Source organism: Rhamphochromis longiceps, linkage group LG3 (genome assembly GCF_057381845.1).
Source record: "Rhamphochromis longiceps isolate RC_006_pf linkage group LG3, R_longiceps_female_GT1.1, whole genome shotgun sequence".
NCBI classification, from domain to species: Eukaryota; Metazoa; Chordata; class Actinopteri; order Cichliformes; family Cichlidae; genus Rhamphochromis; species Rhamphochromis longiceps.
In genome coordinates, this window is record NC_140559.1 from 40,703,317 (window position 1) to 40,847,495 (window position 144,179).

The following is a 144,179-nucleotide window of genomic DNA, read 5'->3' on the forward strand; positions in this document are numbered from 1 at the left end:
GTTGACTTTAAAGAAAATAAACCGCAGGCTTCATTTCCTCTTATGAGGTATCTGACTTGCAGCAGATAAAAATAAACCTGTTGGAGAAAAGACTTAACCAACAACTATCTCTTACACATGTAGGCATCAAAGTCTGTTCAGAGGAAGAAAGACGTTATTCTGTATTGTCTTATTTGATCTTGTAGTTTTACTGCTTATTGCTTCTTAAATAAAACAGATCACTATATTAATTTTCAGGTATGCTGAAAAGATTTGCATTTATCAAAATAATCTACAGTTTTCTCCACTCTGTACGAGTGCAATGTATGGTGTCCAAACAACCAAGTTTACCAGCAGAGTATGAGGAGGAAGCAGAGGGGCGGGGATCAGGAAGGTCAGGTGGTTATCAGGAGGATAGGAAAGAGCAAAAGGGTTGGGTATAGTTTCTGGATTTCCATCATTAAAAAAAAAAAAAAAAAAGTGCACGAGAAAAAGTCTCAACATGATGTAAGACAATGTCACACCAACAGGGGGCAGTATAATCTGAACTTTAAAGCCATGTCTGCTGATTAAGAGCTTGAAAACAACGTTTAAATAAAGGAGATGAAAGAAAATAAAATTAGTAAAATACACAAAAGGTAAGATTGTGTTAAAGCTGCATGTTGGCCATGCCTTGTTGATGTCCACTTCTCTTTATGGACCTGAAACAAAGAACAGAACAAATACAACTGAAAAACTGACAAAGACTAAAAGGTGCTGAAGATGTGGGGCTGCTGTCTGATGACATGTGTGTTGCAATAACCTGTCAAAACACAGATCAGTACAAATGATTAAACTTGTGATGGTGCTTTGTACAGTTTATTTAACATGTTGTGTCGCAACGTTAGAAATTATGAATCACTTTCAGCCAATAATCAATAAGAAACGTTTCACCCTTTCTGTAGCCACACAACAACAGAAGGAGGATAATTAGCATGAATCCATGTTGTTCATGTTGTTTCTGACTCATTCGATGTCACAGCTGCTCACTGATTCTGTTCTGTTGCTGCTGCTCTCCCTGCTTCAGGTTTTACATGTTTGCATGTCATCAGCTGATCTCAGAACAGCAACATGACACTAAATATTAATGATGTGTGAGTGCAATCCCATGTGTTTCATTTATAAATTTCCTCCAAATTAACTGTGGGAACAATAAATTATAAATGGATTAATGTCTCCCTCTATTGGCCACTGGTTGTAATTACAATCCAGTGATTGTACTTGGAAGCTGTGACAAGCTGGGATAAGGAGCTGTATCTGTATATCCACACTGACACTTAAAGCCTGTCACAGGACCTACCTTGAACACTGATTCAATTCAATTCAATTCAATTCAATTTTATTTATATAGCACCAAATCACAACATAAGTCGCCTCAAGGCGCTTCATAGATACAGAGAAAAACCCAACAATCATATGACCCCCTACGAGCAAGCACTTTGGCGACAGTGGGAAGGAAAAACTCCCTTTTAACAGGAAGAAACCTCCGGCAGAACCAGGCTCAGGGAGGGGCGGCCATCTGCTGCGACCGGTTGGGGTGAGAGAAGCAAGACAGGATAAAAGACATGCTGTGGAAGAGAGACAGAGGTTAATAACAGATATGATTCAATGCAGAGAAGTCTATTAACACATAGTGAGTGAGAAAGGTGACTGGAAAGGAAAAACTCAATGCATCATGGGAATCCCCCGGCAGCCTACGTCTATTGCAGCATAACTAAGGGAGGATTCAGGGTCACCTGGTCCAGCCCTAACTATATGCTTTAGCAAAAAGGAAAGTTTTAAGCCTAATCTTGAAAGTAGAGATAGTGTCTGTCTCCTGAATCCAAACTGGAAGCTGGTTCCACAGAAGAGGGGCCTGAAAACTGAAGGCTCTCCCTCCCATTCTACTTTTAAATACTCTAGGAACAACAAGTAGGCCTGCAGAGCGAGAGCGAAGTGCTCTAATAGGGTGATATGGTACTACAAGGTCATTAAGATAAGATGGGGCCTGATTATTTAAGACCTTGTATGTGAGGAGCAGGATTTTGAATTCAATTCTGGATTTAACAGGAAGCCAATGAAGGGAAGCCAAAACAGGAGAAATATGCTCTGATGTCGCGCTGATGTGGAGAATAGATTACTTCAAATGTTCTGTTAGCAAGATAAGATAAGATAAGATAACCTTTATTAGTCCCACATGTGGGAAATTTGTTTTGTCACAGCAGAGAGTGGACAGTGCAAAGTTAATTAGCAAAAATTAGAGAATACTGGAAAACAATAAGAATAATATACTGTACACAACTGTACAGAATAGAATAGAATGAAATAATGTAAAATATACAATAGGATAAAAATAGAATACAAATGCTATATACAACTGAGTAAAAATATAACTTTGTCAGAAAACAGTATTGCACTTAGTCTTATTGCACATGTGTGTGTTTGATCAGCTGCAAAAGTCTTTGTTGTGGAGTCTGACAGCGGTGGGGAGGAAAGACCTGCGAAATCTCTCCGTCCCACTCAGTGGGTGCTGCAGCCTGCCACTGAAGGAGCTGCTCAGTGCTGTCAGAGTCTCCTGCATGGGGTGTTGGGTAGCAATGAATTGAAAATAGAATAACTAGGCTTTCTGATGTGGAGAATAGATTAGATAAATAATGCAGAGCATATTCAGGTAATGCCACCAGGCGGCACCCTGGTAACTGTTATTGATGCATTTACATACACATGTATAATAACTTGCATCTTGACAGTTACAGGATAGAAATACAGATACTCAGAGTTGCACTGATGACCTCTTTGTTTTCTCTTTCAGACAAAAAGAAAATAGAAGAAAGAAAAACAGTCACCAGTGTAGTTATAGTTGTTCACCTACTTTATAGGACAAGGTCATGATTGCTAGTGAAGAGAGAAAACCATCTACAGCACATACTGAGGTGTTAGAGCATATGACCAGCAGTGTTTATCACCATCATGCTGACTTCAGGGGAAAACACTGAGCTAGCTCAACCCAGCTGGTTTAGTTTACCTGACTGAGCAGGAGCCTGACCTGTACCTCCACCTTACTGTGACTAAATGTTTGTGTTTGTGTCATATTTTTAAATTCTTGTGCGATCAGTTAATGATCAAAAGGGAGCGTAATGGGAAGGTTTAATCCTTCTACTTCTTTCAGTCATGCTGACCATGGTTGATGCAGAGCTTTAGTTCTCTGTGATGTTCTGTCTCCATCTTTCATATGAGATTCATCACATGTACAAGTTATCTTTTCCTTTAACTGCATCCTGTGACAGCAGCACACAGAGAGCTTCTCTCTGTAAATGTTCTACTTCAGTCCTCTGTGTCAGATACATGCAGACTGCTGTCATGCTCTGAACTGTTAGTGACCGCTTTGCAAATAATGCATCTGTTTATTTCAGGTTTCCATGGCAACACCATTACAAACTGTTTAAGTGGTTGTTTTGTTACTTTGTGAATAATCTCATACAGGAAACAAAAATCAAAGATAAAATGTTCAAATGTGAAAAGATTTTATTTCTCCTTCAAACTACAAAAGCACAGAATGATCAGAAACAAAAATATACATATATGCACGTTTAATAAGAAATAATTCTTATTTATATAATGTACGAGATCTTTGGACAAACACAGTTAAAGTATTTGTTGTTGCCCATATCAGTATTTACTTGTGAAACACTGCAAACACTGACTTTAAGTTGTGCTGTCAGATACTAAAGATCACATATTTCACACTTTGTTCTCACTGCTGTTGGAACATGTTAGATACATTCAAGGTTTATTACAAAATCTTTATACAAATAACTGAATATAAAGAGCACGAATACACCTGCATTTGTTTTATGCTATAAGAGAGCAATATGTCTGATATTATGATGTAATATTGTAACTGTACATAAAGCTGAGCATGTCTGATATTTGGGCAGCAGAGGAGCAAGAGTGGCTTCATAAAAAGCTTCTTCTTGGCTTTGCTGCTACAGCTCTCCTCACTGACCTGTAAGACAAGCACAAAAAGACAAAGTGATTTCCAACATGTAAAGATATTATGAGCTGAAGACATTTAATAATGTGAAGAATAAATCAGCCTGCATGGCAGCAGAATTACTGAGAGAGCTTCCTGATGTGACTTCAGAATAAACTGCTGCATGAGCTGCAGGACTTGATGTTCCTGTGAATGAAGAGAAGATCATTGAAAACAATAATATCATTAACCAGGAGGAAACTGGATGTGTCCACTAATGCAAAGATAGAACTAGATTTTATTAACCAAGTAATTAGTACGCATGAAGACCTAAATAAAAATATTAATATAAACAGATTTACATTTTAAGAGCAGATAAACATGTTGAACAATATTCAGTGGAGATGATGGCAGACTTTGCTCACCTTTGTTTTTCTTGGCTTTTTCTTTTTTGGGCTGTTTGACCTCAGCATACATCAGACTGTCCTCTAAAAGAGACGTCAGAGCTCAGCACACATTTGTTCAGCACAGATATGATACAAACATGTTGGATACACATGAATTTAAACTTTTTACAACTACAGTGAAAGAAATCTAAGTAAAAATCATTTGTTGCCTGTGACACTTCAGCTTTGCATGTGTGTGTTTTGTGATTGAGGTCTGGGTCAGAATCTGTGGATGCTGTGATTCAGTAAAGCTGAAACACTGATTAGTAAGTGAATAACTAAACTCCATGTTGACCTATAATTACCTGCAATATAATGATGTGATGACACGTTCAAGTACAAACACTGAATGAGACTGTTGTGACTGTACCTGCAGCTCCCGTCTTCACATTAGCATAAACAGCACTCTGCTCTGGTTTGTGATGCTTCCCTGTTAAGATGATTGAATCCACAAAGAAATTTAATTAATACATTTTTAAACATTTCAAAAACTTTCCAGGCTTTTCTTCTACATTGTATGTTTTGTGTACTCACACTTATTTCCAAAGTTTTCCAGTTCAATATTAGAGTAAATGACATCTGGAGGTTTATCTGCACCTGAAATGTTCATATTTTAGTTACACAATTGTAAACCAATGACATGGTGCCAGTTTCCTTAAATGAAAAGGCTGTTTCATCTCTAGCTGCTCTGTGCTTTTCACATGATGTACTGCACCAGTGTTTCAGTGGCTCACACATGAAAACCAACATGACAGATTTTTCAAAGATAAATGAAAAAACAGAAAAACCTTTTACAGAGTTTCATTAGTTGTGTTTAAATCAACAACAGGACTATCAGATATTTTCAGAGCATGAACCCATCATGGTGTTACTGTTTGTGTTGTTCTGATATGAAACAACAACATTTGTGGATTCTTTCAGTCGAGTTAAAGATACAATCAGGTTGTAAAATCCTGTTTGTTTCTGATCTTTTGTGCATGTAGTCAGTTGGTTATTTGGATGAAACTGAACCTAAGAAATGTTCCTGTCAATGGAGATGAATGAAGAGTCAATATTAATAATGATAATAAAGATCGGTTTAAGTGCTGACCACTTACTCGAGGTCTCAGTGTCAGTCATTTCCTGTTTTATTCTCCCCTGTATCTTGTGTCATTCTGTTAACATGTTTTCCATTAGTAACTAAAACACAGTTTTCAGGGTTTTCCATCAGATCCAGTAGTACTATTTTAGTATTTACTCAGCCGGAGTTCCAAGTGATCCGAGGTGATCCCAAAATGTTACGTCAATAGCGTACATGCCACCGATTGACTGGTCAGTGGCATCACTTGATGAGTTACGAGAGCGTCTTGTTGATGAAAAAAAAAGCCATTTTTGAAACCCGGCAACCCAGAAATGGCTACACAAGCAACACCGTGGCCCCGAGTCTATAGAAAGCCACAGACCGAGCAGCAGGTATATCATCGCCGTGATGTTCACCTTTGTTGAATCATTTGTGACAAATACTAATTAAGTCATGGGGTGCTCGACCACGTCACTATGACGATGACCACACACACGTTAGGTGGTACTTGAGCGTGATGGAAAACCAGTCGATCTGAGTAATTACTAATGGAAAAGAGGCTTTAGTTAGTTAACACCTGTTACTCATCATCTCATTATCATGTGTTTTATAAACTGCCTCAGTTTTCCTTTGCTTTGTCACATCTTTCCTCATAGTTTGTTTTCCTAAGAATTGTAGAAATGTGGTTTCCAACTTTTATTTAAATTTGGATTTGTACTGAGTTTAATTTCTACAATAAAGTCGTCATTTAGTTTAGTAACCCTGAAAGATTCCTAATGTAATATGAATAATAATAAAAACAGAAAAGAGGCTCTTACACTTGGACTGTCTGCAGCGACACAACAAGAGCAGGAGAATAATAATGAGAGAGACTCCACAAACCAGTCCAACAATCAACCACACAGGAGACGAAGAGCTGTCAGCTCCTGACATGGTTACTGTAACACAAAACAGAAATTAATTATTAATAAATTATAATCTTATAAATAAATGCATTTATAAAATAGAGCAGAGTGACTTTGAGACTTAAATCAGACAATCTGGGTCTGGGTGCAGTTCCCCCCTCCAGGGGCAAGGGTACCTAGACCCGGTTTGTAGAGTAAGCTTGGGGAGTGTGATCGTGTGTACAGCGTCTCTTTATGTCTGTCTCCACGTTGGTTGAGTGTGGAGTAAGTGCATATGAGAGCATGAGGGTGGGAATGGATGTTTGTGTCTGTGTGTGCCTGTATGTCTGTGTCTATATGTCAGGTTGGGTATCAGACGCCACCTCTCTGGGGACATCTCAGGCCCTCCAAGGTTTGGAGGCCTATCTCCCCCTACCACCACTTCCCCTGCCAGTGGCGGACTCCCTCAGACATCGGTGCGTTGGTGGTTCTTTGTGTCCGGGGATGGGCGTCCAGGTACACACCGGCTCACTCCTTGGCGGCCGCTTATCGGGGCCTGGAGCCTGGGGCTCGCTCGGGCCACTTCGGAGGTGGGGTGCCCCCGGCCTCTCGGCCTGGGGCTCGGTCACTCTGGCACAGCTGGCTGCCGGCGGAGCTCACGGGCGCGTCACTGCAACTCCCCCTGGCTTCTGCTCCGCGGCTGCTGAGTGAGCCCTCATCTGGGACTCTCCTCAGCTCTTACTGGGACAGTGGCGCGGCTGCCCCTCTGTTGGTCTTCCTTGGTCTCTTGTGTTCTGGGGGCCTCTGGATGTCTGGAGTTTTGATCTCCTCCACACCTGCTTCACGCCCTGGAGGACGGGGCTGTGGCCCCCCCACACCTTCGAGCAGATTATTACATGAAGGAACCTTTTAAAAAACAAAAAACAAGCGCGTCCATGCTCACAGGTGTACACACGGGTGATCACACCCACAAACTACACCCTTTTTGGCTCCTACCTCAAACCACACTGTGTTCTGTTGATCTTATGTGCTGCACAATAATGTTTAATATTTAGTATTTACTGTCATATTCCCATATATCATTGTGATGTTGTTTATTCTATTACTCTTGTTCTCTTCTGCTTGTTTTCTTTTTTCTTTCTCAGCAGGTGATCCAGGTGATCGATATATGCATTTTTTTTTCTCTGCCCGTTCTGTTGGTTTTTGTCTTTTGCCCTTCTCCCCCATCCCTCTTCTCAGCTGTTTTTCTTTCCCTCTTTCTTTCCCCCAGTCAAGTCTGTCCCGTATTCAGTAAGTGAAAATAAAATAAACAAACAAACAAAAAAAAAAAACAATAAAAGGTGAATCAAATGGACCATTACGGCAAGGCTGGGATGGTCAATTTGGTAAAGTAAATCCGTTGGGAATCTTTCTTTGCCTTTAGACAACAATTCTGATGGCAAAAGAGCCAAACGGGACAGGCCAAAAAAAAAAAAAAAAAAAAAAAAAAAAAAAAAAAAATCAGATGTTCTAATCTAATGTTCCTTCTCAGTCACTAAACTCATTTACAAAAACGTATAAATTGTTTTGATCCTGCTCACCTTTAACTGACATCCAGCTCTGTGCTGACTCTCTTCCTGAGTACTGACACTTGTAGAAACCTTCATCAGACTTTGACACTGCAGAGATCTTCAGCTCCCCTCGGGGATCATTTTCAATAAGTTTGTCATTGTGATAGAAAAACACATTGGAAAGTATTTTTTGTGTTCTCAAACTGCAGCTCAGACTAACAGAAGCTCCCTCAGTCACAGGATGAACAGGACTCACCAGGATAGGACCATTACCATCATCTGTGACACAATCACACACAATTGTTTCAGTCACATCAGCTGATGCACACTTTTAGAAAAAGCTGACAAACAATAATAAGAACAGATTGTACAAATGTTCATCATGAAGATCTGATCTTGTGTATTTAAAAACTGTGTGTATGTGTTTTTTATTCCCATATGAAATGACTTCACATACAGCAAAGCTGGGACAAATGTTCATGTCACGTCTAAATCATTCAAATCGACCAAAAGAACATGAAGAATGTATAATAACATACTCTGTACAGTGATGTTGACTGCACTGCTGAACTCTCCTGATCCAGACTCACACCAGTACACTGCAGTATCTGACTTTGATGTGTCGATGTCACATGTGGATCCAGTCATTCTCCTACAGTCAGAGAGTCGGCCGTCCTCAGAGAACTTCCTCACTCTCCACTCAGTGAAGTTTCCCTCACAGGTCAGTGAGACAGAGTCAGAGGTGAAGTGTTGCACTCTGTCAGGACTCACTGTGAGAGACGCTGCTGAATGAACATCTGGAAACAACATGCAGTGAACAGACAAAGCTCACAGATGTTAGGATTTAAAATGTCAAATTAGTATTAGAAAAAAAATGATGAGCTGAACCTTGGTCGATTAGAGTGATGACACAACTTATTAGAGAGAACCAATCTGACCTGCAGACCAGACAAACTTTGGTCGACTGTGATCAGTGTGATACTCTGGGTCTCCTCTTCCAGCTCTGCACACATATCCTGCTGTGTGTGTCTGTCCATGAATGATGTAGGAGTCCTGTGCAGTCCCACTTCCATCAGGTAGCAGCTCATAACTGGAGGATTTCTCTGATAGATCAGGAACAGCTTTATACCAGTAGAAGCTCCATCCTGCAGACGGATGTTCAACCTCACAGTTCAGAGTTACTGAGGCTCCAGGACTCAGCCATGATGGAGACACAGTGAGGACAGGACGGGGTTCATCTGTTCAACAAAGATTTGCTCTCAATGTTTCGTCTCTTAACTCTGAATTCAATGTCACTAAAATGTTGACTCACAAATATTTATGATGAACTTTAAGAGTGAGACTATCTAAACATATCAAATATCTCAACATGTACTAATAAAAACACATTTTTACAAACTGTTTCTATTTCCAGATTAAATGAACTATGACTCTACTTACTGTCAGAAACTGTCAGTGTGACTGAATCACTCCACTCTGTTGTTTCATGCTGTGAACTTTTCATTCTGCCCTTACAGCGATAGTTTCCACTGTTGGATGATGAAGCAGATCTAATCCTGTATTCATTTTGATTTGGAGCTTTTATCCTGCTGTTTGTTTCCCACTCATAATCCCACTCAGTGTCTCCTCCATGGATCTCACATCTGACAGTGATCGTCTCTCCTCTGTATATCTCAGACCAGTTTGGATGCAGAGTCACAACAGGCCTGTTTGAGGCTGTTACTGTTCAAGAAAGTACAATAAAAACACATGAATGTCAAAAATGTTAATGCCTTTTGTTCTTCATCTTCCTCCTTAATCAGGAATTTATCTGACTTTATGTTAAACTCACCAGTTTTCCCAATCCTGACTGACTGGCTGTCCTCTGTGTAGTAAACTGGGTTTCCTCTTCCTCCTCTGCACCTGTAGAGTCCTTCCTGTGAGACACTGATTTGTCCATTTGAGTGGAAAACTGCATCTTGTGTGGTCAGGGCTTCAGAGGATTTCTCATCTCTGTACCAGTAGTATTTCCATCCAGATGATGATGATGGGTTCACAGAGCAGGTCAGGGTCACACTGCCCCCTACTGGAACAGCTGTGTTATCAGCTCTCAGTTTGGCCTTTGGTTTATCTGCAGTTCAGTTTAGAAAAAGAACAAAAGTCAATGACTGAATCAAACCAGTTTAAATAATTTGGTGGAAATATGGAAATAATAAATATCACATAACTTTAATGGTGAAGCTGCAACAAACTGTACAACTATCACACAAACACAACAGTAATCTTTCATATTTAATTTGCTGCATTTCTAAGTTAAAAACACACACGAGGAACAATCAGTGGATTTAATGTTTCTTAGTGGATGTGGTGGAGCAGCTGAGACAGATTCAGCATTTGTTCTGCATTTCATCTTTCATGTATTAGAGCTGCACAGCAGAGAAGTTACTCTCATATGTTTTGTTCTCTTCACTGTGAATAAAAAGCTGCTGTTCAGGTTTTTGTTGTTGGAATAAAAACTAAACATTTTACTGACCAACATGAAAGACAGTTATAAAGCTGTAAGAAAGAAGTGCTTTTTCCTTATTTAGATACTGTGGATGAAAGATCTTACATGATACAGTCAGTGTGATGATATCACTCCACTCTGAGAAGAAATAGTCCCTTCTGCCTCGGCAGCTGTATCCTCCACTGTCAGACTCAGTAGCTCTGATGATTCTGTATTCATTGGATGTTGGAGGTGTGTTTAACTTGGCTGCTCTCCATTCATACGTCCACTGAGCTCCTTCACCTCCCTGAATCTCACATCTGACAGTGACTGTCTCACCGCTGTATATCTGAGTCCAGGATGGCTGCAGGGTCACAGTGGGCTTACTGGGAACTGTTCACAGGAAAATATCCAGTTAGAGACAAATAGAAACATAAAAATTCTGATGTTTAAAACATGAGAGTAACGTGAGTGAAAAAAATAAACCTCCAACAGGCTACAGGTTTAAACCACACCTCGGGCCAGTCTGACCACTGATAACTGTTTTGATCACGGCCACATCCCACTTTGTAAAATTGCTACAATCAGCACAAAAACAGTCAAAACCAGGCCACAGGCAGGACGGCTTCATCAGGATGCACTGAGATATTTTCAAACACCCTGACCTGTAGCTGGTTTTTGATAGCATACTGTGCTACATGAAGAACTGTATAGCACAGCTGCACAGTAGCACAGAGGAAATAGCTCCACAGGGTTATACAGGTCACCCAGAGGATAGTCGGCCATCCTTTGCCCTCACTTGAAGACCTGCACAGCTCCCGCAGTCTCAGGAACACGAAGAAAATCCTTCAGGATCCATCTCACCCAGGTCATGCACTGTGTGAACGTCTACCTTCAGGCAGACATTTCAGAGCCAGAAAGACAAAAACTAACAAACTAAGGAACAGCTTTGATCCCTCAGCCATCACCATGCTGAACGCTGAACAATCAGATCCAACACAACTCTCATATACAGTGTTTACATAGTTACAGCACAGTCTCATGTTTACACCTGCAGGTACGGCTGGTGTTTACATCAACACTGTAACACAGAAACATTTGTTTTGTTGTCTGTTATTAAAACAAAATCTGAAACTTTTCACTGCAAGGTCTCATTTTTCTTTGGAATTTGAACTTTTGTAGCTAAAACACATTTTTTAAAGGTCTGAATCGTTTTGTTGATGTTTTTTTGGAGAACACATTCTCTGTGAGGGCGAGTCCTTAGTCTCACAATTTTGGACTTAAATCAAGAACAAAACTAAATAAATGTTTCTATTTTCCCACATTTCCAAGTAATCTTAATGAACAGAAAACTCATCTAAGGGTTAATAAACTCACAGCTATATGACCTCTTAGTCTGGTAGAAATAAAATAATTAAACTCACGAGTTTCTGTAACTGTGACGTCACTGCTGTCCTCTGTGTAGTAAACTGGATCTCCTCTCCCTCCTCTGCAGTGGTACAGACCTCCTTGTGAGACACTAATAACTCTGTTTGCTTCATTTCCTCTCATGAGCTGAGCTTTAGAAGAGACTGAATCACGTCTGAACCAGTCAAACTTCCAGCCAGCAGAGCCCTCCACAGAGCAGCTCAGTGTCACACTGCCCCCTGCTGGTATGACTGAACTTTGTGCTGTCAGTGTGGCTCTGGGTTTACTTGCTGTTGCGTTTACAGGGAAAAGTTTATCAGATTGTCACTTGCTTCAGGAAGAACTTTGTTATAGAAATGATCACACTTTACACATTCACTCAGTCATTTAGCTTCTAGCACCAAACAAAAAGTATTTGCCTGCATGTGACACATTAGACCAGGGGTCGGCAACATGCGCCTCTTTAGTCTTACAGTGCGGCTCCGCGTGGTTTGGGAAAATAAATTAGAAGTATTTAGCTGAAGTGTAATTTATTTATTTAGTTCTTTTTTAACTTGTAGTTCTAAATTGGAAGATTATTGTGATCTTAAAATATAAAAATACAATTCTATTCTATTATTTTTTCATCGCTCAAAATAAGCGTCATACCCGCTGAAACGACATGCATTTATCGAGACTTTCAACCCCAGGTAGGCCAATTATGGATCTTCGGATCCACATTATGTCAGCAGCTGTTCTCCTCCGTGAACTATGTTAAAAACAAACACCGCTCACGCCTCACAGATGACAGCTTACAGTCCTGCGTAAAGATGAAAGCCCCGATCTGCAGACGCTGTGCGCAGAGGTTCAGGAGCAGAAGTCCCATTGTAAACATACCACGGCAGACCCAACGATGTTTCCATGAACACACTTTACAGCTTCTCTTTATTGACCACTTTTCACACACGGTTGCTGTACGCATACAGCCGGCTGTAGCTTTTCAGCTCACAGCCCGACACACACCAACAACAGCATAGAGAGCACAGACGTTAAGACTGCGAGGCGTGATTGCGGGTGCCGCTCAGGTGCGTCCGCCTCCCCTGCAGCAGCGCTTCAGACCACGCCCCGTCACACAGATTAACCAGGTAAAATACATATTTAGGCAGAATTTTGCAAATATCTATTTTTCATCTTTTAGCAGCAAAGTGCTTTTTTTCCAATTATTTTTTAAAAGTCAGGTCAAGGCTCCAAAAGCCCAAAGGTGATATAAGGCTGGAGGCTCACAACAGTTTTTGTTTGCTACATGGATCATTTTAGTTCAGCTGGGTGTCTTTCCTTTTGTTATATTTCTTTAAGAGTTCAAAATGTGTTCATTACATAAATAAAATGTAAGTTTCTCTGTAGCATGGATTTCATAAGCAACACACCTTAGTCGTTCACACAAAGCATAAAGGTAAAAAAAAACAATATATACAGTGTTATCTTCATTTTAGATGTCAAAAAGTATTTGCGGCTCCCAATGTTTTCTTTTGCGTGGAAATTGCGTCCAAATGGCTCTTTGGGTGTAAAAGGTTGCTGACCCTGCATTAGACTGAGTGTCTTCATACAAAACTGCACTACAGCTTCACTATTCAAAGACGAATGCTGCACAAACAAATTACTTTTAGATGTTTTTTTGTGCTCTCTGCATTTTCCTTTAATAACAGTCAAAAGTGACACTAAACTGAATGGTGTCTGTTATTGTGAGAGCACCGTGACCATCAGTCATCACTGACATGGTTCAAGTTTAGGTAGTTTTCTATAATCCTATAATTTAATTTCCAATGATGTAAACAACTGATCGACATAGAAAAACTAAAAAATCAGAGAGGCTGACAGACTCCAATAAAGCCTCCAATAAAATGAGACCACATGGGAGTCTGTTGAGTTTTATTCAACTAAAAAAAAAGATGGAGTCCAAATGTCAGTTTTGGAGGATCTCGTTTAGCGCTGCCTCTTGTCTAACATCTGATTGGTTACCATGCACAGTAAGTCAGGACAGATCGATATTAGAAAATCGCTGCTATGAACTGATGGTACTGTGGACGTGGGGCAGCCAGGTATCCCAGCATGAATTTCAACTCACAAGCAGCAATGTTAGTGCTCTACACTGTAAGTAAAGTTTTAAAATACCTTGTTTTTCTGTCTCCAAGTACGGAATTTTTTGGACTGTAAGGCACACTTAAAATCCTTTAATTTTCTCAAAAATCGACAGTGCACTTTATAATCCGGTGCGCTTTATTTATGAATTGTAGTTGTGCTTACTGACCTCGAACCGGTTTTATGTGGTACGTGGTGCTTATCAGTCAAAAAATGTTTTAGTACAACTTTGGTAAAAGCTACACCGCTTGAAGGATTGTCGGAGCATCACGGCTACCACAGTCAGAATCCTCAGTAATCTGGATTAAAACTCAGCTTCAGGTCCCAAAGTCAAAAGAACACATGTGGCATCACTGAGAGTTAAAAATGGTCTAAATTCTTTCATCCTTAATAAAATGATCAGTGTTGATGCTTTGCTTGCTGTTGCTGGCCAGCTAGCTTTGCTAATTGTTAGCGGAAGGAATGTTCTGAGCTCACGATGCTACAAAGTATCCAGTCAGACAGTTAAACATGCTGTTCGTGGACACTGAAGACTGCAGCCTGTCCACAAATGGTTAAATGATCAGTTTTGAAATATAAACAAAAACTGTCTGTTATCATGTTTGAAAGTCTACTAGAATAAAAAATAATTAACATCTGATTTGTGATTTTATTTAATAAGCAGACGACTGATTGTCCCAATTAAAGGTTAGATTAACACAATAAGTAATTTGAAATAATCTGGATGAAAGATCTTACATGATACAGTCAGTGTGATGATATCACTCCACTCTGAGAAGAAATAGTCCCTCCTGCCCCGGCAGCTGTATCCTCCACTGTCAGACTCAGTAGCTCTGATGATTCTGTATTCATTGGATGTTGGAGGTGTGTTTAACTTGGCTGCTCTCCATTCATACGTCCACTGAGCTCCTTCACCTCCCTGAATCTCACATCTGACAGTGACTGTCTCACCGCTGTATATCTGAGTCAAGGATGGCTGCAGGGTCACAGTGGGCTTACTGGGAACTGTTCACAGGAAAATATCCAGTTAGACACAAATAGAAACATGAAGTCATTTTGAAGCCTGACTTTCTTTTTGCTGTTGTTCAGAGGAGAAAGATTTACTGCATCCTGGTGACATTTTGACTGTAACTGAAGTTGGATTTAAAAATCAGTGTTTACATTTATTTAATGTGTGGTGGCCCACCGGTGTATCTGACTCACACAGCCTGTTTTCCACACACTCCACATTTATAAAGTGATCTACAAATCCTAACATTACAGCTAACAGCTGCATTTTCCCTTTGAAGAACCACTTACAGCTACAGAGACAGGGAGTGAAGGTGGACAGTATATCCTTGTTTTTATGGCAACAAATTTACCTTGAAAGTGGTACAACTGTGTATAATATGATTCACAAGCAGAAAGTAAGATTTACAGATGTGTGCAGTGATTTGTGTGCAACTTTTCAGGTCTCCAGTTCACACAAACTATTGTACAAATGTGTCGACACAAACCTGAGTAACTGCTGATCATTGAGGCACAAATTTTAACGTCCAGATTGTTTTTCAGATTTCTTTCTTTAAAATTCATCGTCCATAATTCAGAGATGATAATAAATATACTTAATACAATACAAGATGTCTTAATAATAAGAAGAGCTTTTTTACCTTTTAAGAACTTTTTAACAAAAACTTTAAAGAGGAGAAAAACAGCACAGGCCTGTGCAGGCCTACTTTAAATAAAGCATCATTCTGCAGGTCTGTTTGAGTTCAGAATAAGTAAATAAAATGTAGCTGTGGTCCAATAATTGTAAAATAAGAAGAATAATCATGAAAACTATTTGTATATAATTATGTCTTCAGTCCGTTTCAATGAGCGATCATCTTCTGTTGTTTTCATGCAGCCACGGGCAGCCCTGAGTATAAAATACATCAGCTCAGGGTCGAAAACATAAAGATATTTATTGCACAATAACAGCATATCTGGTGATAATACACAGCTCACAACACCTTAAATACATGTGGACGAATCACCTGACACGCACAGATCACATCTCGTGCCCACGTGGGGTTTTGAGTCTAATTTAACTGCCAGCTTCACACAGATCCACAAATGTGAGCTGCTTTCAAGTCCCGGTGTGAAACAAATGTGTACAAATCATTGCTTGTTGATCATGTCGTGCACATTTGTAACACTTTCAAGAGATATTTGTTTCCTTGTGGAAAGCAGACTTTGTCGTGTTGACATGAGTGTCAGAACGGCAGGTTTATCTCCAGATCCACGGCTCTGACCCACGGAGACCTCTGGCTGATGCTCAGTGTTCTGAGTTTGGCTCGTAGCTGCTAACTAGCTTTCTGCTCTGGGTCAACTTATGGCAAAGTGCAGAGATGGAGAGAGGCGTGGGAAGGTTACAGCAGCACACTTTCTTCCTCTGGAGGCGGTGAACACAGTGAACAGCTGGATACTAACATGTGGCTCACAGCTGGGCCTGTCAGACTCTCTCTGGCTGCAGTAGCTGCTGCTATAAACACACTTTTCTTTTTCTCACTCTGTAAACTTCCTCCTGCAGATGTTACTCTCACTCGCTGCTTCGCACATACGCAGAGAGAGGCAGTCCCTGTCTTCACCACAACATTCAACTAGGGGTGCAACGATACTCGTATCGATATTGAACCGTTCGATACAGTGCTTTCGGTTCGGTACGCATATGTATCGAACAATGCAAAATTTTTAATTTATTTTATCAACTTTCCTTCTGACGATGCTGTCTGTGTTGAGCTTAGCTTCTGTCTTGCTAGCTTGCGCTGCGCTCAGTGGATCTGCGCTCGACAGTGCAGCCTAGGCGGAGCAGTCGAACGCAGATTCACTGAGCGCAGGGCAAGCTAGCGAGACAGAAGTTAAGCTCTCGTTGCAACATGGCAAATTGAACCTCCCCCACCCTCATTCAGATCTGGCCTTTGGAACTATTTTGGTTTTCATGTGACGTATGACCCTGAAGGTAAGCGCATCATGGACAAAAGTAAAACAGTATGTTGGATGTGCCACGCAATGCTCAATTACACAGGTGGGAACTACTGCGTTAGCGCAGTTTGCTCGTTAACGTGTTGGCCATCCAGCCCCACGCACGGGGCGATCCGCGGTAGCTCGTTAATGGAGATTTGCCGTGTTGTGGCGTTAACGTCATTTCAACGAGATTAACGCTGACAGCACTAGTGGGAACACAACGAATATGACTGCACATTTACTCCGACATCATCCTAGTGCAAAGACAAGTGCAAAGACAAAAACAACAAGCATGCATGCTACAAACTTTACCCGAGTCATTTAGACAGCCGTTAGCACATGATTCTCCTCTTGGGGACCTGATATGTTTAATATGCTGCTGAGAATATAGCCCAGAAGAAGCGTATAGTATAGCTTTTATTTTGGAAAGAGCCATTTCTCTGTAATAAACTCTCTTTTCCAAAGATGAGTGATTCCTCAATCAGATATATATATATATATTTTTTATTACTTTGTTGTTTCAGCAACATTAAATTGAAAAACTGTACTTCTGAGTTAAAATATATATTTATAATTTTAATAAATGACAAATTGAAAAGGCATGAACATTTTTTTTATCGAAAAAATATCAAACCGTGAAACCAAAGTATCGAACCGAACCGTGAATTTTGTGTATCGTTGCACCCCTACATTCAACCTGTGGCACGGAATACATTACCCATTAGGCCACTTTCTTAAAGCAAGGTTGGACTTTTATTTTTATTTTTCATTTTTTCACCCAAAGCTTGTTTTTATGGCTCTGTGGCTTCATACACAGTCTTTCATGTCCACTTAAAGTCAGTTTAATGTGAGGAAGCATTTAGAAAGAGAGGCCAAAAATATTTAACACAAATATTAAACACAATTTAAAGACTAACAGCAGCTAATGAGCAATAAATATGCAGTTTTTCTAGTCTTTTCTGGAGTTGATGTCACAAATTGTATTTCTACATTTCTATGAACGTGGCTCAGGGAGTTGGGCGGCGCATCTCTAACTGGAAGGTCGCCGGTTCGATCCCTGGGCTCTCTGTCCTGGTTGTTGTGTCCCTGGGCAAGACACTTTACTCTACCGCCTAGGGGCCGATGGCAAGATATGGCAACCTCACTTCTGTCAGTCTGCCCCAGGGCAGCTGTGGCTACGACTGTAGCTTTCCTCCACCAGTGTGTGAGAGTGAATGAATATTGGAATTTTAAAGCGCTTTGGGTTCCTTGAAAAGCGCTATATAAATGCAATCTATTATTATTATTATTATGAAACACATGAGAAACTTAAATAACAGAAAGTTTAAAACTCACAAGTCTCCACAACTGTGACGTCACTGCTGTCCTCTGTGTAGTAAACTGGATCTCCTCTCCCTCCTCTGCAGTGGTACAGACCTCCTTGAGAGACACTAATAACTCTGTTTGCTTCATTTCCTCTCATGAGCTGAGCTTTAGAAGAGACTGAATCACGTCTGAACCAGTCAAACTTCCAGCCAGCAGAGCCCTCCACAGAGCAGCTCAGTGTCACACTGCCCCCTGCTGGTATGACTGAACTGTGTGCTGTCAGTGTGGCTCTGGGTTTACTTGCTGTTGAAGATACAGGAAAGACAAACATCAGACCGTCAGTTGCTTCAGGAAAAACTTTGTTATATAACAAATAAAGATTTCAACATAAAAACTCAATAGTAATTTTAAAAAAATCCAATTTATTTTTATTAATTTATAATTTATGTATTTCTTTAATTCAGTAAGTGCTTAATAGGTCACGACCCTGGATGATGGGTTAAGAAGATGGATGGAGTTCAATAATAGATCTCAGGTTTCTCAGGTAGGTCGGTCCCTGATCTCAGTGTGATCATCACACTTGATGCAAACAGGCACCAACAGCACAAAAACAAAAAGTGACTTCAAAGCAAATTTGATGAGAATCAACAACTGGCAGCAGCACACATGAGGACAGCACAGGTATCTCAGCTAACTGTTAGCCAGCTAGAGAGCCAGGAGCTAACACTGGATGTATATAACATGATGAAAACTTTATCCGAGTGAATCAAGAATCAGGTGAGACTGTTTTTATGCTCTGCCACCAAACTGTACTCCTAAATGCAGAGACAGGTGAACTATACACTGTTAGCTGATCTGAGGCCAGTTGATTGTGGTCGCTCTTATTATCAGATTTTTTGTTAATCTGTTTTTTATTTAAATGTTTGTTTTAAGGATCATGATCACATAAATATATATGCATAAAGTTGCATAACCAGTGCACAGTCAGCAGCATTTATCAGTCATAATTCACACAGATGTTTTTCGTACTGTATGCTATCCCCGACCCCAACCAGGGCTGTGATGTGATAACAGAACTCTTCTCTGTTGATGATCAGCCTTTTCTTTTTTCAGCATCTGTATTTTCCATCGTCAGACAGCAGCTCTGCTCATTCTGTATTTATTGATCATGTTTGATCCACAACTTCAAATAAATTATAAAAACAAAATAATTGTGTATAATTCTGAGCTGCAGTGGTGGAAACTACACATGTGCAGGTACTGAAGAAACTGAGATCATCACATCTGTGTTTAATGTTTGTTACGATTTTCTCTGATTTTGTTACTAAACTAAAACAAAGAACAATATGACTCAATGAAATGTGTCCAACTTACATGATACAGTCAGTGTGATGATGTCACTGCAGACTGAAAGACTCATGGTGCAGCAGCTGTATCCTCCACTGTCAGACTCAGTAGCTCTGCTGATTCTGTATTCAGATGTTCGAGGTCTGATTAATGTGCCATCTGTCCATACAAACAGCGACTGACTTCCTTCACATCTGACAGTGACTGTCTCACTGCTGTATATCTGAGGCCAGGATGGTTGGAGGATCACGGTGGGCTTATTGGGAACTGTTCACATAAACACATCAAGTTAGAGATTGATGGAAGCATAAAGTCATTTTGAAGCTGAACTGATTTTTATTGCTGCTGTTAAGAGTCAAAAGATTTACTGCATCCTGGTGACATTTGGACTTAAAAATAATAAGATGTGTTTTTATGAAACAGATTAAAGCAGTTAATTAATATTCTGAGTAAAACCACAGAGTGACTGCACAGATCTGCAGGATTTAACTCACTCACTGTTTATAAACTCATTTAGTATCTTAAATAAAACGATGCACAAACAGAGAAACAGGGTGTGATTTAAAATGGTGCATGAAATATAAAATATCAGATTAAAATTATACATATTATATGAATGTGAAGAAAACAAAGAACCATTTCTCACCTTCAGCATTAACGTAGAAGAGAGAACCGAGCACTAAAGTAAAGATTAAACATCATCAGGATCAAACTGACAGAAAATCAAACTCAAAATGAACAAAAGTAGTTTTTTAAAGATTAATTTTCACATGACGCAGTTACTGCTCATCAAAATATTTCTGTGCATAAAACAATATGAATATATGAACTTGTACACAGCAATGAGTCAAGTGCAACAAGCAGCGATGTATCCAACACGATACTCAGACTAAACTGAACCAAGGAACCAGCCAACATTTGTCTGTAACTTTCATAAACATCACAAATATGCTTTGTTCAAACTCTCACATAAACACTTCAAACCAGTGATACACTCTAATTCTCACACATGAGAAACACTTTCATTAATCAGTGCCATTCAAACAATGTCACAAATGTACTTACACAATAACCCCGTCATGCAGAGCAAAGAGTGCCCCATCCTCACATCCAGCCCTGCTGCACTCTGATCCTCAGCTGATCTCAAACACTTTGACTTTACATCAATAATAAAAAGAGAAGCTGCATTTAATACAGATAAGACCAGAGTGTTTCTTCTGACTGTGGCCTCTCTGTGCTTCCTTTCCTTTTATACAAACCTCAAACAGCTCCTGTAGCTTTGACCACAGCAGTTGTGTGACGTGTTCACATTTCCTGTCCACTGCAAACATGCAGGCTTGCTTCTTGTGTTTGCTTCTTACCTTCTGTTGTTTCAGGTCAGGTGACATATTTTACCAGCTCATAGTCATGTTTTATTATTATTTATTTTTATTCTTTTATGTGATTTGTGCAGTGTCCTGTGTGGTCATCATAAAGCTGAAATATTTTATCTCGAGTCATCTTATCAGCAAATGTTTCTGAACATCCACAGACTTTTATTGTGCGATACATGAATGCTGTCTTCCCAAAATGTGTTGTTTTCAGTTTCTGGCCACCACACTCACTCACTCTCCAGGATTATGCACAGACAATGATCTCCAAATATTTATTTGGTTTCATCTGTTCCCAATATCATATCAAATATCACTCATTTAAAGGTGCCAGTGTTCACATTTTGAACAGACAAGTATGATGGTTTGAAAGAGGAGTGAAAGAGGCCGTCTATGTCTACTGTGAATGACCATCATTAACCAGAGGTGGTGCCTTATGGCGTCAGCTGTCAGCCAACTACAATCCTGTTTTGAGATCTCTTCCCAGGCACATCAACCCCCACTAGTATCTTTCTTCAGGTGACCTCAATACATCACATGATGGGGTGAGGCAACCTCTCACAGCATTCTCACCCAAAGTCTCCGGTGATAATTTCTGAATAAGCCAGAAGTTGGAAATTCTGAGTTACCAGTCGAAAATTTTTTTGTTTTTTTTTGTGGAACTAAACTCACATTTACCGCTTGGAAAGTCTGAGCAGACACACATACTGTGACTTAAAACAATGGTAAAACTGTAAACTTTCATCTGTACTGCCACTCTTTTGTATTTTTGACTCACTAAATAAGCCAAACACAGAGCACTGATTAGCTTTGATTCATGAATGTGTTTTTTAAGTACAAAAAGCTCCATAACGGCTCGCACTTTCTTTTTTTTTTTTTTTTTGCCTGTCCCATTTGGATCTTTAGCCATCAGAATTGTTGTCTTAAGGCCAAGAAAGATTTACTTTACCAAGTGGATCATCATGGCCTTGCCATATTGGTCCATTTGATTGACCTTTATTATAATTATGTATTTATTTTATTTTATTTTCGGTTGTTACAGACGGGACAGACATGATTAGGGGATAGGACAGGGAGAAAAAATGAAAGAAAGAGGGAGAGAAAGAAAAATAGAGGGGAGAAGAGACGGTGAGAAAGGGGGGGCGAAAGAAAAACAAACAAAACACCTGGATCAACTATATGGAGAAAACAAAACAGAAGAGAAAACAAACAAAAAAGAGCAACATAATAAATACAACACCATCACACTGAACTAGGTAGCAGTAGATAACAGTAGATACTAAATATTAAACGATATTGTGCAGCACGCAAGATCGACAGCGCACAATGTGCTTTGAGGTAGCAGCCAAGAAAGGTGTAGTTTGTGTCTGTGAACACCTGTGTGGATCAGAGGTTGTGTGTTCAAAAGGTTTCTCCATGTAATGATCTGCTAGGGAGTGTGGGGAGCCATAGCCCCGTCCCTCAGGGCATGAAGCAGGTATGGAGGAGATCCAGGCCCAGACATCCAGAGGCCCCAAAGTACGAGGACCCAAGGAGGACCACCAAAGGGGGGTAACCGTGCCACCCTCCGGGGAAGAGCTGAGTAGAGTAGAGCCCCAAACAAGAGGTCACCCAGCAGCTACGGAGCAGAGGCCAGAGGGGGTTGCAGTGGCGTGCCCGTGGGCTCTGCCGGCAGCCAGCTGTGCCAGAGAGGACCGAGCCTCAGGCCCAGAGGCCAGAGGCCTGAGGGCACCCCACCCCCCGGAAGGGGCTCAGCCGGGCCACAGGCGCCAGGCCCCGCCAATCGGCCACCAGGAGTGAGCCGGTACATACATGAGCGCCCAGCCCCAGTCGACAAGAACCACCAACACACCAATGTCTGAGCCACCGACAGGGAGTGTGGTGAGGGGAGATAGGCCTCCATACTTTGGAGGGCCTGAGATGAGAGGGAGGCAGCTGAGGATGGGGAGGGAGGAAAGGGAGGGGAAAGCGGCCCCTCCCTGGGGTCAGCTCCCCCGCTGACCCCAGTAGGCACCCCCACACTCTGGAACCCACCAGGGCAAGGGGGCCCAGGCCCATCCGGACTGGGGCCCACAGCAGCAGCACCGCCCAGCCCCACAGAGTCCAGGGCAGCCCACCCGACCCAACCGCAGAGAAAACTGCACCCACCCCATCATCCAATCATCTCCCAAACGACACAAGACACAGCTCCGGCAACACAACAACCAGGACCTAAGCCCCCAAGGCCTAGCCAGCACCCCAGACCAGGGCGGAGCACCCCCAGACCCCCAAGCCTCCACGCCCGTCCCAGACCCACCCAAGGGTAGCCGGGCTACCAGGCCAGTAACCAACGTCCGCCAGCACAGACCCTCCCCAGACTCTCGCACCTTTTTTCACAGCGTGGCTCATGTGATGACTCACGTCATTAATTGTGGGTCTATGACCCACTTAAAGTAAAACCCTCACTGAGGTTAAAATACCTGAGACTCTGTTAAGTCTAATTGTTGAATGTTACCATTGTGTTTCTTAAATTTGTACAGTCTTAGTTTAAGCAGTAGGATCAAATCCATTCCTTTGATCCTGACCACGTCTCCAACCACTCTGTGCTGGGGGAGGTTTTATTGTAGATACATCCTATCTGAAAGATCTGTTTCTTTTGATGTAAGCTTCCTGGGTTTACGACCCTTTGGTCAGCAGGAGGTCAGACACACACACATTCTTACAGAAGTTCAGACATATACATAAAATGCTTTGTCTTAGAACCCAGGGGGCGTGGCTTTGTTCTGACGTGTTTTGTGTGAACTGTCTCTCAATAAAAGGTAGCAGGAGGAGGTCAGATCTGGGGGTCATTTTCGTGGTGGACACAGACGAGGCCTCCCTTGCGCAAATAATCGATCGATCGACTGTCTTGTTTTCTTCATGATGAATAAGTGTCATGGTTGGCTGTGTGGCAGGCGAGCAGAAGTGGTGGACCCAAAATTGCAGGACTCTTGGAGATGGGAATAAACTGAAAACACAGCTTTATTGCTGGAGGAATGATTCACGAAATAAAACTTACAAAAACAAAACTCTAAACCGAGGTGCTGGAGGACAGGACAGGACAAACACACAGCAAGTTGAGGGTACGACGCAACACTGACACAGAGAAACACAGGGCTTAAATACACAGATGGCAGTAATCAAGGGATGAGAGACAGGAGGGGAACACACCTGGGAGAAATCACAGCTGACGAGACAGGGGAAACGTAAACTGAGCAAACTCACATACGACACAGACCTTCACAATAAAACAGGAAACTCAGACACATGGAACCAGACAAGACATTGAACTAAACAGACAGATTTACAAACAGACGGGGTGACACCATAGACAGACAGATACAGACTCAGACTCAGAGGCAGACCGAATATAACATGTAGAACTCAAACAATAATAATAATCATGATAATAAATTGGAAAATGATAATAATAAACTTAAAGCGCTGGGTCACCAACCCAGGACCATGACAATAAGTCTCTAGAATTAGCGGGGTTTGTGGAAACACAGACCAAACAGACTCTCTACTGTTTGTTTTTAGAAATGAAAAAGCCTCTTAGATGAGAGGTGACACGTCTTCAAGAAAGTTTAGTTTAGTCACTTTCCTTCCAAACTTCTTAGACCACCATGAGCTGAATGACTGTGGTTCATACTGTTGCCTCACAGGAAGAAAGTTGTTGGTTTGAATCCACCAGCTGGGCTGTTTGTGTGAAGTTTGCATCTTCTCCCTCTACCTATCTGACTTCTCCCCAGAGTCCAAAGTCAGATATTATTATGTTAACTGGTGATTCCAATGATTGCCTGCAGGTGTGAATGTGAACATGAATGGTTGTCTGTCTCTCCATAACCTGTCTAGGTGATCTTTTACACAATGAAAGCTACTATAGGCTCCGCCCACATTAGAGTCCAAAAGGACAGCAGAGCAGTGAAAGCTTTAAGGTGTGGTAACTTTGTGATTGGCTAATCCCCTCCATATGAGAATAAGGTGTACCTCAGTTTCTCACTTCTCATTCTCAATATACAGTCTATAATATTAATAATAGTTAAAGCCTGCAAACACAGCATCTATCCTTCATTCTGTCAAACACTTTCTTACAAAGGTTATAATTAAGGTTTGCTGCAGTATCATCTACACACACTCACAAACATGTTGATATCCAAGTGTTTTAGATTGTTGAACAGCAGGTGTGTTTCTCTTTCCCTCCACTTGTCTGTGGGAAAGGTAAAATACATTAAGATGTTACTTCATGTTTTTATGTTATTTGCAGTTTATGTTAAGTAAGTGCAAAAATTTCAGTACATATCAATATGTCATGAGGTTGTAATGCCTCCAGACATGAAATCTAAAATGGCCTAAGAACTTGGGGACTCTGTGATGCTGCAGAGTCCAGCAGACAGTTTGGAGTCAAACACTGACTGTCATGGTTCTGGGCCATGTTGGCCCAGTATTCTTAGTTTTCATGTATTTTTGTATTTTGTTCCTTATTTAGGCCATGTTTCCTGAGTTGTTCCCTAAGTGTTTTCCCTTCGTGACTCTTACCCCCTGTGTGCCCCTCTGTGTAGTCATGAGCCCTCGTCTCTCTTTGTGTTTATTCCATGTTTTCCCCAGCCCGTTATGTCTGTGTTTTCCCCGTGCTCTCTCTCCTCCTGTCTGAACCTCTGTACTTCCTGTTTTACTTTGCCCATCTCCCGCCAGTGTGGTGTTCACTCCTGCCGTGTCTTGTTATGATTATCAGTGTCACCTGTGTTCCCCGTGTGCTCCCACTTCCCTCGTTAACCCTCTGTGTATTTATGTCTGCGTCTCCCTCAGTTCTGTGTCGCGTTCTCCCTCATGCTGTGTGTGATTCCCCTGTGTTCCTTGGTGAGCTTTATGTTAGTTTTTCCCAGTTTAGTTTTGTATTTCCTGTCATCTTTTGTCAGCAATAAAGCTGCTTTTTGAGTTCATCCCCTGAGTCTGTGAGTTTTGCGATTGGGTCCTCATCCTGCCTGCCACACAGCGATCCATGACACTGACGTCATCATCACAGATGTAGGAACCATTTCTGTAACAGCAGCCAAACAGACACATTAGTATCAGTAGGTTTAGATGATTTACTGGCTCCTCTGCTGGTTACAAAGCAGTGATTATACTTTGGAGTTTTGTGTTATACTGTGAGGAACTGGCCTGTTTGGAAGTTGCAGTAAGAAGGAAAAAATACAAAGAGGAACATAAGTATTTGAACACCCTGCGACTTTGCAAGTTCTCCCACTTAGAAATCATTGAGGGGTCTGAAATTCACAATGTAGCTGCATTCCCACTGTGATAGACAGGATTTTGAAAACAATTCAGGAAATCACACTGCATGATTTTTAAATAATTTATTTGTATCACTGTATCTGTATATGATGTTGTGGACAGAGAGAGTGATGGATGATTTTATTTATGTCAGAGATAAATGAACATTTACAGCACGTCCATGCAGAGACTCTTAAAGACATGAGCGTGAGAAACAAGCTTTTCACCGTTTCTCTTGATGCCCACATGCTTTATTTATCCTTTAGTCCAGCATGTGTCATCACCACAATAAAGCTACTTTTAACCTGTTTTCACACATTGTCATACCTGCACATTTCCACTGTGCTGTGTTGACTTTAAATAAAACAAACGTTAGACTTCAGGCTGAAACCACAGGCTGCATTTCCTCTTTTCTTGGAGGCCCAGACAGAAATTTTGTGGTGTCTGATTTTCAGCAGATAAAAATAAACCAAACCTACAACAGTCTTTTCCGCACATGCAGTCATCACAGTCTGCTCAGAGAAACAAAGAACAAGCAGGGAGGGGGTGACATGCACCACTAGACTCATATGTACTATCATCATCTATTTAGAATCATGAGCAGAGTGTAGCTGGACTATTTGAAAGCAAAATAACAGGTCTTTGAGGGTCAGAAATCTGGCTGATAAGCAAGTGATCAAATACTTATTTGACACAGTAATTCACAAATAAATAGTTCAAAAATCATACAATGTGATTTCTGGATTTTTCCTTTTAGATTCTGTCTCTCACTGTGTAAATGCACCTATGCTGAAAATTGTAGACCCCTTCATGATTTCTAAGTAAGAGAAAAAAAATCACAGGGTGATCAAATACTTACTGACCTCACTGTAAATGCTGGAGCTGCAAGCTGTCGTCCTGGCACTCAAGTAAGTTCTGTTGTGTCTGCAGGGGCACCATGTCATTGTCATAACAGACAGGGCAGAAGACAACCTTTTTCTTTTTTTCCATGGAGTCAACATTTTTCCATCTGTTTGTCTCCCTGCAGAACGATGTCCCTCCCCTTGTGTGTGACAACCTGGCAAACCCTTTTGCCTTCCCTCCATACTCCCTCCTCCAGTCATTCCTTTGCCAGGTCCAGACCAAAGAGGTGGGGTTGATCCTGGTGGCCCCGCTTTGGCCCCACATGGCCTGGTTTCCAACTGTCCCACCACTCAGAAAGGGACACCCTTTTCTGAAGGTCCTCCTGTCCCAGGTGAAGGGGGTCACTGTTCCACCTTTTCCCAGTCGGGCTCAGGCTGGCAGCCTGTTGTTAGGTGTAGCTATGGGTGGACTCAAGAGCAGAAAACACGGAAGTTCGGGGGTTGCAGTGAAGGAAGTTTATTTACAGTGAAAGGCTATATACAGGGAAGGAACGTATTTACAAGACAGGACATGTATGGAAACACAGAGCCAGGACGTGCAGGGTGAACATGCACTGATGGCGCTTTTGATCTCAGGGGGAGGGATAATAGTGTTAGTGGTGTTTTGCCGTAAACCGAAAAGAACACAAACGGGAAAATAAACGAGAACTGGAGAGCTTACTTGATACAGTCTGACATATAGACACTGGGGAAGTTATTAGAAGCCAGACTTAAGAGGCACGGAGGGAGACTGAGAGGTGAGGTGCTGGGACATGAACTGAATCTCCGTATAGACTCGGAGAAGATGATCTCCACAAGCTCCGGTAGGCGGGCGAACAGTTACACAGACACCCCTGAAAAGGACAATACTCTGACACTAGACGACCATCGTGCAGCTCCTTAGGAACGCTTCTGATGAAAGCGTCTGACGAGTAGCAGGTGTGCCAGAGGCTCAGTGAATTGGTGCCCTGCCTACCTGTGCCATAAAAAAGGAGACAAAAAAAACAAAACAAAAAACACAACAATAATCCGGCTCCACAGTTGACATTATCCTGCAGTTTCTGTAGTCCCTGATCCAGCCTGATCCAGAAGTGAGAACACTACAGGAGTCTTTTACACCACCCACCAGGACTACTAATCCTTCTGCTGGTGGCTGTTGGCCTCCTGGTGTGGTCCACCAGCTGGACCCCCACAGTTGACATGATCCTGCAGTTTCTGCAGTCCCAGCTGGAGGTGATAAATGTGCAGTTACCCTGCGAGGCATGGTGGCAGCAATCAAGGCTGTTCTCTTGGGTCATTTAGCACTTAATGAGGCCGACTCCTCCTTAATTATCCCAGTTTCAGATGGACACCCAGTGACTTACAAGTAGAAGGACTGGAATATTTAACAGTCAGCCAAGCAGACTAATTCATTGCAATAAATAACTCAATTGCGCCCTCTGTTGAATACCAGCTCTAAACACAACCCAGTGTTTATATTGGAGAGGTGTTTTTGCATGAGAAAGGTGGAGAATGACAAGGATCTGACTGTCTGAAGTTACACAAAGATCTGGTTTTGTGGGCAGAGAGAGTGACAGATTCTCTTGAGATTTCTTATTTCAAATATAATTACACTGTTGCAGTGACATGATGTAACCCAGGGACAGGGACCCTAGAAACAGTACAACAGTAAATTATTTCATTTTTCTTTTTAATGAAAATTATTAACCTATGCCCATAAATGTGAAAGAGAGATCTATATGTGCATGCAGCTAAATTTGTGCAGGTCCACCACGACAAACAGTCACGTGTTAGAGAGCACAGCTCATGCAGTGAGAACCTTGTGCGCTGTCCATGGTGCTGAAATTGTAACAGTTTAATAAATTTAATATTTCACTATTTCTGGACGTGTGCAATAAGATGTGTGTGCAAGATTTGATATTAATCTGATACCAAGTAAAATACAAGGCCTGTATCACTGATACTGATACCAGTACCAATACTTTTTAATTATTAACTACATCATCAGATTGCTAATCCTGAATGAAGGAGTTTTCATGACCATTAAGTTTTTTCTTTTGTCCTTTGGAATTAGTTAAAACCTGGGACCGAAATAAAAACAATAATCTAGCACATCTAATTGTATTTTAACTACAGTAATCATACAGTATCCTTTTCACATTTAGCACAACAGGGTAATTATATTGAATTAAATCTGAGCCATACTATGTTTGTTATATTTGTTTCAATTCCTGTAATTGTTTTCATTTAAATGTTTCAGTCAGATAAATGTATTATATCAATGTTTTAGCATAAATGACACTTTATGAGTAAGAATTAGCCAGTTCCACTTTGAAAATTAAAGTAATATAACTGAAATATTACTATTACCACAGTTATCTACATAGATATTCTCTGCTTACTGCGTTGCTGGATGGTCCTGGTTAGCTGAGCACACTCGGTTACTTGTTTGCCTGGCACTGCTGAGTCAGTGACAGTAAAACATAAAACACAAGAGAGGAGAAGCAAACTGTGGCTGCTCTGTGACACCTGAAAGCAGCAGCATTTACACAGACAGCCAGGTTGCCTCTTTGATGAAACTGCAGCGGTGAATACAGGAGAACAGAAACTGAAGTATCAAGCTCATTACACTCGTATTGATCAACATTGATACAAATGCTGGTATCAAAATTATCAATATTTGGATCGATCCACCCATGATTACTATTTATTTGAGTCCAATAAAACTTTTTAAAATAAAACCGTATTTTTTAAAGTTTGTTAATGTAAATGCTTTGATCACTATGACATCCATCCAAGGCCTGATTATTTTCATGATAGGGTCCAAAGTCAATATCATTCCTCTGTTCTGTCTGTTCTTCAGTCATATCAACTCTTCTCACTCCTTACAATAAATTATAAATGGATTAATGTCTCCCTCTATTGGCCACCAGCTGTAAGCACAGTCCAGTGATTGGACTTGGAAGCTGTGTTCAGAGTTTGACATGGGAAATATGGGACAAGGAACTATAACTTTATATCCACACTGACACTTAAAGCCTGTCACAGGACCGACCTTGAACACTGATGTCTCTCTGATGTGGAGAATAGATGACTTCAAATGTTCTGTTCGCAAGATTTCGGGTAGCAATGAAGTGAAAACAGAATAACTAAATGAACATATCATAAATAATGATAAGAACAGCTGTTAGGAAGCTGGAGTTCATGGAGGAAACCCACACAGATGCAAACTAAAATGAATGTGCATCTAAAAAGTAAAATATGAGAACTTACATTAAACGACTTGATGGTTCTTTGATAATAAATAAATAGCTTCAAATGTTCGAGTAACACATGTAGCAGTAAAGTGAACACAGAAGCACTAAATGAACAGATCATAAATCAACAATCAGGAAAACAGCTGCTCATGAAATTCCCGCTGTGCTCTTTGTCTGAACTCCTTGTTTCCTCTCTGCTGTGTGAAGTTTGATGAGAACATGAATCAATCATAAATCTGCTGAAAGGAAGACTTGTGGCTCAAACCACAGGCTGTGTTTCCTCTTCTCTATGTGGCTCAGTCAGAAATCATGAGCTCCTTTAATTTCAGTGCATAAAAAAGTCATGAAGCAGAAGAGAAAGTTAGAAACTATATTTTAAGTAGTTTAAAAGCGATTTGATTTTATGTGTCACACACAGAGTTATCATGGTCTTGCTGAACATGTGATTGACACTGTCCATATAAATCGGTATTACATGAAAGTACAGGCCGGAGCACCTCGAGAAAACTGGAAAAACTGCTACACAGTAAAAAGGCTGCTGAGCATCATCAGAACAGTTGTTACTTCCCATCATGTTGATAGCTTTCGTTCATTTTGGAGGGCTTGAAGCTGTTTTAAATGACAATGAGTGCTTTTAAATGAAAGCTCTCTTTCAGTGGATTCATGCACAACACTGAACAGCTGTAACATGTACTCTCAGTCTGACACACAACAACAACAACAACACACTTTATTTATATCACACTTTTATTAACAAAGTTGCAAAGTGCTTCACAGAAAGACATTTATAATATATTACAAATAAAATAAACAATTAAAAAGATTTAAAAAAAAAGATCTACAGTACATTAAAGTAAATAAAAATTATTATCTAAGGGGAGAGAAACAAGTGAAACACACTAAACCATTCTTTCTGAAGGAAATATAAACTCAGGCATCAGGATCATTGCTTTGAATTCAAAATCTTCTCCTTTTCACTCAAAGTGACTTAAAGTATTTAAGAGACTTTAAAGAGAAAAAACAGCTAAAGAGCTGCTGTTAAGACTTTAGAGCTGTGGCTGAATTTGGATTTTGTCACAATCTGTGGCTGCAGACTCTGTGGCTCTTTGTAAGGATCCAAATGCAGACAATGAGAGACAAAATCAAAATTTTAACAAAGAAACGTTTTTCATGGCCAACAAACATGAACCAAATCAGGTTAACCAAAAATAAAGAAAGAAAAAAAAAACTAAGCTGGGAAAGCTAAAACTTAAACTAACAGAAAATGTGGAACACTGGGAATACCTTGAAACACCTTGGAAGGATTGAGAGATGATCAGTGAAGTGGAAACACATTGGAAAACAGCTCTGATGAATTGAATATAACGAGACAGGGAAGCCAAACCAAACACACTGAACACGGGATGAAATGCTGTCAAACTAAAACAGGAAGTACACGAACGCACGAGCTTGATGCAGAAACGGGGATAAACAAACAGAGAGACAAAAGACGAAACACAAGGAGAAGACAAAACACACTGACACAACTAAGACACACGGAGGGCGAGTGAGCAGAGACATGGATGACACGACAGACTCTCACAAGTGACACAGGGATGAGACAAACACACAAGTGGAACCTCACAGACAACAAACCATAAACTGGAAATCAAGAAAACTCAGAAACTAGAGATGGACCGATCCGATATTACGTATCGGTATCGGTCCGATACTGACCTAAATTACTGGATCGGATATCGGAGAAAAATAAAAAATGTAATCCGATCCATTAAATATCACGAAAGCACCTCACAAAACTTGCAACACCCCGTAACTCACCTCAGAACGTTAGCACGTCGGAGCAGTATGCATCACGTGATAGAGCGGCTGTGGCGTGCGGGACCTGTCGGTGGTCTGGATAGCATGTGGAGCTTCGCTAGCAACCTGGCATTTCATCTCCGAGGAAGTTATCCCCGAGAGAAGTAAAGCAAGTGTGTAAGTCCATCTCTGAATGTTTGTAAAGCATTCCCACGTTAAGCTTAACAAGCGACTGCCTCTCTCCCTCTCCGGCTGCTACTTCAATCATGAAACTGCTTAATGATCAGCTGATCGGCTTTTCTGTGCGAGTCGATCTCTCTTGTTTGTTTTTGGCCCTCTTTGCACCAGAAAGAGGAAACCAGCGGCTGAACAACAGCAGAACGTTTAAGCTTGATAAGCTGTTGTTAGAATTTATTTAATATTACTTTCTACTCGAGGATCTTTTTCTTCGTAGCTGACGGCTGGTAACTGTGCAGGGGCGGATCTAGCAAAGTTTAGCCAGGGGGGCCGATAGGGCATGAACAGGGAAAAGGGGGCACAAAGACATACTTTTCTTTCTTATTCTCATTTAAAATGTCGAGCTTTTAATAAATAATTATCTGACACCCAAAGTTTTAATTTGATGTAAAATGAATAGAAGTCAATTACTGTATATAGTGACTATTAAGTCTAATATATATACCCTAGTAAGCTATAGTACTTTTTACTTTGGGAAGGTACCATCTGTGCAGTCTGCAATTTTGTTGAAGAAAGATGTTGAATCTATTTAATATTTCTTGAAAAATAATTGATTTCTGTGCATTTTTTTTCACACTGCATCAAATTAAGGTTGATTACGTCGATTAAGCATCATGAGGTGGCGCGTGAGGGGTGGTTCCCTATTTTTTATTTATTTATTTTTGTTGTTGCTGGGAGTTGGAACCCTATTGGTTAGGTTGCTTAATATTTACGCTAAGTACTCTTTAAAATACCAGAATAGGGAGGATGGTGTAGGTTTAAGTTTATTAGATTGATCAGTATTGCTGAACTATGAAATATTTTTTTTGTATACAGGTATAACAGAATAGCTTTAGTGTAGTTGTTGTTTTAAACTTGAGTATGAACTTGCAGACTTGCAAAATGCAGCAAGATATTTTAAAAAACAGTTTTGTTGATTAAAAAACACTATATCGGATTCATATCGGTATCGGCAGATATCCAAATTTATGATATCGGTATCGGTATCGGACATAAAAAAGTGGTATCGTGCCATCTCTATCAGAAACACAGAAAGAACTAAACTCCTGCTTAAACTGTATAAACTTAAACCATCTTCACACTTTCACAGAGAGACTCACAAAAGCAAAATAACCTCAGAATCTTTGGTCAACGACCCAGCACCCTGACAGATTGACATTATTGTAGTCAGAGCTCTCCTCTGCGTCACCACGTTGCCCTGTTGAGGTGATCAAATGAAAGCATTTCAAAACAAACACCTTCTGTTCTCTGCTTAAATGCATTTATTATCAGTGAGAATAATTACCAATGTATATTTTGCATTTAAAATCTCACATTTTGTGCACTCACTTGTCTTGTTAATGACTTTGAGCTGAATCACAGATGCGACATTGGCAGCAATGAAATAATAATCTTACTGATGTTAATGTTCCCTTCTGTGAATCTCTAAATTATTATGTTGGAGGGGTTTGTGTGTCCCATGGATCCCAGGGGCTGTGTTGTTGTTGTTGAAGGAGGAGGAGGGGGGGGGGGGCTCCTGGTAGGGTCTCCCATGGCAAATTTTATCCGGTCCCTCACCCAGGACCAGACAGAGAATAATAAAAAAAAAACCTGAATGAAAGGAAGAGTTCACTCTGCCCTTGAAAGGGTTAATGGGGTTAATGGGGTCCCGCCATGAAGCAAGGTCTGGGGAGGGTGCCTAAGAGCAAGCACCTGGTGGCCAGACACTGGTCCATGGGGCCCGGCTGGGCATAGCCCAAAAAAAGGACATGGGTCCACCCTCCTATAGGCCCACCACTCGCAGGAGGAGAGGGGAGTAGATTGGTGCTACGTCCACTGTACCGGTACGTCAAGATGAAGAGAGAACTGACCGTAAAAGTGAAGCTCTCAGTTTACATCTCTACCCTCACTTATGGTCACAAGCTCTGGGTTAGTGACCCCAAAGAACGAGATCGTGGATATAAGCAGTGGAAATAAGCTTACTTCAAAATTTGGCTTGCTTCTCCTTTAGAGATAGCGTTAGGTGTTTGGCCATGTGGGAGGGGCTCAGAGTAGAACCACATTTGAGGTGGTTCAGGCATCTGACAAGGATGCCTCATGTGTGATGTTTTTCAGGCATGTCCCACTGTGAGGAGACCCTGGGGCAAAACAAGGAAATGCTGAAGAGATTATATCTCTCGGCTGGTGTGGGAAGCCTTGGTGTTCCCCCAGACAAGCTGGAGGATGTGGCCTCTCTGTTTAGGATGCTGCCCCCACCACCTGGTCCCAAGTGTAAGAAAATAGTTGGACGCATGGACTTCTATGTTAAACACAGTTATTATATAATCATCCAGCTTCCACAAGCTCAATATTAATGAAAGTTTATACTTTACCATTTTCAGAGTTTTCAGACCTTCTGATTATCTCATAGCCACAACGATCACCTGCAGGTCAGAGAAAATCAGTCACCTCATGTCTGTGATGCTATTTTAAACACAAATATTATTGAAAATAACATTTATATTAAAAGCTGCAGCAGATTTAATAAGTACAGTCTTGTTGCAAACAGCAGCAAAATATTATAACTGGATGAAAAACTAACCAGCAAGAAGAGAGGAGTACACTTGTTGCTGATGGTGTTGATTAAACGTCTGCTCATTAACAGCACCTTTATTAAAAATGTAAAATAAGACTTTTGGTTTTAAATGAACCTCATGATGGATTTGTGTCTTTGAAGGATAAAGAGTTTGTGTTAAGTAAAGGAAAAGGTCTCACTGTTGGTTGTTGTGCAGCGATACAACAAGAGCAGGAGAATAATAATGAGAGAGACTCCACAAACCAGTCGAACAATCAACCACACAGGAGATGAAGAGCTGTCAGCTCCTGACACAGTTACTGTGACAACAAACAATAAAGTTTAATTATACTTTATAATTCATAAAATCATTTTAGGAAACTTCTCAGAAAATAAAGCGAGGTGACTTCAAGCCTTAAAACAAAATTCATTTATAAAAATCCATCAGATGTTTTGATCCTGCTCACCTTTAACTGACATCCAGCTCTGTGCTGACTCTCTTCCTGAGTACTGACACTTGTAGAAACCTTCATCAGACTTTGACACTGCAGAGATCTTCAGCTCCCCTCGGGGATCATTTTCAATAAGTTTGTCATTGTGATAGAAAAACACATTGGAAAGTATTTTTTGTGTTCTCAAACTGCAGCTCAGACTAACAGAAGCTCCCTCAGTCACAGGATGAACAGGACTCACCAGGATAGGACCATTACCATCATCTGTGACACAATCACACACAATTGTTTCAGTCACATCAGCTGATGCACACTTTTAGAAAAAGCTGACAAACAATAATAAGAACAGATTGTAGAAATGTTTTTCATCATCAACATCTGATCTTGTACACTTAAAGACTACGGTACAAATACTGTATGCCACAAAAAAAATAATGGGAGAAATACACATTTGATGTCTAACTCATTCAAATCCAAGAAGTAAATGTATAATAACATACTCTGTACAGTGATGTTGACTGCACTGCTGAACTCTCCTGATCCAGACTCACACCAGTACACTGCAGTATCTGACTTTGATGTGTTGATGTCACATGTGGATCCAGTCATTCTCCTACAGTCAGAGAGTCGGCCGTCCTCAGAGAACTTCCTCACTCTCCACTCAGTGAAGTTTCCCTCACAGGTCAGTGAGACAGAGTCAGAGGTGAAGTGTTGCACTCTGTCAGGACTCACTGTGAGAGACGCTGCTGAATGAACATCTGAAAACAACAAAGCTCACAGATGTTAGCATTCAAAATATCACAGTGAAAATATTCCTTTGCTTTAATGTTTAAAGGTCAGTGCTAAAAGCAATGTTCGTATAATTTTCACCTTCAATGCTAAACACCCCCCCCCCCCCCCCAAAAAAAAAAAAAACCCCATCAATTTACATTTTTTTGCTGTTGCATTACTTGAAAAAAGATAAACAGAACCAAACTGACCTGCAGACCAGACAAACTTTGGTTGACTGTGATCAGTGTGATACTCTGGGTCTCCTCTTCCAGCTCTGCACACATATCCTGCTGTGTGTGTCTGTCCATGAATGATGTAGGAGTCCTGTGCAGTCCCACTGCCATCAGGTAGCAGCTCATAACTGGAGGATTTCTCTGATAGATCAGGAACAGCTTTATACCAGTAGAAGCTCCATCCTGCAGACGGATGTTCAACCTCACAGTTCAGAGTTACTGAGGCTCCAGGACTCAGCCATGATGGAGACACAGTGAGGACAGGACGGGGTTCATCTGTTCAACAAAGATTTTCTCTCAATGTTTCGTCTCTTAACTCTGAATTCAATGTCACTAAAATGTTGACTCACAAATATTTATGATGAACTTGAAGAGTGAGACTATCTAAACATGTCAAATATCTCAACATGTACTAATAAAAACACATTTTTACAAACTGTTTCTATTTCCAGGTTAAATGAACTATGACTCTACTTACTGTCAGAAACTGTCAGTGTGACTGAATCACTCCACTCTGTTGTTTCATGCTGTGAACTTTTCATTCTGCCCTTACAGCGATAGTTTCCACTGTTGGATGATGAAGCAGATCTAATCCTGTATTCACTTTGATTTGGAGCTTTTATCATGCTGTTTGTTTCCCACTCATAATCCCACTCAGTGTCTCCTCCATGGATCTCACATCTGACAGTGATCGTCTCTCCTCTGTATATCTCAGACCAGTTTGGATACAGAGTCACAAAAGGCCTGTTTGAGGCTGTTACTGTTCAAGAAAGTACAATAAAAACACATGAATGTCAAAAATGTTAATGCCTTTTGTTCTTCATCTTCCTCCTTAATCAGGAATTTATCTGACTTCATGTTAAACTGACCAGTTTTCCCAATCCTGACTGACTGGCTGTCCTCTGTGTAGTAAACTGGGTTTCCTCTTCCTCCTCTGCACCTGTAGAGTCCTTCCTGTGAGACACTGATTTGTCCATTTGAGTGGAAAACTGCATCTTGTGTGGTCAGGGCTTCAGAGGATTTCTCATCTCTGTACCAGTAGTATTTCCATCCAGATGATGATGATGGGTTCACAGAGCAGGTCAGGGTCACACTGCCCCCTACTGGAACAGCTGTGTTATCAGCTCTCAGTTTGGCCTTTGGTTTATCTGCAGTTCAGTTTAGAGAAAGAACAAAAGTCAATGACTGAATCAAACCAGTTTAAATAACTTGGTGGAAATATGGAAATAATAAATATCACATAACTTTAATGGTGAAGCTACAACAAACTGTACAACTATCACACAAACACAACACTAATCTTTCATATTTAATTTGCTGCATTTCTAAGTTAAAAACACACATGAGGAACAATCAGTGGATTTAATGTTTCTTAGTGGATGTGGTGGAGCAGCTGAGACAGATTCAGCATTTGTTCTGCATTTCATCTTTCATGTATTAGAGCTGCACAGCAGAGAAGTTACTCTCATATGTTTTGTTCTCTTCACTGTGAATAAAAAGCTGCTGTTCAGGTTTTTGTTGTTGGAATAAAAACTAAACATTTTACTGACCAACATGAAAGACAGTTATAAAGCTGTAAGAAAGAAGAAGTGCTTTTTCCTTATTTAGATACTCTGGATGAAAGATCTTACATGATACAGTCAGTGTGATGATATCACTCCACTCTGAGAAGAAATAGTCCCTTCTGCCCCGGCAGCTGTATCCTCCACTGTCAGACTCAGTAGCTCTGATGATTCTGTATTCATTGGATGTTGGAGGTGTGTTTAACTTGGCTGCTCTCCATTCATACGTCCACTGAGCTCCTTCACCTCCCTGAATCTCACATCTGACAGTGACTGTCTCACCGCTGTATATCTGAGTCCAGGATGGCTGCAGGGTCACAGTGGGCTTACTGGGAACTGTTCACAGAAAAATATCCAGTTAGACACAAAAAGAAACATGAAGATAAAAAAAATAAGACAGAATAAATTCTTCTATTTGTCAGGAGTTGTCTCTCATTTCAGGGTTAATAAACTCACAGTTGTTGAATGAAATTGTTAGCACAGAACACAAAATGACATCTCTCAGTTTGGCAGAAATAAAATTATTAATCTCACACGTTTCTGTAACTGTGACGTCACTGCTGTCCTCTGTGTAGTAAACTCGATCTCCTCTCCCTCCTCTGCAGTGGTACAGACCTCCTTGTGAGACACTAATAACTCTGTTTGCTTCATTTCCTCTCATGAGCTGAGCTTTAGAAGAGACTGAATCACGTCTGAACCAGTCAAACTTCCAGCCAGCAGAGCCCTCCACAGAGCAGCTCAGTGTCACACTGCCCCCTGCTGGTATGACTGAACTTTGTGCTGTCAGTGTGGCTCTGGGTTTACTTGCTGTTGATGTTACAGGAAAGACAAACATCAGATTGTCAGTTACTTCACGAAAAACTTTGTTACAATAAATAAAGATTTTAAAGAGAAAGTAAAAAATTCAAGAATCATTTTAGAAATATGCAATTTGTTGTTTTTTTCAGTAAGTGCTTAATAGTAATGATCAAACTTTACACATTCACTCAGTCATTTAGCTTCTAGCACCAAACAGAAAACATTTACCTGCATGTGACACATTAGACTGTCTTCATGCACAACTACACTACAGATTCCCTCTGATTTATTCTTCATCTATTCAAAGACAAATGTCACAAATACAAAGTACTTTATCCATGTTTAATCCATGGTCAGTTTGTTTGTGTCCTCTCTACATTTCCCTTTAATAATAGTCTAAAATCACACTACACTGAACGGTGTCTGTTATTGTTCGAGCACCGTGACCATCGCTGACATGGTTCCAACATCAAGTTCATGTAGTTTTCTATGATCTTAAATGTAATTTTGAATAATGTAAACACCTTATTTACAGAGGAAAACTGAACAATCAGAGAGGCTGACAGACTCCAAGGAAGTCTCCAATAAAATAAAACCACACAGGAGTCCTTTGAGTTTAATTCAGCTAAAGATGGAGTTTGTGTTCCTCATGAGACCAAACTTGCCAAAATGTGATCAACCTGTGGAGGGTCTTGTTTAACGCTGCCACTGCAGCTCGTCTAACATCTGATTGGTTACCATGTAGAGTAAGTCAGCACAGATCGATACTAGAAAATCGACTGCGATGAACTGGTGGTACTGTGGACGTGGGGCAGCCAGGTATCCCAGAATGCATTTCAATTCACAAGCAGCAATTATAGTGGTATAGAGTATAAGTAAAGTTTTAAAATACCCTGTTTGTCTGTCACCAAGTGTACTTTTTTAATCCATACTCAGTTTGTTCGAGCCTATTTGCAAAAGTGCTTCAATGTTAGCTTGGCTAACTGTTAGCTGTTAGCTCTCGATGCCACAAAGCACGACTCCGGTCACACAGTTTAACACCCACACTGAGTGAACACTGGACATAATTCACTGAGGTTGTATCTGTGGGGTGATGTTTATTTCATTGATTTATTTAATGCTGATTAAATCAGTTTGACTCAGATTAAAGTTTCATAACTGCACAGTGTTACTGAAGTTTACTGTCTGACTGGAGCGCTTGTTGAACTGAAACATTCACTTGCTTTTTCTTTGATGTTTATATGTGTTACATGTTAATTTTGAATTAAAACTAACATTAAAAATATTTTTATACAAGAAGAAAAGAAATAATTTCTACCCTGAGAAGAAACGTCTGAACCAGCATGTTGATGCTGTTCATGGACACTGAAGACTGCAGCCTGTCCACAAATGGTTAAATGATACGTTTTGTAATATAAACACAAACTGTCTGTTATCATGTTTGAAAGTTTACTAGAATAAAAAATAAATAAATTAACATCTGATTTGTGATTTTATTTAATAGGCAGATGATTAATTTTCCCAATTAAAGGTTAGATTAACACAATAAGTAATTTGAAATAATCTGGATGAAAGATCTTACATGATACAGTCAGTGTGATGATATCACTCCACTCTGAGAAGAAATAGTCCCTTCTGCCCCGGCAGCTGTATCCTCCACTGTCAGACTCAGTAGCTCTGATGATTCTGTATTCATTGGATGTTGGAGGTGTGTTTAACTTGGCTGCTCTCCATTCATACGTCCACTGAGCTCCTTCACCTCCCTGAATCTCACATCTGACAGTGACTGTCTCACCGCTGTATATCTGAGTCCAGGATGGCTGCAGGGTCACAGTGGGCTTACTGGGAACTGTTCACAGAAAAATATCCAGTTAGAGACAAATAGAAACATGAAGTCATTTTGAAGCCTGACTTTCTTTTTGCTGTTGTTCAGAGGAGAAAGATTTACTGCATCCTGGTGACACTTTGACTTTAAATGAAGTTGGATTTAAAAATCAGTGTTTACATTTATTTAATGTGTGGTACACGTGTGTGGTGGCCCACTGGTGTATCTGACTCACACAGCCTGTTCTCCACACACTCCACATTTATAAAGTGATCTACAAATCCTAACATTACAGCAAACAGCTGCATTTTCCCTTTGAAGAACCACTTACAGCTACAGAGACAGGGAGTGAAGGTGGACAGTATATCCTTGTTTTTATGGCAACAAATTTACCTTGAAAGTGGTACAACTGTGTATAATATGATTCACAAGCAGAAAGTAAGATTTACAGATGTGTGCAGTGATTTGTGTGCAACTTTTCAGGTCTCCAGTTCACACAAACTATTGTACAAATGTGTCGACACAAACCTGAGTAACTGCTGATCATTGAGGCACAAATTTTAACGTCTGGATTGTTTTTCAGATTTCTTTCTTTAAAATTCATCGTCCATAATTCAGGATGATAATAAATATACTTAATAAAATACAAGATGTCTTAATAAGAAGAAGAGCTTTTTTACCTTTTAAGAACTTTTTAACAAAAACTTTAAAGAGGAGAAAAACAGCACAGGCCTGTGCAGGCCTACTTTAAATAAAGCATCATTCTGCAGGTCTGTTTGAGTTCAGAATAAGTAAATAAAATGTAGCTGTGGTCCAATAATTGTAAAATAAGAAGAATAATCATGAAAACTCTTTGTATATAATTATGTCTTCAGTCCGTTTCAATGAGCGATCATCTTCTGTTGTTTTCATGCAGCCACGGGCAGCCCTGAGTATAAAATACATCAGCTCAGGGTCGAAAACATAAAGATATTTATTGCACAATAACAGCATATCTGGTGATAATACACAGCTCACAACACCTTAAATACATGTGGACGAATCACCTGACACGCACAGATCACGTCTCGTGCCCACGTGGGGTTTTGAGTCTAATTTAACTGCCAGCTTCACACAGATCCACAAATGTGAGCTGCTTTCAAGCCACAAATCATTGCTTGTTGATCATGTCGTGTGTGTTTGTAATACTTTCAACACAAATTTGTCTCCTTATGGAAAGCAGACTTTGTCGTGTTGACATGAGTGTCAGAACGGCAGGTTTATCTCCAGATCCACGGCTCTGACCCACGGAGACCTCTGGCTGATGCTCCGTGTTCTGAGTTTGGCTCGTAGCTGCTAACTAGCTTTCTGCTCTGGGTCAACTTATGGCAAAGTGCAGAGATGGAGAGAGGCGTGGGAAGGTCACAGCAGCACACTTTCTTCCTCTGGAGGCGGTGAACACAGTGAACAGCTGGATGCTAACATGTGGCTCACAGCTGGGCCTGTCAGACTCTCTCTGGCTGCAGTAGCTGCTGCTATAAACACACTTTTCTTTTTCTCACTCTGTAAACTTCCTCCTGCAGATGTTGGGGATGTTGTGTGGGACTTTTATTTTTCATTTTTTCACCCAAAGCTTGCGGGAGCCACAGCTGAGGGGCGGAAGAGCCGCGGGTTACCGACCCTGATCTGATCTGATGTTAGCTGAGCTGTTGATGACCTCGGATGACAACATGTTCAGGATTAACCTTTATTTTTGTTTGTTTGTTTGTTTGTTTAATGGCTCTGTGGCTTAATACACAGTCTTTCATGTCCACTTAAAGTCAGTTTAAGGTGAAGAAGCATTTAAAGAGAGAGGCCAAAAATATTTAATAAAACACAATTTAAAGACTAACAGCAGCTAATGAGCGATAAATATGCAGGTTTTTTTGGAGTTGATGCCACAATGTTTATTTTTACATTTGTATGAAACACATGAGAAACTTAAATAACAGAAAGTTTAAAACTCACAAGTTTCCACAACTGTGACGTCACTGCTGTCCTCTGTGTAGTAAACTGGATCTCCTCTCCCTCCTCTGCAGTGGTACAGACCTCCTTGTGAGACACTGTTTGCTTCATTTCCTCTCATGAGCTGAGCTTTAGAAGAGACTGAATCACGTCTGAACCAGTCAAACTTCCAGCCAGCAGAGCCCTCCACAGAGCAGCTCAGTGTCACACTGCCCCCTGCTGGTATGACTGAACTTTGTACTGTCAGTGTGGCTCTGGGTTTACTTGCTGTTGAAGAAACAAAACCATTAAACAAATTAAATCATCAACATGAATACATTTCTTACAGAAATAATCACACTTTAAACATTCACAGAGTAATTTATCTACAAACACAAAAATTAATTAGTTTCCCTGCATGTGACACATTAGACTGTTTAACAGACTAAAGATTTCACTGATTTATCATTCTCTTATCAAACTGTCATCTCTGTACATTCCTCTTTAAACTGCTGATATTTTAAGAGCCTCCATGGTGTCTCTCCTTTCTGTTTGCACAGTGAGAAAAACTGTTGTCCTGAGCTGCCTGCAGACAGCTGGATCATTGTTGGAGTTTTCCTGTTAAGACAGATGTAAACATGAAAACATGAAATGTCAGCATGAATCATGGTCCAACTCACACGAAACTGTCAGTGTGAAGGCATCACTCCATCCTGTTAAGAGATAGTCACTGCTACCCCGACATCTGTAGTCTCCACTGTGGGACACTGAAACTCTGCTGATCCTGTATTCACTGGATGTTGGAGGGCTGTTTGTGTTGGGTGCTGTCCATTCATATTTCCACACCTTTCCTTCACCTCCCTGAATCTCACATCTGAGAGTGATTGTCTCACCAGTGAATATCTGAGACCAGCTGTGCTGCAGTTTCACAGCAGCCCAAACTTTCCCTAACAAACAAATAAACACAAATATTAAACTGAAAAAAATCATAAATTAATTGTTACTTCAGTTTAATCATGATGTTTCGTTTTATTTCACAACAAAATTTCACCCTCACCTTGTTTCTGAATTGTAACTGCAGCACTGTCCTCTGTGGAGAAAACTGGATCTCCTCTCCCTCCTCTGCAGTAATAGATGCCTCCTTCTGAAATATTGATCGTGTGCTCTGATGTTCCAGCTCCTATTTTCTGAGCTCCAGAAAACTCTGAATCACGTCTGAACCAGTCAAACTTCCAGCCAGCAGAGCCCTCCACAGAGCAGCTCAGTGTCACACTGCCCCCTGCTGGTATGACTGAACTTTGTGCTCTCAGTGTGGCTCTGGGTTTACTTGCTGTTGATGTTACAGGAAAGACAAACATCAGACTGTCAGTTGCTTCAGGAAAAACTTTGTTATATAACAAATAAAGATTTCAACATAAAAACTCAATAGTAATTTTAAAAAAATTCAATTTATTTTTATTAATTTACAATTTATGTATTTTTTTAATTCAGTAAGTGCTTAATAGGTCACGACCCTGGATGATGGGTTAAGAAGATGGATGGAGTTCAATAATAGATCTCAGGTTTCTCAGGTAGGTCGGTCCCTGATCTCAGTGTGATCATCACACTTGATGCAAACAGGCACAAACAGCACAAGAAAAAAAAAGTGTCTTCAAAGCAAATTTGATGAGAATCAACAACTGGCAGCAGCACACATGAGGACAGCACAGGTATCTCAGCTAACTGTTAGCCAGCTAGAGAGCCAGGAGCTAACACTGGATGTATATAACATGATGAAAACTTTATCAGAGTGAATCAAGAATCAGGTGAGACTGTTTTTATGCTCTGCCACCAAACTGTACTCCTAAATGCAGAGACAGGTGAACTATACACTGTTAGCTGATCTGAGGCCAGTTGATTGTGGTCGCTCTTATTATCAGATTTTTTGTTAATCTGTTTTTTATTTAAATGTTTGTTTTAAGGATCATGATCACATAAATATATATGCATAAAGTTGCATAACCAGTGCACAGTCAGCAGCATTTATCATTCATAATTCACACAGATGTTTTTCATACTGTATGCTATCCCCGACCCCAACCAGGGCTGTGATGTGATAACAGAACTCTTCTCTGTTGATGATCAGCCTTTTCTTTTTTCAGCATCTGTATTTCCATCGTCAGACAGCAGCTCTGCTCATTCTGTATTTATTGATCATGTTTGTTCAACAACTTCAAATAAATTATAAAAACAAAATAATTGTGTCATAATTCTGAGCTGCAGTGGTGGAAACTACACATGTGCAGGTACTGAAGAAACTGAGATCATCACATCTGTGTTTAATGTTTGTTACGATTTTCTCTGATTTTGTTACTAAACTAAAACAAAGAACAATATGACTCAATGAAATGTGTCCAACTTACATGATACAGTCAGTGTGATGATGTCACTGCAGACTGAAAGACTCATGATGCAGCAGCTGTATCCTCCACTGTCAGACTCAGTAGCTCTGCTGATTCTGTATTCAGATGTTCGAGGTCTGATTAATGTGCCATCTCTCCATACAAACAGCGACTGACTTCCTCCACATCTGACAGCGACTGTCTCACTGCTGTATATCTGAGGCCAGGATGGTTCGAGGATCACGGTGGGCTTATTGGGAACTGTTCACATAAACACATCAAGTTAGAGATTGATGGAAGCATAAAGTCATTTTGAAGCTGTCCTGATTTTTATTGCTGCTGTTAAGAGTCAAAAGATTTACTGCATCCTGGTGACATTTGGACTTGAAAATAATAAGATGTGTTTTTATGAAACAAATTAAAGCAGTTAATTAATATTCTGAGTAAAACCACAGAGTGACTGCACAGACCTGCAGGATTTAACTCACTCACTGTTTATAAACCCATTTAGTATCTTAAATAAAACGATGCACAAACAGAGAAACAGAATGTGATTTAAAATGGTGCATGAAATATAAAATATCAGATTAAAATTATACATATTATATCAATGTGAAGAAAACAAAGAACCATTTCTCACCTTCAGCATTAATGTAGAAGAGAGAACCGAGCACTAAAGTAAAGATTAAACATCATCAGGGTCAAACTGACAGAAAATCAAAATCAAGATCAACTAAAGTAATTTTTTAAAGATTAATTTTCACATGACACAGTTACTGCTCATCAAAATATTTCTATGCAAATTAACTATAATCTAGTAACAAGTTTAAAAAAACATGAATATATGAACTTGTACACAACAATGAGTCAAGTGCAACAAGCAGCGATGTATCCAACACGATACTCCAGACTAAACTGAACCAAGGAACCAGCCAACATTTGTCTGTAACTATCATAAACATCACAAATATGCTTTGTTCAAACTCTCACATAAACACTTCAAACCAGTGATACACTCTAATTCTCACACATGAGAAACACTTTCATTAATCAGTGCCATTCAAACAATGTCACAAATGTACTTACACAATAACCCCGTCATGCAGAGCAAAGAGTGCCCCATCCTCACATCCAGCCCTGCTGCACTCTGATCCTCAGCTGATCTCAAACACTTTGACTTTACATCAATAATAAAAAGAGAAGCTGCATTTAATACAGATAAGACCAGAGTGTTTCTTCTGACTGTGGCCTCTCTGTGCTTCCTTTCCTTTTATACAAACCTCAAACAGCTCCTGTAGCTTTGACCACAGCAGTTGTGTGACGTGTTCACATTTCCTGTCCACTGCAAACATGCAGGCTCGCTTCTTGTGTTTGCTTCTTACCTTCTGTTGTTTCAGGTCAGGTGACATATTTACCAGCTCATAGTCATGTTTTATTATTATTTATTTTTATTCTTTTATGTGATTTGTGCAGTGTCCTGTGTGGTCATCATAAAGCTGAAATATTTTATCTCGAGTCATCTTATCAGCAAATGTTTCTGAACATCCACAGACATTTATTGTGCGATACATGAATGCTGTTTTCCCAAAATGTGTTGTTTTCAGTTTCTGGCCACCACACTCACTCACTCTCCAGGATTATGCACAGACAATGATCTCCAAATATTTATTTGGTTTCATCTGTTCCCAATATCATATCAAATATCACTCATTTAAAGGTGCCAGTGTTCACATTTTGAACAGAAAATACTGACGGTTTGAAAGAGGAGTGAAAAAGTACATCTATGTCCACTGTGGATGACCAGAGGTGGAGCCTTATGGCATCAGCTGTCAGTCACCTACAATGTAGTTTTGAGATCCCTTCCTTGTGCCACAACCCCTCCATGGTGCTTTCCTCAGGTGACCTCAGTAGGTCACATGATGGGGGGAGGAAAGGTCTCACAGTGTTCTTACCCCAAATCTCTGGTGATAATTTTTGAATAAGACAGAAGTTGGAAATTCTGAGTTACCAGTCGAAAAGTTTTTTTGTGGAACTAAACTCACATTTACTGCTTGGAAGGTCTGAGCAGACACACAGACTGTGAGTTAGCAATCCAAGATGGCAGCACTGAACCTAAAACAACAGTCAAACTGTAAACTTTTATTTGTGCTGCCACTCTTTTGTATTTTTGAATCACTAAATAAGCCAAACACAGAGCACTGATTAGGTTTGATTCATGAATGTGTTTTTTAAGTCCAAAAACTTATAGGTCTATAATGACCCACACCTTTTTTCACAGCTTGGCTCATGTGATGTAGTGATTAATTGTGGGTCTTTGACCCACTTAAAGTAAAACCCTCACTGAGGTTAAAATACCTGGGACTCTTTACTGTTTTATTTTTAGAAGTCAAAGAGCCTCTTAGATGAGAGGTGACACGTCTTCCAGAAATGTAAAGAAGTTTAGTCACTTTCCTTCCAAACTTCTTAGACCACCATGAGCTGAATGACTGTGGTTCATACTGTTGCCTCACAGGAAGAAAGTTTCCTGTTAGAATCCACCAGCTGGGCTGTTTGTGTGAAGTTTGCATGTTCTCCCTCCACCTGTCTGGGTTCTCTCCAAAGTCATATATTATTATGTTAACTGGTGATTCAGGTGATTGCCTGCAGGTGTGAATGTGAACATGAATGGTTGTCTGTCTCTCCATAACCTGTCTAGTTGGACCTCATCTTTCACACTATGAAAGCTACTATAGGCTCCGCCCACATTAGAGTCCAAAAGGACAACACAGGAGTGAATGCTTTAAGGTGTGGTAACTTTGTGATTGGGTAGTCCCCTCCATATGAGCATAAGGTGTACCTCAGTTTCTCACTTCTCATTCTCAATATACAGTCTATAATATTAGTAATAGTTAAAGCCTGCAAACACAGCATCTATCCTTATTCTGTCAAACACTTTCTTACAAAGATAACCTTTGATTAAGGTTTGTTGCAGTATCATCTACACACACTCACAAACATGTCGATATCGAAGTGTTTTAGATTGTTTAACAGCAGGTGTGTTTCTCTTTCCCTCCACTTTTCTGTGGGAAAGGTAAAATACATTAAGATGTTACTTCATGTTTTTATGTTATTTGCAGTTTATATGTTAACATAAGTGCAAAAGTTTCAGTACATATCAATATGTTATGAGGCTTGAAGACAGCAAGTCTCTGTGATACTGCAGAGTCCAGCAGACAGTTTGGAGTCAAACACTGACGTCATCATCACAGGTGTAGGAACCATTTCTGTAACAGCAGCCAAACAGACACATTAGCATCAGTAGGTATAGATGATTTACTGGCTCCTCTGCTGGTTACAAAGCAGTGATTATACTTTGGAGTTTTGTGTTATACTGTGAGGAACTGGCCTGTTTGGAAGTTGCAGTAAGAAGAAAAACATGTCTGTATATGATGATGTGGACAGAGAGAGCGATGGATGATTTTATTTATTTCAGAGATAAATGAACATTTACAGCACGTCCATGCAGAGACTCTTAAAGACATGAGCGTGAGAAACAAGCTTTTCACCGTTTCTCTTGATGCCCACATGCTTTATTTATTCTTTAGTCCAGCATGTGTCATCACCACAATAAAGCTACTTTTAACCTGTTTTCACACATTGTCATACCTGCACATTTCCACTGTGCTGTGTTGAGATTAAAGAAGATGAACGTTAGACTTCAGGCTGAAACCACAGGCTGCATTTCCTCTTTTCTTGGAGGCCCAGACAGAAATTTTGTGGTGTCTGATTTTCAGCAGATAAAAATAAACCTACAACAGTCTTTTACACACATGCAGTCATCACAGTCTGCTCAGAGAAGGGGGGTCAGAAAAGAATTAAAGGGTGACCGGAACCACTAGAATAGAATAGAATAGAATAGAATAGAATAGAATAGAATAGAATACTTTTATTTGTCAATTTCTTCAAATGTACTTGCCATACAAAGGAATTGAAATTACATTTCACACTGTCCCATGCGTAGGCATTGACAACAATAAGGTGCAGATGCACAACAAAAACAAAAACAGCCCTAACAATAAGATAATAAATAGTAATATAATAATATAAATAGTGCTAAAAGAATACTAAAAAATATATATATAGCAGCAGGTGTGTGCAATTGCAATGCAAGTCAGGAATGTTTTCAGTTCTTGGTTCAGAGAGTGTTTCCTTGTTGGAGAGTGTGGGGGGGTAGAGTCCAATCTGTCTACTATACTTCTGCCAATCTGGTGATTCTGCTGGCTGGGAGCCGGGAGGGAAGAGAGTTCAGCAGTCCCACAGCCTGGTGGATGAAGCTGTTGGTGAGCCTGGTAGTGCGGGAGCGGAGACTTCTGTATCTCTTTCCAGAGGGCAGGAGGCTGAACAGACAGTGCGCGGGGTGGGTTGCATCGTTGACAATTGTGATGGCTTTGCGGGTGAGGCGAGTGGTGTAAATGTCTTGCAGGGAGGGGAGTGGTACACCAACTATCCTCTCAGCTGTTCTCACAATGCGTTGTAGAGCTTTTCTGTTATAGTCAGTGCAGCTACCGCCCCACACAGTGATGCAGCTGGAGAGGATACTTTCAATAGTTCCTCTGTAGAATGTAGTCAGGATGGGTGGTGGAGCACTTGCCCGCTTGAGTTTGCGCAGGAAGTAGAGGCGCTGTTGTGCTTTCTTGGCCAGTGATGCTGTGTTGGTGGTCCAAGAGAGGTCCTCACTGATGTGCACCCCCAGGAACTTGGTGCTGCTCACCCTCTCCACCGCAGCGCCGTCGATGGTCAATGGGGGGTGACAGGTGTGGCCTCTCTGGAAGTTGACAATAATCTCCTTGGTCTTACTGACATTTAGCAGGAGGTTGTTGTCTCTGCACCACATGGTCAGGAGCTCAACCTCTTTCCTGTAGTGGGTCTCATCGCCCTTGGTGATGAGCCCCACCAGCGTTGTGTCGTCCGCAAACTTCACAAGGTGGTTGGAGCTGTAGGTTGGTGTGCAGTCATGTGTCAACAGGGTGAAGAGCAGAGGACTGAGCACACAGCCTTGTGGAGCCCCCGTGCTCAGGGTGATGCTGTTTGAGACCTTGTTGCCCACACGCACCGCTTGAGGCCTCTGGCTGAGGAAATCCAGCAGCCAGTTGCAGAGGGAGGTGCTGAGGCCCAGTCTGTCCAGTTTACAGATGAGTTGTTGTGGTATTATGGTGTTGAATGCTGAGCTAAAGTCTATGAACAGCATTCTCACATATGAGTCTTTCTTGTCCAGATGAGTTAGGGCTGGGTGGAGGGCAGAGCAGATTGCATCCTCTGTGGATCGTTTCGCTCTGTATGCGAACTGGTGTGGGTCCAGGGTGGGAGGTAGGGTGGATTTGATGTGTGACATGACTAGTCGTTCAAAGCACTTCATAATAATGGGTGTCAGTGCCACGGGGCGGTAGTCATTGAAACAGGCTGGGGATGGTTTCTTTGGCACAGGTATGATGGTGGCAGTCTTGAAGCATGATGGGACAGTGGCTTGCCTCAGGGAGGTGTTAAAGATGTCTGTGAAGACATTCTTCAGCTCCTCTGCGCAGTCTTTCAGCACACTACCAGGGATGTTATCTGGACCTGCTGCTTTCCGGGCGTTGATGGTGATGAGTGTCCTCTTCACGCTGGCAGCAGACAGGCACAGAGGCTGGTCGTGTGGAGGTGGTGGTGTTTTCTGTGGGCGTGTGTTGTTCTGTGCTTCAAATCGTGCAAAGAAGCTGTTCAGGTTGTTGAGCAGAGTGGTGTCGCTCTCACAGCTACGCGCTACAGGCTTGTAGTCTGTAATAGCCTGGATGCCTTGCCATAGGCTTCTTGCATCCTTGCTATCATTGAAGTGGGAGGTTATCTTGTGTGTGTAGTCCTGTTTCGCTTTCCTGATGCCACGGGACAGGTTGGCTCTCGCTGTTCTCAGGCCTATTTCATCCCCAGCTCTGAAGGCCTTGTCTCTGGCCTTCAGCAGCCTGTGGACATCTCCTGTTAGCCATGGCTTCTGGTTGGCTCGAGTTGTGATACTTTTCACCTGTGTTACATCATCAATGCATTTGGTGATGTATGAGCTCACCGTGTCTGTGTACTCCTCGATGTCTATGATGTTATTGTAGGTGGCTGCTTCCTTGAATATGTCCCAATCAGTTGACCCAAAGCAGTCTTGAAGAGCAGAGGTGGCCTCCTGTGGCCACACTCTTACCTCTTTCATAACAGGTTTGATGACCTTCACTCTCTGTCTGTATGCTGGCATTAGCATAACAGTGAGGTGATCAGAGGTGCCGATGTGGGGGAGGGGGATGGCTTTGTATGCTCCTTTTTCCTGTGTGTAGACCAAGTCCAATATGTTGTCTCCCCTTGTTGGAAAATGTACATGCTGATGAAACTTTGGGAGAACAGTTTTAAGATCAGCATGATTAAAGTCTCCTGCGAGGATGATGAAACCGTCTGGGTGTGCTGTTTGTTGCTCACTGATGGCCTGATACAGTTCGTTCAGCGCCGCATTTCTATCGCTGTTGTTGCTAGATGGAGGTATATAGGTAGCGACCAACAAGATCGAACTTACCTCCCTGGGCAAATAGAAAGGGCGACACTTCACGATCATGAACTCCGCCAGTGATGAGCAGTGTTTGCGTACTACAGTGGCATCCCGACACCACTCGTCACGGATGTAAACACAGACCCCGCCACCTCGGGTCTTACCTCCGTCTACGAGAGCCCTGTCGGCTCTGTAGCATGCTAGCTGCTCCAGTTGTATGGCCGAGTCCGGAATGTTGTCATTAAGCCATGTCTCGGTGAAAACTAGCACACAACAGTCACTTACTTTGCGATTCGCTGATCTCAGAAGTCGTATGTTGTCCATTTTATTGTCCAGAGATCGTACGTTGGCTAAGAGGATCGATGGTATGGCTGGGCGAGTTGGCTTAGCCTCAAGCCTGACTCGGACACCTCCGCGCTTGCCCCGCTTCCTTGTCCTAGCGCACCGCTTTCGACGCCTCCTTGCCCGGGGAGGGTTAGCAGGCGAGTCCGGTGAGTTGCTAGGCCAGCTAGCAGGCTGTCGCAGAAGTCCTATCTCCCTTAGCATCTCAACGTTAGTGTTCAAAACTTGGCAAATCTTGCTTCTCCGAATGTGTAAGAGAGCCTGACGACTGTACACATATTCCGACGTGGACTGGCGAGAAACACTTGCAGAAAGACATTTACTTGACGAACAAAACATCGCATTTTCGGGAGAGCGTGAGGTCGCTGCGTCTACACGCGCCGCCATTTATAGAGACTAGACTAGACTACTACACTAGACTCACATGTCATATGTAGTCTTGTCTACACGCTGAGGCATCTGTCAATTAATATTAATCTGAAACATCATCACCCTCCTTTTTTCTTCTTTGTGTGTGTGTTTGTATTCAGATTTGTGAAGTTGTGCCTTTAATCTTCAATAATCAATAATCACAAACACCAGCAAAGTGCATCATGATGAGACCCAGAATCAAAACATTACAGCAAAGCTGAATACACTAGTGTATATAACACCCAGCAGTGTGGTAAATTGTGCTGAGAGAGTATCTGCACCCTATAAGACCAAGAAGCCAAGAGCACCAGCATGCTGGGTGAGAAACATGCATGAAAGTCAGAACACCTCTGTCAGTGTGTTCACGTGGCTAGTGGGTCCTCTCTGTGGCTGACTGGCTGTTAACCCAGTGAGTGAGAGTTTCTCCCACTGCATCGGGCCGTATCCTTCTGCTGCACTAAAGGACAGTTTTGCAGCCATGTAGCTCTGCTCATGTCATGTGCAGCCTTCCCACATCACATAATTTCTGGGCATGACTGTGGAGTCCAACAGAGCCTCCATGTCCCTCACCCTGAATTGACAGCAGACCTTCGGGGTGTGCCTAGACCCATTTGGGCTTCACTCGTGGGGTCAGCTCCTGAGGCTGAGGGCTCTACAGTCTACAGCTGTTATATCAGTCATTGGGCGTCTCTGACATAAATATGCTGGAGCTGCAAGCTGTCATCCTGGCACTCAAGCAGTTTCTGTCGTGACTGTTAGGGTACCATGTTATCATCAAGACAGAAAGCACGGTCACAGTAGCCTACATCAACAGGTAAGGGGGCCGAGGGTCTCCCCTCCTCTGCATGATAGCTACCAGACTGTGGCAGTGGGCTCACCCTGTTCTACTCACTGAAAGCAGTTTATGTGCCAGGACCATAGAACGTGACAGTGGACATTACAATATGTTGAGGGGGAGCCCGATCCAAGAGGAGTGGAGACTCCATCCAGAGGTGGTCCACCAGATCTGGAGTCGCTTCAGAGGGGCAGAAGTTTTTTTCCCCCAGAGAATCGACACATTGCCATCTGTTCTTCTACCTGCAGACAACTTGGTGCACTCCTCACCACAGGCTCTTCTCTATGCCTTCCCTCCATACCACTCCTCCAGTTATTACTTCACCAGGTCCAGACCGAGGAGTTGATCCTGGTGACCCCTCTTTGGCCACACATGCTAGTTTTCAGCTATCATGCCACTCATGGCCAGGACACCCCCGGAGCTCCCTGTTCTGAGGGACCTCTTGTCCCAGGTGAGGGGGTCACTGTTCCATCTTTTCCCAGTAGGGCTCAGGGTGACAGCCTGTACCCTTAGAGGGAGAGGCTCCATGCCTGGCCTGATCTAAAAGTGAGAATGCTGCAGGAGTTTTGTGTGCCATCCACCAGGACTGCCTACTGCTTCCTTCGGGGGCTGTTTGCCTCCTGGTGTGCGGCCCACCAGCTGGACCCCCACCAGACCACAGTTAACATGATTCTTTGTGAGCTGCACACTCTGTCGGTCCAAAGGCAATGATGAAGGTGACACAGGGGTTATCCTCCGGCCTTACTCTGGGTTGCTGCTGACGACCCCATCTGAATTTCACCTGTCCAAGTCAGTTGAGTTATGAATATTCCTCACAGGGGACCTGCACAAGGAGGCAGCTGGGAGCCAGGTTGCCCTGTGCCATCTCTGAGCTTTGGCACAGAACTTCTTGCTTGCCGTTCAGGAAGTCAGACCAGCCGTTTGTGAGCTTCCACTATGGAATTCTGGTCAGACCCTTGTCTAAGTCTCGATTGTCCCACAGGGTTGTGGAGGCCATTCAGCAGGCGTATGCCTCTTCGGATGTTCCCCTCCCTTCCAGAGTGCGGACCCACTGTGTCACAATATTAAAAATTTTAATCACTTTCAGCCAATAATCAATATACATATATTTGTTAATTAAAATTATTAACCTATCACAGAGAGAGCTATGTGTGCATGCAGCTAAATTTGTCCACCACTACAAACAGTCACGTGTTAGAGAGCACAGCTCATGCAGTGAAATCCTTGTGTGCTGTCCATGGTGCTGAAATTATATCAGTTTAATGAATTTAATATCACTACTTATTAGTCGTGTGCAATACTGCAAGACTTGGTATCAATCTAATACCAAGTAAAGACCAGGCCTATATCGCTGATACTGATACCAGTACCAATACTTTTTAATAATTACCATCATCAGTGTTGCTAATTCTGAATGAATTTTCATGACCTTTAAGACAGCCAGGTTGCTTCTTAGATGAAACTGCAGCAGTGCGTACAGGAAAGAAACAGAAAGTAAAGTATCGAGTTCATTACACTCGTAAGGAAAAAGAACGTGTTGGTTGACCAGGAGGACTGGGAGACTATGACAGATACAATAAATTATAAATGGATTATGTCTCCCTCTATTGGCCACCAGCTGTAAACACAGTCAAGTGATTGTACTTGGAAGCTGTGTTCAGAGTCTGACATGAGAAATATGGGAGAGGAACTATATCTGTATGTCCACACTGACACTTACTCTTATTTACCATGGGCCCACCAGCGGAGAATGCGCTTTAGAAAAGAAGAGAAGCTGAGATTTACAGGGATATTTGGTGTATTACGGTACAATCACAATAGTGTAAGCATAGTTTGATTTCCAAAAATGATAACACTTCGCCCAGTCATTAAGAATTTTCTTAATACTGTTTGTTTAAAGAAAAATTTAACATATTTAAACGATGCCTTCTCTGTGCGATTAATGAATGGTGAAATAAAAAATGTGATATAGGCTTTTAGGCAAGAAGTGCAAAACAAAAAATAACTTAAAAACCTCTGGAATTAAAAAATGGTACAGAAAGAAGGCCTTATCTGTATAAGAAAAATTACCTGTACCGCGATGGTACGAGGGAAATTTCTTTTGCAGTTCGTCTGAAAAGCTGCACTTGCGCTTTGGCATCTTTTAAAGATCATCTGTTTCAACTGTGAGGCAGAACAACCACTCACAAAGCAGCAGCTCGGCATGTGACATCACACATATGACCCATATTTGTGATGTCACACCTGTAGGCCTATAGAAAAACCCGGACATTTTCATCAGTCTCGAAAATCCCCTCGGACAGAACGTGAAAAGAGGACATGTCCGGGGAAAAGAGGACGGTTGGTTACCCTAGATCACACGCTATCGCTGTCTTAACACAGAAAAGTCAACTCCGGCTGGTTTTACCAGGGTGACTCGCACTACTGTATCTCTCGACCAGTTGGGCTCGAGAGAAACGGTTACTGAAAGATGAGAAGAAAAACATTACGAAACTTTACGGTGCATCATTAGAATGCACGGTCCAATCACAGGTAAGTAATGATGACACGTGGAGCACTTGGCTCTCCACAATAGAGAGAGATTTGCAATATAAAAAGAAGGATATACAAAAAATTGAGTGGGCTAGGCTCAAATACTTTTTTGTACTAGTATAGTTCATATTTAAAGTTGATGTTGTATTACATTTCATTTATGTTAAATCTGTTTCCACTTCACTATAAATCTGAAAAAACAGAGTCTGTTTTTTCCCCACTGTTGTTCCACTGTCATACGAATACAATAAAGTATAACGACTGCCAGGTATTGAAAGCTGAGGATTTTCTGGGGGAAAAAAGGGCAAAAGCTGTCACTTACAGTATGATTTCTGACACTTTTACAGCCAAGATTATGACACCTGGTAAAGGGTCTTTTAAAGGACCTTTGAACAATGATATCTGCTGTTTTCTGTCTGTACCATTCGGCACTGTATTTTTGTCTGATATTTTTCTAAAGGAGAGTTTTCATCAGTTCTCACAGTGTGGTATTTTTCCTAGTACAGGTAGATCATATAAAATGTGCAGTCCACACAGAGAACAAGTGCAGTGCTACAGGGGCACACCTGACACTTTTGTATCCCTTCAACTATACTTTATATTTATATCTGACAATATCAGCATGTAGCTGTCAAGAGAACAACACTGTGCTGTTATTGTCTGCATTTCTTGTTGCCTGTTTGCTAAAACAAGTCATTTACTTTTTCTCTTCAACCACAGGCTGCTTTTCTTATTTTCTGGGGGCTCAGGCGGAAATCATGAGTCATTTTCAGCAGATAAATAAATAGGATATAACAGACAGTTAGAAAAGACATTTTTATCCACATATAAGCATCACGGGTCACTCAGAAGAACAAAAACGTTTTGTCGTGATATTATTTGATTATTTTTAAAAGCACCACAATTATTTTACACACATCAAACTGTAAACAGCATAAAAGACACAAACATCACCTACAGAAAACAATTTGATCACACACAAAATGTTCTCTGTCATGGCCTCAGTGATGACATGAATAACATTGTAAAATCTGAACATTGACAATAAGTTTTTGTGCATCACAATTTGGAAACATGTATATTAACATAATTCTTATTATTTATTGTTACTTATATGAAAAATATGCAATAAACATCTCCATACAGCAAGCTTTTGTTAAATTCCCCAATTCTTTGATCTTTGCGCTGAAGGAAGAACAACACTCGGTGTATAAATGCTCAATCAACAATCTCTTTAATCGATACAATTCTCTTTATTCCATACAACACTTTGAGCATTACAAACGGCCAGACGGAGATGTGGACAGGAGGGTGTCTGGCAAAATCTCGAAGTGTCTGACCGTTTCTCACACTCTTGTAGCTTCAGCCTCCCTCTAAACTAAGCATTTACATTTTTTCTCTCTCTCAGTAAGTGTAAGTTATGACCTTGGCTTCCTGTGCAGTATGTTTTGTTCTTTCTAATCAGACAAATAAGGCTATGATTCTCTGCAAACAGCATTTCTTATAAATCAGCACTATAATGCATCATAAGACAGTGTAATATTTCATTCCTGTTTTTTCTCAGAACAAATAATCAACTAATTTTATTACATGTACATGGGGATTTTCACAGTTCAGCATCAATCATCAAAATCTGCTGGGGCAGTCCCAACAGCACACAGAGGTCAACAACCTTTGTCTTCTCAAAACTAGGCGCCTGCTAATGTCTCTCTATCTGCTGTCTCCCTTTCTCGTGTCCTTGCTGCCCATTTCTTCGCACACTGTGTTCTCCTTTCTGTCGCCTCTGCTTCTCACATACACCTCTGACTTATTCTCCCAATTCTGTGTGTCTGCTCTATGTGTGAGTGTTTAGCAGCTTGACCTATGGCCTACTTAAATGAATAACGAATATAATGCTTTACTATCGTTAATACAACTAAATCCCTAATACTAAAATAATCTTTTCTTACACTTTAAAGATAACATGTAAAATTCAGCAGGAAGTGAGTGAACATCTTATAGAAATAAAACAAAGAGACTGAAACAAACTCACAGAACCAAATCATGAAATTGTATCTTGACGGAAACAATGTCCCACACCATCCACCCTCCACTTATTACAACAGAAATAAACACAATAGGATTTTAATACAAAGATGAACCTTATAATCAGTCTTCCAGTGTTGATATTAAACCAAGAGCATGTCATTGCTTACACTGACGTTGTTGACGTTGTTCGTGAGTCTTGAGTTTTGTTGAAATAATCTTTTTATGGACCTGAAACAAAATCAGAACAAATACGAGTTTGAAAGTGAAAAACAAAGAAATAATGTTGCCAAAGATGTGATGATGCTTTCTGACACGTTCATGCTTTAATCACACAGAACTGATCTCATCTATTTTATTCAGACATCACAACAGCAGCAGAACACAACTAAAGCCAATCGTATAAAAAGTGATTCAGCTCATCAGCTCCACAAACTTTAGCAATGATGTCACACATTTAACTGCACATGTAATCTGATTACTAATGATTCAGTGTGTGTAGAGTTCACATTTGTACCTGAGGCTGATTCAGGATTCACATTATTGTAGTCAGAGCTCTCCTCTGTGCCATCATGTCTGCCTGTTGTGATGATGGATTATTGTGTTTAATAACATGGAGACTGTCTTCCTCTAAAATTACACAAGTTACAAAAACATTCGACCAATTATTACATTTCATGTTTCTTGTACTCACTCCTTTTATCAAGACCTTCAAGCTGAAATCCAGATGTGACGTTGTTGTATTCATCTGCTGAAATAATGAAGTTTGATCAGTCAGAATAAATATTTACATTTCTTACAGCTCTGCTATTATCAAAGTTTATACTGTTTGTACCACTTCCAGTGTTTCCAGAGCCTCTGATTGATTCATAGACTGAAAGATCACCTACAAGTCATTGAAAATAAGAAAGAAGGAAGAAAAATATTATTTCTTTTTGTTTTTGTCACTGTTTGCTGGAAAACTGAGTGTTGAAAACTGTATTAAAGAGAAAAGTAATAATTTCTGGTCTCACCATGAAGAAGAGAGGAGTAAACCTGAGTTTCATTCTGGTTGGATGTTTGTTGTGAAGCAGAGCTTTGATTGGTGCTCTGAGACTGAGTGCGACTGAAACAAAAAAATGTAAGTTTAATGAGGAATAATTCAAAGTTAGCTTCATTTAAAGTTATATAAATGAAACTAAACTGCTGCACCAACCTGTTACAACAGGGTTCTGTAAAAAGCACAAAGATTATTACATCAGTTTGTTTAAAAGTGTCACAGCATTAAAAAAAATATTTTTCTTGTAAATTTTCAAACAGAAAGTCTCTCACCCTTTATCTGTTTATAGCAACACATCAGCAGCAGCACGACAATAATTCCACTAACAAGTCCGATGATGAACGGAACGATAAATGAACTTCTTTCACATCCAAAACCTGAAACTAGAAAATGTCAGATTTTGGATCTGAAATCTTAATATAAAGAAACAAAAACTGATGTTTACATTGAGATTTTCTGTTTCCTGTCAGAAACTGTCAGCATGACTCTGCTCTGTGGTTTCATGTTGTGACTCCTGTTCTACACTACTTGCAGTCTTACTTGTAGAATTGTTACAGAACTAATTGTGAATTTATGTTGATTTGGAGATTTGCTGAAAATGATTGTTTCACATTCACAATCCCACCTAGTCTCCCCTCCTTGGATCACATTCCTGACACTGATTCTCTAGACTCCACATTTTACATGACTATTCATATTCAACCATTTCCAATAAGAACATTATTACAATGCCAAAGAGGTTACCATGAGATATAATGCTGTTTGACCTTCATAGTAATCCTCAATCATCAATCTATTCAATATTGTTGCTGAATCCAAACTCACCAGTTGTGTTAATCTGAATTTCTTGGCTGTCCTCTGTGTAGTAAACTGGGTTTCCTCTTCCTCCTCTGCACCTGTAGAGTCCTTCCTGTGAGACACTGATTTGTCCATTTGATGTGGGGACAACATCCACTGTGGTATTATCTCTGTACCAGTAGTATTTCCATCCAGATGATGATGATGGGTTCACAGAGCAGGTCAGGGTCACACTGCCCCCTACTGGAACAGCTGTGTTATCAACTCTCAGTTTGGCCTTTGGTTTATCTGCAGTTCAGTTTAGAAAAAGAACAAAAGTCAATGACTGAATCGTGTACATACGGATGTTCACTGTTCATAGACACAAACTGCATCTTTCTTGGCTGCTACCTCAAAGCAGATTGTGCGCTGTCAGTCCTGTGTGCTGCATGTGACTGAATCAAAACCGTTTAAATAACTAGATGTAAATGGTGAACATCAACAAATCTTGGTGATCTTGAAGAGATACAAATTGTACAATCGTTTTGATCAAAGCTGTGAAAGTTTTATATTTTCTTTGCTGTATTTAAAAAGTACTTGAAGATTGATTAATAAGCTGGTCCGTCTTTAGGACCTGGGAGTTTAAAGGGATCAATCTCAATCAGCCTCCTGCTAAAGGGGAGTGGCAGTGACTCAGAGTTATGAGACTGTTAATCATAGAAACAGTACCACTATTTTTGGTGGTATGTCTGTGTGTGTTTATTTATTTGATCAGATGATAGTTCAGAATTACTTTTATTCTTTTTATAGAAATTGTAGATCAATTGTTATTTGTTTGAATATATTATTTATTTATCCTGTTTATATCATTATTGTCCTCAGGTGATGGAGCAGCAGGTCAGCATTGGTGTCTCTATACCAGCTGAAAGTTCATGACACAAAGTGGTGACAAACTGTCTACAATGAGGCTACTATCAGCTGCAGCTCTTTGTCTGACCAACAATGTAAGAGAGTTAATACCCTACAGCTTATGACAAAATTTGATCCGAAGTGATTGATGGCCCTAATCACGACCTTTTGACCTCCCGCCCCTCCCCCCCGGAAGCGTGTAATGAGCGTGACGAATCGCATCCGGAGAAGGGGGGTGGGAAACCCCCCCGCGTGACGAATCGCATCCTGAGAAGGGGGGGTGAACCCCGGAAGCGCGCCATCTGTTGCTAAGCGTGTCGAATTGCATCCTGAGAAGGGAGGGGGGGGAACCTCCGGAAGCGCGTCATCTGTTGTTGGGAAAAAAAAGTTTTTAGAGGGAGGGGGGAAACCTCCGGAAGCGCGTCATCTGTTGTTGGGAAAAAAAAGTTTTTAGAGGGGAGGGGGAAACCTCCGGAAGCGCGCCATCTGTTGGAGGAGAATAAAAAAGCAGAGAGGTGGAGTCCGTCACAATTTCTAAGGCACAGACACAAGATGGATTTCCTTCTGCAGCCCAGCAGCGTTCCTGTGTCCGATGAGATCTGCTCTCCCAAAGAAGAAGGCTTTGAATATGACATATTCAATCTCGATCCGGACCTTATGACCCTACCGGAAATACTCCAGAAGTGTCTAGTCATTTTCAGACCTGTTGCGTCATGTTCCCTAAGCACAGCGGTGATGCAGCAGCTGATTCTGTGATGTATAGAGAGACAGAGCGGGTGTAATTTTACTTTCTTAAGCTGCACCGGCGTTTGTAATGGAAATAAAGAGTGACTTCCTGTAGAGATTTCAATAGTATTTTATTTTCCTATAATACAGACGCTGCAAAAAACCTTTAAGATACACCATAGCTTGTGATGAAAAGAAGAACTTTCTATCCGCTTGTAACCTACAGGCTGCCTATGTGTAAAAAACGAATAAATATCCCTTAGTGAATACTACTTTTCCTTTTGAGAGACTGAAAAACAAACCATAATTGCAGCGACAGGCGATCTTGTTTCACACACACACACACACACACACACACACACACACACACACACACACACACACACACACACACACACACACCCCGCGGGCCAAGGAGGAGTTTTTTTCTTCAATACTTTAACAATAAGTTTTCTCAATAGATAGAAAATGATGACGCTGAGGAGTCAACATCCGATATTATCATTGCTTGTAACCCGGTAAATAATTTCGTACATCTCCCCATAAAACAAGTCTTAGTGGAAAAAAGCTCATATTCGAATAAGTTTATTAAAGCACCCCCCTCTGTGGGAAAGAGTCAACCATGAGGCGAGTTTTGTCAACAGCAATTGTCCATTTGGTAAAACAAATATCCGTCTCAAAGTCATATTTTACCGTTGCAGAATGCGGAAAACAGAAGGCACACACACACACACACACACACACACACACACACACACACACACACACACACACACACACACACACACACACACACACACACACCGCGGGTCAAGGAGGAGTGAGACGGCAGAATAGTTTTTTTCTTCATTACTTTTACAATGGGATTTCTCAATAGATAGAAAATGATGACGCTGAGGAGTCAACATCCGATATTATCATTGCTTGTAACCCGGTAAATAATTTCGTACATCTCCCCATAAAACAAGTCTTAGTGGAAAAAAGCTCATATTCGAATAAGTTTATTCCCCTCTGTGGGAAAGAGTTTTTTTCTCAGAGTCAACCATGAGGCGAGTTTTGTCAACAGCAAGAACAAAGCCAGACAACTGTTGCCCATAAGGTAAAACAAATATCCGCCTCTAAGTCGTATTTTACCGTTGCAGAATGTGGAAAACAGACAGCGTTCACAAGAAGGCATTCAAAAAAAAGGAAATTGGATACCCCAACTCTCCCGACTGCACACACACACACACACACACACACACACACACACACACACACACACACACACACACACACACACACACACACACGCTTGCATAGATAAACTCTGAATATAGTAGTGGGACTTCAGCTGTTTATGTAACTTACTATCTTAAGACTTTTGTGTCTACAATAATTAGTTTCCTTGGAACCAGATCCCTACCTGTTAATAATTCTCCACTGTACCCATGGTTCAGAAAATTACAGTCAGCCTGCCAGGGACACGTCACTCAGAGAGCTTTTAGAAACATGAGAGGCATCCATACATTTAGAGCACGGGCCTGTTATCAGAAAAAAGTACAAGCCGGAGTTGAATGGTGTTCAGTTTCACCTTCCTTCCTGTTGCTCTATGACGTAGTTTGAAACAGAAACCACAAGTGAGTCAGTCTCGGGTCGAGGTTAGGATTTCCAAAATCAGAGTTCACACACATGTAGCTCTTGATCATATATGTTCATATGTTAACAGTCTTTTTCTTCCCCTTCTTTATTTCTGCGGGAGTCAGGTGGCAGGAGCTCTGTGGAGGTATTTCATCTCCAAAAGCATTGAGTATCTGGACACTGTATTTTTCATCCTGAGGAAAAAATTTAACCAGGTCACCTTCCTGCACGTCTACCATCATTGCTCCATGTTCACGCTCTGGTGGATTGGCATCAAGTGGGTGGCAGGAGGACAGTGTGAGTAGCTTACAACACAGCAGACATCAGCTATATGATATATATATGAATTTATCAGCATTGCTGTTGATAAAGCCTTCACCGGCTCTGTAGTTTTGTGGTTTATACTGGGTGAGGGCTGGGAAGAGACACAAATGCCTTGGTGGATGCTTCAGGAAGCTAAACCAAACATGTGGAGCTACTTGTCTATAAACCTTTTATTCACTACTGGTTAATGTATTCATTATTGTTGTTTGTTGAGCTTATTATTATTTTTTTTTTTTATAATATGCATCTGCATATTAACAGCCATGCTAGCAACTCTGTAAAGGTATACCACAGGCAGAGGAGCACTTTGAGCTAAGTGCTAATGCCAACAAGGCAACATGTTGAGAGTAATAGCATTTAATCGCTGAAGTTTACTATTGGGTACAATGTTTATCATGTTCACAGTATGTATTTAGCATGATAACACGCTATCACTTGCTAATTAGTAAACACAGGTGCAGCTATATGTATATTTGCAAGTAGATGATTGTGACTGAGAGTAAACTGAGTCTGAACACTGATGAGGAAGCTAGATGACAAATTTCACTGAAACCCACAAGCATAGTATCGTCATATGTAGCTTGGATAGTTTAATCTGGATTCATGGGCCCCTGGACCTACACTTGTTTGTATCTCCCACCCCCTCAACTATTGTCTTTTTATTGGATACAGACAGCAGGAGTTCAGAGCAACTCAGTTTAAGATTTTTTTTAACTATAGTAAGCAGAACAAAATTAAAAACTTATTGTTTCTTCTACTGCAGCATTCTTTGGTGCACATATGAATGCGATGATCCATGTCCTGATGTACCTGTATTACAGTCTTGCCTCCTGTGGACCTAAGATCCAAAAGTACCTGTGGTGGAAGAAGTATCTGACAATTATCCAGATGGTAGGTTGATTTCCAGGGTGGCTGATTTTGAAATTAAATATACTGATTGTAGGGATCATTTGACTGAAAATCATTCTTCTTGCTATGAAAGAACGGTGAAAACACAATATGGTGCAAAAGCATAACTCTTATTCTCTCTTTGGGGCTCAGATTCAGTTCCATGTCACCATCGGTCACACGGCCTTGTCTCTCTATCTCTAAAGACAGAGCACATATCTGAACCACTGGAACACAGAGGTAAGAGAAATCTGTGGAGATACATGCGAAGGATTAAACTATAAATTAGTTAATATTAGATTATTTCTGCCAAGAAAAATGTTGCCTGAGTTGATGTAGCAGTAATCTTGTTTGCGTTGGCCATGTTTCTTTTGGTTTGTGTTACCTTACCTGCTTTTCTTTCATACTCTCTTTAGGTAATAAAGCCACATCTTTACCATGAAGCTACCTTTGGCTCTGGTGTTTGCACTCACCCTCCCCATCATCAGGGCTCAGGTTCCCCACTGGGGCCCGTGTCCAGAGCCTGCTGTTCAACCCCCCCGTCAGCCTTAAACAGGTACCAGTGACGATGCAGACTGTGCAGAATATGCTGAACACATTAGGCGTGAATGTCATGAGATACTTCTTCTCTCGCACAGTTTGAAAAGGAAAAAGCTGACACCACAAACATTATCAGAGATTTCTGTTAAACGAGAATTTATTAATATAAATATTGTTTTCATGTGAAAAAATAATTTAATTTATTAAAAGTACTTTTTATTTATATAGTTTATAATATATATATATATATATATATATTTTTTTTTTCAGCATTTCAGCATAATCTTTGTTGTAAGTCAACTCAGTACCCAAAGTATTGTGTAAGTAAAGCTTTTCAGTACCTTTAATAGCATAGAAATGTGCATACATTAGTACAATAACTGAATAAATGAAGACAGACTTTTTCCCAGAGGGGAAACTTGGCAAAACATTGTGTTTAATTACTTCCTCAGCTGGTGTAGAGTAGGTTTTTATAAAACACATACCATATATCAGAGTATGTAGATTTATTCATAGTCTGCCGACCCCCTCTTCTTCTTCTCTGTGTTGGTGTTGTTGTTCGTGTGCGTGTGTGTGCGTGTGTGTGCGTGCCTTAGAAGTCAATTAATACATTAGCCATACTTAAAAAACATCTGAATTTCATTTAGAACTGAGATTCTAAGTTGTAAGCAGAAATCTTATGCACAGCCAGAAACATGTTTCCCCACTTTCACAATGCTGAGGTGTCAAATCCACAACCCCCAACAAATGGTTTGTTACACGCGGGTGTGAAGGGCAAGCTTTACTTACACAGCCTCACACACAGTAGATTTTTAAAGTTTTTGGGTACAGGGGTTTAGCCACAGATGCAACATCCACTTTTGATAAAGATCCCTCCACCTGTTTATTTCTTAAGAAATTAAGCATCTTTATTAAGCTCTTATTTATAATTGTCTACACAATAATAGACACCGTGTGCTCTGTGACATTATAGTCTTCTACTGCTGCTTCCATCGGTTTGCATTTTAAACTCCCGGCCTTTCAGTTTGTTATGAACGACTTTATATCACAAAATGTTAGAAATATAAAGTGATCCATGCGACTTTTTTATTTTTTTTATTTTATTTATTTTTTTATTTTCTGTTTGATGGAAGGACTTAAGACACGAGTTATTTAAACAATTCTAAATGACAGTGTGATGGCCATAGCACTTTATGCGGGTCAAATGTGTTAAGGATAATGTTTATCAATGTAAAATTGCAAAGAACTTGTGGATAGATTATAACATTTTGTAAACAGTTACCTCAGAAGCTGTACTGGTAGATCTATGTATGTAAGGTAAAACTATCCACAGTACTTCCACTTAAGTAGCTAAACACATAAAGTCACCCTTACCAATAATCCGCTGCTCCTTGAAAAAGTAGCACAAACAGACAACTGATTGAGCAATGATAAGTAGAGCTACCCGAGGCCGAGACTCAAGCAGAAGAAAATTAAAAGTTGTTGTTTTTGTGGCTCGAAAAATTAAAGAAAGTATGTTTAATAATTCAACAAGACCCGCACCTTCAACACATGTACATTCAAATTTTGGAACAGGCTCAACATTGCTGCTGTTCAATAGTTTTTATCCGTTTGAAAAAGTCATTTTACGGCTTTAATGTTTCCAGCTGATAAGGAGAATGAGTGCGTTTCAAATGTGCGTCCAAAGGCTTTAAACATCTGCTTTGTCTGTAACGACAGTATCAAACTACAGAGCATTGTTTTTTACTAAAATTCAACATTTTCCGATGAAAATTTGGCTACTTTTTTTTTTTTCACTGTAACACCCACCTCAACGCCGTTTTTAGGATATTCTTGGTGATCCCACCTTTTTCATATTTATGCTTTTGGCACTGAGGGTATCTAATACGCATGTTGTCACTGTGTTTGTACTACCAGCTGTGAGGGCTCTGCTTTTGCTTTGAGCAGTCTGTTTTTATTTTGTCTCGTGAGTGTGTGTGTTTTTCAAACGAGATCCTCGTCAGTTTGATTTTGTTACCACAAACTTTGTGTGAAGTTCACAACAGAGGTAAAGAGATTTAAACACCCCAGTTTAAGGAGGCAGGCAGGGGTTGGACCAGCTGCACAGGGCTGGTGAAGCAGAGAGTGTCGGGGGGAGATGTGCAACAGAAGCAGAGGGAACATTTTACAAGATGATAAATGGCAGATTTAGATGATTAAGGATTTGTTGACAAGATTAAAAGACACGTCCGTCAGAGTTCAACAACATTACAGTTTGATTAAATAAAAAAGTTTTTAGACTACACAAGGTTCATTTTCTCCTCTGATAGTAATCATATTAAACATGTCAAGAAAGAAAGAGTATAAAGAAAAATAGTAAATGTGTGTCTAATTAAACTCTTCCTGTGAGCCTTACATCATCCTTTAATATGTTTGGTGTTACAAACTTGAAGAAGCACGGAAAAGATCATCAGACATTAATCTAATCAGTTTTCAGCCTTCATTCATATTGAAAAGTTGAAATCTTCCCTGCTAGACCCAAGTGCAGCGTTTAACACCGTCGGCCAGAACATTTTATTACAGCTATTATTAAATGGAGAGTCCTCTTCACACACTGAGGTTAATTATGAAGCTCCACAGGCTTCTGTGCAAAGACCAGTTCTGTTTACATTATACGTGCTTTAGAAGACATAGCATAGCATACATTTTCACTGCTATGCATAAGATACCCGCTTTTATTGGTTAAACTGCCGGGATGTCTTAGACACATAATGAGCTTTAATTTTCTGCTTCTAAGTTCAGATACAACTGAGGTTATTGTAACGGGGCGTAAAAAATCTTAGAAACACTGTGGCTAACAAGATCCTTACTCTGGATGGCATCGCCTTGAGCCGCCTGTTGTAGTGATTTGGCACATTATAAGTAAAATTGAAACATACAATCCCATAGCACAACATCAACATTTATTTATATACAAAAATAAAAATGCTTTTTCAGAAAAGAATTGTAACTTCACAATTCATCACCGATTATGTGGGTACATAGGGTAAGTCCTCATCATTATCCCATAGCTGTTCCGGTAATCTCTCAGGGCCTTGGAAGGGTGGCCATGTCCAGTCTACCTCATCAATGTCGGGAGAGTCGCCGAAATACAAAAAATCTTCCTCGTTGTCAATGTCCATCGTCCACAGCTGTGGTGGTGAGGGGGGTGTGCTCCACTCTGACACTTCACTCCAATCTTCAAATGTAGGGTTCGTGGCTGGATCTTCAGAGACTAAAGATTGCTCAGTATCCCTGGTACCAAGTACCAAATATGTACCAAGTTCTGTCACTCTGATGGTTGATTGAGCAGAAGGGCTGGAAGATGCCATTTTCATGGAGAATTTCAAGCCCAACAGATGGGAATTACCGTTCTTTTCCAAAGTTACAGCTGCTAGAGACGCAGTGGCCGACTCTACGGTTTTTGAAAATAGCTGCCACACCTACCCGCACCCTTTAAGATCAACCCACTTCCAGACCACGCCCTCTTCTGTTATTTAAAAAGAAGACCGCCGTCTCATTCCTTCAAACCTTTTTTTTTTAGCTCAAAAACAGAGAGAAGTATGGCCTCTACAGCCCTGCGCCACCCTGCGGAGGAGGAGGAAAGTTCTGCGGACGAGGGCACAATATTACCTGACACGTCCGGTTACTATCGCCCCTTGGAAAAGCAGCAGCAAGAGGACGAGCTTGACGGTTGGGCATCTTCTTTGTTCATCGATACCGTGAAAACCGCGGTGTATCATCTTGTCAACCTCGTAATCAACAAGTACCTCACTGACACATGCAACGATTGTATGGCCGATCAACCCCTCCAGAAACAGCATGAGTGTTTGCGAGTGTTGGAGGATGACTTTTACGCTGAAAATTATTACAGCATCAGAAAAAGACTCCTCACCCCTCGTTTCATTCCATCCATTCAACGGCTGCTGATTGCTCGCCACATCAAAATGGACGACGTCAAAGTCTGCATGGTGGCGGAAACTCTCTTGCGCGAACTGAAATCGGAAAGGAAAGTCTTTGACGCCATAGCCGAGGCATACCACAATCTGGTAGGGTTGGACATGGTGAAAATCAGACAGCTACGGTTGGTCGCAGAGTTTTACAAAGGAGGCTGCTAATTTTTTCTCTGAAAGACTGATTTTTTCATTCTTAGAACGTGTAACCAGCATTTTACCAAACAATGTATTCTACATATAGTGCATTTAAAAAAAAAAAAATGTACCCACATAATCGGTGATGAATTGTGAAGTTACAATTCTTTTCTGAAAAAGCATTTTTATTTTTGTATATAAATAAATGTTGATGTTGTGCTATGGGATTGTATGTTTCAATTTTACTTATAATGTGCCAAATCACTACAACAGGCGGCTCAAGGCGATGCCATCCAGAGTAAGGATCTTGTTAGCCACAGTGTTTCTAAGATTTTTTACGCCCCGTTACAATAACCTCAGTTGTATCTGAACTTAGAAGCAGAAAATTAAAGCTCATTATGTGTCTAAGACATCCCGGCAGTTTAACCAATAAAAGCGGGTATCTTATGCATAGCAGTGAAAATGTATGCTATGCTATGTCTTCTAAAGCACGTATAATGTAAACAGAACTGGTCTTTGCACAGAAGCCTGTGGAGCTTCATAATTAACCTCAGTGTGTGAAGAGGACTCTCCATTTAATAATAGCTGTAATAAAATGTTCTGGCCGACGGTGTTAAACGCTGCACTTGGGTCTAGCAGGGAAGATTTCAACTTTTCAATATGAATGAAGGCTGAAAACTGATTAGATTAATGTCTGATGATCTTTTCCGTGCTTCTTCAAGTTTGTAACACCAAACATATTAAAGGATGATGTAAGGCTCACAGGAAGAGTTTAATTAGACACACATTTACTATTTTTCTTTATACTCTTTCTTTCTTGACATGTTTAATATGATTACTATCAGAGGAGAAAATGAACCTTGTGTAGTCTAAAAACTTTTTTATTTAATCAAACTGTAATGTTGTTGAACTCTGACGGACGTGTCTTTTAATCTTGTCAACAAATCCTTAATCATCTAAATCTGCCATTTATCATCTTGTAAAATGTTCCCTCTGCTTCTGTTGCACATCTCCCCCCGACACTCTCTGCTTCACCAGCCCTGTGCAGCTGGTCCAACCCCTGCCTGCCTCCTTAAACTGGGGTGTTTAAATCTCTTTACCTCTGTTGTGAACTTCACACAAAGTTTGTGGTAACAAAATCAAACTGACGAGGATCTCGTTTGAAAAACACACACACTCACGAGACAAAATAAAAACAGACTGCTCAAAGCAAAAGCAGAGCCCTCACAGCTGGTAGTACAAACACAGTGACAACATGCGTATTAGATACCCTCAGTGCCAAAAGCATAAATATGAAAAAGGTGGGATCACCAAGAATATCCTAAAAACGGCGTTGAGGTGGGTGTTACAGTGAAAAAAAAAAAAGTAGCCAAATTTTCATCGGAAAATGTTGAATTTTAGTAAAAAACAATGCTCTGTAGTTTGATACTGTCGTTACAGACAAAGCAGATGTTTAAAGCCTTTGGACGCACATTTGAAACGCACTCATTCTCCTTATCAGCTGGAAACATTAAAGCCGTAAAATGACTTTTTCAAACGGATAAAAACTATTGAACAGCAGCAATGTTGAGCCTGTTCCAAAATTTGAATGTACATGTGTTGAAGGTGCGGGTCTTGTTGAATTATTAAACATACTTTCTTTAATTTTTCGAGCCACAAAAACAACAACTTTTAATTTTCTTCTGCTTGAGTCTCGGCCTCGGGTAGCTCTACTTATCATTGCTCAATCAGTTGTCTGTTTGTGCTACTTTTTCAAGGAGCAGCGGATTATTGGTAAGGGTGACTTTATGTGTTTAGCTACTTAAGTGGAAGTACTGTGGATAGTTTTACCTTACATACATAGATCTACCAGTACAGCTTCTGAGGTAACTGTTTACAAAATGTTATAATCTATCCACAAGTTCTTTGCAATTTTACATTGATAAACATTATCCTTAACACATTTGACCCGCATAAAGTGCTATGGCCATCACACTGTCATTTAGAATTGTTTAAATAACTCGTGTCTTAAGTCCTTCCATCAAACAGAAAATAAAAAAATAAATAAAATAAAAAAAATAAAAAAGTCGCATGGATCACTTTATATTTCTAACATTTTGTGATATAAAGTCGTTCATAACAAACTGAAAGGCCGGGAGTTTAAAATGCAAACCGATGGAAGCAGCAGTAGAAGACTATAATGTCACAGAGCACACGGTGTCTATTATTGTGTAGACAATTATAAATAAGAGCTTAATAAAGATGCTTAATTTCTTAAGAAATAAACAGGTGGAGGGATCTTTATCAAAAGTGGATGTTGCATCTGTGGCTAAACCCCTGTACCCAAAAACTTTAAAAATCTACTGTGTGTGAGGCTGTGTAAGTAAAGCTTGCCCTTCACACCCGCGTGTAACAAACCATTTGTTGGGGGTTGTGGATTTGACACCTCAGCATTGTGAAAGTGGGGAAACATGTTTCTGGCTGTGCATAAGATTTCTGCTTACAACTTAGAATCTCAGTTCTAAATGAAATTCAGATGTTTTTTAAGTATGGCTAATGTATTAATTGACTTCTAAGGCACGCACACACACGCACACACACGCACACGAACAACAACACCAACACAGAGAAGAAGAAGAGGGGGTCGGCAGACTATGAATAAATCTACATACTCTGATATATGGTATGTGTTTTATAAAAACCTACTCTACACCAGCTGAGGAAGTAATTAAACACAATGTTTTGCCAAGTTTCCCCTCTGGGAAAAAGTCTGTCTTCATTTATTCAGTTATTGTACTAATGTATGCACATTTCTATGCTATTAAAGGTACTGAAAAGCTTTACTTACACAATACTTTGGGTACTGAGTTGACTTACAACAAAGATTATGCTGAAATGCTGAAAAAAAAAAAATATATATATATATATATATATTATAAACTATATAAATAAAAAGTACTTTTAATAAATTAAATTATTTTTTCACATGAAAACAATATTTATATTAATAAATTCTCGTTTAACAGAAATCTCTGATAATGTTTGTGGTGTCAGCTTTTTCCTTTTCAAACTGTGCGAGAGAAGAAGTATCTCATGACATTCACGCCTAATGTGTTCAGCATATTCTGCACAGTCTGCATCGTCACTGGTACCTGTTTAAGGCTGACGGGGGGGTTGAACAGCAGGCTCTGGACACGGGCCCCAGTGGGGAACCTGAGCCCTGATGATGGGGAGGGTGAGTGCAAACACCAGAGCCAAAGGTAGCTTCATGGTAAAGATGTGGCTTTATTACCTAAAGAGAGTATGAAAGAAAAGCAGGTAAGGTAACACAAACCAAAAGAAACATGGCCAACGCAAACAAGATTACTGCTACATCAACTCAGGCAACATTTTTCTTGGCAGAAATAATCTAATATTAACTAATTTATAGTTTAATCCTTCGCATGTATCTCCACAGATTTCTCTTACCTCTGTGTTCCAGTGGTTCAGATATGTGCTCTGTCTTTAGAGATAGAGAGACAAGGCCGTGTGACCGATGGTGACATGGAACTGAATCTGAGCCCCAAAGAGAGAATAAGAGTTATGCTTTTGCACCATATTGTGTTTTCACCGTTCTTTCATAGCAAGAAGAATGATTTTCAGTCAAATGATCCCTACAATCAGTATATTTAATTTCAAAATCAGCCACCCTGGAAATCAACCTACCATCTGGATAATTGTCAGATACTTCTTCCACCACAGGTACTTTTGGATCTTAGGTCCACAGGAGGCAAGACTGTAATACAGGTACATCAGGACATGGATCATCGCATTCATATGTGCACCAAAGAATGCTGCAGTAGAAGAAACAATAAGTTTTTAATTTTGTTCTGCTTACTATAGTTAAAAAAAATCTTAAACTGAGTTGCTCTGAACTCCTGCTGTCTGTATCCAATAAAAAGACAATAGTTGAGGGGGTGGGAGATACAAACAAGTGTAGGTCCAGGGGCCCATGAATCCAGATTAAACTATCCAAGCTACATATGACGATACTATGCTTGTGGGTTTCAGTGAAATTTGTCATCTAGCTTCCTCATCAGTGTTCAGACTCAGTTTACTCTCAGTCACAATCATCTACTTGCAAATATACATATAGCTGCACCTGTGTTTACTAATTAGCAAGTGATAGCGTGTTATCATGCTAAATACATACTGTGAACATGATAAACATTGTACCCAATAGTAAACTTCAGCGATTAAATGCTATTACTCTCAACATGTTGCCTTGTTGGCATTAGCACTTAGCTCAAAGTGCTCCTCTGCCTGTGGTATACCTTTACAGAGTTGCTAGCATGGCTGTTAATATGCAGATGCATATTATAAAAAAAAAAAATAATAATAAGCTCAACAAACAACAATAATGAATACATTAACCAGTAGTGAATAAAAGGTTTATAGACAAGTAGCTCCACATGTTTGGTTTAGCTTCCTGAAGCATCCACCAAGGCATTTGTGTCTCTTCCCAGCCCTCACCCAGTATAAACCACAAAACTACAGAGCCGGTGAAGGCTTTATCAACAGCAATGCTGATAAATTCATATATATATCATATAGCTGATGTCTGCTGTGTTGTAAGCTACTCACACTGTCCTCCTGCCACCCACTTGATGCCAATCCACCAGAGCGTGAACATGGAGCAATGATGGTAGACGTGCAGGAAGGTGACCTGGTTAAATTTTTTCCTCAGGATGAAAAATACAGTGTCCAGATACTCAATGCTTTTGGAGATGAAATACCTCCACAGAGCTCCTGCCACCTGACTCCCGCAGAAATAAAGAAGGGGAAGAAAAAGACTGTTAACATATGAACATATATGATCAAGAGCTACATGTGTGTGAACTCTGATTTTGGAAATCCTAACCTCGACCCGAGACTGACTCACTTGTGGTTTCTGTTTCAAACTACGTCATAGAGCAACAGGAAGGAAGGTGAAACTGAACACCATTCAACTCCGGCTTGTACTTTTTTCTGATAACAGGCCCGTGCTCTAAATGTATGGATGCCTCTCATGTTTCTAAAAGCTCTCTGAGTGACGTGTCCCTGGCAGGCTGACTGTAATTTTCTGAACCATGGGTACAGTGGAGAATTATTAACAGGTAGGGATCTGGTTCCAAGGAAACTAATTATTGTAGACACAAAAGTCTTAAGATAGTAAGTTACATAAACAGCTGAAGTCCCACTACTATATTCAGAGTTTATCTATGCAAGCGTGTGTGTGTGTGTGTGTGTGTGTGTGTGTGTGTGTGTGTGTGTGTGTGTGTGTGTGTGTGTGTGTGTGTGTGTGTGTGCAGTCGGGAGAGTTGGGGTATCCAATTTCCTTTTTTTTGAATGCCTTCTTGTGAACGCTGTCTGTTTTCCACATTCTGCAACGGTAAAATACGACTTAGAGGCGGATATTTGTTTTACCTTATGGGCAACAGTTGTCTGGCTTTGTTCTTGCTGTTGACAAAACTCGCCTCATGGTTGACTCTGAGAAAAAAACTCTTTCCCACAGAGGGGAATAAACTTATTCGAATATGAGCTTTTTTCCACTAAGACTTGTTTTATGGGGAGATGTACGAAATTATTTACCGGGTTACAAGCAATGATAATATCGGATGTTGACTCCTCAGCGTCATCATTTTCTATCTATTGAGAAATCCCATTGTAAAAGTAATGAAGAAAAAAACTATTCTGCCGTCTCACTCCTCCTTGACCCGCGGTGTGTGTGTGTGTGTGTGTGTGTGTGTGTGTGTGTGTGTGTGTGTGTGTGTGTGTGTGTGTGTGTGTGTGCCTTCTGTTTTCCGCATTCTGCAACGGTAAAATATGACTTTGAGACGGATATTTGTTTTACCAAATGGACAATTGCTGTTGACAAAACTCGCCTCATGGTTGACTCTTTCCCACAGAGGGGGGTGCTTTAATAAACTTATTCGAATATGAGCTTTTTTCCACTAAGACTTGTTTTATGGGGAGATGTACGAAATTATTTACCGGGTTACAAGCAATGATAATATCGGATGTTGACTCCTCAGCGTCATCATTTTCTATCTATTGAGAAAACTTATTGTTAAAGTATTGAAGAAAAAAACTCCTCCTTGGCCCGCGGGGTGTGTGTGTGTGTGTGTGTGTGTGTGTGTGTGTGTGTGTGTGTGTGTGTGTGTGTGTGTGTGTGTGTGTGTGTGTGTGTGTGTGAAACAAGATCGCCTGTCGCTGCAATTATGGTTTGTTTTTCAGTCTCTCAAAAGGAAAAGTAGTATTCACTAAGGGATATTTATTCGTTTTTTACACATAGGCAGCCTGTAGGTTACAAGCGGATAGAAAGTTCTTCTTTTCATCACAAGCTATGGTGTATCTTAAAGGTTTTTTACAGCGTCTGTATTATAGGAAAATAAAATACTATTGAAATCTCTACAGGAAGTCACTCTTTATTTCCATTACAAACGCCGGTGCAGCTTAAGAAAGTAAAATTACACCCGCTCTGTCTCTCTATACATCACAGAATCAGCTGCTGCATCACCGCTGTGCTTAGGGAACATGACGCAACAGGTCTGAAAATGACTAGACACTTCCGGAGTATTTCCGGTAGGGTCATAAGGTCCGGATCGAGATTGAATATGTCATATTCAAAGCCTTCTTCTTTGGGAGAGCAGATCTCATCGGACACAGGAACGCTGCTGGGCTGCAGAAGGAAATCCATCTTGTGTCTGTGCCTTAGAAATTGTGACGGACTCCACCTCTCTGCTTTTTTATTCTCCTCCAACAGATGGCGCGCTTCCGGAGGTTTCCCCCTCCCCTCTAAAAACTTTTTTTTCCCAACAACAGATGACGCGCTTCCGGAGGTTTCCCCCCTCCCTCTAAAAACTTTTTTTTCCCAACAACAGATGACGCGCTTCCGGAGGTTTCCCCCCCCTCCCTTCTCAGGATGCAATTCGACACGCTTAGCAACAGATGGCGCGCTTCCGGGGTTCACCCCCCCTTCTCAGGATGCGATTCGTCACGCGGGGGGGTTTCCCACCCCCCTTCTCCGGATGCGATTCGTCACGCTCATTACACGCTTCCGGGGGGGAGGGGCGGGAGGTCAAAAGGTCGTGATTAGGGCCATCAATCACTTCGGATCAAATTTTGTCATAAGCTGTAGGGTATTAACTCTCTAATGTAACATGCTTTGTAGACCATTGAATCCATCCTGTGCTGACCATTATGACATTTGTCAAATGGAGATCACACAACAAACATGACTTACTTGATGCTGACAATGTGAAGGCTTCACTCCACTCTGTTGAAGAATACGAGTCATCTCTGCGTCGACTCTTACACATGTAGTCTCCACTGCTGGACTCAGAAACTGTGAATGTCACATCATTATTGTGTGTCCACTGTGGGGGTGTCCTGGGTCCTCTCCATTCATACCACCACTCAGTGGTTTCACCTCCTTCCTGCACCTCACATGTCAGAGTGATCGTCTCACCTCTGAATATCTGAGGCCAGTTGGCTTGTTGTTTTACAACAACGTTATTGGAAACTGTTTACACATATTAACAGTTGAGATACAAACAGAAACATGAAATCAACACAGAAAACTTCACATTGTATGTTTGATAATCATGAGTGAATGTATATTTCAAACTAAATGACTGAACTCACAGGTTATCTCAATGGTGACATCATCACTTATATCAGTGTAGTAAACTGGGTTTCCTCTTGTTCCTCTGCAGCGGTAGATTCCTCCTTGAGATACTCTGATATCTCTGTTTTGTTGATCTCTGATTTTACCTTCATAGGTTGTTTGGGTTCGTCTGAACCACTCATATTTCCATCCATCAGAGCTCTGCACAGAGCAGGTCAGTATCACACTGCCCCCTACTGGTATGATTGTTGTTCCTGCTGTCAGTGTGGCCCTGGGTTTATCTGATGTTATGAAAAAGGAAACATATACATTTTTCATCCTCTTGACTAAAAATACAAGAAAATACATTTAAACTTTAAAAACTCCCCAGATGAAAGAACAAACTTTTTTCTCTGCACTTTAAGACAGTTTGATTTTCTGTTGCTGAATTGTGTCTATGTCAACATGATGCCAGAGCTGCAGTAACTCTTACATCACAAAGTAAGGATAGTAAAACTATTTGTCCATTTTCTGGCCTGAAGAAGTTACACTGAATGTAAACTAATGGAGTTCACTGCTGAAGGAAACACAATGATGTGTTAAGAGGGAAATGTTTGGTGTTTGTTTTATACTGTATAATAGAAAGAAGTCACCTTTTGTGAAGGTTTAAATGTTTCTTTTCCTTTTTAAAACTATATTTTTATCTGCTGTTGCTGTTATTATACATTAAAACACATACATGTAGTAATGATCGATTACAGCATTTGTGAGCAAAGTAACAGGTAAAATACAGCAGTCCTGGTTAAAGTTTCAAATTTCACAGCATGAAAAAAGTTTCCATAATAAAATTAATTAAAGATACTCTGTATTTTATACTATTTCTGAATATTTGAACACACATTATGAATAAATGCTACTGGTTACAGTGATAAAGCAGGGAGGTCTTCACTGATACAGTCAGAGACAGTAACTAACATCAAATATCAAAAATCACATCATTAATAATATCAGTAAATCAAACATATCCATCACTTATGTGATTCTACATTCACACACACACACTGAACTGGACCATCTTCAGGTTCTGTGAGTGACTTTAAAGGGCTCAATCTCAGTATCCTCCTGCTGGAGGTGACTAGTGGTGGAGATTATGGTAGTCATAGTAACAGTAACAATATTTTTATGTTTATGTTATATTTTTAACTTCCCTCCCTCGATTCTCCTCCATCTGCTGCTTTGCTCTGGTGTCTTTTTTGGAGTGAAGCTGGTGTGGCTCCAACCATAAATGTTTTCAATTGAGCTCTAAATCTAATTGGTCATCATTGCTTTTTGTATTAAACACAGTCATGTGTGTGTTTTATTTTAACAAATGGCAGCGTTTTATGAGAGGACAGGCCAGAATGACTTAAAAAAAAATACAAACTGTAGATTTATTGTTATTTGTTGTAAACTACTACTACTACTATTATTATTATTATTATTATTATTATTATTATTATTATTATTATTATTATTATTATTATTATTATTATTATTATTATTATTATCTCTGTTTATTTCTGTCAGTATTGTCCTCAGGTGATGGAGCAGCAGGTCAGCATTGGCGTCTCTATACCAGCTGAAGGTTCATGACACAAAGTGGTGACAAACTGTCTACAATGAGGCTACTATCAGCTGCAGCTCTTTGTCTGACTAACAATGTAACATGCTTTGTAGACCATTGAATTCATCCTGTGCTGACCATTATGACATTTGTCAAATGGCGATCACACAACAAACATGACTTACTTGATGCTGACAATGTGAAGGCTTCACTCCACTCTGTTGAAGAATATGAGTCATCTCTGCGTCGACTCTTACACATGTAGTCTCCACTGCTGGACTCAGAAACTGTGAATGTCACATCATTATTGTGTGTCCACTGTGTGGGTGTCCTGGGTCCTCTCCATCCATACTCCCACTCAGTGGTTTCACCTCCTTCCTGCACCTCACATGTCAGAGTGATTGTCTCACCTCTGAATATCTGAGGCCAGTTGGGTTGTTGTTTTACAACAACTTTATTGGAAACTGTTCACACATATTAACAGTTGAGATACAAACAGAAACATGAAATCAACACAGAAAACTTAACATTGTATGTTTGATAATCATGAGTGAATGTATATTTCAAACTAAATTACTGAACTCACAGGTTTTCTCAATGGTGACATCATCACTTCTATCAGTGTAGTAAACTGGGTTTCCTCTTGTTCCTCTGCAGCTGTAGATTCCTCCTTGAGATACTCTGATATCTCTGTTTTGTTGATCTCTGATTTTACCTTCAGAGGTTGTTTGGGTTCGTCTGAACCACTCATATTTCCATCCATCAGAGCTCTGCACAGAGCAGGTCAGTGTCACACTGCCCCCTACTGGTATGATTTTTGTTCCTGCTGTCAGTGTGGCCCTGGGTTTATCTGATGTTATGAAAAAGGAGGAAAATTATATAAATATGCAGATGATTCATTAAAATTGCATAAAAACAATCAATCATACCTAAAACAGATCTGAAGATTTTCAGTTAGTGACTCTGGGTAAATGGATATGGCCCTGGGTCTATATGCTGTTATGAAAAATCAGGTAAGAAAATATACACCTGATACAATGTAAATGTAAAATATCCTAAATTTTAAAAGATTTCTTCAAGTCACTCAAATTCCAACAAAACAAAATCTACACAAATATTTTCTTTATATTGTTTTTTTCTTTCCTTGCAGTTTAAGACATTTCAAATTTTCTCTGATTTCTGTCTCAACATGGTAACAGAGCTGCAGTATAATGAAGGGAATGAGACACAGAAGGAGAGCACAGCTGGGAGTAATAGACTATGTGCACATTAGCATATGCTACTTCTGGTGGGGAAACTCCTGTAGGGCGCTTCGTTTCCGGTGTTATATTCGCTCCTTGTTTACTGCCGCTTTTTCCAAAACAAGTCAACCAAATTGATGAATCGAGGTGAGATTTACATTTCTTGAGATGTCTTGGGCATTTACGGAATATATATGTAGATGCTGTTCATAGACCTGTCGATATTTTTCCCCCCGCGCCTCAGAGCAGAACAGAGAAAGGATTTAAATTCTATATTTCTCAGTATTTGTAAACAGCGGTCCCTCGTTTATCGCGGGTGTTATGTTCTAAAAATAACCAGCGATAGGTGAAATCAAGTAGCCAATTTTATTTTTTTGATGGTGGTAAACGTTTCGTCGACATTGTTGTGTTTGTTGGGGAAAAAGCAGTGTGACTGCACTTCAGAGTCACACTGCTAGCCATCGATGCAGCGATTGTGTACTGTGCAGCAGAGACGGCACGGAGGAGATCGTCTGCAGCGATCAGGATGCAGGACACAATGTGACGTAAAAAAAAACCGTGCAAACTTGCACTAACAAATCTGCTAAACAGCGAGTTGAAAGGTGAACCGCGTCATAGCGAAGGACCACTGTGATTTTGAAGGTAAGTCACAACATACCCTTCATAAATACTAATGTATAGAAACCGTTACCAGCAATCATTCATTTTTTGTGTGGCTTTTTTCACGGTTTGTTAACATGCTGTGTAGGTGTGTGCTTGACTAGCTGATATCGACATAACAGGGAAACATCTGGTTTGACTATTCTTCACCTGTAGTTTGAATGCTGAACATTTGCCTGTTTAAATTATAAGACCAGTCACTATACAGAGATGTGCTTCTGAATGTGGACGATGTGTCTTCTGCTGCAGTGATGCAGTTCTGCTTGTGTTGAGTGATGTAAACAACTGATTGATCTAAACTCTTTAAACGTCAAAATTGATCATTAGATTTTTTTATGACACACAGTGGTGAGTGTTCCCACCTTCTGCTCTTTGTAACTTAACGTGATCTTTCAGTTTTTGTGTTCTGGACATGATTTTGGAGGATATCTTCGCAGTAGCAATTGACCACAAAGTAAAGCTACCAGAAATGTACAACCTCACATCCGGTCTCAAAGCAGGAAGTTATCATTTTCTCGTGCACAGGGTCTATTAGGCAGGACGAGACAAGGGAAACAAAACTAGAAACACTGACATGAGACGCAGACCTTCAAAATAAAACAGGAAACACACCGACTGAACTCTAGACATGTAAACTTAACAGAGACTGAGACAGAACATAGAGACCTGAAACGTGGGACAGAAAGGCACAGAGTAAACACAACATGAACACATAAAACAAAACCTAAGAACTAAAACCGTAACAGCCATAACTGATCCTGGGGTAATAATAATAATAATAATAATAACTACAATAATCAAAACAGCAAAGGACTCAGAACATAAAACATATTATAAAATACCAAAACACACGAGACTCAAAATGCTGAACCGTGACAACTGGAGCATCAGGGGCCAAATCACAAAACACGTTTATGAATGACTGAGCCACACATTTAATTTCTGACTGATTAACATATTATCATTAAAAATAAAAACAGTATTATCAAATATTATAACCCCATTATTGTTTATTATTTTTTAACTTTATAACACTTTATATATTCAGAAATAACTTGGCAGGTTGGGGCCGTAAATCACTTTGTAACATAAGTTTTTGTCATAATATTATCCCCCTCTGATCTCCAAACTGTGGGGAATCCATGTTGTTTTATTTCTTATGACATTTTTAAACTCACCAGTTTCCTGAATGATGACTGGATCACTTTCTACTGTGAGTAAATTTGTCCCTTTTATACGTCCTCTGCAGGCGTAGATGCCGCCTTTAGAGGTCACAAGTTCTCCCTTTGATTCACCAGCTACTGCGATCTTCTGGTTAGAGTAAACACTGGGTTCTCTGAACCAGTCATATTCAAAGTCAGCAGAGTTCTTCACATCACAGGTCAGTGTGATGTGAAGAACAGCAAAACTCAGTGAGATAATCTGCACTACACACACTGTTGATGTTTTCAGATCAGATAAACATGAAAAGAAAATCCACATGTATGAAGCCACAGCTCTTCAGTAAATGTACAGTTTGTATCGTGGGTGTGTGTTTGATTGCTCACACAGTTAACATGGTTATATTAACATTTTAACCAATAAATCAATGAAATGTTTGGTTCATGATACAAAATATAACACAGAGGACGTCATTTAGAGCAACACAAGAAGAAGAAAACAGTTTCTCACCTTCAGTGTTTCCATGTCTGACTGTACCGAGCACTAAAATAATGAATGAAACATCATCAGACATTATACAACTGACAAAATCACAATAAATATATAAACTGAGTTTTTTTTTTTTAAATCTTCACATGGCACAGTTATTACTCATCACCAAATATATGTGTTTCTATTAGCTGTGAAACCAGCTGGAAACATCTAGTCTGCTGTGTTGAAGCTGTCAGGTAAACAGGTTAAAGCAGTGATACACTGTAATTGTCACCAGTGAGAAACATTTTCCTTCATTGCTGCCATTCAAACAGTAAAGGTGTGTATTGTACTCACAGAATAACCCCAGCAAACAGAGCAAAGAGTGCCCCATCCTCACGTCCAGCCCTGCACGCTGATCTGCATCTAATCTCAAAGGTTTCGACTTTGCCTTAATAAAGAGAAGCTGCACTTAATGTAGATAAGACCAGAGTTTATATTCAGCTCCTTCTTCTATCGCCTCTCTGTGCTTCCTTCCTTTTACACCAACCTCAAACAGCTCCTGTAGCTTTGACCACAGCAGTTGTGTGACGTGTTCACATTTCCTGTCCACTGCAAACATTTAAGTTTCTTTCCTGTTTAGTGTTCCTACCTTTCTCTGTGATATACAAAGGTGCTCTGTTGCTTAGTTACTGACACACTTTGCAGGTCATAGTTTTATCTTTGTTGTCGTGTCCTGCCTCCACCCTTCAGTATCACAACTACAGACTCACTGATCTGTCTGACTGAATGTGAACAAATTTATCTTTGTCTCCTCTGACAGAAGAATATCCGACCAACATTCATCAAGTTTCTTTTCATCCTCTTTAACAAAGTTTGTTGCTTGGCCTTTTCTGCTCACGTTAAAGAACCTGATGTCTACAGACACACATGCAGTGCACAGATTAACCAGCGGGGATCAGCAACTCATGCAGAGCCCTCAGCTGAGACATCCAACATGGCTGACATCAGTCAACGAGCCTTCAACGATTCCTCAAAGATATTTTCACCAGTTTTCTAAAAGATTTGTGAACATTGTGAAAGGAAACTCAAAGTTTAATGTGTTAAAAAGAAACTTTAATGTTTCTATTTGAAGATAAACTGAGCAACAAATTGTACAAAAATGCCAGATGCAGCTAAAAAAGATTTTTTCCACCTCATGTGAAAAATATTTATTTTTTAGAAGGTTCAAATAAACACACCAGCTTTTAAAAAGTTTTCATTTTATTTATGATTCAGGCTTTAGAGGGTTAATATCTGAGCTTCTAATAAACAAATAAACAGAGGTCTGATATCAGGACTGTAATAAAACAATTATTAGATTTCTGCCTTTTTTCATTGATGTTTCCACAGTCTGTCACAGCTCCACAGCTCTTCCTTGTCAGTGGGATGTGTTAGTCATCTTCCTCACCTGCTCCAGTCAGCTCAGGTTGGCACATTTGTTCTCCATCCTCAAATAGCTGCACATAAAAGGACCGACTGTTCATCCACTCACTGAGTTACAGCACACTGAGGAAACTAGCCTGACTGCAGAGAATCACCCTTGTAGTTTATCCACTTAATCCAGTCTTCTTCTGTCTCTGATCTTCTCCAGTGTTCAACCTGCAAACCTTCAGTTGTGCAAACACACACCTGCTGTGGAAAAACACACCTGCCTGTTCACTCTCTACTCATCTGAGCTCTGTGTGATTACATTTAGAGAAAGTTGGCCCTGTTTTAGCATCTTGTTTTAGATTTTAGATTCTTATGGTTTTCTTTTTCAGATAATAATAATAAATATTAACTATTAACAGTAAATTAGCAATCAAGGCAATTTACACACCGAGGTGTTATTTATAGTAAAATGAAGATCAGTAAATATTTTCTCATGTTTTAAGGAGTGTGAAAGACAACAAACCAGAACGTGTAAAACTCTGAGCTCTGTATTCTGCCTGTTTAACGTCTCACAGTCTCCTCATCATCTGTCTGTGCTGTCAGAGCTAAAGCATGTGATCTGGAAGGCAGCTCATATTTAGCTTCAATTGTTCTTCCTCATTTTAGTTCTGCAGGCTGATGGAAATAATGAAGTCACTGTAATGTTTAAGTGCAGAGATGGTGCAGATAAGCCTGCAGCTATGAGGCCACCAACAGTTACAGAAATATTCACACGTTAAAGAAAAAACTTTTCTTAAAGTGCAAAAAATGAACAAAAATATGAAGAAATTTCATTTTGTTTTAAATTATTAGCTTTGAATAAATTAACTTTGGTGCAAATGATTGTTTGATTTACGGATTTATTACATTGATTAATGAAAAATGATGAAGAAGAGGCACTATTTTATAAAGATAACTGAATATTTGATTGTCATTACTGTTATTCCAGTACAGGCACATCATGTAAACATGTGTCATGCACACAGAGGTCAAAGTGAAATTCATACTGTGCTCTTTGTCTGTGCTCCTTGTTAACTCTTTGCTGTGAGCTGATAACATAAAACTAAACATCAGCTACACTGAAGACTTGAGGCTGAAACCACAGGCTGCATTTCCTCTGTTCATGGTGACCCAACCAGAAACCATGAGGCCTGTCAGTGGATAAAAATAAGCCTGTGGCAGAAAAGATGGTGACCACCAACAGTCTTTCACACACATGTAAGCTGCTCAGAAGAGTAAAGACGTTATTCTTTGCAGTTTGATCTTGTGATACTGTTTTGATATTGATTCTTGAATAAAACATAATCAATGCATTTCTTTGCAGATCTGAATTTATTTAAAATTTCTTTCAGTGTTTTAAAAGTTTTACATCCATCAGAAATATACAACATTTTTAATTTGCAAAAACTTCAAGAGATTTATTCAAAAACACAAACACAGGTCAAAAATAACCTGCACTGGTGCTCAACAGCTTTAAATGTTAGCAAATCTTTAACTGAGGTTGTTGAGTTTGACTGTACGCTGTGTATTCAGACACATGATGGCAGTGCTGAGAAGTAAAACAGAAAGACTGTAACAGCAGCACAATAATCACACACTCAGAGTAAATGCATAAAACAACAAGAACAAAAAACACTTTTAAGTGTGATTCAGTCATTCAATTTATTTCAAACACATAATAAACTGAATTATTGCTGATCAAATAAACAAAAATACACTAATATAATAATCAAAAACACAGGAGCACTGAGGCCTCGATCCTGTAGGATAATATTTTAACTGGTAATTTAAAGATTAATTTAAATTAATCTAATTTAAAGGCTTAAAGAAAGATAAATTAAAAACATTCAGTCTATACCTTGAATCTCTGCTAAAGGGCAGTATGCTCACTTATATGGTGACACGATCTCCTCAGCACACTCTGTTCACACTCCAAAACTTTGCAGCATCCCACAAACACCACAGTCCACAGCCTCACATCAGAACAAAGGAGAGAAGAAGAAGAAGAGCACCTGCTGCTACTTCCTTTTTTATACCCTCTGTTTGATCCCCTGGGTCCTAAAGCCGTTACACTAATCACAGTAATAATAATGAGCAATAACACTAATAACATTTCAAACACTTTAACGACCTGAATTATTGCTGATCAGATAAAATAAAAATACAATAATAACAGTAAGTTATGAAGAGCTGTAAGAAGCTCACTTCTTTTTCATTAGTAGCTGAGAACCAGCATAAAGTTGTATTACTGCCACCTACACAGCTGTGATGGTAACAGCAGACTCCAAACACTGTTCGTCTTTCAGACTCAGAGTCTGTGCAGAATTTCTCTCACACCACCATTTATTAACCCTGCAATAAAACCTCTAAACTCTCTGCTTCTGCATCCTAATTCACAGATTTAATTAAATCAGGGAACACAGGACTGCATGACATTTTATTAGAAACTAAAATGACATAAAGTCAACAAATTAGTTACAAATGGTAACAGGACAAAATGAAAAGTCACCAGTGTAGTTGTAGTTGCTCTCCCACTTTATAGGACAAAGACATGATTGATAGTGAAGAGGGAAACCCATCTACAGCACAGCTGAGCTATTAGAGTACGGTGACCACTTGTTGACTTGTAAAAGACTATATGACATTTTTTATTTCACCATTCATTAACTGCACAGAGATGTTATTGTTTAAATATGTTTTCTTCATGTAAACAGTATTATAAAGGTTCTTCATGACTGGCACAAGTGTCCTCTTTTTTGGAAATCAAATTATGGTCACCCTGTATTACAGGATATGATCAGCACTGTTTATCACCGTCATGCTGATTTTGCAGAAAAATGCCAACCAGGCTCAACCCAGCTGGTTAAGTTTACACCTGACTGACCTGTGCCTCCTCCTCACTGTGACTAAACAATCAGACTCTGCAGGGTCAAAGAGACGTTTTGTTTCTGTCTTGTTTTCGACAGAACCGTTTGGATTTTTAGCTCTGATGTTTGTGTCGTATTAATGAATTATAATACTGCTACTTCTCTGAGTTGTGCTGACCGTGATTGATGCAGAGCTTTAATTCTCTGTGATGTTCTGTCTCCATGCAATCTGTCATATGAGATTTAGCCCATGTACAAGTTATCTTTTCATTTAACTATCAGCACATAGAGAGATGATCTGATTATTTTGTGGATAATTTCATACAGGAAACAAAAATCAAAAATAAATATAAAATGTTCAAATGTAAAAAGATTTTATTTCTACCTTCTAACTAAAAGATGCAAAAAATGATCAGAAACACAAAAATATACATGAAATACATTCAAATGTATTCACTGCCTATGATATAATTCGTATTTATATAATGTAAACAAATACAGTTAAAGTATTTGTTGGTGCCCATATCAGTATTTACACTGCAAACACTGACTGTAAATTGTGCTGTCAGATACTAAACATCACATATTTCTCACTGCTGTTGGAACATGTTAGATACAGTCAAGGTTTATTACAATTTTTTTATAAAAGTAACCGAAGATAAAGAGCATGAATATTGAATATGAATACACCTCCATTTGGTTTATACTGAATTATATGATATTATGATGTAATATTGTAACTGTACATAAAGCTGAGCATGTCTGATATTTGGGCAGCAGAGGAGCAAGAGTGGCTTCATAAAAAGCTTCTTCTTGGCTTTGCTGCTACAGCTCTCCTCACTGACCTGTAAGACAAGCACAAAGAGACAAAGTGATTTCCAACATGTAAAGATATTATGAGCTGAAGACATTTAATAATGTGAAGAATAAATCAGCCTGCATGGCAGCAGAATTACTGAGAGAGCTTCCTGATGTGACTTCAGAATAAACTGCTGCATCAGCTGCAGGACTTGATGTTCCTGTGAATGAAGAGAAGATCATTGAAAACAATAATATCATTAACCAGGAGGAAACTGGATGTCTCCACTGATGTAAAGAGTAAGATAGATTTTATAATCCAAGTAATGAATACTTGTGAATACATAAATATAAATATTAAAATAAACAGATTTACATTGTAAGAGCAGATAAACATGATGAACAATATTCAGTGGAGATGATGGCAGACTTTGCTCACCTTTGTTTTTCTTGGCTTTTTCTTTTTTGGGCTGTTTGACCTCAGCATACATCAGACTGTCCTCTAAAAGAGACGTCAGAGCTCAGCACACATTTGTTCAGCACAGATATGATGACAAGAACATTACAGAGTAAAAACATGAGAGAAACTGTTTAGATTGGGGACATATAGATGGACAATACCATACTGTACAATAACAATATCATTCTGTATATGAAGCAGACAAACTTACACTAAACTCTGAACGGCCCTCGATGTGTATAAGATTCAGTCTGCTGATGTGTAGTGGTCGTATGTAGTAGCTAAGCTTGGTCAGTGAATAACTAAACTCCATGTTGACCTATAATTACCTGCAATATAATGATGTGATGACACGTTCAAGTACAAACACTGAATGAGACTGTTGTGACTGTACCTGCAGCTCCCGTCTTCACCTCAGAGTAAACAGCACTCTGCTCTGGTTTATGATGCTTCTCTGTGAAGATGATCAGATTAATGAAAATAATGAAAACATTTTAAATATTGTAAAAACTTTCCAGGCTTTTTTCTACACTGTGTGTTTTGTGTACTCACTCTTCTTTCCAAAGTTTTGAAGTGTAATAAGAGAGTATGTGACGTCTCGCGGTTCATCTGTACCTGAAATGTAAAAATGTTTATAAACACATCACATGCAGTTAGTCTCCTTAAATCAGAAGCTTCTTGCATCTCTAGCTGCTCTGAGCTTTTCTAAATATGAACTGTACCAGTTCCAGTGTCTTCCACTGGTGTGATGGATTCATAGAGGTTAGCATCACCTTCATGAAAATGAAAAGAAACCAGAGTCAGAGTTTCATTTTAATGTCATCAGTCAAAGAAAGATTTTCATTAGTTGTGGTTAAGTCAAATCCAGGACTGTCAGATATTTTCAGAGCATGAACCCATCATGGTGTTACTGTTTGTGTTGCTCTGATATGAAACAATAACATTTGTGGATTCTTTCAGTCGAGTTAAAGATACAATCAGGTTGTAAAATCCTGTTTGTTTCTGATCTTTTGTGCATGTAGTCAGTTGGTTATTTGGTTGTTTGTCCAGCTGGATTTTTATAAATGTTCTCTAAAGCTGCTGAGCACAAACTGAACCTAAGAAATGTTCCTGTTAATGGAGACTGAATGAAAAGTCAATATTAATAATGATAATAAAGATCGGTTTAAGTGCTGACCAGGATGAACAGAGTTGTATTCATGAGTTTCATTCTGGTTGACTCCATGATTTGTGGAAGAGCCCGGACTGTGACTCTCAGACTGGATCCACCTGAAACAGGAAATAAACACAATAAACTCAAAAGTAACTGATGTTTGTTTAAAATAATAATAAAAAGTATTTTACCAACCTGGTGAAGCAGGAATCTGTGAAAGAGACAAATGTTATTACACATGTTTGTCATGTAAATTTTTATTTTGTGTCATGAGATCAGAATACATGTATATGTATGAATAATTAAAGTGTGTGTAGTAAATAAACTCTCTAATACAGCATGAAAAGAAGAGGCTCTTACACTTGGACTGTCTGCAGAGATACAACAAGAGCAGGAGAATAATAATGAGAGAGACTCCACAAACCAGTCCAACAATCAACCACACAGGAGATGAAAATTCTGCCAAAGATAGTGACAACAAATAATAAAGTTTAATTATATTTGATATTTTATAAGATAATTTTATAATAAATCCAGTTCATCGATTTTCCTTGACTTGAAACCACTTTGAGTCAACTCCTGCTGTATTTAAATGACTTGACTCCCCACAATGAACACATAAACACAAGTCCAGTCTCTTAAATTTCCTCTTAAATGTTGACTTCAGTAAATCTGCGTTACAAACTTTTACTATATAAATATGTCAAAGAGTCAACTCTTAATATAAAGAAACAAAAACTGATGTTTACATTGAGATTTTCTGTTTCCTGTCAGAAACTGTCAGCATGACTCTGCTCTGTGGTTTCATGTTGTGACTCCTGTTCTACACTACTTGCAGTCTTACTTGTAGAATTGTTACAGAACTAATTGTGAATTTATGTTGATTTGGAGATTTGCTGAAAATGATTGTTTCACATTCACAATCCCACCTAGTCTCCCCTCCTTGGATCACATTCCTGACACTGATTCTCTAGACTCCACATTTTACATGACTATTCATATTCAACCATTTCCAATAAGAACATTATTACAATGCCAAAGAGGTTACCATGAGATATAATGCTGTTTGACCTTCATAGTAATCCTCAATCATCAATCTATTCAACATTGCTGAATCTAAACTCACCAGTCATGTTAATCTGAATTTCTTGGCTGTCCTCTGTGTAGTAAACTGGGTTTCCTCTTCCTCCTCTGCACCTGTAGAGTCCTTCCTGTGAGACATTGATTTGTCCATTTGATGTGGGGACAACATCCACTGTGGTATTATCTCTGTACCAGTAGTATTTCCAACCAGATGATGATGGTGGGTTCACAGAGCAGGTCAGGGTCACACTGCCCCCTACTGGAACAGTTGTGTTATCAACTCTCAGTTTGGCCTTTGGTTTATCTGCAGTTCAGTTTAGAAAAAGAACAAAAGTCAATGACTGAATCGTGTACATACGGATGTTCACTGTTCATAGACACAAACTGCATCTTTCTTGGCTGCTACCTCAAAGCAGATTGTGCGCTGTCAGTCCTGTGTGCTGCATGTGACTGAATCAAAACCGTTTAAATAACTAGATGTAAATGGTGAACATCAACAAATCTTGGTGATCTTGAAGAGATACAAATTGTACAATCGTTTTGATCAAAGCTGTGAAAGTTTTATATTTTCTTTGCTGTATTTAAAAAGTACTTGAAGATTGATTAATAAGCTGGTCCGTCTTTAGGACCTGGGAGTTTAAAGGGATCAATCTCAATCAGCCTCCTGCTAAAGGTGAGTGGCAGTGACTCAGAGTTATGAGACTGTTAATCATAGAAACAGTACCACTATTTTTGGTGGTATGTCTGTGTGTGTTTATTTATTTGATCAGATGATAGTTCAGAATTACTTTTATTCTTTTTATAGAAATTGTAGATCAATTGTTATTTGTTTGAATATATTATTTATTTATCCTGTTTATATCATTATTGTCCTCAGGTGATGGAGCAGCAGGTCAGCATTGGCGTCTCTATACCAGCTGAAGGTTCATGACACAAAGTGGTGACAAACTGTCTACAATGAGGCTACTATCAGCTGCAGCTCTTTGTCTGACTAACAATGTAACATGCTTTGTAGACCATTGAATTCATCCTGTGCTGACCATTATGACATTTGTCAAATGGAGATCACACAACAAACATGACTTACTTGATACTGACAATGTGAAGGCTTCACTCCACTCTGTTGAAGAATATGAGTCATCTCTGCGTCGACTCTTACACATGTAGTCTCCACTGCTGGACTCAGAAACTCTGAATGTCACATCATTATTGTGTGTCCACTGTGTGGGTGTCCTGGGTCCTCTCCATTCATACTCCCACTCAGTGGTTTCACCTCCTTCCTGCACCTCACATGTCAGAGTGATCGTCTCACCTCTGAATATCTGAGGCCAGTTGGGTTGTTGTTTTACAACAACTTTATTGGAAACTGTTTACACATATTAACAGTTGAGATACAAACAGAAACATGAAATCAACACAGAAAACTTCACATTGTATGTTTGATAATCATGAGTGAATGTATATTTCAAACTAAATGACTGAACTCACTGGTTTTCTCAATGGTGACATCATCACTTATATCAGTGTAGTAAACTGGGTTTCCTCTTGTTCCTATGCAGCTGTAGATTCCTCCTTCAGATACTCTGATATCTCTGTTTTGTTGATCTCTGATTTGACCTTCAGAGGTTGTTTGGGTTCGTCTGAACCACTCATATTTCCATCCATCAGAGCTCTGCACAGAGCAGGTCAGTGTCACACTGCCCCCTACTGGTATGATTGTTGTTCCTGCTGTCAGTGTGGCCCTGGGTTTATCTGCAATTAATTTACAGGAAAAAGTAGAATAGATTGTCACTTGTCTCAGGAAGAAATTTCTTACAACACTGATCACACTTTAAATATTCACTGAGTAGTTTTGTATAAATGAGTAATCAGCAAATCAGACATATTAGACTGTGTTACAAAATCAAATTCCCTCTGATTTATTACCTGCCTATATCATATAATTTCCTCCTCGCCCTCTGTGGGCGGTCTTCTTTCAAGGTCAGGTCCTCTGCCAGAGGCCTGGGAGCTTGAGGGTCTTGCACAGTATCTTTCCTGTTCGTAGGACTGCACTCGTCTGGACAGAGATCTTGGATGTTGGTTCCTGGGATCTGCTGGAGCCACTTGCCTAGCTTGGGATCACTGCACCTAGCGCTCCGATTACCTCTGGGACCCCTGTTACTTTCACCCTCCACATATTCTCAAGGTCTTCTCTGAGCCCTTGTTACTTCTCCATCTTCTTGTGTTCCTTTTTCCTGATGTTGCTGTCATTCGGTATCACTACATCTATTACTAAAGCCGTCTTCTTCCACTTATGTACCACCCCTGTGTCCGGTTGGTTAGGCATCACCATTTTGTGCAGCTGTAACTGGAAGTCCCACAGGATCTTAGCTTGGTCATTCTTGATCACCCTACGGGAGGTCTCCCATTTTGGCCTCAGAGCTTCCAGGCCATACTCGGCACAGATGTTTCTGTACACTATGCTGGCCACTTGGTTATGGCGTTCCATCTGTGCCCTGCCTGCTAGCATCTTGGACCCCGCTGTTATGTGCTGGATTCTCTCAGGGGCATCTTTACACAGCCTGCCCCTGGGGTCTTGCCTGATGTGGCAGACCCCAGCCTCTATGGATCTTGTGTTCAGAGTTTGTGCCTGTGCTGCCCTGATTAGTGCCTCTGTGTTGTGTTTCAGTCCAGCTTTGTCCAGCCACTGGCAGGACTTCTGGATGTCATCCACTTCCTCTATCTGCCGGTTGTACATAACCTGCAGATACTATACTATATTTTCATCCTGTTTATTTATGTCATTATTGTCCTCAGGTGATCGAGCAGCAGGTCAGCATTGGCGTCTCTATACCAGCTGAAGGTTCATGACACAAAGTGGTGACAAACTGTCTACAATGAGGCTACTATCAGCTGCAGCTCTTTGTCTGACTAACAGTGTAACATGCTTTGTAGACCATTGAATCCATCCTGTTCTGACCATTATGACATTTGTCAAATGGAGATCACACAACAAACATGACTTACTTGATGCTGACAATGTGAAGGCTTCATTCCACTCTGTTGAAGAATATGAGTCATCTCTGCGTCGACTCTTACACATGTAGTCTCCACTGCTGGACTCAGAAACTCTGAATGTCACATCATTATTGTGTGTCCACTGTGTGGGTGTCCCGCGTTCTCTCCATTCATACTCCCACTCAGTGGTTTCACCTCCTTCCTGCACCTCACATGTCAGAGTGATCGTCTCACCTCTGAATATCTGAGGCCAGTTGGCTTGTTGTTTTACAACAACTTTATTGGAAACTGTTTACACATATTAACAGTTGAGATAAAAACAGAAACAGAAATCAACACAGAAAACTTAACATTGTATGTTTGATAATCATGAGTGAATGTATATTTCAAACTAAATGACTGAACTCACAGGTTATCTCAATGGTGACATCATCACTTATATCAGTGTAGTAAACTGGGTTTCCTCTTGTTCCTCTGCAGCGGTAGATTCCTCCTTGAGATACTCTGATATCTCTGTTTTGTTGATCTCTGATTTGAACTTCATAGGTTCTTTGGGTTCGTCTGAACCACTCATATTTCCATCCATCAGAGCTCTGCACAGAGCAGGTCAGTGTCACACTGCCCCCTACTGGTATGATTGTTGTTCCTGCTGTCAGTGTGGCCCTGGGTTTATCTGATGTTATGAAAAAGGAAACATGTACATTTTTCATCCTCTTTACTAAAAATACAAGAAAATACATTTAAACTTTAAAAACTCCCCAGATGAAAGAACAAACTTTTTTCTCTGCACTTTAAGACAGTTTGATTTTCTGTTGCTGAATTGTGTCTATGTCAACATGATGCCAGAGCTGCAGTAACTCTTACATCACAAAGTAAGAATAGTAAAACTATTTGTCCATTTTCTGGCCTGAAGAAGTTACACTGAATGTAAACTAATGGAGTTCACTGCTGAAGGAAACACAATGATGTGTTAAGAGGGAAATGTTTGGTGTTTGTTTTATACTGTATAATAGAAAGAAGTCACCTTTTGTGAAGGTTTAAATGTTTCTTTTCCTTTTTAAAACTATATTTTTATCTGCTGTTGCTGTTATTATACATTAAAACACATACATGTAGTAATGATCGATTACAGCATTTGTGAGCAAAGTAACAGGTAAAATACAGCAGTCCTGGTTAAAGTTTCAAATTTCACAGCATGAAAAAAGTTTCCATAATAAAATTAATTAAAGATACTCTGTATTTTATACTATTTCTGAATATTTGAACACACATTATGAATAAATGCTACTGGTTACAGTGATAAAGCAGGGAGGTCTTCACTGATACAGTCAGAGACAGTAACTAACATCAAATATCAAAAATCACATCATTAATAATATCAGTAAATCAAACATATCCATCACTTATGTGGTTCTACATTCACACACACACACACACACTGAACTGGACCATCTTCAGGTTCTGTGAGTGACTTTAAAGGGCTCAATCTCAGTATCCTCCTGCTGGAGGTGACTAGTGGTGGAGATTATGGTAGTCATAGTAACAGTAGCAATATTTTTATGTTTATGTTATATTTTTAACTTCCCTCCCTCGATTCTCCTCCATCTGCTGCTTTGCTCTGGTGTCTTTTTTGGAGTGAAGCTGGTGTGGCTCCAACCATAAATGTTTTCAATTGAGCTCTAAATCTAATTGGTCATCATTGCTTTTTGTATTAAAAACAGTCATGTGTGTGTTTTATTTTAACAAATGGCAGCGTTTTATGAGAGGACAGGCCAGAATGACTTAAAAAAAATACAAACTGTAGATTTATTGTTATTTGTTGTAAACTACTACTACTACTACTATTATTATTATTATTATTATTATTATTATTATTATTATTATTATTATCTCTGTTTATTTCTGTCAGTATTGTCCTCAGGTGATGGAGCAGCAGGTCAGCATTGGCGTCTCTATACCAGCTGAAAGTTCGTGACACAAAGTGGTGACAAACTGTCTACAATGAGGCTACTATCAGCTGCAGCTCTTTGTCTGACTAACAGTGTAACATGCTTTGTAGACCATTGAATCCATCCTGTGCTGACCATGATGACATTTGTCAAATGGAGATCACACAACAAACATGACTTACTTGATACTGACAATGTGAAGGCTTCACTCCACTCTGTTGAAGAATATGAGTCATCTCTGCGTCGACTCTTACACATGTAGTCTCCACTGCTGGACTCAGAAACTCTGAATGTCACATCATTATTGTGTGTCCACTGTGTGGGTGTCCTGGGTCCTCTCCATCCATACTCCCACTCAGGGGTTTCACCTCCTTCCTGCACCTCACATGTCAGAGTGATCGTCTCACCTCTGAATATCTGAGGCCAGTTGGGTTGTTGTTTTACAACAACTTTATTGGAAACTGTTTACACATATTAACAGTTGAGATACAAACAGAAACATGAAATCAACACAGAAAACTTCACATTGTATGTTTGATAATCATGAGTGAATGTATATTTCAAACTAAATGACTGAACTCACAGGTTATCTCAATGGTGACATCATCACTTATATCAGTGTAGTAAACTGGGTTTCCTCTTGTTCCTCTGCAGCGGTAGATTCCTCCTTGAGATACTCTGATATCTCTGTTTTGTTGATCTCTGATTTTACCTTCAGAGGTTGTTTGGGTTCGTCTGAACCACTCATATTTCCATCCATCAGAGCTCTGCACAGAGCAGGTCAGTGTCACACTGCCCCCTACTGGTATGATTGTTGTTCCTGCTGTCAGTGTGGCCCTGGGTTTATCTGATGTTATGAAAAAGGAGGAAAATTATATAAATATGCAGATGATTCATTAAAATTGCATAAAAACAATCAATCATACCTAAAACAGATCTGAAGATTTTCAGTTAGTGACTCTGGGTAAATGGATATGGCCCTGGGTCTATATGCTGTTATGAAAAAGCAGGTAAGAAAATATACACCTGATACAATGTAAATGTAAAATATCCTAAATTTTAAAAGATTTCTTCAAGTGACTCAAATTCCAACAAAACAAAATCTACACAAATATTTTCTTTATATTGTTTTTTCTTTCCTCTCAGTTTAAGACATTTCAAATTTTCTCTGATTTCTGTCTCAACATGGTAACAGAGCTGCAGTATAATGAAGGGAATGAGACACAGAAGGAGAGCACAGCTGGGAGTAATAGACTATGTGCACATTAGCATATGCTACTTCCGGTGGGGAAACTCCTGTAGGGCGCTTCGTTTCCGGTGTTATATTCGCTCCTTGTTTACTGCCGCTTTTTCCAAAACAAGTCAACCAAATTGATGAATCGAGGTGAGATTTACATTTCTCGAGATGTCTTGGGCATTTACGGAATATGTATGTAGATGCTGTTCTTAGACCTGTCGATATTTTTCCCCCGCGCCTCAGAGCAGAACAGAGAAAGGATTTAAATTCTATATTTCTCAGTATTTGTAAACAGCGGTCCCTCGTTTATCGCGGGTGTTATGTTCTAAAAATAACCAGCGATAGGTGAAATCAAGTAGCCAATTTTATTTTTTTGATGGTGGTAAACGTTTCGTCGACATTGTTGTGTTTGTTGGGGAAAAAGCAGTGTGACTGCACTTCAGAGTCACACTGCTAGCCATCGATGCAGCGATTGTGTACTGTGCAGCAGAGACGGCACGGAGGAGATCGTCTGCAGCGATCAGGACGCAGGACACAATGTGATGTAAAAAAAAAACGTGCAAACTTGCACTAACAAATCTGCTAAACAGCGAGTTGAAAGGTGAACCGCGTCATAGCGAAGGACCACTGTAATTTTGAAGGTAAGTCACAACATACCCTTCATAAATACTAATGTATAGAAACCCTTACCAGCAATCATTCATTTTTTGTGTGGCTTTTTTCACGGTTTGTTAACATGCTGTGTAGGTGTGTACTTGACTAGCTGATATCGACATAACAGGGAAACATCTGGTTTGACTATTCTTCACCTGTAGTTTGAATGCTGAACATTTGCCTGTTTAAATCATAAGACCAGTCACTATACAGAGATGTGCTTCTGAATGTGGACGATGTGTCTTCTGCTGCAGTGATGCAGTTCTGCTTGTGTTGAGTGATGTAAACAACTGATTGATCTAAACTCTTTAAACGTCAAAATTGATCATTAGATTTTTTTATGACACACAGTGGTGAGTGTTCCCACCTTCTGCTCTTTGTAACTTAACGTGATCTTTCAGTTTTTGTGTTTTGGACATGATTTTGGAGGATATCTTCACAGTAGCGATTGACCGCAAAGTAAAGCTACCAGAAATGTACAACCCCAGATCCGGTCTCAAACCAGGAAGTTATCATTTTCTCGTGCACAGGGTCTATTAGGCAGGACGAGACAAGGGAAACAAAACTAGAAACACTGACATGAGACGCAGACCTTCAAAATAAAACAGGAACAGAACATAGAGACCTGAAACGTGGGACAGAAAGGCACAGAGTAAACACAACATGAACACATAAAACAAAACCTAACAACTAAAACCATAACAGCCATAACTGATCCTGGGGTAATAATAATAATAACTGCAATAATCAAAACAGCAAAGGACTCAGAACATAAAACATATTATAAAATACCAAAACACACGAGACTCAAAATGCTGAACCGTGACAACTGGAGCATCAGGGGCCAAATCACAAAACACGTTTATGAATGACTGAGCCACACATTTAATTTCTGACTGATTAACATATTATCATTAAAAATAAAAACAGTATTATCAAATATTATAACCCAATTATTGTTTATTATTTTTTAACTTTATAACACCTTATATATTCAGAAATAACTTGGCAGGTTGGGGCCGTAAATCACTTTGTAACATAAGTTTTTGTCATAATATTATCCCCCTCTGATCTCCAAACTTTGGGGAATCCATGTTGTTTTATTTCTTATGACATTTTTAAACTCACCAGTTTCCTGAATGGTGACTGGATCACTTTCTACTGTGAGTAAATTTGTCCCTTTTATATGTCCTCTGCAGGCGTAGATGCCGCCTTTAGAGGTCACAAGTTCTCGCCTTGATTCACCAGCTACTGCGATCTTCTGGTTAGAGTTTAAACTGGGTTCTCTGAACCACACATATTCAAAGTCAGCAGAGTTCTTCACATCACAGGTCAGTGTCACACTGCCCCCTGCTGGTATAGTTAATCTGTCTGCTGTCAGAGTGGCCTTCACTCCAAGGTCTGTAATTTAGAAAAAGATCAAAAGAATAAAATTGTTGCTCTGAATGTTTACAGTAAACTTAAATAATGTGAATCATCTTTTGCAGCCACACAATTCAACACACTGAACATCTACAGAGACTTTGGAGTGACGTGTTAAACAGCTTCTAATCAAAATACCAAATGAGGGATGAAGGAAACAAACTCTATGCTGAGCTCAGAGCAGCATTTGGTTACCATGTTCATGTTGGTTTTTCCTTTAATTTGTCATCCGTGTGGAGCTTTTGATAATTATCATATTTACAGCTTCATAAGGTAATCAAAAAAAAAAAGCTATATAATCCAGCATACAACCCAACAACATAACTCAGTGAGATAAACTGCACTACACACGCTGTTGATATTTTCAGATCAGATAAACATGAAAAGAAAATCCACATGTATGAAGCCACAGCTCTTCAGTAAATATACAGTTTGTATCGTGGGTGTGTGCTTGAGTGCTCACACACTTAACATGGTTATATTAACATTTTAACCAATAAATCAATGAAATGTTTGGTTCATGATACAAAATATAACACAGAGGACGTCATTTAGAGCAACACAAGAAGAAAAAAACAGTTTCTCACCTTCAGTGTTTCCATGTCTGACTGTACCGAGCACTAAAATAAAGAATGAAACATCATCAGACATTATACAACTGACAAAATCACAATAAATATATAAACTGAGTTGTTTTTTTTTAAATCTTCACATGGCACAGTTATTACTCATCACCAAATTTATGTGTTTCTATTAGCTGTGAAACCAGCTGGAAACATCTAGTCTGCTGTGTTGAAGCTGTCAGGTAAACAGGTTAAAGCAGTGAAACACTGTAATTGTCACCGGTGAGAAACATTTTCCTTCATCGCTGCCATTCAAACAGTAAAGGTGTGTATTGTACTCACAGAATAACCCCAGCAAACAGAGCAAAGAGTGCCCCATCCTCACGTCCAGCCCTGCACGCTGATCTGCATCTAATCTCAAAGTGTTCGACTTTGCATTGATAATAAATGCAGAACAAAGAGAAGCTGCACTTAATGTAGATAAGACCAGAGTTTATATTCAGCTCCTTCTTCTATCGCCTCTCTGTGCTTCCTTCCTTTTACACCAACCTCAAACAGCTCCTGTAGCTTTGACCACAGCAGTCGTGTGACGTGTTCACATTTCCTGTCCACTGCAAACATTTAAGTTTCTTTCCTGTTTAGTGTTCCTACCTTTCTCTGTGATATACAAAGGTGCTCTGTTGCTTAGTTACTGACACACTTTGCAGGTCATAGTTTTATCTTTGTTGTCGTGTCCTGCCTCCACCCTTCAGTATCACAACTACAGACTCACTGATCTGTCTGACTGAATGTGAACAAATTTATCTTTGTCTCCTCTGACAGAAGAATATCCGACCAACATTCATCAAGTTTCTTTTCATCCTCTTTAACAAAGTTTGTTGCTTGGCCTTTTCTGCTCACGTTAAAGAACCTGATGTCTACAGACACACATGCAGTGCACAGATTAACCAGCGGGGATCAGCAACTCATGCAGAGCCCTCAGCTGAGACATCCAACATGGCTGACATCAGTCAACGAGCCTTCAACGATTCCTCAAAGATATTTTCACCAGTTTTCTAAAAGATTTTTGAACATTTTGAAAGGAAACTCAAAGTTTAATGTGTTAAAAAGAAACTTTAATGTTTTTATTTGAAGATAAACTGAGAAACAAATTGTACAAAAAATGCCAGATGCAGCTAAAAAAGATTTTTTCCACCTCATGTGAAAAATATTTATTTTTTAGAAGGTTCAAATAAACACACCAGCTTTTAAAAAGTTTTCATTTTATTTATGATTCAGGCTTTAGAGGGTTAATATCTGAGCTTCTAATAAACAAATAAACAGAGGTCTGATATCAGGACTGTAATAAAATAATTATTAGATTTCTGCCTTTTTTCATTGATGTTTCCACAGTCTGTCACAGCTCCACAGCTCTTCCTTGTCAGTGGGATGTGTTAGTCATCTTCCTCACCTGCTCCAGTCAGCTCAGGTTGGCACATTTGTTCTCCATCCTCAAATAGCTGCACATAAAAGGACCGACTGTTCATCCACTCACTGAGTTACAGCACACTGAGGAAACTAGCCTGACTGCAGAGAATCACCCTTGTAGTTTATCCACTTAATCCAGTCTTCTTCTGTCTCTGATCTTCTCCAGTGTTCAACCTGCAAACCTTCAGTTGTGCAAACACACACCTGCTGTGGAAAAACACACCTGCCTGTTCACTCTCTACTCATCTGAGCTCTGTGTGATTACATTTAGAGAAAGTTGGCCCTGTTTTAGCATCTTGTTTTAGATTTTAGATTCTTATGGTTTTCTTTTTCAGATAATAATAATAAATATTAACTATTAACAGTAAATTAGCAATCAAGGCAATTTACACACCGAGGTGTTATTTATAGTAAAATGAAGATCAGTAAATATTTTCTCATGTTTTAAGGAGTGTGAAAGACAACAAACCAGAACGTGTAAAACTCTGAGCTCTGTATTCTGCCTGTTTAACGTCTCACAGTCTCCTCATCATCTGTCTGTGCTGTCAGAGCTAAAGCATGTGATCTGGAAGGCAGCTCATATTTAGCTTCAATTGTTCTTCCTCATTTTAGTTCTGCAGGCTGATGGAAATAATGAAGTCACTGTAATGTTTAAGTGCAGAGATGGTGCAGATAAGCCTGCAGCTATGAGGCCACCAACAGTTACAGAAATATTCACACGTTAAAGAAAAAACTTTTCTTAAAGTGCAAAAAATGAACAAAAATATGAAGAAATTTCATTTTGTTTTAAATTATTAGCTTTGAATAAATTAACTTTGGTGCAAATGATTGTTTGATTTACGGATTTATTACATTGATTAATGAAAAATGATGAAGAAGAGGCACTATTTTATAAAGATAACTGAATATTTGATTGTCATTACTGTTATTCCAGTACAGGCACATCATGTAAACATGTGTCATGCACACAGAGGTCAAAGTGAAATTCATACTGTGCTCTTTGTCTGTGCTCCTTGTTAACTCTTTGCTGTGAGCTGATAACATAAAACTAAACATCAGCTACACTGAAGACTTGAGGCTGAAACCACAGGCTGCATTTCCTCTGTTCATGGTGACCCAACCAGAAACCATGAGGCCTGTCAGTGGATAAAAATAAGCCTGTGGCAGAAAAGATGGTGACCACCAACAGTCTTTCACACACATGTAAGCTGCTCAGAAGAGTAAAGACGTTATTCTTTGCAGTTTGATCTTGTGATACTGTTTTGATATTGATTCTTGAATAAAACATAATCAATGCATTTCTTTGCAGATCTGAATTTATTTAAAATTTCTTTCAGTGTTTTAAAAGTTTTACATCCATCAGAAATATACAACATTTTTAATTTGCAAAAACTTCAAGAGATTTATTCAAAAACACAAACACAGGTCAAAAATAACCTGCACTGGTGCTCAACAGCTTTAAATGTTAGCAAATCTTTAACTGAGGTTGTTGAGTTTGACTGTACGCTGTGTATTCAGACACATGATGGCAGTGCTGAGAAGTAAAACAGAAAGACTGTAACAGCAGCACAATAATCACACACTCAGAGTAAATGCATAAAACAACAAGAACAAAAAACACTTTTAAGTGTGATTCAGTCATTCAATTTATTTCAAACACATAATAAACTGAATTATTGCTGATCAAATAAACAAAAATACACTAATATAATAATCAAAAACACAGGAGCACTGAGGCCTCGATCCTGTAGGATAATATTTTAACTGGTAATTTAAAGATTAATTTAAATTAATCTATTTTAAAGGCTTAAAGAAAGATAACTTAAAAACATTCAGTCTATACCTTGAATCTCTGCTAAAGGGCAGTATGCTCACTTATATGGTGACACGATCTCCTCAGCACACTCTGTTCACACTCCAAAACTTTGCAGCATCCCACAAACACCACAGTCCACAGCCTCACATCAGAACAAAGGAGAGAAGAAGAAGAAGAGCACCTGCTGCTACTTCCTTTTTTATACCCTCTGTTTGATCCCCTGGGTCCTAAAGCCATTACACTAATCACAGTAATAATAATGAGCAATAACACTAATAACATTTCAAACACTTTAACGACCTGAATTATTGCTGATCAGATAAAATAAAAATACAATAATAACAGTAAGTTATGAAGAGCTGTAAGAAGCTCACTTCTTTTTCATTAGTAGCTGAGAACCAGCATAAAGTTGTATTACTGCCACCTACACAGCTGTGATGGTAACAGCAGACTCCAAACACTGTTCGTCTTTCAGACTCAGAGTCTGTGCAGAATTTCTCTCACACCACCATTTATTAACCCTGCAATAAAACCTCTAAACTTTCTGCTTCTGCATCCTAATTCACAGATTTAATTAAATCAGGGAACACAGGACTGCGTGACATTTTATTAGAAACTAAAATGACATAAAGTCAACAAATTAGTTACAAATGGTAACAGGACAAAATGAAAAGTCACCAGTGTAGTTGTAGTTGCTCTCCCACTTTATAGGACAAAGACATGATTGATAGTGAAGAGGGAAACCCATCTACAGCACAGCTGAGCTATTAGAGTACGGTGACCACTTGTTGACTTGTAAAAGACTATATGACATTTTTTATTTCACCATTCATTAACTGCACAGAGATGTTATTGTTTAAATATGTTTTCTTCATGTAAACAGTATTATAAAGGTTCTTCATGACTGGCACAAGTGTCCTCTTTTTTGGAAATCAAATTATGGTCACCCTGTATTACAGGATATGATCAGCACTGTTTATCACCGTCATGCTGATTTTGCAGAAAAATGCCAACCAGGCTCAACCCAGCTGGTTAAGTTTACACCTGACTGACCTGTGCCTCCTCCTCACTGTGACTAAACAATCAGACTCTGCAGGGTCAGACAGATGTTTTGTTGCTGTCTTGTTTTCGACAGAACCGTTTGGATTTTTAGCTCTGATGTTTGTGTCGTATTAATGAATTATAATACTGCTACTTCTCTGAGTCGTGCTGACCGTGATTGATGCAGAGCTTTAATTCTCTGTGATGTTCTGTCTCCATGCAATCTGTCATATGAGATTTAGCCCATGTACAAGTTATCTTTTCATTTAACTATCAGCATATAGAGAGATGATCTGATTATTTTGTGGATAATTTCATACAGGAAACAAAAATCAAAAATAAACATAAAATGTTCAAATGTAAAAAGATTTTATTTCTACCTTCTAACTAAAAGATGCAAAAAATGATCAGAAACACAAAAATATACATGAAATACATTCAAATGTATTCACTGCCTATGATATAATTCGTATTTATATAATGTAAACAAATACAGTTAAAGTATTTGTTGGTGCCCATATCAGTATTTACACTGCAAACACTGACTGTAAATTGTGCTGTCAGATACTAAACATCACATATTTCTCACTGCTGTTGGAACATGTTAGATACAGTCAAGGTTTATTACAATTTTTTTTATAAAAGTAACCGAAGATAAAGAGCATGAATATTGAATATGAATACACCTCCATTTGGTTTATACTGAATTATATGATATTATGATGTAATATTGTAACTGTACATAAAGCTGAGCATGTCTGATATTTGGGCAGCAGAGGAGCAAGAGTGGCTTCATCAAAAGCTTCTTCTTGGCTTTGCTGCTACAGCTCTCCTCACTGACCTGTAAGACAAGCACAAAGAGACAAAGTGATTTCCAACATGTAAAGATATTATGAGCTGAAGACATTTAATAATGTGAAGAATAAATCAGCCTGCATGGCAGCAGAATTACTGAGAGAGCTTCCTGATGTGACTTCAGAATAAACTGCTGCATCAGCTGCAGGACTTGATGTTCCTGTGAATGAAGAGAAGATCATTGAAAACAATAATATCATTAACCAGGAGGAAACTTGACGTCTCCACTAATGTAAAGAGTAAGATAGATTTTATAATCCAAGTAATGAATACTTGTGAATACATAAATATAAATATTAAAATAAACAGATTTACATTGTAAGAGCAGATAAACATGATGAACAATATTCAGTGGAGATGATGGCAGACTTTGCTCACCTTTGTTTTTCTTGGCTTTTTCTTTTTTGGGCTGTTTGACCTCAGCATACATCAGACTGTCCTCTAAAAGAGACGTCAGAGCTCAGCACACATTTGTTCAGCACAGATATGATGACAAGAACATTACAGAGTAAAAACATGAGAGAAACTGTTTAGATTGGGGACATATAGATGGACAATACCATACTGTACAATAACAATATCATTCTGTATATGAAGCAGACAAACTTACACTAAACTCTGAACGGCCCTCGATGTGTATAAGATTCAGTCTGCTGATGTGTAGTGGTCGTATGTAGTAGCTAAGCTTGGTCAGTGAATAACTAAACTCCATGTTGACCTATAATTACCTGCAATATAATGATGTGATAACACGTTCAAGTACAAACACTGAATGAGACTGTTGTGACTGTACCTGCAGCTCCCGTCTTCACCTCAGAGTAAACAGCACTCTGCTCTGGTTTATGATGCTTCTCTGTGAAGATGATCAGATTAATGAAAATAATGAAAACATTTTAAATATTGTAAAAACTTTCCAGGCTTTTTTCTACACTGTGTGTTTTGTGTACTCACTCTTCTTTCCAAAGTTTTGAAGTGTAATAAGAGAGTATGTGACGTCTCGCGGTTCATCTGTACCTGAAATGTAAAAATGTTTATAAACACATCACATGCAGTTAGTCTCCTTAAATCAGAAGCTTCTTGCATCTCTAGCTGCTCTGAGCTTTTCTAAATATGAACTGTACCAGTTCCAGTGTCTTCCACTGGTGTGATGGATTCATAGAGGTTAGCATCACCTTCATGAAAATGAAAAGAAACCAGAGTCAGAGTTTCATTTTAATGTCATCAGTCAAAGAAAGATTTTCATTAGTTGTGGTTAAGTCAAATCCAGGACTGTCAGATATTTTCAGAGCATGAACCCATCATGGTGTTACTGTTTGTGTTGCTCTGATATGAAACAATAACATTTGTGGATTCTTTCAGTCGAGTTAAAGATACAATCAGGTTGTAAAATCCTGTTTGTTTCTGATCTTTTGTGCATGTAGTCAGTTGGTTATTTGGTTGTTTGTCCAGCTGGATTTTTATAAATGTTCTCTAAAGCTGCTGAGCACAAACTGAACCTAAGAAATGTTCCTGTTAATGGAGACTGAATGAAAAGTCAATATTAATAATGATAATAAAGATCGGTTTAAGTGCTGACCAGGATGAACAGAGTTGTATTCATGAGTTTCATTCTGGTTGACTCCATGATTTGTGGAGGAGCCCGGACTGTGACTCTCAGACTGGATCCACCTGAAACAGGAAATAAACACAATAAACTCAAAAGTAACTGATGTTTGTTTAAAATAATAATAAAAAGTATTTTACCAACCTGGTGAAGCAGGAATCTGTGAAAGAGACAAATGTTATTACACATGTTTGTCATGTAAATTTTTATTTTGTGTCATGAGATCAGAATACATGTATATGTATGAATAATTAAAGTGTGTGTAGTAAATAAACTCTCTAATACAGCATGAAAAGAAGAGGCTCTTACACTTGGACTGTCTGCAGAGATACAACAAGAGCAGGAGAATAATAATGAGAGAGACTCCACAAACCAGTCCAACAATCAACCACACAGGAGATGAAAATTCTGCCAAAGATAGTGACAACAAATAATAAAGTTTAATTATATTTGATATTTTATAAGATAATTTTATAATAAATCCAGTTCATCGATTTTCCTTGACTTGAAACCACTTTGAGTCAACTCCTGCTGTATTTAAATGACTTGACTCCCCACAATGAACACATAAACACAAGTCCAGTCTCTTAAATTTCCTCTTAAATGTTGACTTCAGTAAATCTGCGTTACAAACTTTTACTATATAAATATGTCAAAGAGTCAACTCTTAATATAAAGAAACAAAAACTGATGTTTACATTGAGATTTTCTGTTTCCTGTCAGAAACTGTCAGCATGACTCTGCTCTGTGGTTTCATGTTGTGACTCCTGTTCTACACTACTTGCAGTCTTACTTGTAGAATTGTTACAGAACTAATTGTGAATTTATGTTGATTTGGAGATTTGCTGAAAATGATTGTTTCACATTCACAATCCCACCTAGTCTCCCCTCCTTGGATCACATTCCTGACACTGATTCTCTAGACTCCACATTTTACATGACTATTCATATTCAACCATTTCCAATAAGAACATTATTACAATGCCAAAGAGGTTACCATGAGATATAATGCTGTTTGACCTTCATAGTAATCCTCAATCATCAATCTATTCAACATTGCTGAATCTAAACTCACCAGTCATGTTAATCTGAATTTCTTGGCTGTCCTCTGTGTAGTAAACTGGGTTTCCTCTTCCTCCTCTGCACCTGTAGAGTCCTTCCTGTGAGACATTGATTTGTCCATTTGATGTGGGGACAACATCCACTGTGGTATTATCTCTGTACCAGTAGTATTTCCAACCAGATGATGATGGTGGGTTCACAGAGCAGGTCAGGGTCACACTGCCCCCTACTGGAACAGTTGTGTTATCAGCTCTCAGTTTGGCCTTTGGTTTATCTGCAGTTCAGTTTAGAAAAAGAACAAAAGTCAATGACTGAATCGTGTACATACGGATGTTCACTGTTCATAGACACAAACTGCATCTTTCTTGGCTGCTACCTCAAAGCAGATTGTGCGCTGTCAGTCCTGTGTGCTGCATGTGACTGAATCAAAACCGTTTAAATAACTAGATGTAAATGGTGAACATCAACAAATCTTGGTGATCTTGAAGAGATACAAATTGTACAATCGTTTTGATCAAAGCTGTGAAAGTTTTATATTTTCTTTGCTGTATTTAAAAAGTACTTGAAGATTGATTAATAAGCTGGTCCGTCTTTAGGACCTGGGAGTTTAAAGGGATCAATCTCAATCAGCCTCCTGCTAAAGGTGAGTGGCAGTGACTCAGAGTTATGAGACTGTTAATCATAGAAACAGTACCACTATTTTTGGTGGTATGTCTGTGTGTGTTTATTTATTTGATCAGATGATAGTTCAGAATTACTTTTATTCTTTTTATAGAAATTGTAGATCAATTGTTATTTGTTTGAATATATTATTTATTTATCCTGTTTATATCATTATTGTCCTCAGGTGATGGAGCAGCAGGTCAGCATTGGCGTCTCTATACCAGCTGAAGGTTCATGACACAAAGTGGTGACAAACTGTCTACAATGAGGCTACTATCAGCTGCAGCTCTTTGTCTGACTAACAATGTAACATGCTTTGTAGACCATTGAATTCATCCTGTGCTGACCATTATGACATTTGTCAAATGGAGATCACACAACAAACATGACTTACTTGATGCTGACAATGTGAAGGCTTCACTCCACTCTGTTGAAGAATATGAGTCATCTCTGCGTCGACTCTTACACATGTAGTCTCCACTGCTGGACTCAGAAACTCTGAATGTCACATCATTATTGTGTGTCCACTGTGTGGGTGTCCTGGGTCCTCTCCATTCATACTCCCACTCAGTGGTTTCACCTCCTTCCTGCACCTCACATGTCAGAGTGATCGTCTCACCTCTGAATATCTGAGGCCAGTTGGGTTGTTGTTTTACAACAACTTTATTGGAAACTGTTTACACATATTAACAGTTGAGATACAAACAGAAACATGAAATCAACACAGAAAACTTCACATTGTATGTTTGATAATCATGAGTGAATGTATATTTCAAACTAAATGACTGAACTCACTGGTTTTCTCAATGGTGACATCATCACTTATATCAGTGTAGTAAACTGGGTTTCCTCTTGTTCCTATGCAGCTGTAGATTCCTCCTTGAGATACTCTGATATCTCTGTTTTGTTGATCTCTGATTTGAACTTCAGAGGTTCTTTGGGTTCGTCTGAACCACTCATATTTCCATCCATCAGAGCTCTGCACAGAGCAGGTCAGTGTCACACTGCCCCCTACTGGTATGATTGTTGTTCCTGCTGTCAGTGTGGCCCTGGGTTTATCTGATGTTATGAAAAAGGAGGGAAATTAAATAAATATGCAGATGATTCATTAAAAATGCATAAAAACAATCAATTATACCAAAACAGATCTGAAGATTTTCAGTCAGTGACTCTGGGTAAATGGATTTGCTCTACTTATATTATTGTATTTAGCCACTTAGAGCCTTTTTGTCTGAGGTATCAAACTGTGGCATTGTTTAGACACAACATTGAAGGATGAACCAAACACTGAAGACTGGAGAATGTGATACATTAGACATAAAATATTTGTTTTCCGTCCGCCTGAGTGCTTCCTGAGAGGAAAACTTTGTAATGAGAAAGATTACTGTGGTAATGTGTCTGTAATGAACTGAAGCCATTTTCTGCTCTTTGGTTCGGCTTCTATGACCTGCATCCACATGTAAGACGTGCAGAAGACATTTATTTATATTTCACAGAGAATCCATCCTCTGTTATTTGGTTTTGTCATTATTTTTCATACCCAAGTCATACATATGTATCTAGTTATTTATTTATTTATTTTATATTTTAAAGCTTTAATTTTCTTTGTGACCTTCCCACACGTGTCACTTCCTGTAGTTTTGAAAGAGGCCCTGCTGGGGAGAGATGAGATTATGCTAATGATCCTGTTACAGAGGTTAAGCACAGTAAAAGTGCTAAAATGGTTCAAATCTTGGTTGCTGTATTCAAAGACACTGTTTCTTTTAAAGCTGTGCATGTAGAAGCCCAATCACATAAAGTTGCTGAACTGAATTGATTTTTATTTAAACATTGTTGGAGAATAAACTCAGCAGGCAAAGCAACACCTGACTCATCTAGTCGTTGACACAACACAGTTTGCAGCAACAGTGTGAGGCCAGACCGGCTACACACAGTGAAATGAAATGGCTTCTTTCTTTGGCCTTGATCCCCCAAATTTCATAAACTGTGTCCTGGTGCTTTTAATGTGACCTCACTGAAAGACAAACAGACTGAAGAACTGCTGGTATCACTGCTGTGATTGTGCTTTCTGCACTCAGTGTGACTCTGACTCTGACTGGCACCAAACACAAGGTTATAATCTCACACAGGCGATCTGTCTTAGCTCAAAACTACACAACAGACGCACCTGATTTGTTATTTTTTCCTTAAAACTGTCATCTCTTTATATTCCCCTTTAAATGAATCATTGTCACAGTGGACTCAGCTGTGTGTCTGTTTGCACAGTGAGTTTCTTGGAGGGTCTGAATTGTTTCTTGATGTTGAGTTTATAAAAGGAAACTTCAGTTTGATTCATAGACCAACTCACATGAAACTGTCAGTCTGAAGGCATCACTCCATCCTGTTAAGAGATAGTCACTGCTACCCCGACATCTGTAGTCTCCACTGTGGGACGCTGAAACTCTGCTGATCCTGTATTCACTGGATGTTGGAGGGCTGTTTGTGTTGGGTGCTGTCCATTCATATTTCCACACCTTTCCTTCACCTCCCTGAATCTCACATCTGAGAGTGATTGTCTCACCAGTGAATATCTGAGACCAGCTGTGCTGCAGCTTCACATCGATCCTGTTGGAAACTTTCCACAGCAAAATTCCTCAGTTAGGACACAAAAGGAATTAATTAACATTTTCATAATTTCTGTAGCTGAAACTCGTCCTGCTGGATGATGGAAAAAAAAAAATTTCTAAGAAAAGGCTGATTAACCAGAGTGAGAAGTTTGCAGTTTGAAATCCTAACAGAATAAAATCAGATGCAGAAATCTGGAACAAATGTTTTATGTTCACTTTTCTTTTCAGATCAATAATTTTAAAACAGCTGAAGTCATTTCAAGCATTTATCCTCTGATTCAAACATATAAAAGAGGATGGAGTGGTTTCCAGTAAAAAGGAAAAGTGAGCAAACACTGCATCATCAAAAACATCATTCACTGTTATTTCCATCTACGTGTAAATTAATGTTGAGCTGTGTGTGCGTGTGTGGTTTGTGGATCAGCTGGGAGAGAGGAGTCTGGAGGACTGAGGATGTCACAAATTGAATGTTTGGGTCAATTATGAACACTTTTTTTTAATGTGTGTGTGTGTGTGTGTGTGTGTGTGTGTGTGTGTGTGTGTGTGTGTGTGTGTGTGTGTGTGTGTGTGTGTGTGTGTGTGTGTGTGTGTGTGTTCATATTTAGTATGTTAATCAGAATTTAACACCAAAGGGCCGTAGTCCGTGACAAACATAACAAAACTCTGTTTGTATTTTTATTCCAGAACCAGTATATCATTAATAATTCAAACACATTGGTACCAGTTCAGCTCAGTAGGTGAGCAGTCTGGCCAGGTTCGAGTCCCAGCACGCACCCCTTTCTTCATTTCTATTCTCTCACTCGGCTTTCCTGTCTATCTACATTGTCTCTATCCAATAAAAGCTAAAAGGCCTGAAAAGATCATCTTTAAAAAGTTAGGAGCATTGATGGTTCACACATTTCATGTGTAATTAATGCTTCACAGGTCATGATGATGTCGATGACTGTAGCCGTGCTTCTAGGTCACACGTATGTCTACAGAGCCACAATGGGAGGTGTTTGGACGCTGCATACGTGCATCATCCGTTATTATAGCTTTGATTTGCACAGAGGAGGAGCTCCAGGTCACTGAAAGTCGAGCAGGTGAGAATTTCTGTTCACTCGCTCTGGGCGGTCAGACTCCCACAGAGAAGAATGTCTAAGTCTCAGTTTTTACCATTTAAACATGTATAAATAAAATTAAATGCAGACTTCTGGTGAAGCCTGCATCTCCCAGCCTTCATTGTTACCTTTCTGTTGTAAGGACAAGTCACAAAGTCTGTCCCACTCAGTGTTCAGTTATGATTTAAATACAAATAAATATAATATTAAATTTGGTTTTTTTAGTGACATAAAAACATGCTTAGGAATGACTGAGCCATACATTTATTTTCTAACTGGTTATTATTATTGTTATTATTATTATTATTATTATTATTATTATTATTATTATTATTATTATTTTTATTATTATTATTATTATTATTATATCATAAAATTATAACAGTTTTATTAGCCCTTATTAGATGCTTGACAGGTCCATAATTACTTTCAGATTAAATGTTTAAACTCACCAGTTTCCTGAATGATGACTGGATCACTTTGTGCTATGAGTGAAGTTGGGTATGTTCTCCATCCTCTGCATTGGTATTTTCCTCCTTTAGAGATCCTGATCACTTTATCTGATCCAACAGCTTCTGTGGACTTCACTGCAGATGAGGTTTCTCTGACCCACTCGTATTTTAAGTCAGCAGAGTGTTTCACATCACAGGTCAGTGTCACACTGCCCCCTGCTGGTATGGTTGTGCTGTCTGCTGTTGCAGTGATCTTCACTCCATGTCCTGTAATTAAGAAATAAAAAGAAATGAAAAAAAAGTGAAAGTATTTCATGTAAATGAAGTAAAAAAAAAAATATCACAACAAAACTGAAAGTTAGTGGAGCTACATATTAGTGAGCTTGTAATTTCAATTTGTTCCATCAAAACATCAAACATGGATGTAGAAATCTGGAGTGTGTCATGATCCCGGGTCTGACTTTGTGTTTCTGAATTTTTAGAGGTTAAATTCTTTGTTTGTTCGTGTTTGTACTTTTGTTTATTGATCTAATTTATTCTTGAGTATTTTGAGGCACCTTTAGTTCTTCTTATAATTTAGTCTTAGAGTTTAATTTTTTCCTTCAGTGTTGCCAGTCTCACCCTCCTGTGCATTTAGGTCCTCATCTTTCATCACATGACAGGATGAAGAAGTTTGATGTTTTCTTTTCTGCAGTTCAGGTCAATAACTTTAATCAGCTGTATTAGGTTTAATAATTTATCCAGTAATTAAATATAAAACATAGCACTACATTTTCAGTGACAATCAAAGGTCACAAACTCTGCATTAAGAGGTTTCACATATTTAGAAATGGAGAAACTTTGGATAATTCAAGCTGTTTTATTCCAGATTAAAATTTTAAACTCACCAGTTTCCTGAATGGTGACAGAGTTACTTTCTTCTGTGACTGAATTTGTCCCTTTTATATGTCCCCTGCAGCTGTAGATGCCGGCGTCAGAGGTCACCAGTTCTCTCTTTGATTCACCAGCTACTGTGGTCTTCTCAGAGTTAAAACGGGGTTCTCTGAACCACTCATATTCAAAGTCAGCAGAGTACTTCACATCACAGGTCAGTGTCACACTGCCCCCTGCTGGTATAGTTAATCTGTCTGCTGTCAGAGTGGCCTTCACTCCAAGGTCTGTAATTTAGAAAAAGATCAAAAGAATAAAATTGTTGCTCTGAATGTTTACAGTAAACTTAAATAATGTGAATCATCTTTTGCAGCCACACAATTCAACACACTGAACATCTACAGAGACTTTGGAGTGACGTGTTAAACAGCTTCTAATCAAAACACCAAATGAGGGATGAAGGTAACAAACTCTATGCTGAGCTCAGAGCAGCATTTGGTTACCATGTTCATGTTGGTTTTTCCTTTAATTTGTCATCAGTGTGGAGCTTTTGATAATTAGCATTTGTACAACTCCAATATGTAATCCATATATATATATATATACACATATAATCCAGCATACGATCCAACAGCATCACTCAGTGAGATAATCTGCAGTACACACACTATCTGCACTATCTGATATTTTCAGATCAGATAAAAATGAAAAGAAAATCCACATGTATGAAACCACAGCTCTTCAGTAAATATACAGTTTGTATCGTGGGTGTGTGCTTGATTGCTCACACACTTAACATGGTTATATTAACATTTTAACCAATAATCTCAATGAAATGTTTGGTTTATGATACAAAATATAACACAGAGGACGTCATTTAGAGCAACACAAGAAGAAAAAAACAGTTTCTCACCTTCAGTGTTTCCATGTCTGACTGTACCGAGCACTAAAATAAAGAATGAAGCATCATCAGACATTATACAACTGACAAAATCACAATAAATATATAAACTGAGGCTTTTTAAAAGGTAAATCTTCAGATGGCAGAGTTATTGCTCATCACCTAATTTATGTGTTTATTAGCTCTCAGACAGGCTGGAAACATGAAGAAATCTAAAAAAAAATAAATTTAAAACTTAAACAATGTTTTTAAAGTGTGGACAGTAAATGTAAGATAAGATAAGATAACCTTTATTAGTCCCACGCGTGGGAAATTTGTTTTGTTACAGCAGTGGACAGTGCAAAGTTACATATAAAATTAGAAAAAAGAAAAACACTGGAATAATATATCAATAGATACTGTACACATGTATGCAATGTATACATGTGTAATGTATGCAAACAGCAGCAGTGTCTCTAACAGTTTAAACAGTCACTAGTCTGCTGTGTTGAAGCTGTCAGGTAAACAGGTTAAAGCAGTGATACACTGTAATTGTCACCAGTGAGAAACATTTTCCTTCATCACTGCCATTCAAACAGTAAAGGTGTGTATTGTACTCACAGAATAACCCCAGCAAACAGAGCAAAGAGTGCCCCATCCTCACGTCCAGCCCCGCACGCTGATCTGCATCTAATCTCAAAGTGTTCGACTTTGCATTGATAATAAATGCAGAACAAAGAGAAGCTGCACTTAATGTAGATAAGACCAGAGTTTATATTCAGCTCCTCCTTCTATCGCCTCTCTGTGCTTCCTTCCTTTTACACCTACCTCAAACAGCTCCTGTAGCTTTGACCACAGTCCTGTTTTGTGTTCCTACCTTTCTCTGTGATATACAAAGGTGCTCTGTTGCTTAGCGACACACGTTGCAGGTCATAGTTTTGTCGTTGTTGTCGTGTCCTGTGGATCCTGCTGGAGTTTTCTTCTTCTGCAGACTGGGAGTCATCGTTTCAGCAAGTGTTTTGGTGTATTCATCTTTATTCATGGTGACATAGATTGACCAGATTGGAGCACAGTTCTGACTTGTGGTTGTAAAAGTTGTTCTGTACCTCCAGACATCCTTTTTTATTTTTATTTGACCACAGATCTTCTCCATCGTTATGAATCTGTTGTAATCCTTATGTTGTTGAACTTCATCCTCCACACTTTTAGCTCAAATATCATCAGGCAGTATTACAGTCACAGTGTTTCTTTAAGCTCAGCACAGATGTGTGAATGTTCTCACGATGTGCTGAAATTCTACTTTTAAGTTTGGTTGTGACCCCAAACACAGGAAGTGACTCACTGTGTAGTTCTTCTAAAGACGTGTGTGACTCACAAACTAAAGTAAAATGAGAACATTTGAATTCATAGTAAAGTTTATGATTTGATCAAAGAAAAACACTAACACTCATCTGAAGACAGCTTGATAATCTCACTCAATATTTAATAACAATACAAAAAACAAACAGATTGCAAATAAAGATGAAACACTGTGATAACAACATGTGTTTAGAAAACTCAATGCAACGTAGTGCATGCGTGTGTGTGTGTGTGCGTGCGTGCGTGCGTGCGTGCGTGCGTGCGTGCGTGCGTGCGTGCGTGTGTGTGTGTGTGTGTGGTTTCCATTTACAATGTTTTGTATCTAGAAAACATGCCGCTAGTTAAAGGTCTGTCAGCAGATTAAATCTGGTCCTGAAAAAACAGGTGAATAATGAGATGGACGACAGGTAGTGTGTTGTCCTCTGTTAATAACGATCTGGTTATGCCAGATCTTTATTTATTCACATTCATTTGTTCTAAACACACCATAAATACATCACAGTCTGAGAGTCTCACATTTCACATTCCAATCAGAATCATAATATATAAAAAAAAATCCATACAACCATATCTAATGTTATTTGTGCACGAATTAATTAAATGTAATGCTGTCACCAAGCATAATATGTTACTCAGAGATAATAATTACACTCTTGTTTTCCACATAGTTCAACAGAACAAACATTCCTGACAAACTAAGGCCGTATGTAGTGGAAAACTTCACACAAACAAAGCAGAGCTAACAGGATTAATACGACAATCACTTCAGAGGTACTCAAAATAGTCTCTGTAAAGTCAAATGTTAAGGCAGTGTGTTGTATAATTGTTACAAAAAGGAGCTTTAAGTTTGAAAACACACACACACACAGCTGCTACAGGCAGGGCAGGCTTGTGTGGTGAGCTAAGTTCACTCCTACTGTCTCAGCAGCACCATGTTACATTTCAAAGTGCAAAATAAACAAACAAACCAATAAACACAAATCCCAACAAAACAAAGTTCTGGTCTGGTTTCAGCTTTACTTGTCACACATATGGACCATATATGTGATTTTCTTTCCTTTTTTTTATTTCCTAGACTAAAAAAAGACTCCCCAAAAAATCCAGTAAATGATGAGATAAAGGCAGTAACTGTGTTTTACTCTTTGGCTTACTTGGAAGAAGGTGCTCCCTTGTTGTGTAACTTAGAATCACAAAACACAAAACAAAAATCAGAAAATTAAGGCCATGATTTGATAAAATTACACTTGAAAGACTTACACAATATGGAAAATTAAATCACATGAATCACAAAATGGTATTGTCATACTTATCTCAGCTATGGTAAATGCCCTGTATTTGTATAGCGCTTTACTTAGTCCCTATGGACCCCAAAGCGCTTTAAAGATATGTACTGTGTTCATCTACAGAGCTGAAATCCTCCCCTCTGTCCAAAGTATTCAATTATGTGTAGAATACTTAATCAAAAATACTGCAGTGACTGATTTAAGTGTAAAGATTAATAACATATGGCCCTTGTTTACAATTTTACTAAAATCTTTAATTATTTATTAAAACCAGAAATAAATTAATGATCAAATTTATTCTAAAACAGAAGCCCGATATCATGACTTACTAATAAACACTGTATATCTAACACTATCGTAATAAATATTCCCAAAGTGTTTTTATATATTTATACACAACTGATTCCATACAAAGGAAATATGCAAAGTACTGTAAAATATTGCATTAACTACCAAATTTACAATAAAGCTATTGTGGGTTTTTTTTTTTTTAAATAAATCAAATTTCATACGTTATTGAGGTGGTATTTACAGTAAAAAGAAGCTTTCATTCCAGCTTTCTGCCTTGTTGCTCTGTATTCTGTCAGTTTTATATCCTTATAATCTGCCTGTGCTGTCAGCTATCAGGGGTAAAGCATGATGTCATCTGGTGGGCTGGACATATTTAACTGTCCTTCCTCATTTTATTTCTGCAGGCTGATGGAAAAACTGAGATCATTGTTATTTTTAAGTGCAGATATGGTGCAGATGAGCCTGCAGCTATGTCATCATTTCAGTTATACCACAGAGAAATTTTCACACAAGGTTTTCCACCAATCATTTGTCTTTATTGCGAAGTGAACCGTAATGTGAAAATAAAGCCAAGGTTAAACACACTTAATTTGAACTTCATTCAACTTCATACCAAACAATAATACAAACTCAATACAACCAAACAATGGCTGGTGGTGGTGAAGCCTCTGGTTGAAGTCTGATTGTATTGAAGCTATGAGAAAACAACCCTGATGTTCAGCTGATGTAATACAGCAGTAAACACTCTGTGGACACATTAATGGTGTCAGTCACTGTGGTTTCAGGTCTTACTGAATGCAGCATCATGTTTAATGACAAGGATGTTCTGTATGTTTCAGGGTGGGGACAGCTGCTGACTAACAAGTCTCTTCCACATGAGCACACGGTGTGGGTCAGTTTCTCATTCAGATTCAAAACTTCATCAGCTACAGAACGATGGTGATAACCAGTTTGTTCTCAGTTTGGTGCTTTTTCCTTAAACTTCAGTTGTGCAAACACAGCCTTCCTGCTTCATTCTGTCAAAAGTCTTCTGGAAGCATCAAAACCAAAGTTTGCTGCGTTGAAATGAATACAAACCCAATTTCTTATATTTTGTAACTTTGTAATAAATTGTATTATTTACTTTCGTTTAGTCAGTTATTGTTCTTACTGTCATGGAACAACTGAAACCACATAATTTCCTCAAGGATTAATAAAGTGTTCTGATTCTGATTTTCCCTCATTTTCAGTCTGTTCCTTGTATCTGACCATTTTCACAGGACTGCCTACAACGTTTTAAGCCATTTAACACCGATCTGTGAATAAAGGGATGAACCAGTGATGCGTCTACACACTACAGACAACCTATCAAAGAGCCTGTATTTTTAGGCACTTGGTTACGAGCATTCTCACTTCATGTTTTATTTTGATAGTTACTTGTCTCTACTGTCTTGTGTTTAGTTTTACTTCCTCTCCTCTCTAGTTTTCTGATTATTTTCATCCTGCATCTTGTTATCCAACTGTGCCTGGTTCCCCTGATTATGTTCATGTGTATGCCGTGTTTTTACTTCCCATCAGTCCTTGTCTCTGTTAGGTTTATATGGTTGATTGTCATTTATGCTTAGAAATATTTACTCATTTATGCTTAGAGTTTTATAATCAATTGCATATTGGTAGAGGTTTGATCCTTAGCAGTCTGTGTTCTGGCATACACACTCACATCCTGGGGTCACGAGAAGAGGTCATACCTTCTTTTATTGTTTTATGGTATCCGATTGTTAAGTGATGACGTGACGAATCCTACTTCCGGGCCTAAAGTAGTCTGCATTTAATATGGCTTTTGTGTTGTTAACATGTTTAATGTTTTGTATTTTCTTCTATTTAATCTCAAAAAGCTCCTAAAACAGTCAGCGATCACTGTTGACCTACCTCGGCTTTTATTACCGCTAATCATTTATTTAAGCTCAGTTTTTAAAACCTTAGGATGTAACTACAGCCCAGCCCATGCAGCAGTATATGAATGACTAACCTCGTATTGTGGATGGATTATCTCAGTTGTTCTCCTGGCTGAAGTTTGGTCCTTTTACAGCATCCTGCCATGCAATTACATTTGTTCCTGACCACCGAGAACACTCACGTTAACTTTTATCGAGTGGAAAAAAGTTAGCTTGTTTATATTATGCTAACATAGCTGTGTCGCTAGCGGTCACATAGCACATCATTATATCAGAATCAGAATCAGAATACTTTATTGATCCCTGGGGGGAATTATTTTTTGTTACAGTGCTCCATTTTAAACCAACATTAAGACAAGACAGACAATACACTAACTAAGAATAGTACAATATATACATATATATGCATATATACATACATAAGTCACTCATAAATAAATAGTTGGAAAAGAAACATGTGTAGTTGTAGCAGCAAACAGTGTGTTAAGTGGATGCGTTGTACAGGGAGATGGCCACAGGCAGGAATGATTTCCTGTGTCGTTCAGTGGTGCTTTTTGGTAATCTCAGTCTCTCACTGAACGAGCTCCTGTGACTGACCAACATGTCATGGAGTGGGTGGGAGGTGTTATCCAACATTGTCTTTATCTTGGACAGCATCCGCCTCTCCGACACCACCTTGAGGGAGTCCAGCTCCATCCCCACAACATTGCTGGCCTTACGGATTAGTTTATTAAGTCTGTTGGCATCTGCGACCCTCAGCCTGCTCCCCCAGCATGCAACAGCATAGAGGATCGCACTGGCCACAACAGACTCATAGAAAATCCTCAGCATTTTCTGGCAGATGTTGAAGGACCTCAGTCGCCTCAAAAAATAGAGACGACTCTGGCCCTTCCTGTAAAGTGCTGTGGTGTTTTTAGCCCAGTCCAGTTTATTGTCAATGTGTACTCCAAGGTATTTATAGTCCTCCACAATGTCAACACTGACCCCCTGAATTGAAACAGGGGTCAAGTGTTTCCTGGTCTTCCTGAAGTCCACGATCAGTTCCTTGGTCTTTGCCACGTTGAGCTGCAGATGATTCTGCTCACACCACGTGACAAAGGAGTCGACCACAGCCCGGTACTCTGTCTCATCATCCCTGCTGATGCATCCAACCACCCACAGAGTCATCAGAAAACTTCTGAAGATGGCAGGTCTCTGTGCAGTGGCTGAAGTCTGTGGTGTAGAGGGTGAAGAGGAAGGGGGAGAGGACAGTCCCCTGTGGTGCCCCTGTGTTGCTGATCACCTTGTCAGACACACACTGTGGGAGACGTACATATTGTGGTCTTCCTGTCAGGTAATCAACAATCCAGGACACCAGAGAAGCATCCACCTGCATCGCTGCTAACTTATCACCCAGGAGGGTCGGCCTGATGGTGTTGAAAGCACTGGAAAAGTCAAAAAACCAGCTAGCAACCATATACCAGCTAGCCCAACTTCAGTAACCCTACAAACATCACTGCTGTTTAGTTTTCTGTCTTCATTTATGCTGGAAGTGATAACAGAGCTGTACGTTTTAATTTGTTTCCAAAACCCTGCAGTCAGGACATGCTATATTGTATTTAGATAGAAGCTAGCGAGCTAACTCCCTGCTAACTTCTAACTCCGTTAAATGTCATAAATTCCGTTTTCATGGATGCCTGGATGTTAAACTCTATTGTTACACCTGGTAGAGCAGAACGCTGATCATTTTATTAAAGATGAAAGACTTTAGACAGTTTTTCAACTCTCAGTAATGGCATAGTGATCGTTTGATATATGGACCTGCAGCGGAGTTTAGGTCCAGACACGGCTAGTGATGTCAGACTGAACAACCGGATAGCAAACACAAGTAGGGGAGACCGGGGATAGTTGTAAAGTGGGTCAGTTGTAACACTTCCAATTTCTCCAATCAGGGCTAAGTTTCAAATGATGTGACTCATCCTGTGCATGCCCAATTTAGTTCTGCTATCACATGTGAAAAATCAGTACATTTTGTCAAACACAGACAATTTAACACGAAAAAAAGTAATTTGTATGCCAAAAAGTAAGTTTTTCTACTTTATTTCAATTTCTAATAGCATTATCTGCTTTGCAGTTAAACTCATCAAACTTAAATTATGTTATTTGTATGTCTATGGGGATATATTCTGTGTAGGTCTTTAGTGCTAGTGTTTTAGCCGTTGGCTGTAATGTTAGCTAGTTCATGGCTATAGGAGTCTGGGTCAGTTGTAACAGCAACAGTCTGGGTTAGTTGTAACAATAACGCAGATGTTACAACTTACCACACTATTACTTTAACTTATATTAAACAAGTTGGGGCAACGACATCAGCAGAGAGAGGTTCACTGGTCGCTTTTGTATATGCGGTTAATGCCATTGGCAACACAATTCCTCCACTGTTTGTGTTCCCACACATACATTATGCAGACCACTGTGTCAGAGATGGACCAGTAGGAAGTACTGGTAGTGGAAATAAATCAGGATGGGTGCAAGAAACAGATTTCCTCATCTTTCTGAAGCACTCTGCAAACCACACCAAGGTAAGCCATGGTAAAAAGTAATGGAATTGCGATGCTGGTGAACAACTACATTTTTTCAGCTTCATTGTTGGTGCAAGAGTTGTAGGTTATAATGCCCACTGAGCCAATGAGGCCAAACTCAAGGAAGACCAACCAAAATGAATGAAATATTCAGTTGCAGAAAATTCCATAATTTGTCTTTTTTGGGGGGGTTGGAATATGTTCAAAAGCTAGATTTCTGCATTCTGTCACACACACACACACGTAGCTACATAAATGGCTCTAAGTGCATTCATGTGTTGAATAAACAAAGATTACATGTTAATAATTTGTTAGTACCCTTATTTCATTGTGTTACATTTCACCCCAGGATATGTTACAACTAACCCAGACTACGGGGTTAATTGTAACATTTCACTCTTCGTGTTTGAGACCATACTATGCAATGGGTAATTGTGCTGCAGAGAAAATAGCTGCACTATTTAATAGCCGAGACATGTAAATACTTTGCATTACATTTTGAATCCACTACCTTAAAAGAGCTCCAATTTACAGACAGAAATGTCAAAAATGTTACAACTATCCCCGGTCTCCCCTATATCTGTTTTAGTCTAAGTGCCACATCTTGACCACACACACACACACGGTACTCTCTGGTTAAATGTATATCTATGTAAGACTCATATGTTAATGAACCTATGCATACTCATGTAACCTCAATAAAAGAGCAGAGGGAGCAGACGAGAGCAACTGGGGTCAAGTGAAGGAACGGCGTTTGTCCAGTTCTCTCCCGTGCACGAGAAACATAAAGAACTTTGTCTGCTTGGTGTTCAATGCTTTTTGCTGTGTAGTTGAATTGTCTTGAACGTTCCAGTGAATAGGTTTATGCTACGAGCCTATCAGTCTCAGTGTCTGTTAACCTCCTCTGTGAGTTCTGGATACTGTGGATTTTTCTGTTGGACTTTGCTTTAAGGACTTTTCTCCAGTTGTAATAACAGTTTGCCTTTGGTTTACTCTGCCTGTCTCCATGTGTCTATATGTGTCCTAAACTCTGCAATCATGACAGATTACAAACCACTGATTATACTTTAGAGTTATGTCTTATAAGTTATTAATATGGGAAGAGAAACTGGCCTGTTTGGAGTTTCAATAAAAAGAAAATCACATCAACAAGATAGAAATATGGCTAATTTTATATAATTTACACATCTACAGAGAAACAACTCTGACAAGGATAATTGTAAGAGAATGGATGGGTGGATGGATGAGCAGCTACAACATTTACATACAGAGACTCATAAAGGCAGCTGCTTTTCAGCATGAGAAACCACCTTTCACAGTTTCTTTTGATGCACACAAACATTGTTTCTCTTTAGTATGTGATCACCACCATGGCTCCACTTTTACCTGTTTTCACACAGCGGCATGTACACTTAGATACCACAGTTGGAACTACAGTTTGACTTTTGTGTGCAAGGCACATTTTTATATGTTTGTACTACGATAACAGTAATAATTATCACTGTCACATGTATTTTAGTTCCTTGTTAACTATCTGCTGTTAGCTGATAACATAAAACAAGTCATCTGCTAAACAGAAGACCTCAGAAAGAAACCACAGGCTGCATTTCCTCTTTTCTCGGTGACATGAACTATCAGCAGACGAAAATAAGCCTGTGGCAGAGCAGACGGTAACCACCAACAGTCCTCTACACACATGTAGACATTACAGCAGGATCAATTAAAAACGTTTTAAAATTTTTAATTGATCCCCCCAAAAAAGCCACACAGTATTCTCAATTTCTCTGTTTTTTGTTTTGGTGTGTGTGTGTGTGTGTGTGTGTGTGTGTGTGTGTGTGTGTGTGTGTGTGTGTGTGTGTGTGTGTGTCCGGAGAGAGGGGGGTACTTATGGAGGGGCCATTTTTGCTGTGGTTGAGAGGAAGCTACAGTCTGCAGTCTTGACAGCAGCCAGTCACTCCTTTGAGAGTGGGTGCTGGGTGGATCTCAGTAACAGCCAACAAAGCATCGTCCCCACAGTAAGCCTGGCGTCTTACAGACCAACCAAAGCAGTTACTCCATTACAGTTGCAGGACTCTAGTGCCAGACTTGTATCTTGCAGACAGATAGCCCCTCTGCTCTCTCATCTGGCAGGGCCCTAATCTGTTGTGCATGTAATGTGCTTAAGGTATTGGACTGCACCATCTTCTCACGGAGTGAGTTACTCTGTGCAGATGGAATATGTAACATTGTGGAGAGATAGTCTCTTAATTGGAGAAGTAAGGTTATAAAGTAACTGTATGAAAAAAGGGATCAGGCTAAAGAGAAATTGCAGGTCATCTTTGTTAAATTCAAATTCAAATTTTTATTTGTCACGTACACAGTTACACACAGTACGATATGCAGTGAAATGCTTAGACAACTGCTCGTGACCTAAAGAGAAAAAAAAAAAGGAAAGGGCTATGAATAAGATAGGAAATAAATATGAAAAATTAAAGTGTAAATTTAACTAGGAAGGAATAAAATATAAAAAATTAAGGTTAAAAATGAAATAACTGTACAACACAAATTAGAATGAAGGGTAAATTTAACTGGGAAAGAATAAGATAAAATATATAAATTAAAGTTGAAAATAAAATAACTGTACAACAAAATATACAATACACAGTATAGAACTATATAAGAATGTATGAAGAAATATAAATAAATAAATAAATATATATATACACACACACAATAACAGCAGCTGTACAAGTATTAACTGGAAATGAAGAATATAGTGACCAGTGTTGTGCAATCCACATTATGTCTTGTGCAGTGCAAATATGCTTAAAGTGATTTAAGTGATAACAATGTCCAGAATGTCCAGTGTGTGTGTGTAAGAACTATATGTGTGAGTCAGTACTGTGTGGTGGTGTGATTGAGAGACCGTATCGCCTGCGGGAAGAAGCTCCTCCTCAGTCTCTCTGTGTTGGTCTTCAGGGAACGGAATTGCTTTCCTGACCTCAACAGAGAGAACAGTCCATTGTTGGGATGGCTGAGGTCCTTCACGATCTTCCTGGCCTTGGTCCAGCACCGCCTGCTGTAGATTGAGTGCAGGTCAGGGAGCTCGGAGCGGATGGTGCGCTCAGCTGACCGCACAACCCTCTGTAAAGCTCTCGAAGGACACCAGGAAAAGTATTGTAGACCTGCACCAGACTGGGAAGAGTGAATCTACAATAGGCAAGCAGCTTGGTGTGAAGAAATCAACTGTGGGAGCAATCATCAGAAAATGGAAGACATACAAGACCACTGATAATCTCCCACGATCTGGGGCTGCACGCAAGATCTCATCCCGTGGGGTCAAAATGATCATGAGAACGGTGAGCAAAGATCCCAGAACCACACGGGGGGACCTGGTGAATGACCTGCAGAGAGCTGGGACCAAAGTAACAAAGGTCACCATCAGTAACACACTACAACGGCAGGGAATCAAATCCCGCAGTACCAGACGTGTTCCGCTGCTGAAGCCAGTGCATGTCCAGGCCCGTCTGAAGTTTGCCAGAGAGCACATGGATGATACAGCAGAGGATTGGGAGAATGTCATGTGGTCAGATGAAACCAAAGTAGAACTTTTTGGTATAAACTCAACTCGTCGTGTTTGGAGGACGAAGAATACTGAGTTGCATCCCAAGAACACCATACCTACTGTGAAGCATGGGGGTGGAAACATCATGCTATGGGGCTGTTTTTCTGCCAAGGGGACAGGACGACTGATCCGTGTTAAGGACAGAATGAATGGGGCCATGTATCGTGAGATTTTGAGCCAAAACCTCCTTCCATCAGTGAGAACTTTGAAGATGAAACGAGGCTGGGTCTTCCAACATGACAATGATCCAAAACACACACCCGGGCAACAAAGGAGTGGCTCCGTATGAAGCATTTGAAAGTCCTGGAGTGGCCTAGCCAGTCTCCAGACCTCAACCCCATAGAAAATCTGTGGCGGGAGTTGAAAGTCCGTGTTGCTCGGCGACAGCCCCAAAACATCACTGCTCTCGAGAAGATCTGCATGGAGGAATGGGCCAAAATACCAGCTACTGTGTGTGCAAACCTGGTAAAGACCTATAGTAAACGTTTGACCTCTGTTATTGCCAACAAAGGTTATGTTACAAAGTATTGAGTTGTATTTTTGTTATTGACCAAATACTTATTTTCCACCCTGATTTACGAATAAATTCTTTACAAATCCTACCATGTGAATTCATGGATTTTTTTTTCACATTCTGTCTCTCACAGTTGACGTGTACCTCTGGTGCAAATTACTGACCTCTGTCATCATTTTAGGTGGGGGAACTTGCACAATCGGTGGCTGACTAAATACTTTTTTGCCCCACTGTATATAGCATTTGTATTCAAGGTTCAAGGTTCTTTATTTGTCACATGCATAGTTATACAAGTATAACACACAGTGAAATGTAGCCTGACACGCTCCTCGACATGTGCAAAAATTGTGGGGGTGGGGGGGGTAGAGGAAGAACATTATATATATATATATAGTATATACATTGGGTGAATGTGCAGTAGTAGCAGCAAGCAGGTGAATTCTGTACATTAATATGAATAGACATCTGACTATTTTACAGGATAGACAATATAAACATATTTAAAATTAAAGGAATTTGAAATGTACATTGTGCCTTGGTTTAGAGTGTCTGGAAGAGAGTCCTGTCTCAGTCAATTATAGATGATGTGAGAGGGCGGGTGTGTGTGTTTAGGGCCCGGATGGCTTGGGGATAGAAGCTCCTCTTGAGTCTCTCTGTCCTTGCCCGGAAGATGCGGAACCTTCTACCAGATTGCAGAAGTTGGAACAGTTTGTTGCCAGGATGGGATGGGTCCTTCAGTATCTGCGCTGCTCTAGTCCGGCATCTCCTGGTGTAGGTGTCCTGAAGCGGGGGGAGAGCAATCCTGCAGCAGCGTTCTGCTGTACGGATCACTCTCTGGAGAGCTTTTTGGTCCTTCACACAGCTGTTCCCGAACCACGATGTCATGTTCTGTGTGAGGATGCTCTCCACAGCGCCCGTATAGAAAATCCTGAGGATCTTTGGAGAGACCCTGAACTTCCTCAGTTGTCGTAGGTGATACAGGCGCTGCCTAGCCTTTTTGGTCTGGACCTGAATGTGGGCAGCCCATGTCAGGTCTGAGGAGATGTGAACACCAAGATACTTGAAGGACTGCACCCTCTCCACTGGAGCTCCATTGATGATAATGGGCTTGTAGTCTCTGTGCTGACCCCTTCTGAAGTCCACCACCAGCTCCTTGATCTTGCCGACGTTCAGCTGGAGGTGGTTGTCCTGGCACCATGATGCCAGATTCTTCACTTCATCCATGTAGGCCGCCTCATCGTTGTTGGAGATGGCACCCAACACCACTGTGTCGTCAGCAAACTTCACAATGGTGTTGGAGCCATGGGTGGCCACACAGTCTGAAGTGTAGAGGGAGTAGAGCAGTGGCGAGAGGACACATCCCTGAGGTGCTCCTGTGTTGATGGTGATGCTGTTGGAGAAGCACCTGCCCACCCTCACCACCTGAGTTCTGCCAGTGAGGAAGTCCAACACCCATGCACACAGACGGCTGTCATATCCTAGATCCCTGAGCTTTGTGAACAGTCTGCAGGGCACTATTGTGTTAAACGCTGAACTGTAATCAACAAACAGCATTCGCACATAGTTACCCTGTTTCTTGTCCACGTGGCTGAGAGTGGTGTGTAGGACGTGGGCGATGGCATCCTCTGTGGATCTGTTGGATCTGTAGGCGAACTGCAGCGGATCTGTGGTGTCTGGGATGGAGGAGGAGATGATGTTCTTCAGCAGCCTCTCAAACACCTTCATTACTACCGAGGTCAGTGCAACTGGCCGGTAATCGTTCAGGGATGAGGGTTTGCTGTTCTTGGGCACAGGGATGATGGTGGATCTTTTGAAGCATGTGGGGACCACAGACTTCGCCAGGGACTCGTTGAAGATGTAAGTGAACACACCTGCTAGCTGGTCAGCACAGCAGCGCAGCAGATGGCCGGTGATGCCGTCTGGCCCCGCTGCTTTCTTTGTGTTCACTCTCCTCAATGCCGCTCGGACGTCATGCTCCGCGATGCTGGTCACCGGTCTCTCGCTGATGACGTCACTGTCCTCGGTAGTCAGGCGGTAGATAGCATTAGCCGCCTGGCTAACATCGAAACGGGCGTAGAACTGATTCAGCTCGTTGGTGAATGCAGAGTCGGCGTTGATCGGCGCAGTGTCCCTGGCTTTGTAGTCCGTAATGGTGCGTAGTCCGTGCCACATACTCCGTGTGTCACCCTGGTGGAAGCGGGACTCCACACGTTCCCGGTACCGGCGTTTGGCATCTCTCACCGCGCGCCGCACGCCGTATGAGGCCGCTTTGTAGGCACTCATATCGCCAGTGGCGAGACCCGCGTTGTAGGAGGCGGTCCTGATGTTTTCTGCAGTGCGGATCGATCTGTCCATCCACGGTTTCTGGTTTGGGAATGTGGTTACTCTCGCAGTAGGGATAATCTCCTCTGCTAGCATATTGACGAAGCATACTGCTACTTCTGTAAACTCATTGATGTCGACTGCGCATGCTCTGAACATGTCCCAGTCGACGTCGTTGAGTGCATCCTGTAGCGTAGCTTCTGATTGGGCAGTCCACCGTTTTACCTCCCTCGTGGTCACGTCTTCCCTCCGTATGTTTTGTTTATACTGGGGAATGAGGAAGATGGCGTTGTGGTCAGACTTCCCAAAAGCCGGGTGTGAGACAGCTTTGTAGCCCTGCTTGTATGGCGTGTAGCAGTGATCCAAAATTCGATCCCCTCTCGTTGGACACGAGACATGCTGGTAAAAGTTTGGCATGACTTGTCTGAGGTTCGCTTTGTTAAAGTCTCCTGCTACAATGAGGGCTGCGCCCGGGTCCTTGTTTTGAAGCGAGCTCAGCACATCATGTAATTCGGACAAAGCCATACCTGTGTCCGCTTGGGGTGGGATATAGACCACCGTGGCGATGACCGAGGTGAACTCATGGGGCAGATAGAAAGGGCGGCACTTAATGCTCAGGAACTCCAGATGTGGCGAGCAGCCGCTGGAGAGAGTAGAAATGCTCCTGGCATCACACCACTTTCTGTTTACCATGAAACACACTCCTCCACCTTTGGTTTTGTTCGACTCTGCCGTTCTGTCCGCGCGGAGCACAAAGAATGAATCCAACGGAGTTACGGCCTGGTCCGGCACGGTGGGGGTCAGCCATGTCTCCGTGAAGCACAGAATGTTGCAGTCCCTCATGTCACGTTGGAAGGTGACCGTTGCTCTTAGGTCATCGAGCTTGTTCTCCATGGATTGTACATTGGCCAGTAGGATACTGGGCAGTGGTGCGCGATGCGCCTGCTGTCTCAGTCTGTTCCTAATACCAGCGCGTTTCCCCAGGTGCTTCTTTGTTCTGCGCCTCAGATGAGCGGCCCGTCCTTTGTTGTTCTCCGCGCCGCGTAGAATCTCTGGCGGCCAGGAAGGGTCGGGTTTAAAAGTGTCCAAGATTAGATGTGCAACCTTGGCACCGATGTTTACAAGTGATCCACTGTCGTAAACTATAAGACTAGAGGATTTTGGGATGTAAACCAGAGCAAAAAATAAGTAAAAAACAAGAAAAGTAGATAGTCGGAGCGGAGCGGTCAGGAAGGCGTCTGGACGTGGCCGCGCCATCTTCTCTCTATTCTATGTTATTCGATTGTACATAGTATTTTATTTTATTTTATTCTATTCTATTGTGTTCAGTATCTAATTGATATATTATTCCAGTGTTTTTTTATATGTTATAACACATATTCCTTAAACATTTGCCTTTATTTTTACTAATGTTGCCATAGTAATTTTATAAACTAAATCCTTACTGAGGAAATATAGCGCTACAATGAAACATTGCCGTAAACACAGCATTCACAGAACTAATGTGAGTTTTAGAAGAAATCTAGTTTCATACTCTCTATAAGATGTGGAATCAGATTTCTTTTTCCAGTTTCATAACTTTAAGTAGTAACTATAACAATTAAAGCACAGTTTATATATTAGTGTGGTATTTATAGTAAAATGAAGGTCTTTCATTAGGAAATGGACAGTAAATATTTTCTCATGCTTTAAGGCAGGGGTCTCAAACTCGTGGTGTGTGAGTGTGAGGGAAGGAGAAAAACAAAAGTCGAAAAGTAGGAGTTTCTACTGAGCAGAAACGGGAGCTGGAAGCATGTAAATATAAAAATAACCACTGCAGCCAAGAAGAGTGTCTGACGAGCCCAGTTGTAAGTAAGCTATTAAGACTCGACTGTACACTGTGTTCGTGTTTTCCTCCTAAACAATAAGCTCCGTTGGAGCAGCCTTTCAACGCCTCTCTCTGTCTCTCACAAGCAAAGTTGACCCAGACAACAAAGTAAAGCTAGTTTTTGGCTACGAGCCCGACACAGAACCCGTATTAGCCAGAGGTCCCTTTACCACGGTTCGGAGCCACGGACCTGGCAGAGGCAAACGCGTTGAGGGATTGGCTACTTTAGTTCAGTGAAAGATTCATTTGGAGAGAAAACAATTTTCACTTGCAGTCGAAAACGAATGTGTACGCTTATGCCTACATTTTTATTTTGTTAAATACAAACAAAATTGTAGCAAACATGCTGCCACGTGTCTGGCCAGAAAGAGCTGTTTATTTGGTAGTTCAATGAAACTACTGTACTATACTACTGAGTGACACTCTTCTGTTCGTCAAATACATTTCATTGCAATGTTGACCCTGTGCTAACTTGCATATGACAAATGAAACTGAAACTGAAAGGCTTCAGATGGTTAAGAGTGAGAAAAAAAATTGCGTTCATGTTCGCAATTTTGTCTTGTTACACAATATTTGGAATTAAATAAAACAAACAAAACACTACATTTTAGGAAATATTAGTGGTTTTTTTCATGTTTGTTTGTTTTGTTAGACACTAAAGTGGCCCTCCAATGAGATGACGGTGCCAGAAGTGGCCCGTGGCTCATTTCAGTTTGAGTTTGAGTTTGAGACCCCTGTTTTAATGAGTAAGAGAACAACAAACCAGACAGCTGACCTCTGACACAGAGTCCTTATAATCTACCTGTGCTGTCAGCTAGCAGAGCTAAAGCTGCTAAAGGAGAGCAGCACACATTTAGCTTCAACTGTTCTTCCTCATTTTAGTTCTGCAGGCTGATGGTGGGAATAAAATGAGATCATTGTTATATTCTAAGTGCAGAGATGGAACAGATAAGCCTCCAGCTATGTGGTCACCTACAGTTATACCACACAGAAATATTCACACAATATTTTCCACCAATCATAAGTCTTTACTGACAAGTGAGACTTCCTGTGAAACTAAAACCCAAGGTCCTCATTACACACAGTTAATATGAACTTCATTCAATTTCATATAAAAAAAACAACACAAACTTGATACAACCAAACAGATGTTTTACACTGTGTTAACAGTCCTTAAAGTTCTAATGGATTAATAATGATGGTTTTTAATTCTACATTGGTTTTATTGGTCAGCAGGTGGTGACTCCTCTGGTTAAAGTCTGATTGTATTGAAGTGTATGAGAAAAACAACTCTGATGTTCAGCTGATTTTTGACACCAGTAAATATATTCTGGTTACATTAATGGTCTCAGTCACTGCAGTTTCAAGTGATACTGAATGCAGCATCATGTTTAAGGACAATAAAGTACTGAAGGTTTTAGGGTGGGGACACTTCCTCATTGACAAGCCCATATGAGTATACAGTGTAGCTCAGTTTCTCAGGGAGGTCCAAAATCAGCTTCAAAGACTAAGATACCAATGACTTAAATTCACAGTTTTGGCAGACAGTGTCAGTCTTCCTAATAGTCTGTTATTTGATATACTCTGCTTAACACATACTTTAAAATTAGCCTGTTTTAAAGTTGCAGTTAGAAGAAAAACATATCGGTATAAGATTTAGTGGGCAGAGTGCGAGGCAGAGTATTTTTTTTAATTCACACATATATTAACTTTTACAGCATGTACATGCACAAACTCTCAGAGGAAGCAGCTTTTCAGGGTGAGAAACAAATAGTTCACAGCTTCTCTTGGTGCCCACATACATCTTTTTTCTTTAGTGTGTCATCACCACAATGACACATTGTATAAAATTGCAGACAGAAATTAAAGTGAACATTTACACTTTGCATTTTTCTGGATTCCTTTTTAACTCTCTGCTGTGAGCTGATAACATAAAACAAGACATTTGCAACAAAGGAAACTTCAGGCTGAAACCACAGGCTGCGTTTCCTCTTATCTTAGTGGCCCAGTCTATCATTAGATTAAAAATAACTGCCTGTGACAGTAACCAACAACAGTGTTTTACAAACATGTGGTTATTGCAGGTTGTTCAAAAGAACAAATATGTCATTCATTATTGTGAGGTTTGCTGTGTGATCTTGTATTTCTTTGCAACTCAGAATTTTTTTAAATTTTGTTTCAGTGTTTTAAAACTTGTACATACATCAGAAATCAACAAAACACTCTCCAGTTGGATATGCTTTTTAAGAGATTTGTGCAAATACACAGACATGGGTCATGATTATTTAATAACACTAATATTGTTTCAGCTTTATCAGAGGAAGTTCATTTCCATTTGACAAACAGCTTGTAAGGCAGGCAGACAAAAAGTGATCATGCCAAAGAGAAATCGCAGGTCATCTGTCAATCCTGGACTCAGAGACACACAATTAATAATTTATTCAAATCATGTCAGCCCAAAATACACAAACCCAAAGATCAGGAAACAAAACATGAGGAAGGCACAGAAAAGCAGAATGTACGGTTACGTTGTAATCTTGGTTCTCTGAATGAGACAGTATGCATCTACTACATTACATATTCCACATGTACCAGAAATTATTTCACTATTAGTCAGGGCAGGTAGAAACTTATTTAGGTCCTAAAACCAGAGCGATAATCTCTCATTGACTGTAGACTCTCTACTAAATGTCTCCACTACATTACACATTCTTTATGTACAGGGTCACTCTTTAAGAGATCCCAAGAGGAGACAGTGCAACCCAATATCGGAAGTAAACAAGCTATTTAAGGAGCTGCCTGCAAGATGAAGACTGGAACCAAGAAGACCATGCAAGACATTAAAATAATATGTAAAAAGAGTATACGCTTTCATTACAAGACTCTAGACTGACTGTGGAGACCAGTTGACTACCCCCGAGACACAACCACCTGCTCTCCAAATGACTGACTGGTTGCTGCATTAAGACAATCTGGAAAAAATGAACTCAACAACAACATATGGAATATGTGAGAGAGTGGGAAAATAGTCTTGATTTGATCGGGAACATCAGGAATAAAAACAAAAGGACAAAGTTAAACAAAAGACAGACAGGAAGTCACATTAGAGTCAAGCCATAACTACAAAATAAAACAGGAACTGGAACACTGAACGTGGGAGAAAGTGACACAGGAAGATGAAGGGAGGGAACTAATAACTCAAAGGAGACTAAACTATCCAGAAGCCTAACATGAACAAAGAGCTCGGTGCACTAACTGATTAACCAAATATAAACAAACTAAGAACCAAACAAGGAACTTATAATAAACAAGAATTTAAAAGCTCAGAGTCAAAGACGCAGGACTACGACATGAGCAAGTAGTGGTCAAAAACAAGTAAAAGCAACAATCAAACTAACTTGACAGCTAATGTTTGAAGGCTTTGATAAAAGCTCTTTGAGAGTCTATCAAAGTCCGTTCAGTGTGCACAGTAACAAGCTGATGAGCAGAGTGGAAGCTGAATAAATGACCAAACTGCGCCCTCTGCTGGCTATCAGCTGTAAGCGCAGAAAGAAGTCCAAGTAGGTCCAATGAACACACTTCAAATTCAGTTGTATTTGATGTAGTGCTGTGGGGCTAGACAGTGTCAACGCGTTAACACGCTAACCGCGCTAACGCGTTGATGGCGTGCAGCCCCACGCACGGGGCAATCTGGTGTAACTCGTTAACTTAGATTTGCTATGTTAATGCGATTATGGTGTTACCGTCATTTTAACGAGATTAATGCCGGCAGCACTAACTTATTGTTTAACTTTATGCTATATCAAGAAACAATGTCTCCATTTTTAAAAACCCACAAAACAAAGGTAAAAGAAAAAAGTAAAGAAACAAATGTGAACAATAAAACTTTAGCAAATAAACTTTCTATTAAAAGACACATTCATAAAGTAAGATAGCTTACGTTTCAAATTCTTTAGTAAAAAAAAGTTCCTTTTTAAACTGTCTGTTTAAATTCTAATATTAGACTTAATAAAAAATAATCGGGACCTTACAGTGCAGTTAATAAAATACTGACAGTTGCAGAGGTCATGTCTGGTGTATTGATTCAGTCGTAGATCCAAACCTGTAAGAATGAATCCAGTTGCGTGTGAGTTACTCTGGTCGAACTGTCACGCTGTAGCCTGACGAAATTAATGACACATATGTTTAAAAATCACCAGTAAATCTGCGACACCAGGTGATCAAAGACACTCGTGCAATCATGACCAATGATTACCATACAACATGGGTGTACACAGGGGTGGGTCACATTAACTGGATTCAGTTCGTTGATGTTGCTGTGGATGCTGGGTGGCAGGTACGAGTGTCTCCTTAGCCTGGTTAGCAGACCTGCAGGGTGTCTCCCTTCTGTTTGCACTCCCTGCATCACCTACACCACATGCCAGGACTTCAAGTATGACAAATGTCTGTGATTATGATCCACAACCTTTCAGGTATAAGAAACGTATACAGTGATTTGTGTGCAACATTTGAGGGTTCACACATGTGTGAGTCAATTGTAGATTCAAACCTAAATAAATAGTGATTATTAGGCTTACACACAAATTTTAAAGTTTAGCTTCACAAATCTGATCAGTTTCTTTTTCAAAAAGCCTCATCTGCATACAGATGTCTTAAAATAGACATAACATCCCTCTCACTCAATCCCCACGTGGGGATCTGACACAAATTTCATGTTAACAAATTTCATTTTTTGAACGGATCAAAATGTAAGATGGGTTCAAGTGCTCGTGGAAAGCTAAGATATTTGGGCTTCCTCTGTATTTCTGCATTTTTTTGTTTGTTTGTTCTTGTTTATTTGTTTCTTTAAAATAAAGTGGAATAAAGTCTTCTTCCAAATAAACAGAACATATTATCAAACTTCTACTAGAATCAGATTTACCAGATGCTACACAGTACCATGTGAAGGTTACTACATGGTTTAGACAAGCTGCAGCTACATGCTGGACGTTCCTCTGATAGTAAAAGCCAGTCAGTGCTCAGCTGCAGATGGTTGACACCATAGTTGCACGTCCCCGTGGATCATCCTGAGCAGGTAATGTGTAATAATACATTGATGTCAATCTTATTATTCTCCAAAACAGCAGGCTTACATGTTGTATGTCGTAAATTTATATATATATATATAAGTATATCTCACAAATATAATCACTGAATTGTGTTGAGAGCTGGCAGACAGCAGGGGCCGCAGTTTAGTCATTTATTATTCAATTATTCATTTCAATTCTTTCAATTTTTCCCAGAGATGTGATGATAAAGGTCAAAGACTTTGACTTCAGAGTTTATTATTTACATCATGGTGTGTTGCAGAAACTAAATAAATCTCTGTTATAAATGTAGCTCTAACTGTTTCTAAAGAACAAGTTCAGATACAAATCAAAGTGTGATGAGTGTATTAAGTGAAGGAGGAGGAAGTATTATTTTGGCGGAGTATAACTGAATCCTTACAGAATGGTTATGATTGTACTGTGTGAGCACCAACATCACTGTGCAGAGTTTGTTTGTACCTCTTCACAGCAGTTTGATTCATCAAGAGAAATGATCAACCCCTTTGTGACATTAAAAGGTGGCCACGAGTATAAAATGATGGCTTGTGTATTAGAGGAGGTGAAACATGTTTTTAATGTCTGTGGGAAACTGAGGGCTCACAACTGAATGTAAATGTAGAAACAAGCTTGTGTGCAATGTTGCATTAATGTGGTGATATTTTTATTTTATGTATTTTATGTATTTATGAAGACACACACTTTGTGTCAGTTTTAACAGTAAAATATTTTGGTCGGTTAAAATTGCCCAAAATATTTGTTTTATTCTTTCATTATAGACTTGTTATACTGGTGTAATGCAAAGAACTGTTTGACTCTGGTCTGTCTGCTGGACTCTGCAGTATCACAGTAACCAGCTTCATCCAGGAGACAGGAGTCTGTCTGTGATGAAATCATTCAGTCAGATCAGTATCACTACCGTCCGTGACAACAAGTATTGTCTGTGGTGACAGGAATCATGTAATTTCTCACTTACTCTTTGTGCATAAAAAAACAGGTTTTACTGTCTCCTTCAGCACTGGTTTGCTTTAGCATTAACACGATCTGAGTCCAGGATGGGTAGAGCAGGTATTCTCCACCCCTTTGGGTGTTTCTCAGCAACCTCATCAGACAAAGTATGAAAGCACCAGCTCCAGCACTCAGTCTGCCTCCAACATGTGGTAAACAGGCTCTCTTATAACACCGCTGTGAAACTTACCAGATATTGTGCTAACATCCTTTTCTCCTTGTTTCCAGTGTGTTCCTACTGGCTGAAGGAGTGGATCACTTACCTCCATGACCTACCTGTTTCCTTCTCTGGAACACTCTCCTCATTTCCTCACCCTCTGATGGCCTCCACCTCTCCAGGAACACAAACCAATGGACTCATGTGTTTCCAGGATTCATTCAATCTAATCCTGAGCAAAAACACTCATCACAACCATTCTCTGCGATAGTCAGAGTTACTGCTTTTGTCATTGTGGCAAAGAGTCATTGTTCAAAGGACCATGTTCTCCATCAGGTGAGCTTTAAAGATTTAAACCTTGTCAACACAAACATTAAGGTCTGTTGTTTTGGAGTTCGTTATATTTTTGTTTGTTTGCTGTTTGCTGTTTGCATTTTCACTTTTTCACTTTGTATCAATGAAATTATTGAAAAATATATTAATAATTATTATGTTTATTTCTTATTTGCCTCAGTTTAAACATCCAGTTGATCATTTCCTGTTTAGTGTCACAAGAAGTCTTGAAAAACCAGCAAAAGTGAGACGTGCATCACCCAGTGTTGTTAAGCAGTACTGCATTCATACTGTGAGAGTGTTGCGACACACATCTGTTTTTGACCATATAAAGCAAACTCCTGCAGGAGCTGACGTCACTGCAACAAGTGTAAAAACTGTTGTTTAGTACTCAGATCTGTTTACATCATTGTACTATTACATATGTGAAAGAAAATAAGATAACACAACCTTTCTAGGAGCATTTTACTCAGGCTCAGAATGTGTAAAAATTATTTCAGCTCTCATTCTAACAACTAGACACAGTTCAGTTAAAAGTAGAAGGAAGAAGCTCAAAAGCAGACGGCCTCACACAGTTAATATTCAGTGATGTGTTGCTGTTCTGGGAACACTTGACCACACGCATACATGGAAAGCTTGGGGCAGGGAGTAGAAGCAACACAACGGACATCAGTGACAACAGCTGTGACTCTCACTGAGTCAAAAACAGCATATAAACATGGAGCAACAGAAGTTTTTATTTGTTTCCGCAGTTATTCAGTTCATTAAAGTGTTTGAAATAAACTCAATGATTGAATGGTTGCTGAATTTTTCAATGCATGTGTGTAAAAGACTGTTTTAGTCACAGCACTAAGGCCTCGTGGTTTCTGTCTGGTCCAGCACAAAAACAGGAAACGCAGCCTGTGGTTTCAGCATGAAGTTGTCCATTTAACTGTTGTCTATTTTATGTTATCAGCACATTAGCAGAGAGTTAATAAGAAATTACGATAAAGATCACAGTGGGAATTTGACTTTGTTCTCTGTGTGCATGATACATGTTTATATCACCAGCCCTCACTGGAATTTTAGCAATAATTATCATTGTGACAATTAAGTATGCACGACACTGTGTCAAAACAGATAAAATAAGAGTCACTGTGGTGATGACACATGCTGGACTAAAAAAAACTGTGAAGCTGTGAAAATCTTGTTTTTCACTCTGAAAAGCAACTGCCTTCAGTGTTTGCACTTTAAGACAGGTTTTCTTTAAATACTGTGTCTGTATTTCTGTGTAGTATAATTCTGCAGGCTTATCTGTATCATCTCTTTACTTTAAATAGAGGCCAAGGCAGTGCAGACAGCGGTTAACGAACTATCGGAGCTGCACAAAAGTATGATGAATAAAGGAATGCATTAGAAGTACAGCAATCTGCCCATACCTGAGGCTTTGGAATAGAAAGGAATACAAGAGGAGCAGAATAATAATAATGGATTGCATTTAGATAGCGCTTTTCGAGAACCTCAAAGCACTTTACAATGCCACTATTCATTCACTCTCACATTCACACACTGGTGGAGGCAGCTACAGTTGTAGCCACAGCTGTCCTGGGGCAGAGTGACAGAAGCGAGGTTGCCGTATCACGCTATCGGCCCCTCTGGCCAACACCAGTAGGCAGTGGGTGAAGTGTCTTGCCCAAGGACACAATGACCGAGACTGTCCGAGCTGGGGCTCGAACCGGCAACCTTCCGATTACAAGACGAACTGCCAACTCTTGAGCCATGATTACTCCCACTACCAAATACCACCTCCTGGTATATAAAGCAGTCGCCCGAGACTGCAAGACCAGGCTCACCAACCTGTGCACTGCTTGAATGAACTACAAGAAAGCTTATGACTCAATCTCCCACACATCCTGGAATGCTTAGAACTATACATACAGGACTCTTAGAGCCTTCATCAGGATTTCAATGGGGATGTGGCGAACAAACATAGAACCAACTTCAAGTCAATTGCACAAATCACCATGAAGTGCAGGATCTATCCAGCACGTTTTCTGCATATGCCTGAACACCCTCGGTGAGATCATCAACAAGACCAGCTATGGACACCGACCATGGAATGGTGGAATCGCCAGCAACCTCCTCCACACGGATGACATTAAGCTGTATGCCAGGAGTTAACAAAACATCAACTCATGGATCCACACCACCAGGATCTATGGAATGCATTTGGAATGGAGAGGTGTAGTTAGATGGTAATGAAGAGAAAGAAAGTAGTCAGAACTGAGGGGATCAAAATACCAGAAGGCAACCCTGAAGACCTCAAGGACAGCTACAAGTACCTGCAAGTCCCACAGGAACCACGTGTGAACCACAAAGAGGCTAATAGGAAAGCTGCAACCACCAAATACCTGCAGAGAGATAGAAGCCACTGACATCAACACAATGAAGCTTGTGCACCATGCATGGAGGGTTTCCCCCCAAATTTGGCACCCTGAGACTCCCTTCTTAATTATGTCCTTCAGTCTTTTTTCTTACTACGTGAATTTCATCTTCCTCATCTTTTCCACAGCTGATGCTACCAGCAGCAGCCACTTGGTACTGTGAGGCCTGGATACTAGTTGTTGCTGGTACTAGTGTTCACAGCTATGTCTGTTAATTTGACACATTTTGCTATTTTTAGTTTTCTTTTTATTGTTTTGCTCAGCTTTCCAGCTCCACTTTTTTGATACTTCTTCCACACTATTTTTTTCTATAAGCTACATGAGCGCACAATGAAGGCAATGGACGGGGCAGTCGCATTAAGAGATTTGATAGAACAATCTAGTGTCAGTAGTGAAAATGAACAAATGAGCTGCTGTCACTGCTTGTACAGCTGGTGCACAGCAGCCCATTATACCTGCCCATCGGTCCAAAATTGCATCAAACCACTGGGGAATATGCCCACAGTGCTAGATTACTAGTGCAGCCCCAGTGTCCCGAACATGTGACTGCAGAACTCACAGTAGTTTTAGTTTAGTTTCAAGTTACGTCTGCACTCCATGAATCTGTCTGTCTGCATATTGACTCAGTGAAGAAAAGAATTTCCATAATAATGTGTTCTTTATTAATCCAATAGGAAATTAGTCCTCTGTAGAGATGATACCTTGCTCAGTGGTACCTCAGAGGATCCGTTTCAGGGCTCTAGACTAACTTTTTGCCATGGGCGTACCAGTACGCCTAACTTTAAAAAGTGAGGCGTACCGGCACAAAAGTTAGGCGCACACAAATTTTATAATAATTGATATAATATAATGTGTTTTTCTGGATACACTGCGCTTTTTCAGCATTCAAAGATTGATGACACCGTGTCAGAGCACTGGCTATGAATTTCAGAAGGATCAGGCCTTAACTTAACAGAAAGATTAGCAATAGTTCTTTTCCTATTACAGCTACATCCACTTCTGTCATGCCTAGGCTGCTCACTAGGGCTGGGTATCATCACTGATTTCTATCATCCATTCGATTCCGGTTTTCAAAGTCCCGATTCGATTCAACTTAGCCTCAGACCGTCAGAAATATTATAATTCTGATCATTTATCAGTACTGACTTTATCAGAATTGTGAACATCACAGCAGATGCCTTTGTGTGAAAGTAACTGAGAATAAAACACAGAAAAACATGAAGGAGATTTTCCTGGTCTGGCTTTTTATAGCAGATAACCTTAAAAATATTCTACAATGTTCTGCATATAAAGTTTAAATTTCTTCAGTATTGAACAACAGAAAAAACAGGCTTTCTTGTCCGAGGTCATTTAGGTGAAAAAAAAGAAAAGAAAAAGACAGCAGCCGACAGCGCTGTAAACAACAGAGAGAGAGAGAGCTAGCTGTGCATGAAGTGTGATTTTAATAGTCGTGGAAGCAAAACAGCAAAATTCATGACGACATTGATCAAATGTGAAGCGCAGTTTGCTGCTTCTTTTGCTGCTGGCTCGGTGAATTTTGGTTGGAGAGAGACAAAACCTGCAGCTCAGAATCAGCGCAAAAAGACGTAATCACAGCGCGGACCAGACGCATCAGGATCGCTAAGCTCCGACAGCGTGTCCGTCTGCGGGCCGTCGGGTGAGAAAGCCGAGAAAGACAAAGTTGATTCTGATGCGTCGGTCCGCTCTGTGTTTACGTCTTTGTGTGGAATCCGTGTACCTGCTCTCATTTGCTGTTTGGTTGTTGTTGAAATGGTTTTGTGAGCTTTAATCTGAGAATCTGGCGTTTCTGGCAAAACACAGTTATATTTAAAAGTCGATTCAGGATTTAATGAATTGATATCGCTTTATTCAAGCTACTCACCTCCCACTTCCACCTGCACTTTCAACTGGACCACGGCCAATCAGAGAGGTCCCGCCCCTGACTATCTCTGATTGGTTTAGTCCACGATAGGGGCAAAATGTGTGTCTGTTGTTGACCACAGGGAAGGTTGCAGTTTTTTGTCTTTTTTTTGCTACCTGAACAGTTGGTCGCACAGGTGCAACCAAATATTTTTTTAGTCACATTTGCGACCAAATTGGTCGCACTCTAGAGCCCTGCGTTTGGTCGATTTGAACCCCCACCTTTCGGAACATGGGGCAAATACACTTCCTACTGAGCTATCTCTGCCCCTTATCTGTGACCAACTAAAAGTATATTGAAGTGTAGAAGTAGGAGTGTGACAAAGGAGGGTGAGATGACATCTGTATCATCATGAATATTAATGGATATTTCAAAACACTGCCTCAGAAGATGACTCTCAGTCTGCAGAAGAAGAAAACTTCAGCAGGATCCACAGGACACGACAACAAAGACAAAACTATGACCTGCAAAGTATATTTGTATATTAGAGAGAAAGAACATGTCCCATGACTGCTGTGGTCAAAGCTGTTTGAGGTTGGTGTATAAGGAAGGAAGCACAGAGAGGCGATAGAAGGAGGAGCTGAATATAAACTCTGGTCTTATCTACATTAAGTGCAGCTTCTCTTTGTTCTGCATTTATTACAAAGTCGAACACTTTGAGATTAGATGCAGATCAGCGTGCAGGGCTGGACGTGAGGATGGGGCACTCTTTGTTCTGTTTGCTGGGCTTATTCTGTGAGTACAATACACACCTTTACTGTTTGAATGGCAGTGATGAAGGAAAATGTTTCTCACTTAACCTGTTTACCTGACAGCTTCAACACTAGTGGTGGGCGGATAGATCCAAATATCGATTTTACGCTACCGTAGGATGTTTTCACAAAGTAGGACCTTCTTGTCAGAACACTGGGACGGGTGCAGGCACCTGCTGGGCCCCAGCCACTTTCGCTCGAGAAGTGGGGATGGGTGCGGCGGCAGGCTGCATACTGACTAGTTCCACCCTGGCGGGCAGCACGGGCGCCGCGCAGTCGAGGGTTGTGGGCAGGGGCAGCGATGTCGAGCGGGACCGGATCAGAGCCGCCAAATTCTTCATCCTCTGCGGGTGGCACTCAGTCTGATCCTGCAGCATGGCCACCAGCTTGGCCACCATTTGCGCCAGCTCCTCCCTCTGCTGGCCCAGTCCTCGGTCAGCCGTGTACTCCTTCCTGGGTTTCAGACCCACTGTAAACCACCATGGCTGACCCGATGACATTTTAATGTTTCGCAGCATCATTTATTCTTACAATAATCACACGGCTGCTGTACATTCAATGACTGCAGCTCTCCCGCTGCCAGCGGTACACACCACCACCACCACCAACAACAACACAAGCAGAGCACAGGTTTTAAGCCGGTGAGGCGTGACTGTAGATGTCGGGCAGGTGAGTTCATCTCACTTGCAGCGGCATCGCAGACCACGCCCCGCCGCAATAATAAAGCATTTTCTATTTAGTTATAAACGTTGTCCTAATTATGTCTTGGGTTTTAACTATTTAATAATAAAAAAGGAAACATCACAAAAAACACTTAAGGTCATGAAAATTTAGAGTGATTGAGACTGAGATGGGTATCAGCGATACTGGCCCGCATTTACTTGTTTTGGATCAATACCAAAATATGCAGTATCGCACACGACTATTCAACAAAGCATAACAGTGACTGTTTAAACTTAGATACACTGCTGCTGTTTGCATACATTACATTCACCGTTCACAATTTGTTAATATGTTTAGGTTTTTATGTTTTTTTAAAGTTCTTTTTCATGTCTCCAGTCTGTTTGACAGCTATTAGTACGACATACATTCGATGATAAGCAATAACTGTGCAATCTGAAGATTTACCTTTAAAAAACCTCAATTTATATATTTATTGTGATTTTGTCAGTTGTATAATGTCTGATGATGTTTCATTCACTATTTCAGTGCTCAGTACAGTCAGACATGGAAACACTGAAGGTGAGAAACTGTTTTTTCTTCCATTTATTTATATTTAGCATCTCCTGTGTTGCTCTAAATGACGTCCTCTGTGTTGTATTTTGTATCATATACCAAACATTTCATTGAGATTATTGGTTGAAATGTTAATATAACCATGTTAAGTGTGTGAGCACTCACGCACACACCCACGATACGAACTGTATATTTACTGAAGAGCTGTGGCTTCATACATGTAGATTTTCTTTTCATGTTTATCTGATCTGAAAATATCAGCAGTGTGTGTAGTGCAGATTATCTCACTGAATTTTGCTGTTGGCATGTAATCTGGATTGTATAGTGGGATTTTTTTGGATAACATCTTGGAATTATAAAACACAAAAGGCAAAAGGCAGGAGATCAGTTAGGCTTGGGGCTTAAGAGGTTATCTCACTGAATTATGCTGTTGGCATGTATGCTGGATTATACATCAATCAGGCATAACATTATAAATATTCTCAGGTAAATTCAATAACACTGAATATTTCTTTATCATGGCACCTGTTAGTGAGTGGGATATATTGGGGAAAAGTGAACATTTTATTCTCAAAGTTAGGTTTGTGAAGTCCAAAACTGTGATGGCTAGATGACTGGGTCATAGCATCTCTAAAATTACAGCTCTTGTGGGGTGTTCTCAGTCTGCAGTGGTCAGTGTCGATCAAAATTGGTCTGCAGAAGGAACAGTGGTGAAGCAGTGACAGGGTCATGGACGGTCAAGGCTCACTGATGCAATTGGAGTGAAGGCTGGCCTGGCTGGTCTAATCCAACAGACAAGTTTCTGTAGCTCAAGTTATTGAAAAAGTTCATGCTGGTTCTGATAGAAATGTGTCAGAATACACAGAGCATCACAGTTTGTTGAGTATGGGACTGCATAGCTGCAGACTGGTCAGGGTTCCCATGCTGACCTCTGTTCACTACAGAAACCACCACCAACGCTCCTGTGAGCGTCAGAACTGGAGCACAGAGTAATGAATGAAAGTGGGCCAGTTTGATGAATCACATTTTCTTTTACATTATGTGGATAGCCAGGTGCTTGTGCGTTGATTACCTGGGAAACACCAGGAACCAGGATCCACTATGGACAGAAAGCAAGCCGGCAGAGGCAGTGTGATGCTTTGGGCAATTTTCTCCTGGGAGACCTTAGATTCTGCCATCCATGGACGTGAATGTTACTTTTACCACCTACTTAATCAAACCCTGATGGCTGTGGCCTCTTTCAGCAGCACAATCTGTCCTGCCATAAAACAAAAATGGTCTAGGAACAGTTTGAGGAGAACAACAATGAGTTTGAGGTGTTGACTTGGCCTCCAAATTCCTCAGATGTCATTCCAATCAAACATCTGTGGGATGTGCTGGACAACAAGTCTGATCCATGTACACCCCACCTCACAACTTACTGGACCTGAACTGTGAAGTCTAGTACTCTGCTGACTTTCTATACCACAGCAGCAGGTGAATCAGACAGAGTATTCATGACCTCTAGTGGGGGCATTTGTAACTGCAGACGATGTACAAAAGGGACAAATTCACTCATAAAAGAAAATGATCGAGTCATCATTCAGGAAAGTGGCAGATTTTAACATTTAATCTGGATTAAAACAGCTCAGAATCTCAAAAGTTTGTAGAAAATTAATTTTGAAACAAAAGTGAATGATGTGACCTCATCTTTCCTCCATAACTAAGAATCATTTTTAAACATTTGCAGTGTTTGTGACCTTTGATTGTCTCTGAAAATTTTAGATTTTTCAGTGAAAATTTTACATTTAGAAACAAACACACAAAGCAGTCATACACTTATGATACAAGAGAAGTAAAACTCAATACAGACACAAGAAACAACTGACTACCAAAATAAAACAGGAAATGAGAATTAAAAACTAAACAGTTAAACAGCCACAACAATGAAGTTAACAAAGGGAAACTGACACATGAGCAGGAAACACTCAGGTAACAAAGAATACAAAACTACAACTAAAACTATATGCAATCCATCTGCAGGGAATCAAGTATTTTCAAAATAAAATGTTAAGTACTTGTGTCAAACAGTTGAGCTCTGTGCACTAAATAAATCCTGAAATAATATTTGAGGTTTTTTTTTAAAGATTGATGCAGAACAAAACAACATGCATTCACATATTTATCATAAATGTCACCCATAAATGTTTATCATTTTCTGTTTAGTTTTTGTTTTTTCTTTGTGTGTCCTAAATTGTTCTAAATTGTTTCCAACAGAATCGTGGTGAATCTTCTTACTACCTGGCCTCAGATATTCACTGGTGAGACAATCCTCTCTAAGATATGAGATACAGGGAGGTGAAGGCAAAGGGTTTGAAATACAAACAGGCACCACCCAACACAAACAACCTTCAAACATCTGGTGAATACAGGATCATCTGACTCCATCCATCTCCATCCCTATCATCCTCTTCTGTCCCACCACCCCTCTGTTTGTGCTTCTTCACTACATCCATGAATCTTCTCTGTGGTCCTTTTCTTCCTCCTGCCTAACAGCTCCATCTTCAACATCCTTTGTTTAGTATATCGACTATCCCTCCTCTGCACATGTCCAAACCATCTCAGCCTTGTCTCTCTGACTTTGTCTCCAAACAGCTCAACCTGAGCCGTCCCTTTGATGTACTCATTTCTAATCCTGCCCATTCTGCTCACTCCCAATGAAAATCTTACATTTTCAACTCCACCTCCTGTCTTTTTGTAAATGCCATCATCTGCAAACCATACAGCTGTAGTGATCGTCACCTCTCTTCTCAACTTCGCTTCAACAACCCATAGTTTCCCATAGTTATTCCCTGTCCTTTGTTTTTTATGTCACAGATATGTCATCTGGGTCTGCCTTTCCACTCTTCATCCTAAATGCTCCCTCAGTGTGGAAACTATTTACTGCTCTAATCAAATGAACAGTCTTAATGTTTCCGTGCTACACACAGCATGCTAACATCCAATCACACACACAAAGGTTTACCCTAATATCCTCTTCACATTTTGTATTTGAATCATAACATCATGAATGAACAGAAATAACCAGATCATCATTAATTAATTGAAGTGTAGTTTAGCTGCATTTGGCAGAGTTTTATTCTTTCTCTGAACCAGCAGATGATGCATCACTCGCTGGGCTTTGAAGGATTTCTTTTTCTATCTGTCACCTGCCATATTTGCTGCATTCATAGCTGCCTACACCAGAGAAACCAGGCACA

General features: G+C 39.9%; 5 protein-coding genes and 3 long non-coding RNA genes across 8 annotated transcripts in view; 2 read left to right on the top strand and 6 right to left on the bottom strand.

The window, feature by feature from the left end:
• Positions 1-15,471, bottom strand: part of LOC146674660 (titin-like) — a 414,653-nt gene extending 399,182 nt beyond the window's left edge. Inside the window, 8 exon segments of the mRNA XM_085401111.1 lie at positions 8,450-8,707; positions 8,849-9,148; positions 9,306-9,626; positions 9,742-10,025; positions 10,503-10,767; positions 11,799-12,071; positions 14,638-14,904; positions 15,396-15,471. Coding sequence (XP_085257237.1) covers positions 8,450-8,707; positions 8,849-9,148; positions 9,306-9,626; positions 9,742-10,025; positions 10,503-10,767; positions 11,799-12,071; positions 14,638-14,904; positions 15,396-15,471 — 2,044 coding nt within the window.
• Positions 15,472-34,014: 18,543 nt separating this feature from the next.
• On the bottom strand, positions 34,015-109,778 carry LOC146674668 (basement membrane-specific heparan sulfate proteoglycan core protein-like). The gene is made up of 29 exons (XM_085401112.1): positions 109,714-109,778; positions 108,736-108,990; positions 107,182-107,450; positions 106,781-107,059; positions 106,608-106,610; positions 105,737-105,997; positions 104,971-105,069; positions 104,806-104,821; positions 104,635-104,726; positions 103,437-103,499; positions 94,593-94,850; positions 92,464-92,730; positions 92,064-92,342; positions 91,891-91,893; positions 90,546-90,809; positions 90,145-90,423; positions 79,714-79,716; positions 78,298-78,561; positions 77,897-78,175; positions 76,147-76,410; positions 75,746-76,024; positions 40,302-40,568; positions 36,336-36,635; positions 35,856-36,113; positions 35,371-35,619; positions 35,104-35,223; positions 34,931-34,996; positions 34,722-34,772; positions 34,015-34,608 (listed from the first exon to the last, which is right to left on the bottom strand). The coding sequence occupies exons 1-29, from the start codon at positions 109,776-109,778 to the stop codon at positions 34,445-34,447; spliced, it is 5,316 nt and encodes a 1,771-aa protein (XP_085257238.1). The 3' UTR covers positions 34,015-34,444.
• Positions 40,727-46,010, bottom strand: LOC146674669 (Fc receptor-like protein 5). The gene is made up of 6 exons (XM_085385261.1): positions 45,974-46,010; positions 45,528-45,560; positions 43,564-43,836; positions 43,187-43,447; positions 42,541-42,794; positions 40,727-40,912 (listed from the first exon to the last, which is right to left on the bottom strand). The coding sequence occupies exons 1-6, from the start codon at positions 46,008-46,010 to the stop codon at positions 40,727-40,729; spliced, it is 1,044 nt and encodes a 347-aa protein (XP_085241387.1).
• LOC146674670 (uncharacterized) lies at positions 62,847-64,387 on the top strand. Its single transcript, XR_014909553.1, has 3 exons — positions 62,847-62,938; positions 63,787-63,856; positions 64,007-64,387. It is a non-coding gene; the product is annotated as an uncharacterized LOC146674670 (long non-coding RNA).
• On the bottom strand, positions 71,986-73,196 carry LOC146674671 (uncharacterized). Its single transcript, XR_014909560.1, has 3 exons — positions 73,105-73,196; positions 72,187-72,256; positions 71,986-72,036 (listed from the first exon to the last, which is right to left on the bottom strand). It is a non-coding gene; the product is annotated as an uncharacterized LOC146674671 (long non-coding RNA).
• On the bottom strand, positions 85,527-88,207 carry LOC146674672 (uncharacterized; the record flags this gene model as incomplete). The annotated part of the gene is made up of 7 exons (XM_085385274.1): positions 85,527-86,582; positions 86,801-86,863; positions 87,216-87,275; positions 87,374-87,436; positions 87,544-87,594; positions 87,999-88,090; positions 88,170-88,207. Coding segments are annotated over 7 exons (492 nt in total), but the record flags the coding sequence as incomplete, so codon positions are not given.
• On the bottom strand, positions 97,047-98,323 carry LOC146674673 (uncharacterized). The gene is made up of 3 exons (XR_014909556.1): positions 98,222-98,323; positions 97,904-97,936; positions 97,047-97,295 (listed from the first exon to the last, which is right to left on the bottom strand). It is a non-coding gene; the product is annotated as an uncharacterized LOC146674673 (long non-coding RNA).
• Positions 109,779-141,959: 32,181 nt separating the features above from the next.
• The window catches only part of LOC146674674 (uncharacterized), a 4,195-nt gene continuing 1,975 nt past the window's right edge, over positions 141,960-144,179 (top strand). The window contains exon 1 of the mRNA XM_085401113.1: positions 141,960-144,179. This exon is cut by the window's right edge and continues 718 nt beyond it. The gene's annotated coding sequence lies outside the window, so the exon portion shown is untranslated.

Coding starts and splice junctions, on each gene's coding strand:
- LOC146674669 (XM_085385261.1), bottom strand. CDS start 46,010: ATGGGGCACTCTTTGCTCTGCATGACGGGGTTATTGT. Junction 43,448..43,563: donor AGTTACAATTCAGAAACAAG/GTGAGGGTGAAA, acceptor TGTTAGGGAAAG/TTTGGGCTGCTGTGAAACTG. Junction 40,913..42,540: donor ACAGCAGTGACGTCACAGTT/GTGGAAACTTGT, acceptor CATAAAAACAAG/GATATACTGTCCACCTTCAC.
- LOC146674668 (XM_085401112.1), bottom strand. CDS start 109,778: ATGAAGAAAGGGGTGCGTGCTGGGACTCGAACCTGGCCAGACTGCTCA. Junction 76,411..77,896: donor CTTCACATTGTCAGCATCAA/GTAAGTCATGTT, acceptor TCATAACATCAG/ATAAACCCAGGGCCACACTG. Junction 35,620..35,855: donor AGTCAACATCACTGTACAGA/GTATGTTATTAT, acceptor ATTGTGTCACAG/ATGATGGTAATGGTCCTATC.